The sequence below is a fragment of the Sorex fumeus genome, unplaced genomic scaffold (genome assembly GCF_029834395.1).
Source record: "Sorex fumeus unplaced genomic scaffold, SorFum_2.1 ptg000093l, whole genome shotgun sequence".
Taxonomy (NCBI): Eukaryota; Metazoa; Chordata; class Mammalia; order Eulipotyphla; family Soricidae; genus Sorex; species Sorex fumeus.
Window position 1 is genome coordinate 4,232,455 of NW_026606150.1, and position 103,626 is coordinate 4,336,080.

The 103,626-nt window shown below is 63.7% G+C and overlaps 5 protein-coding genes across 7 annotated transcripts; all 5 read right to left on the reverse strand.

Moving 5' to 3' along the window:
* Positions 1-3,567: 3,567 nt before the first annotated feature.
* MAP4K2 (mitogen-activated protein kinase kinase kinase kinase 2) lies at positions 3,568-14,181 on the reverse strand. 2 transcript variants are annotated; one of them, XM_056131615.1, is made up of 32 exons: positions 14,024-14,181; positions 13,852-13,909; positions 13,499-13,589; positions 13,345-13,409; positions 13,031-13,086; positions 12,683-12,730; positions 12,553-12,595; positions 12,224-12,296; positions 12,025-12,156; positions 11,885-11,947; positions 11,590-11,671; positions 11,381-11,488; positions 11,015-11,093; positions 10,850-10,908; positions 10,397-10,440; positions 10,276-10,314; positions 10,040-10,073; positions 9,843-9,948; positions 9,673-9,737; positions 9,558-9,599; positions 9,335-9,419; positions 9,165-9,244; positions 9,039-9,099; positions 8,835-8,952; positions 6,161-6,219; positions 5,975-6,078; positions 5,702-5,879; positions 4,571-4,639; positions 4,400-4,486; positions 4,229-4,299; positions 4,074-4,129; positions 3,568-3,981 (listed from the first exon to the last, which is right to left on the reverse strand). In XM_056131615.1, the coding sequence occupies exons 1-32, from the start codon at positions 14,117-14,119 to the stop codon at positions 3,894-3,896; spliced, it is 2,439 nt and encodes an 812-aa protein (XP_055987590.1). In that variant the 5' UTR covers positions 14,120-14,181; the 3' UTR covers positions 3,568-3,893. The 2 variants fall into 2 exon arrangements, with proteins under 2 accessions (XP_055987590.1, XP_055987589.1); XM_056131614.1 differs by having other exon boundaries at positions 9,673-9,761.
* Positions 14,182-14,749: 568 nt separating this feature from the next.
* MEN1 (menin 1) lies at positions 14,750-19,609 on the reverse strand. Of its 2 annotated transcripts, none has more exons than XM_056131616.1 (10): positions 19,460-19,609; positions 18,676-19,136; positions 17,821-18,029; positions 17,555-17,683; positions 17,346-17,386; positions 17,121-17,208; positions 16,366-16,502; positions 16,065-16,197; positions 15,631-15,795; positions 14,750-15,546 (listed from the first exon to the last, which is right to left on the reverse strand). In XM_056131616.1, coding segments are annotated over exons 1-10 (1,842 nt in total). In that variant the 5' UTR covers positions 19,462-19,609; the 3' UTR covers positions 14,750-15,069. The 2 variants fall into 2 exon arrangements, with proteins under 2 accessions (XP_055987591.1, XP_055987592.1); XM_056131617.1 differs by having other exon boundaries at positions 19,448-19,597.
* A 10,609-nt stretch (positions 19,610-30,218) lies between these two features.
* On the reverse strand, positions 30,219-46,812 carry CDC42BPG (CDC42 binding protein kinase gamma). The gene is made up of 36 exons (XM_056131564.1): positions 46,383-46,812; positions 44,198-44,289; positions 44,025-44,108; positions 43,598-43,693; positions 43,293-43,441; positions 42,911-43,004; positions 42,559-42,759; positions 42,222-42,470; positions 41,803-41,882; positions 41,291-41,367; positions 40,846-40,937; positions 40,590-40,769; positions 40,262-40,354; positions 40,064-40,185; positions 39,920-39,992; positions 39,532-39,638; positions 39,343-39,457; positions 38,941-39,089; positions 38,768-38,856; positions 38,628-38,680; positions 38,452-38,547; positions 38,303-38,362; positions 38,049-38,154; positions 37,738-37,871; positions 37,491-37,630; positions 37,327-37,408; positions 36,805-37,021; positions 35,950-36,012; positions 35,266-35,865; positions 32,881-32,978; positions 32,703-32,787; positions 32,469-32,589; positions 32,193-32,310; positions 31,866-31,989; positions 31,675-31,760; positions 30,219-30,383 (listed from the first exon to the last, which is right to left on the reverse strand). Exons 1-36 carry the CDS (start codon positions 46,540-46,542, stop codon positions 30,327-30,329), a joined length of 4,542 nt encoding a protein of 1,513 aa, XP_055987539.1. The 5' UTR covers positions 46,543-46,812; the 3' UTR covers positions 30,219-30,326.
* A 5,834-nt stretch (positions 46,813-52,646) lies between these two features.
* Positions 52,647-70,007, reverse strand: EHD1 (EH domain containing 1). Its single transcript, XM_056131650.1, has 5 exons — positions 69,331-70,007; positions 66,350-66,447; positions 56,471-56,883; positions 54,450-54,614; positions 52,647-54,162 (listed from the first exon to the last, which is right to left on the reverse strand). Exons 1-5 carry the CDS (start codon positions 69,732-69,734, stop codon positions 53,638-53,640), a joined length of 1,605 nt encoding a protein of 534 aa, XP_055987625.1. The 5' UTR covers positions 69,735-70,007; the 3' UTR covers positions 52,647-53,637.
* Positions 70,008-84,377: 14,370 nt separating this feature from the next.
* On the reverse strand, positions 84,378-98,515 carry ATG2A (autophagy related 2A). The gene is made up of 41 exons (XM_056131754.1): positions 98,081-98,515; positions 96,551-96,716; positions 96,304-96,456; positions 96,114-96,216; positions 95,678-95,813; positions 95,482-95,580; positions 94,989-95,085; positions 94,750-94,905; positions 94,517-94,660; positions 93,826-94,063; positions 93,591-93,735; positions 93,409-93,501; positions 92,961-93,122; positions 92,626-92,869; positions 92,382-92,478; positions 92,139-92,298; positions 91,922-92,064; positions 91,692-91,831; positions 91,427-91,590; positions 91,140-91,290; positions 90,826-91,025; positions 90,656-90,736; positions 90,459-90,565; positions 90,277-90,369; positions 89,777-89,847; positions 89,571-89,647; positions 89,258-89,428; positions 89,049-89,175; positions 88,763-88,968; positions 88,214-88,422; positions 87,992-88,127; positions 87,407-87,616; positions 86,942-87,043; positions 86,771-86,855; positions 86,569-86,686; positions 86,412-86,484; positions 86,228-86,310; positions 86,013-86,134; positions 85,780-85,934; positions 85,069-85,221; positions 84,378-84,989 (listed from the first exon to the last, which is right to left on the reverse strand). The coding sequence occupies exons 1-41, from the start codon at positions 98,249-98,251 to the stop codon at positions 84,753-84,755; spliced, it is 5,778 nt and encodes a 1,925-aa protein (XP_055987729.1). The 5' UTR covers positions 98,252-98,515; the 3' UTR covers positions 84,378-84,752.
* Between the last annotated feature and the right edge of the window lie 5,111 nt (positions 98,516-103,626).

Sequence of the window (103,626 nt, forward strand, 5' to 3'; positions counted from 1 at the left end):
CTGTTATACATCTCTTCAGCTTCTAGGGTATTTTCTTTTGTTTTGGGACCATACCCGGCAGTGTGAAGGGCTTACTCCTGGCTCTGTGCTCGGGAGTCACTCCTGGTGGGGCTAGGGCTACCATATGGGTAGCTGGAGCCGAACCTGGGTCAGCCACATGCAAGGTAAGAACCCTAAGCCCCTCCTAAAGTGAGTTAAGTCCTTAACAAAGTTTCATTTTGGGGGATAATCCCTAGCATGACACATAGTACCCCCAAGCCCCTGCATAAGTGAGTCCTGAGCACAGAGCCAGGAGTAAGCACCACTGACTGTGTCCCTCTCCCCAAACTACCAGTAACAAAACTTGCACTGGATTATGGATTTTCTATAGAAAAATATTCATCTGTAGGCAGGGGCGATAGTGCAGCAGGGAGGTCTCTTACCTTGCACGCAGCCAACCCAGGTTTGATCCCTGTCATCCCGTATGCCCCCCCCCCCCGAAAACACCACCAGGAGTTAATTCTTGAGTGCACAACTAGGCCCCTGAGCATCGCCGGAAGTGGCCCAAAAGGGGAAAAAAAAAAGATAAAAAAGATAATCAACCATTACCATGTACTTGGATTATTGACCACATGTTGATAATCAGATCAGTGCTGGTTAAATGATACTTCTGGTTTTTTTTGTTTGTTTTTGCTTTTTGGGTCACACCCAGCAATGCACAGGAGTTACTCCTGGCTCTGCGCTTAGGAATTACCCCTGGCGGTGCTCAGGGGACCATATGGGATGCTGGGAATCGAACCCGGGTTGGCCGCGTGCAAGGCAAACACCCTACCCGCTGTGGTATTGCTCCAGCCCCTAAATGATACTTCTGAAGTGCTGAGGAGTGCATGATGAAGGGACTGGGGATGATCTCGCCTGACCTTCCCCAATCTCCCCCTCTCCCCCCCCCGTCGTGTCTTTCTCTCTCTCTCTCTCTCTCTCTCTCTCTCTCTCTCTCTCTCTCTCCTGTGTTTGAGCCACAGCTGATGTTGCTCAGGGATCACACCTGGTGGCTGGGGAGCCCTAGGCAGTGCTGTGATCAAACTGGAGTCACCAGCAGGCAGGAGAAGCATCTCAGAGGCTGGAGATAAAACAGCAGACAGGTGACAGGGACAAGCCCAAGAAGGGGGCCCCAGTTTCGGGGCTGGGTGGGGCGGCGGGAACGCGCAGAGTCAGAGCCACATGATTCACCGCCCTCGAGTTTGAATGTTTGAGCTCCCCGCAAACAGGCTTTCCGTGGGTTTCAGAGAGAACCATTCCTGGCTGGGGGGTGGGGGGGTGTACGTATGTATGTGTGTGTGGGGGGTAGGAGGCCCCGTCTCGAAAGACGGTAAGGGGCAACCTCAGGCAGTGCAGTGGGACCGGCCACGACAATAGCCAGTCTGGGGCCACATGTGCTGTCCCGCAGCGCGTTGGGGATGCGTCGTCCTGGCTCTGCCAAATCCATGCCCCTGCTGTTGACACAGGACAGGACACACGTGTGCGCATGTGCGTGTCCGTGTGACGCAGAGCCCCACTTCCCCGAGCCACGGGTCCTTGCAGTTGCTGCTCACGTCCAGTGTGCCAAGGGTTTGGTTCCTGAGCAGTTCCTTTCCGACAGTCACGTCCTAGGACCCGGTGTTTGATACGAAACGGTGCTTGGCACCTCGTGGGGGTCAGGAAACACGTTACTGTTTGGCCAGCTGGGGCCTCCACCCAGCCCCGGAGCCCAAACCTCGAAGAAGATGAACAAGGTTCCTTGGGGAGACAGGGCAGGGATTAGGGTACGTGCCAGGCATGCACCTAGTCCAGGTTGCCCACCAGCATCACCTGGTGTGCCCTCAGGTACCCCCAGGTGCCAGCAGGGTGCCCTGAAGGGCCCTAGCATGGACACGCCAGCCTAAGTATTTTGGGGACTGACCTCTGGGCACCCTTAGGAGGCCCCAAAAGATTCCTGGGGGCCGACTGGCACCCCAGACTCCTCCAGGGACAGCCTCGAGTTTGTGCTTTTGTGCTTTCTCCTTCCCCAGCCACCTTCCTAATGGCCCAAGTGCGTCCGTCGCCCCCCACTTGCTTTCCCCCCACCCTCCCGTGCACAGCGGGAACGTGACCGTGACCGCTTCAGTTCAGCTGCCAGAGCCTTGGGCGTGGCACCGTGGCTGTGAGGGTGTTTCCGGTGCGCCCCACGGTAGCCCCAGACATTCCACCCGTCCCCTCACTCAGAAAATGTGGCCGGGACCTCACCTAGTGGCACGCAGGAGCCTGTCCCAGACCTGCCACCGCCAGTCCCCCCTGCCCACCACTTGACACTTGGCTGGACAAGGTGCTGCCCACGTGTGCATGTGTCTAAGGAACAGAAACGGCCATGGAGGGACGCAGGGACTTGGATCCCCTGGGCCAGGACACAGCTGCTTTGCACGCGGGAGGCTGGGCTCCATCCCCAGCACCCCAGTCTCCTGAGCTCCCCCAGGGGTGCCCCAAGCCATTCCCCACCGGCCAAAACAAGGGGAAAAAAGCCCGAGTGCAAGACTTTTATTTGTGTTCATTTTGTATTGTTTTTAAATAGCGCTCTACCAGCAGGGGGCGACCTATTTAAAAATATATACATAAAATAACCGTATTCATCTCTCAGCACACACTCCCGGATTCCTGGCCTGGCTTTGGCAACAAATACTTTATCAGAGGTCCTGGCTTCGGCCAGGTCCCCCACTTTGGCACTATACCCCAACCTTGCCCTTCATCGGACCTGGCAATAGCCTAGCGCGTTGTACAGCAACTGGCCACCAGGCGGCGCTGCTCACGGCTCTGTGGGCCCTTGGGGTCAGGGCCTCTGTAAGAGGCAACTCCCCTCCCCTCCCCCACGCAAGCCTGCACCTCCTCCCGAACCTCCCGCCAAGGCAACGCTGGGCAGGATTCCTGCCCCCTCCTGCCTTCCAATGCCCTGACAGGCATTTTGAGCGAGGGAGGGGCCTCCCCACCCCCAAACCCCGGAAACTCCCCCAGGAAGGAGGAATCAGGTTGTACAGGGCCCCCCAGGCCAGGAAGACTGCCCACCCTTCCCCTGCGCCTGGCACCCCTGCTCGCTCTTCATTAAGCCGCCGGCTCCCTCCCACGCCAGGCTGTTCATTTGTCCAATATTTACCCCGGGGGGGCCCCCACGTGTGAAGCGCTTACCCCCACACATGCCTGGGCTAGCGGGAGGTGCGCGAGGGGCCAAACCTGGGCCTGGCTCCAGGCGCGGCGCAACGCTAACAGTGCTCACCGGAGGGGGGCTGGGGGGGCCCAGCCTGTCTCAGCAGTTGCAGGGTTGGATGCCCAGACAGAAGAGGGGCAGCCCCGGGCTACCCCCTCCTGGCACCGCCCATACCCCGCCAAGTGAGGTCCTGGCGAGGACAGGGTGCTGGGATGAGTGTCCCCCCAACTCCGCATCTCTTTGTGTGGGATGCCCGACACAAAGGCCTCGCTGCCAAGCAGGGAGCACCTCGAGATGCCGGCAGGGGGCCCTGAGCTTCCAGGTCACCTCCACCAGGTTCCTCCAGGAGGGGATCACCGCGGGGCACCCAGAGCACCCGGGACTCAGCACATGCTGTGGAGGGAGGGAGGGAGGGACGGGGGAGGCGCAGGGCACCGAGGCCGGGTCCGGCTCTCCTGACTGGGCGGGGAGCCTGGGGTATAATCAGAGCCGCTTTAATAGTAATATAGTCTCTCTCTTAAATACCGTGTTCCCGAGCTTGGCAGAAAGTACAGGAAGGAAATGTGGACGACGTGGAATGCACAGCCCAGGCCGCCTGCCCGCTGGGGCGCCTGCCGCGGGGGACGGGGCAGAGGTGGGGCGGGCGGGGGACAGCAGCTTCCTCAGGGGTCCAGTTATACAGAGGCGTGGGCGGGCAGAGGGGTCAGTAACTGCTCTGATGGCCCGTGAGGATGTAGAGGTTGCTGTGTGCCCCAGGGTTGTCGGTGGGGATGCTCTCGAGGATGATGTCCCTGCAGCGGGGGACAGACGTGGGGAGGGCTCAGGACAGGACACGCCTCTGGTCTCAGGGCCACCGCTGGGTGGGCCAACGACCCCTCCCTACCTGTGCGCCCCGAGCACACGGAAGATCCTGGTCTCATCCGTGATCTCTTGGGTCACCTGGGGAGGAGGAAGGGCGTAAGCCTCCCTGCAGCGCCGCCTGGAGAAAGGGGGATCCCGGGAGGGGTGGAGTGGGGTGGGTCCCCAGGGCCCCTGCACCTCATTGGTGTCCAGGCTGCGGCCCTGCAGGCCGTGGCTCCAGAAGGCCAGCACGCTGTCCTGCAGACACACTGTCGGGGACAGGCCGTCACCCCACGTTGCCCGAGCACGCCCTCCCACCCCCCGCCATGCCCCCAGTGACACTCTAGCCCCCGCCTGCGGGTCACTCACCCACAGTCTCGATGGGGAAGTCAAAGGTCAGCTCGGGCGCCAGAGTGGCCGTAGGCTCCCCCAGCAGGTTCACGATCCTCACGCAGCCTGCGCGGGGTGGAGGGAGGTGGGGAGCCGAGACCTCCAGGGCTTTGGGACCCCCCCACCACCAGCCCTCACCCCGCCACTCACGGTCAAAGCAGACGAGGACGGTGTCCCTGTCCACCTGGATCACCTGCTGGGCTGAGCCCGGAAGTCCCTCTGCAGGTGGAAGACAGACATGGCCTGGCTGGGGCCCCGGGAGGAGGGCCTGGGGCCAGCGGGCTGCCCTGACCCACAAGCATGTTTCTGCGTCCCAACAAATGGCCGGGCAGACGGTGTCACCGCCCAGCTGGAGACTGAGACTGAGAGGCGACAGGCATGCCTGCGGGTGTGTGGGGTGCACCAGGGGCTTTACTCTGATTCCTGCAGTGCTGGGCCTCAAACCCAGGTCTCAGAGGTTGGTAGGGCTGGTGCATTTCCAGAGTCACAGCCCACGTAGGAACCACGTGTTTTGGCTCTGCCGTGGCCCGCGCTGGAGTCTGCGCCGTTTCCTTCCGGGGTCACAGGCAGGCCCATGAGAATAAGATCCCGAGTGACCCGCTGCGAGGGGTTGGGTGTGGCACTGCAGGTGTTACCTCACACTCAAACTTTGGGGGGGGGGGGCGAGAATCTCTAGGAGAGGCACTTCTTCTCTTCAGCCCCCTTCCCCGAGAAAACAAAGCCAAATCCTGGGGCAAGGTGGATAGTATAGAAGGGAAGGCTCCTGCCTTGGACACGGCCACGCCCAGTTTGAAAGCCCAGCACCCCATTCGGATCTCCTGCCCCGGCTAGGGGTCGCTCCTGAGCATAGAGCAGGAATACCCCCCCAGGCACAAGAGCGAGGGGTAGCACCCCCAAAGCAAAACAAGAACCAATCAAATTCTGTGTGAGATGCCCGGCTAGCCACTGTCCCTTCTCCCTCCTGCGTCCCCGCTCAGCCCCCAACTGTCTGCCCCAGCTCTGGACGGACTCCTCCCCCGCCCCCTCCCTGCCCCTCACACCGCGGCCAGGCCGGCTTTCTTCTGCTGGAAAGTTTTCTAGAAGAGCCTGGCTGCCGGGGGCGATGGGAAAAGTGGGTGGGAACCCCCCCCCTGCGCGGGGCTCCCCCAGCCTCAGCCCCAGGTCTCAGAGGAACTGAACCTATACACACATGCACACAGCACACACAGCGCACGCAGAAGCTGCACACGGCACGCACGCGCACAGTGCGCATGCCCGGACACGCCAGCGGCGCCCACTCACCAGGGGGCACGAGGACGTCGGGCGTCAGGCCAGCCTCCAGCGGCAGGACGTGGAACAGCACGCGGCAGCCCGGGCCCTCGGGGCCCTCGGCGCCCACGCACACCTGCGGCAGCTCCTTCCCGTCCAGCACCAGTGGCTCCAGCAGCCCCGCCGGGCTGGGCAGGGGGCTGGAGAAGCTCTGCGGGGCGGGTGGGGGGTGGGGGTGGGGCTCAGGTCTCCACAGCTCCCGGCCCCCCTCCCCGGGGTCCCAGCCCGCGCCCACCCTGGACGCACCTTCAGTAGCAAGAACTTTTGCAGCGGCTCGTACCACTGCAGCAGGAGCAGGCTGGCGGGCAGGGCGGCCAGAAGGAAGGTGCTGCCCGTGTGGGGGTTCCGCACTGCGAGAAAGGCCGATGGTGGGCACTGCGCTGGCCCGAGACCCTGCGCCCCCCCTCCCCCCGCCGTCCAGCCGGCCCTTACCCACGCGGCACTGCAGGCAGCCTTTGGTGTCTGGAATCTTGGTGGACAGGGCAAAGCGTCTGTGGGTGACAACCAGAGCCTGTGTGGCACGGCCAGTGCCCCCCCCACCTCGCAGGTGCCCTTCGAGTGACTTGCCGGAAGGGGGCACCGGGATAACCCCTGAGCGCCTCCATCTTGGCTAAAGGGGGTCACGCGGGTGCCCACCGCCTGCGGCGGAAATGAGTGTAAGCGATTTAAACTGACAGCTCTGCCATAGCAGGGTCACTACGCATGAGTAGGCCCCGAGTCGGCCGTTTGTCTCGTTCGGGGGCCGCATGGGCGGTGCCCAGGGCCTACTCCTAGCTCTGCGCTCATGGTTTGTTCCTGGTTTGTTGGGGGATCATATGGGGTGCTGGGGATCGAATATTGGTGAGCTGCATTCTAGGCCGGCGCTTTCCTGGCTGTCCTATCTCTCCAGCCCGTGAGGTCCTGGGTGGGCCCAGGAAGAGGAAATGGCGTGCTGAAGACCTGCTTGGTCTGGGAGCCCACCGGGACCTCCAAGCTCTTACTTCCTACTTCTGTCTCTCTGGGTGTGGGGGCCACACCCAGCGCTGCCTCCTGGCGGGCAAGGGGGACCCTATGTGGTGCCGGGGACACCTCCCCCCTGTCCTGTCCTCGCTCTCCCTCCCTCGGCCGGTTCCCCCACCGGGACAGTCAGTCTTGGCCTTTGTTTTGTTCTGCACCCGGGCTAGCGCTCACACACCTGTTTCCTGCAGGTTCCGGGCCAGCGCGGAGACTCACGGCCCCGGGGCTGAGCTCAGGAAGCGGGAGGCCAGGGGACTCCAGCTGGGGTGCTGGGGTGAGCGTATGCAGGAAGGGGGTGCGGCCCCGCCCTTTGGCCTAGCCAGGTTCAGGAGGAAGGTCCCGAGTACAGTGCTCAGTCCTCCGGCCCACCGCTCACGGGTCCCCGGTTGGACCCCACCCAGAGCCCACTGGGCCGGGGCCCCTGCAGAGACCCTCATCCACCAACTGTCAACCAATCCTGGGGTGCTACGTCTAGGGTCAGACAACAGTCAGCCACCCAGGCCAGCCTCGGGGCTCCCTAACACCCCCCCCACAGAGCTCGGGGATGCGGGGCGCTCCCAGGTCCACCTATGCCCCGCGCCCATCCCAGAGCCCCCACCCTGCGTCTCCTGGCCCTGGGACACCAGCTCCCTCCAGATGTCTTTGGAAGTTGCCACCGTGCCACAAAGATCCTCAACACTCAAGTGTCTTCAGGGGGCGCCTTCGGGCTGGAGCGATAGTCCAGCGGGGAGGGCATCTGCCTTGCACATCGCCAACCCGGGTTCAATCCCCGGCATCCCATAGGATCCCCCGAGCACCGCCAGGAGTGATTCATGAGCGCAGAGCCAGGAGGAACCCCTGAGCATCGCTGGGTGCGACCCAAAAGGAAAAACACCAAAAAACAAAGAGCACCTCAGCGGGTTGCTCCCCCTTCCCCCACACTCCCAGGGCTGGAGCACTGCCAGGAGTGACCCCTGTACCCGGAGCACCACCAGATGTGGCTGCAGCCCCCAAGCAAACAAAAACCCAGGACAATCTGCTGCCGAGAAGCCCCTCCCGCCCCAAACGCTGCCAAATCCACTTCCTGAACACTAGCCCCAACTGCACAGCTCCTTTCGTCCCCCCCGCAGCCCGAACCCCAGAACCCCAGCGCTGGGTTGGTGCCAATCTCCCTCCCAGGGCCCCTCCAGCCCCACCCCCAGCCTCCTAGCCCCCCAGCCCCCTGTCCGCACATCTTATGGCTCCTGTGACCCATCCGATGAGGTGCAGTGACAATGATGAGACGCAGCCTACAAAAGACAAGTGCCGGGACCGCAGGGGGAGGGCTTGGAAATGGTTCAGGCCTACGGGGCGGTGGCCAGGCCAGCCCGGAAATTTGGGCAGCTGTCGCTTGACAGGAAAGCCCAGGTGGCTGGGCAGTGAGAGGAAGACAGCCAAGGGAGGCCGACAGATTTGCCACGATGCTGCTCGGCCTGCATCCAGCCGAGCCTGCAGCCGGCCTTCCCCGGAGGCCTGACAGGAGCCACTGGACTCTTGTGCCGAAGCAGGTGACCAGCACCTACCATGGGAAGACTCGGACTGACTTCAGAGGCGGCTGCCTGCTCGCCCCTGGCGTCCTGCCTGCACCCCGCGGTCTTAGGAGACCACTAGGTCCTGCTGCCCTCCGGGGCTTGCCCAGCCTTGTGGGGGCACCCACCCCGTTCCTCTGCCCACGGAGCAGCGAGCCGGTGACTGTTCATGGGTCCGAGGCTCCTGAGCGGACCCGGCCATCTGCGTCCCTGTGCTAGAAAGCGTCTGCCACCCCCCCACCGCTGCTAACAGCCACCCATCTCCACACCCACTGCCTCCGCCTGGGCCCCCGCAATTATGGGGGGTGGCACTCGAGGATCAGCACTGGCAGACGGGAGCGTGGGGTGCAAGGGGGGGGGGGCTGAGCGCGCAGAGAACACGCCTGAGATGCCAGCAAGGGTCCCGCCCGCTGCGCCCTCACGGTGCCCTTCCCGGGGCTGATCCCTGCCTGCTGTCCCCATCTTGCGCCCAGGTGCTCGGTCTGGAGGCTGGTCCCGGCGCACTGCCCCCGACCCTGGTTGGGTACAGGGCTGCCCGCCCGCCGCTGCCCGCCTGTGCTGACCTGGGCACGATGCGCTGGGTGAGGCGGTTGGTGGGGATGGACAGGGGCACCTGCTGCTGCAGCCGCCGCTGCTCGAACAGGCCGGGGAGGTCGTGGGCCCAGATGTGTGTAGATTTCCCTGCCGGGGGAGGAGGGCGTTCAGCAGGGTGGGGGTGGTCGCGCAGCCCGCCCCCGCCCGCCACCCCCCACCCCGCCCGGCCCTACCTGAGAGCGAGAGCAGCACGTTGTTGATGCAGTAGAGCCAGGCGCAGCGGTGCGAGATGAGCTGCCGGGAGGGAGGAGGGTCAGCACCCCGGGCACCCCCCGCCCCCGCCCCGCGCTGGGCCTCACCTTCTCCAGCGTGTCCTCGTGGAGTTCATGCAGGTTGAGGGTGTAGATGCCTTCCTCGGCCCCCACCACCAGGAACTGGTCTGCGGGTTGGGGCTTGGGTCAGGGCTCAGCCCGACGCCCCGCCAGCAGCCCCCCACCCCCACCAGCCCCACTCTCCCCGGCCCTCGTACCCCGGGTGACGGGGTGGACCCACGTGACAGCGGCGTGGATGCGCAGGGGGCAACCGTTGAAGACCTTGGAGAAGCAGGCGCCCATCTGGGGAGAGACGCGAGCTGGGCGGTGGGGAGCAGGCAGGGGGTGGGGGGAGTGGGAAGGGAAGGGGGTGGTGGGAGCGGGCGGGGGGGGGGGGGTGGCCGCACAGGTGCAGGGGCTTGGGCCAGAGGGGACACTTACGTGCACCTTGGGGGTCGGGGGGAGGCCGTGGCACGAGGACCTCTGCGGGGGAGGGGAGAGTCAGGGGGTGCGGGTGGCGTGCCCGGCCGTCCCGTCTGCCCATCGGGCCCCTCACCTCAGGCTCGGCTGCGTGCTTCATGGTGGCCCAGGCGGTGGGCAGCGGCGGGGGACTGTCGGGACCTGGAAGAGGCCGGGGCGGGGTTCCTGCGGGCACAGAATCCCCGGCAGTCCCAGCCCTGAGCGGGCCTGCCCCCCAGGACCCCCCCCCCCAGGCCTGGGGCTCACCAGGGGGACTGGACAGCGGCTCCTGGGGGCCAGGCTCAGCGGGCGGCGGCCCCGGGAACGGAGCCCGCTTGATGGTTCCTACGGGGTCCTCCGGGGAGTCCAGCTCCTGCAGGGCGCCGGGAGGGGCAGCTGGCTGGGACAGGTCACCCCGTCCCCTCAGCCCCCTCAACACCCCCCCCATGCCCCACCCCCCCTACCTGCAGGGCCAGGGCGGGCCGGATGGTCAGGCTCCTGCGGATAAATCAGGGCAGCTGATGGGTAAGCTGGGAGCGGCCCAGCCCACCTGCCCGGCCCCCATCTGCACGACCCCTCCCCCATTTGCAACGCCCCTCATCTATCTGCCCGGCCCCCCTCCATCTGCCCAGCTCCCAGTCTGCATGGTGCCCTGTTGCAAGCACCCCGGTCTGCACAGCCCATCTGCCGGGCCCCTCACCTCTCCTCCAGTGCCTCCTGGACAGACTGCAGCAGGCTCCTGGCGGCCAGGGTCAGGGTCAGAGGTCAGCAGCCCTGCTGCTGGCGCCCCTCCCGCAGCCCCCTCCCCCACGCCCACTCACCCGCTCAGCTCCTCTTGCCCCAGCAGTGTCCACTCCTCCTCCCACTGTGGGGAAACCGAGTCGGGAAGCCCAGGAGCAGCCACAGGAGAGCAGGCAGGGGTTTGGGGGAAGAGGGACCGACCAGAGACGATACAGCAGTTAGGACGTGGCATGTGCCCCACCGGGTCCCCACCCCGACGGCACAGGGGCCCCACGTGCTCCTGGCCCCGGGGACGCACAGAAATGCATTCTTGGGCCTGCGCGTGGATCTACCGATCCTGTGAGCAGCACTCGGGGACCCCCACCCTGCCCGGCCGTATCTACCACTAGCATAAAGGCAGAAGAAAGATCGGGGACCCGCGGGAGCCGGGAGGCAGAGTTTGGGCGAGGGCAGAGAGGTGGGGGTGCAGAGCGACCTATGAGGGGCTTGGGGGTACAGCTTCTCTCCCTCCCTCCCACCCCTGCCCCCCTCACCGGCTCGTTGAGCGGGTCCGTTTCCTTCCTGCGGGGGGCGCCAAACTTCACCTGGTGAACTGCGGGGACCCCCACATCCAAGGATTAGGGGGGCATCTCAGGCCTGGTCGCTGTAGCTAAGTCGACACCCAGTGTCCCACACTGCCCACAGCCCCCCAGACTCACACTGGACTTCCGAGGGGGTCCTCTCAGCGGGGCCGTGCTGCCCCCGGGCGTGAATGGTGTCGGGGAACATGTCATAGGTCTAGAGAGGGGAGAAACAGGTCCTGGGGCCAGAGCGACAGGACAGTGGGGAGGGCGCCCCATCTCTGGCATCCCATAGGGTGCCCTGAGCACCGCCAGGAGTGATCCCTGAGCGCCCAGCCAGGAGTAAGCCCTGAAATTGCTGGGTGTGACCCCAAAACCAGAAAAAGAAGAAACGGGTCCTGGACACCCTGGTCTCTGACAACTGGCACCTGGACCTACTCGGGGGACGGGAAGCAGGTCCCCATTCGGGGAAGACATCTCGGCCCAGCCCCAGCAACCACCTACCTCCAGGTCACAGTCCTCCGGGGACGGCGCCCCCAGGTGGGGGTCACTGGCCTTGTCCAGCAGCTGCATGAGGAGTGCCCGGGGGAGCTGCTGTGTGGTGAAGGGGTGCTGCGGGGAGGGGGGAGGAGAGGAGGGGTTGGGCTGGACCCCCGCCCACCCCTCCCCATCTTCCAGTACTGTCGCCCCGCCTCCCCTGTCTCCCCTCAGACCTGAAGGAGTTTTTCTGCTGTTGGCCTCTTCTTGGGGTTCTTGGTCAAGGCCAGCTTGAGGAAGTGGTGGAAATTCTGGGTCCTAGTGGACGCCAGCCCCGGCGTCAGTGGACCTGGAAGTCCAGCTCAACCCGAGGCGGCCAGGCTGCCCCCCCATAGTGCCCCCCAACTCGGCCACCTGTGCTCCTGCCTGGCCAAGCAGCCTCAGCTAAGGGCCAGAGTGGGGAGTTCGGGGCACCCCAGGGGGTGAGGCCTGGCTGGAAAGGGGGTCCCAGCAGGGGGCTGCGGGCCTCACCAGCGCATCTTGTCTCTCAGCTTGGGAGGCTGGAAGCTGCTCTTGGACATGAGCATCAGGGCCCTGGGGAGAGCACTGGGTCAGGGGTCGAAGGTCAGCAGGACCCCCGGGGTCAGGAGGGGGGCGGGCACTCAGCTGACCTCATGGGGTGCAGGTGGAAGAGGGGGGGCTGCAACTCGCCCAGCTCGATGGCAGTGATGCCCAGGGCCCACACGTCACACAGCTCGTTGTAGCCACCTTTGCGTTCCACGGCCGCCACCTCCGGGGCCATCCTGGGGGACACAGGAAGTGAGACCCTGGGCACCGGGCACCCCCCTCCAGTCCCAGGCGCAGCCTCACCAGTAGGGGGTCCCGATGAAGGATCTCCGCTTGGCCACCGACGCCGTCAGCTCGCCCGACACCCCGAAGTCGGCTGCAGGGAGGAAGAGCTCCACGCTCGGCCCCTGCTCCCCGCAACCCTGGCCCGGCCAGGGCGTGGGTGGAACTTGCGGGGCTCAGGCCCAGGTGAGGCAAGTGGCCGGTCCTTGTGGCAGGGCCCAGCCCCCCTAGATTCCATAGGGACTCACGAACCCCAAGCTTAGACGGGGAAAGCCAGCTGCGACAGGAATGACCCCAACCCCCCGGCCAGCCCCCTGAGCCTCACCCCGAGCGTGACCCCCAATACTGACCAAGCTTGACGTCTCCCTGGAGGGTGAGGAGGAGGTTGGCTCCCTGTGGGCGTGGGGGGGGACAAGCATCGCATGGGGAGCCCCGACAGGCCCCCTCGTGCCCCCTCCTCCCCCCGGCCGCCCCCCTTACCTTGATGTCCCGGTGAATCTTCCCCTGACAGTGTAAGTGATGCAGGCCCTGCAGGTGTGGGAGAGCGGGGGCTCCTGAGGGCAGGCCCCCCTGGCGCCAGCCCACCTCCCAGGAGCCCCCTCTCAGGGCTGGGGCCCCCCACCCAGGCTGCTTCCTCCCCCTCTCCCCAAACAGGAAGTGACTGAGCCAAGAGGGAAATGGGCTGCTTCCGGCAACCGGGCTGGGGGCCCTTCCCTCCGGCCCACAGCCCCCCAGATCGGCTCCCCCAGCCCCCCCAGCCAGCCGGGCGCCCTGCCCACAGCTCCCGAGGACTGGGGGTGTGAGGGTGCGGGGGTGCCCCCCCGCTACCTTCAGTGCTTCCCGGCAAACGTAAGCGATCTGCCGCTCCTCCAGCGGCCCCGTGGCTGCAAGGGAAGGGGCCGAGGGGCGTGAGGGTCTGGGGTGTGCGGGCCCCCCTCCCGGGCCCCCCTGTGTCGGGCCAGCCTGGGCACTGCTAGGTGAAGGGGTGCCGGCCACATGCCCTCCCTGCACCGGCGGTGACCGAGACCAGAGAAGGCCAGCGCTTCTCTCAAGGTCACACAGGCACTTAGGAGCGCGGGGGGCCCCCCAAGTCTGGAGCTCCCGGCTGAGGTGGGTGGGGGGCCTGGAGTCCTGCCCCTCACCGTGGTAAATCTCCTGCAGAGACCCCCCTCCACAGAACTCCATGCAGATCCACAAACGATCATTCCTGGGGGGGACACACACACAGAGCTGGGGTGTCAGGACGCAGGGCAGAGGCGGCGGGGCGCTGGGGGGCGCGGGGTGCAGCAGCCTCACCTGAGGTAGCTGCCGATGTAGGCCACCACGTTGGGGTGCCGGCATTCCCGCAGGATGGTGATTTCCTGCTGGAGGGAGCTGATGTCGTCCCCTGGGGGAGGGGGCACAGGGAGGGCACCGTGGGCCGGCCGCCCGGGCTCGGCGCCCGAACTCAGTGCCCCCATCTGCAAAGTGGGCACGGAGGGGCTCGCGGCCCGCGCGGCGGGGTCCGGGCGGGCACCCTTCTTGGCCGGCCCGGGGCGGGGGCCCTCGCCCACGTCCCCCCCCCGCCCGTCTCCCCCGGGCGCCCCGCAGCCGCGGCCCCGCGCGCCGCTGCCCGCCCCGCAGCGCAGGCCCCGGCGCGGGGCCCTCACCTGGGTCCAGCTTCACTATCTTGACGGCGGCCAGCTCGGACGTGACGGTGTCGCGGGCCTGCAGGTGCGGGCCGGGTGAGGCGGGGTGAGGCGAGGGCGGGGCCGGGGACCCCCTGGGGCCCGCGCCGGCCCCCCCACCCCCCGGAGCGCGCGCCCTCCCCGCCGCGCGCACCTTGTACACGTCGCCGTAGGTGCCGGCCCCCACGCGCTGCAGCAGCTCGAAGCGGTCCCGCGGGTCCTGCAGCGACACATCCCGCAGCAGCGCCATGGCCCGGCGCCGGGCGGCCGGCGGGCGCGAGCGGCGAAGCCGGCGCGGGCGGCGCGGCGCGGGGCGGGGCGGGGCGGGACGGCGGCTCCGGGGCCGCGGGGGCGGGGCCGGGGCCCGGGGCGGAGCCGCCGCCCGGCCGCGAGGGGGCGCCCGCGGGACCGGCCCTGCGCGGGGCCCCAGGTCCCAGAGCCCGGGGGAAAGGGGGCGCCTCGTGCCCGCCCCACCGGCCACTTCCCACAAGGAACGCAAAACTTTTTCTTTTTTTTACAAAATGTATTTATCTTCCTTAGAACTGAAAAATAAATCTATGTACAAAACAGGAACGATCCGGCTCCTTGCACCCAGTCACACCCCACCCCTGCAGGTTTCTTCGGGGGGTCCTCGGAGAGGGTCTGGGCCGGGGCGGTTCCCAGGGGGAGTGAGGTCCGTGCTGATTGGGGGGCCACTAGGGTTCGGGCAAGGGGCTTCTGTCACACGGAGGAGGGGGGTGGGGGGCTTCTCGGCCCGGGATCCTGGCACAGGGTGTGTGGGGGGGCGGGGAGGTGGCTCTCCAAAGTCTGGAAGCGCTCCCCAAGTTCCTCGGGGAGTGAGGGGCTCCACAGCCAAGCGATGGAATTCTGGGGTGCAGAAACGTACTTGTAGGGGCAGGGCAGGGTGAGGTTCTGGGGTCCGGCCGGACCTGTGCTTCTAGGGTGAAGGATGACGCCCAGCCACGCAGGCTGGGTGCACCCCTGAGCAACACCGGTCAGGGCTGGGAATAGCAGCAGCTGCCCAGGGCCCGACGTTCCAGTGGCGCCCGCGAGACCGAGGCCAGGCCGGGTAGGCAGTTTGGGGCCTGCTGGGGTTCTGGGGCTGGGTGATGGGCAGGGCCCTAGCTCGGGACTGGGGGGGTCCCCTCCCTCGACTCGGATCCAGTCAGGGCGGGGGGAGGGGGCGTCAGAGAGGGCCCTTCAGAGCCCCTTGCGCTGCCGCTTGAGGAAGGACAGCGTGTAGTCGCTGGGCGTGGACACCTTCTGCTTCTTCATCTGCACCTGTGACTGCGCCGTGAGCTGCAGCTTGATGGCGCTTGAGTTGATCTTGGTGGCGACCAGCAGCTCCTTCATGCCCTTCATCTTCTCACTCTGGAAGGTGAGCACGGGCCCTTCGGGCGGCGGGGAGGCCGCGGGCGCCGGCACGGGCGCCGCGCCACTGCCTTCTGGGGCCCGGGCTGGGCCGGGCACTGTTCCGGGGGGCTTCCGAGGGGGTGCCTGCGCGGCCCCCGGCCCCGGGCCCTTGTCCAGCGCCGGCTTCTTGGGTGGCGGAGGCTCCTCTGGTTTGGACTCGCGGCGCGGGCCCCGCCGCCGGCCTTCCCGGGCCTCCTCACCCCACGGCTCCTCGGCCTCGGCCGTATCGGCCTCCCGGCTCACAATGCGGACCTTCTGCCTCACCTGGTGGGGAGAGGGCTTGGGGTCACAGCGCCACCCCCGCCGACCCCGTCCCCAGATCCTACCCAAGGGGAGGCGGGCGCTCACCTGGCCTTCGAAGCGGCCCAGGGACTGGACCAGGAAGGTGGCCCAGCCCACATGCAGCACGGGCGTGGGGCTCCCCTCCTCCCACTTGCAGATGCCGTCGTAGAAGCGCAGCAGGTGGGCAAAGCACTCGGGGTCCTGCAGGGCAGAGCCCTGGCCCGGGGAGCCCTGCGAGAGGGGCACCCACGTTGGACCCCTCGGGCCAGATGGCACAAGCCCCAGGTCTGACCCCCCAAGCCAGCTCTGACAGGCGTGACCCTGAGCCCGAACCACGACACAGCGGCCTTGGGCTCGGCTGTGCCCGTGTACGGCTGTGCCCGTGTACGCCGGGGGCCAGGGGACCCTCCTTCCCTTCACCCCAGCCGCTCACTGACTCAGGGCGCAGTCGGGAGCGAGAGGGTGGCCCTCTCCGGGAGACCCCCTCCCCGCTCCGTCACCTGGCTCTGCTCCGCTCGCTCCTCGCCCGCCTCCAGCAGGCTGGCTGCCTCCTTCAGCAGGTTGGGGATGACGTCGTTGGCCACTTCGAAGAACTCCTTGTAGATCTCCTCGTCCTCTCGGCAGTAGTTGTAGCTGTGAGGGTGGGGGGGGGCATGAGGGGCTTCCCAGGGGACACCCCGCCCCTTGTGGGGACTGTCCCTAGGAGCTCCCCAGAGGATGCTGTGTCAGCCGGGGGTGGGGGTGGGGCGGCACAGCAGCGGCAGGAGAGCGGGGACAGGGAGGCGGGGCCCAGAGCCTCACTCCTGGATGACCGTGGCCGTGTCCGCCCAGGCCTGCAGGGCCTCGCGCACGTTGCGGTTGCGGCAGTGGAAGCCGGCCAGGTACATGTAGGGGTAGATGTGCTCGTCCCGGTAGTATGTCTTGGCCGAGGCGATGCCCTGCAGGGGATGGATGGAGCAGGGGTCTCAGGCACACACGTCCTGCTGCCCACACAGAAAGACCCCCCAAGCCCCCCCTCCACCAAGCCTCCAGCTCCCCCCCTCCAACTCCCTCCCCCCCCCCCGCCCCCAGTCCCTTCGGGTCAGCTTCACCACCAGGCACTCCTGCCTGGCTCTCAGACTGAGGCTGGTGCCAGGCCGAGGGACTGGGGACCCTCTGAAGTAAACCTAGGGGACTGGGGGGGGGGGGTGCGGCAGGGCGCACTCCTATACCAACGCCAAAACCCCAGTCCCACCCCATGTCCCTCTCCCATCCCCCGCACAGGATGCCCACAATTGACCTGATCCTCCCCAGCAAGGACGCTGACAGGCAGCAGAGGGAGCAGGGCACAAACCCAGGCTATGACCCCTCCGGGGTGGGGAGCCCAGAAAAGCCCCCTGCTCCCCAGCAGACATTCCCATTGGGAACCATATGGTAGGTTTTGGGGAACTGGGGCTACGATCACCATCCACTTACCCTCCGCCCCAAATCACCACACTGCTATTCTCTTCACCTGCGCCCCCACCCTAAGTTGAAGACTCCCCTGTACCCCCCCACCACAGTGCAGCTGTGCCCACCTTGTGGTAGAGGGTGAGGGGGTCCGGCCGGCCGGGGGTGGGTTCCAGCTCCTCCAGGTCCGCCAGGTTCCCCAGCGCCATGGGGTACCTGGAAAAGAGCCGCGAGTGAAGCTGCACGCCCCCCCCCAACACCAACCCGCCGAGCCCAGCCTGGTCACGGCTCCTGACAGACCCCCAGGCTGGACACGACTCCCCCCGAGCAGCCTGGCCACGGTCCCGACTGACCTTTCCAGATGTCCCAGGTCGTGGAGCAGCCACAGCAGCTTCTAGGGGCCGGGAAGAAGGGCTGGATCAGGGGCGCCCGAGTGGGGGTGTGACACCAGCAGGGCCCGACCCCCCGGAAGCCTTTCTGGTCCCCAGCGGCTTTCTCAAGAGCCCGGCAAAGGCAGAGGGGAGGGCGCCATGAACTCCAGGCATGGGGGACCCCCCCTCACCTGCTGCAGCTGCAGCAGCTCCAGGGAGTCGGTGTGCAGGTCAATGGACGGGTTGATGGCGCACACCATGAAGGCCACCTCCATCTTGCGGTCACAGCGCATGTAGGAGCCTTTCAGGTACAGCCAGCTCTGGGGAGACGGAAGCCGGGCTGGGTGCCGCGCCGGGAGCCCCAGCCCACAGGGGCCCCCCGACTCCCTCCCAGGCGAAGGTGGGGGCCGGCGGCGGCATGTGTGGCCAGGAGAGCACAGAATGGGGCGCCCCTCACCCGCTCAGCCACGCCCGCGTTGACCGTCTGGCCCCTGCGGTCCTCGTTGCCCTTGCCGTGCCAGGTGACCTCTGCCGTCTGCTCGCCGTTGGGCCCGAACACCACCCAGGCGTGGTCCTCGGACAGGGCCAGGTGGACATCACGGAGCCCCAGAGCCTGGCAGGCGCCCACCACTGCGAAGGCCACGCCGGAGCTGTCCAACTTGGTGCCTGCAGAAGGGAGAGGGAATGAGTGGGGGTCTCTGGGGATGCCCCCCTGCACCCCAAAACCTCAGCTAGCCCTGTCCACCGTCGCTCCTGGCCCCCAGGACCCTCCCCCCAGCTGAGAGTCCATCAGGCCTTTGACGCTTCACAAGACCAGAGCGGTATGGCTCTTACTTTATGGGTTTTCTCACTAGGTCCTAAGTAGGGTACAACAGGGCCAGGAAAAACAAGGCACTCTGTGGCACTGCCACACCCCCTGGTGGGGACTGGAACTTCTCCGCAGGCCCGTCTGGGCTGGAAAGCACCTGAGATTCCCTCCCAATTCGCAGATCCAGCCCCCAGCCTGCCCAGAGCTCTGGGACCCGCCCTGATCCTGTAGCTGCTGGAGGTCGAACCTCGACCTGCGTCTTTTCAGAGCTATTGTTTCATCTCCGAAAATGTGGCCAGGTCTGGGTCCCTTAAGGCCCCAAATCTGCTTCAACCCTGTCCCTCTGGCTGGGAGAACCCGCAGCAAATGATGGGGGGTGGGGGGGGCAGTCCCGAGGACCTGCCTTGGGCACCCGGCTTCCCATCTGGGGTCCGCGAGGGCGCTACTGCAATGCACAGGCGGGGTGGCCAGAGCCAGCCCTTCCCGAGGGACCCCGCCCCCCACCTGTGATGAAGCTGAAGAGGGACTGGATGTGCGCCCGGTCCTTGAAGTAGGAGCGGCTGAGGCTGTTCCAGATGACATCGGAGACCTTCTTGACGAGCTCGCGGCTGGAGACGCCCCCCTCGCGCGGGTACAGCGACAGGTCCACGGCGCCGCGGATCTGCGCGGTGAAGCGGGCGTAGAGGGCGGCGATGATGGACAGGTCGGCCACGGGGAAGTAGGTGAGGCCGCCGGGGGGGTCGGGCGCGGGGCTGGGCTGGAAGGTGAGCTCGGGCACGTTGGTGGGGATGACGCGGTTGACAGCCAGGAAGTGCTCCACGAAGCCCAGCACCAGGGACAGGAGCACCAGGTCGGGCTCCTCCCGGCCCAGCTCGGCGGCGAACAGGCGCACCACGTCGTCGATGGAGCGCAGCGGGAAGAGCGTCTTCTGGGCGGCCTTCAGCCCCATGGCGGCGGGCCTGGGCCTGCGGGAGGGCCGGGCAGGGAGGGTCGGCGTCCCAGCCGCGCTCACCCGCCTCCCATCTGCTCCCGCACTCGCCCCGCCGCGCCCCTGCGCCCGCCGCTGCACGGCCTCCTCCTCCCCCCCACCCGGCGCCACCAGCCCCGGCTGCAAAGGGGGTGCGCCCCTAGCACGCCCGCGAGCACCCTCGACGGCCGCCCCGGCCCATCTGCACCCCCCCGGGGCCCCGCACCCCGACAGGCCGCCCCGAAGGCGCCCCCAGGCCGAGCCCCCGAAAGCCCAGGGCGCGTCCTGGCCCGAGGCCCCCGCGCCCACCTCCGCGCTTACATCCCACACAAGGCACCGCGGCGCCCGCCGCCCGTGGCCTGCTGGGAAATGGAGTTCCGCCCCGCGGGCCGCGCTGCCTCCCGGGAAGTGGAGTCTCGGGGCCTCCCCCCGGCGCCTGCCGCGGCCACACTCGGCGGCGGCCCGGCCCGTGCGCGGAGGCTGACGGGAGAGACGGTCCCGCGTGCCGGGCGCCGCGGCGGGAGGACGGGAGGCGGCGCCGCCTCCCCGGCGCCTCGGTGATTGGCTCCGGAGAGTCACGCGGACGAGGTGGGCCGAGGCCCCGGTGCATCCTGGGAGATGTAGTCCGCGCCCGGGCCCGCTCCCTGCCGTAGGTTATTGTGCGCGCGGGGCTGAAGGCTGCCTTCCACACCCGCTGGGGTTGCCGTGTGCAGCCTCTTGAGTCGGAGAGATGCAAAAACAAACCCTACTCTAGGTCCAACAGTTTGGGGGGGAATGAGGGAGACCGGCTATTGGGCCACGCCCAGAGTTACAGAGGGGCTTGGTACAGTGCTCAGGCGTCAGACTTCAACGCGGAGCTGTTCTCTCTGGCCTCTTCTTTAATTTTGTTCACGAGAAAACTTAACACGTGCAGAGAAGCATCTAAAAGACCATGCGAGGCCGGAGAGAGAGCGGCTAGGGCGCTTTGCATGCCACCAGCCGCCCCGGCTTGATGCCTGGTTTGATCCCCTGAGTCCCACCAGGAGTGATCCTGATTGCAGAATCTGGAGTAAGTCCTGAGCAGAGTCGGGCGTGGCAAGACCATTGTTGGGGCGCCAGAGAGCTCAGCCTGCTGAGAGCATGCTTTGCACACGGAAGGACCTTGGTTAATCCTCTGCTCCCCTGGTTCCCTTCTGCCAGGATAGAGCGGGAATAACCCTCAAGCATGTTAGGGTTTGACCCAGAAAACAAACAAAATAACACCATTTTTGGCGCTCTTCTAGAGTGGCCCCCATCCACAACTTTGGGGTGAGTCATTTCTTCTTTTGATGTTTCTCTCTCTCTCTCTCTCTCTCTCTCCACCCCTCCTCTCCTCTTCTCTCTCATCCCACATTCTCCATAGAATTAATATGACTATTTAACTTCAAGGGGCTGGAGCGATAGCACAGCAAATAAGGCGTTTGCCTTGCACGCGACCCACCCAGGTATCTCGCCCACACAGCAAAGCCTGGCAAGCTACCTGTGACATATCGATATGCCAAAAACAGTAACGAGTCTCACAATTTGTTGTGAGACGTTACTAGTGCTTGCTCCAGCAAATCCATGAACAACAGGGAGGACAGTGCTACAGTGCAGTGCTGTTTAACTTCAAAAGAACAAATAAACAGATCAGATAAAGGACCATTCTCAGTAACAGGGTAAAAGCTTGAAGAGGGGGCCGGAGCAATAGTACATGGGTAAGGCATTTGCCTTGCACATGACTGACCTAGCCTACTTGGATCGGGGCTGAGCATCCTCCACCCAGATCCTCCAAATTCCAGTAGGCAGGGGTCACACCCACCAACTGGCTCCCTGGCGCTGTGTAATCCCATCAATGGCCAAGACTCAGAGACTATAAAACCCAGCTCTGGGAAGTGCGCGGCCACATTTGCGGCTGCGCGACATCTTATTATCTCATTCCTACTTTGGCCAAACTGGCAGGCAGCCAAATGTAACCTGCCCACACGGCAGAGTCTGGCAAACTCCCCATGGCGTACCCAACATGCCAAATACCAGTAACAATGATGGGTCTCATTCTCCTAAAGAGCCTTGAATATGGCACTTTCTTAAAAATCTCAGGGCTAGGATGAAGAAGACGTTACTGGGGCCTGCTCGAAGCAATCGATGAATAACGACTGACCTGAGATCAATCAGGATCCCATATGTTCCCTCAAGCACTTCAGGAGTAGTTCCTGAGTGCCCAGCCAGGAGTGAAAACTGAACCTCACTGGGTGTCCCCAAAAGAAACCAAACCAACAAACAAAACCAGGAGGTTGAACCATATAGTACAGGACCTGGGAAGACATAGGGTGTATCATTGCATAAACAAAAGATGCTGAACTCTAGGTGTGATGCAAGAATATATGATTACATCATATTTGATTTTATTTATTTAACCAGTCAGATGACAAACTCAAGGCCTCATACATGCTAAGTGTTCTGTGCCCCACAGCTGTGCTATATGCCTGGCCCCAGCATTAGTTTGGGTTTTTGGAGTTAGAGCGAACTGGGGTGGGGGCGGTTGGAGTATCCAGCATCCAGGAGACCCCAGTTCAATGCCCACAACATACATTCCCCTGGGTACTGCCCAGAGTAACGCCAAACACCAAGTATGGGGTGCGACAGTAGCTACTGAGTGTCCTCGCATACAGCCCCCAAACAAAACAAAACAAAACACGGGGGCCACGGCCTGGGAGGATAGTACCGTGGGTGGGGCACTTGCCTTGCACGCAGCCAACCTGGGTTCAGTCCCCATATCCATATGGTCCCTTGAGCACCACCAGGAGTAATTCCTGAGTGCATCCCCTGAGCACTGCTGAGTCTGGCCAAAAAAGCAAAGTAATTTTTTTTTTTTTATTTACAGAGGCCAGTGAAGTAGCAGAGTGGTCTGTTTAGTTTTTCGTTTTGTTTGGGGACCATATTTGGCCATGCTTGGGAACCACTCCTGGGTTAGTGCACAGGGGTTGTGTTCAGGAGGTGCACCAGCGAAATTTAGGGGACCATGTGCAATGCTGGGGATAGAACTAGGGGGCTTCCACATTCAAAACACATCCTTGGTCCTTAAAGCTATCTCCCAACTGGTGATTAGTTTTTTTTTTTTCGGTTGTTTGGGCCACACCTGGCAATGCTGAGGGGTTACTTCTGGCTCATGCAATCAGGAATTACTCCTGGCAGTGGTCGGGGGACCATATGGGATGCTGGGAATCGAACCCAGGTCGGCTGCGTGCAAGGCAAATGCCCTACCCGCTGTGATATCACTCCACCCCTGGGTGATCATTTTAGGGGAAGTTTGGGATCCTGGGAGATGGTTCAAAGAGCTGGCGTACATTCTTTGCATGCTGGAGGCCCAGGTTTGAGCCCTGACACTGCATGGAAACCCAGGGCTGATAAGAAAGAGACCTTCGGGGACTAGAGTGATAGGACAGCAGATAAGGCGTTTGCCTTGCATGCTACCAACCTGAGTTCGATTCCCAGCATCCCATATGGTCCCCCCGAGCACCGCTAGGAGTAATTCCTGAGTACATGAGCCAGGAGTAACCCCTGAGCATTGCCAGGTGTGACCCAAAAAGCAAAAAAAAAAAAAAAAAAAAAAAAAAAAGAGAGAGAGAGACAGAGAGATCTCGAAGGGGCTGGAAGGATGGTACAGAGGGCCAGGCATTCACCTTGCATACAGCTGACACCAGTTTGATCATCCCTGGTGCCGCATACGGTCCCCTGAGAACTGCCAGGAGTCACCCCTGGAGTAAGCCCTGAGCACAGCTGGTATGCCCCCACACCCCATCCCACCAAAAAAGATGACTTAAAGGGCTGGAGCATATGTTCTGCACACAGGACTCCCCTCCTCCCAAGGAAAGAAAATGATAATGATAAGACAGATGTTTCAGGGACAGGCTGGGGCGTAGCTTATGGCAGAACACTTGCTTTGTGTGGGCAAAACCCTGCAGTTCATCCCCAGCACCAAAAACTAATCATAGTAATAATTAAAAATATATAAGCATTTCGGGAGCTTTGCAATTGAGGGACAGGGTGGGGGGGTGCGCGCGGAGTGATAGTACAGCAGGTAGGGTGCTTGAATTGCACACAGCCCACCAGGGGTTGATCCCCAGCACCCCAGATGGTCCCTTGAGCATGTCAGGAGCGTATCTGAGCACAGAGCCAAGGGTAAGGCCTGAACAACACTGGGTGTGGCCCCAAACCAAACCAACAAAGACTGGCAGCTGGAGGGGTGTGTGCTGAGTTGTATAAATAGGACAGATGTCAGCTGGGGGGCTGGTGGCATCCAGAGGGACAGGTTCCCCAGGACCAGGTCTGGCCTGTACTGGGGGTACCAATGAGGCTAGCCACAGGAGCTGAGGTCACTGGACACCCACAGGGGACAGCAGTGTCCTGTTGTCCCCTGCCTGCCTCCGCCATCCTAGCATGCCTTTCTACAGCTTAGTGATGCTGAACTGGACCTGGGATCACACTCAGTCACACGCACTGGGCCGAGGGCTAGGACAATGGACAGGGTGCTTGCCCTGCACGCAGCTGACCCTGGCTCAATCTCTGGCATCACATAAAGGCCCTGGAGCCCCGGCAAGTGTGATCCTGAGCACAGAGTCAGGAGTAAGTCATGAGCACCTCCGGATGAGGTCTCAAAAACAAAACAAAAAAAAAAAAAAAAGAAAAAAAGAAAAATCACTTTTTCCAGAGAAAGGAGAGAGCTTTGTGTGCAGGAGGTGCTGGTTTGACCCCCTGCCCTGCACGGTCCCCTGAGCACCACGAGATTTGACCCTCCCACATTGAGTCAGGAGAAGCCTCTTAGACACCACCTGCACCTGCAGGTGTCCCCCCACCCCCCCCAATGAAAACAAAGCAGACTGTCCAGCCCAGGTTGTTTGTCTGCCCATTTTTTTCTTTTCTTTCTTTTTTTTGTTTTGGGCCACACCCAGCGATGCTCAGGAGTTACTCCTGGCTCCGCACTCGTCAGGAATCACTCCTGGCAGTGCTCAGGGGACCCTATGGGGTGCCAGGGATTGAACCCGGGTCGATTGCATGCAGGGCAAGCGTCCTCTCTACTTTACCATCTGCCCCGGGAAACGTTTTAGAACATTGGGGACTCAAGCCCTGGGACATGCCCATGTCAGGCCTGTACTTTACCACTCAGCTGCACCCTAGACCCTAGGAACACGGCGTTACTCAGCTCATGCTTGAGAGAGCGTTAACTCTCTCTACGTGACTGCTTACCTCACCGCTCTATTGACCTGGGGGCCGGGGAGCTCCTTGGAAGGTTAGCATCAATCCATGTTGCTAAGGGCACCCCTCGTACCCCATTGTGACAGCAAGAAATGTCTCCAGGCATTGCCAGAGACCACTTGCACCTCAATCTGAGCGAGTATACGGTGTAACAGGTCTGTGGGCAGATCTGCTGGGGGAATTGGTCAGTTGTACTCTGGGTGTTTTGGTTTTTGGTTTTTGGGTGAAACTCGATGGTGCTCAGGCTCTGCACTTGGGAATTACTCCCGGCAGGGCTGGGGGCCATCGGGGATGCCGGGGATCGAACCTGGGCTAGCCAGATGTAAGGCCAGCGTTCTACCCGCTATACTCTCACCGGCCTGCATCCTGAGTGTTAGACAAATATTTGCTGAGGAAATGAAGATGTTCACTTGAAGGGAGCCTGTGGTGGATCTGGAGCTGGGTGTTGGGGGAGGGGAAGGGAGCACCAGAAGAGGGGGAACAGCCCATGTGGAAACTGGGACCAGGATGTGACATTCAGGTCCTGACTATCTGACATGTGAAGCTTGGGTTGGCACCTGGTATTGCACTGTAGCACTGTCCTCCCGTTGTTCATCGATTTGCTCGAGTGGGCACCAGTAACGTCTCCATTGTGAGACTTGTTACTGTTTTTGGCATATTGAATACGCCATGGGGAGCTTGCCAGGCTTTGCCATGCAGGCGGGATACTCTTGGTAGCTTTCCGGGCTCTCCGAGAGGGACGGAGGAATCGAACCTGGGTCGGCCACATGCAAGGCAAACGCCCTACCCGCTGTGCTATTGCTCCAGCCTGGTATTGCAAAACAAACAAAAAAATGTTTTGGGCTGGAACCGAAGTACAGCAGGTGGGGCACTTTGTTTGCATGTGGCTGGCCCAGGTTCAATTCCCAGTACCCCGTCTGGTTCCCTGAGACCACTGGGAGTGATCCTTGAGTATCGCTGCCTCAATCCGAGCATACAGTATAACTGACCTGTGGACCAACAACTTCTTCCCAAGAATTTCAGTTCACAGATCTGCCTGGAATGGAGTCTGTTGTATGCTGGGTGTCTGGGGTTTTGTTTTGGGGAAGAGTTGGGGCTACATATGGCGGTGCTTAAGGGCTACTCCTCCAGGTCTTGTGCTCACAGAGTGATCCCTGGCAGCTCTTGGGTATCAAGCACCAGGAATCAAACTGGAGTTGCCCAAAAGCAAAATCAAAAGGCATGGACCTTGCAAGCAGGAACTGTACTTCATGGTGTTCCAACCTGGTACTGCAAAAACGAGAGAGGAGCCCGCCGGGAGGGCCCCTGCCTTGCATGCACTTGACGTGGGTTCAATCCCCGGCATTCCAGATGGTTCCCCAAGCCCACCAGGAGTAATTCCTAAGCACAGCTGGCGTATTCTAAAAAACCACAAAAAAAGAACAAAGAAAGTGGGATGCCTGAGGGGCTCCTGGAGGAAAGATGCAAAGAACTGGAGCTCTTTCCTACCTGGATGCCCTTAATATCTTTACCAAATAAAGGGTGTTGGGAGGATCCTCCCAGGATGGGAGATGCGTGCTGAGAGTAGACTATAGTCCGAACGCGATTGCCACTCAATGCCTCTTTTGCAAACCACAGTACCCAAAAGGAGAGAGAGAAAAGGAAAGGAAAATCTCTGTGGCAGGGTGCGATGGAGGGGGGGTGGGTGGGAGGGATACTGGGATCAGTGGTGGTGGAGAATGGGCACTGGTGGAGGGATGGGTACTCAATCATTGTATAACTGAAACCCAAGCACAAAAAATTTGTAAGTCTACAGCTGTGCCTCATGGTGTTTCATTAATAAAAATTAAAAAAAAAAACTAGAGCTCTTGCTTAGCCAGTGAGAGCCCACAGCTCTCTGCACGGTCCCCCAAGCCTGGCAGGAGTGAGCACTAGGCTGGGAGTATTCCCCTCTGCGCACTGCTAGGCGTGGCCAAAAACCAGACAAACAACCCCATGGGCCTGGGGCTGGAGAGAAAGTACACGGGTCAGGGCTTGCCTTGCCTGTCCCTCCTCTGCACCGTTCCCAGCACTGCATATGGTCCCTCAAGCACAGCCAGGACAATGGTCCTTTCTTGCTGTTTTTAGGGGGTCACAGAAAACTGTGCTTTGGCTGACTCCTGGCTCGGCACTCAGGGATCACTCCCGGCAGGAATTGGGGGCTTACATGGGGTCAGCTGCGTGCAGAGCAAGTGCCCTACCAGCTTCACTATCGCTCTGCTCCAAGACTGATCCCTGAACACTGCCAGGTGTGGCCCAAATCCCCTCCCAAAACCTCCAAATGAAACAAAAAACCACACGAACCAGAGAAATAGCACAGGAATTAAAGCGCTTGTCTTGCACGCAGCCAAGTCCAGTTTGATTCCTGGTTCCCCAAGCACTGCCAGGGGTCACTTCTGAGCAAAGGGCCAGCCAGGCATAGCCCTTGAGCACTGCCATGTGTGTCCCTAACTCCCCCAAATGCCCCAAAGCAAGAAAAATTATGGTGCTTGAGACTGAGTTTCTTGACAGAGGATGGGGCTCAGCGGATAAGCCTGCCTCCCAATCCTGAGCGCAATCCCTGCACCAGTCTCAAAATAACTGGGGCTGGAAAGATAGTACAGTGGGTAGAACACTTCCCTTGCACACAGCTGACCAGAGTTCAATCCCCGGTATCCCATATGGTCCCCCTGTACAATCAGGAGTAACCCCGGAACAAAACAAAAAAGAGGGGGGGGGGAGACAGAGAGAGAGAGATCCTTAAAATAAATGGAATATAGGGGCTGGAGCAACAGTATAATAGATAGGAAGCTTGTCCTGCATGTGGCTGACCAGGATTTGATCCCAGCATCCCATATGGTCCCCTAGCCAGTCAGGAGTGATTCCTGAGTGCAGAGTCAGGACTAAGCCTTGAGTACTACCAGCTGTGGTCCAAACCTCCTCCTTCAAAAATGATATTATGAGCCACATGTGCAGTTTAATAATGCTTACAGCTACATATGAAAAGACACAAGTGAGATTAATCCTAGCAATATATTTTGTTTATTGCAATATATGCAAAATGTTATTTCAGCATATAATCAACATAAAAATTTAGTGCTAATTTTTTTTTTCCTCCTCCACTTCTGGCCTGAGAGCTGGTAGATAGTCGCTACTTACCTCATCCCCAGCAGCGCTGGTGAATAGCAAGAGCTCCCAATCTGAGGAGTTCAGCTCCCCAGTATGGGGGCAAGAGCAAGGGGTGGGGGTAGGTGGGAGAACTGGACCATGGCAGAAGGCCCAGGGGAATGGAGCAGGGACTGAGACTACCTGACTTGCAGACATTTGGTCACAAGTTCAAATCCCTGGCATCCTACATGAGCCCGCCCTGGCAGCTACTGTCTGCAATTCCTTGTGCCCTGAACGATTTCTAACTGCACTATAAGCGTCATGAAAAGGATGTGAGGACAGCCCCCCACAAAGCCCCAGCCACCACCAGGAAGAGACCTCGGGTGAGCGCCGCAGCGCCCCCTGCTGGGCACCGCAACCCTAACGTGTGTGCCTGGATTAAGTTTGGGCCTGGGAGAGCAACATGCATTAATGATAATGTGCAAGTATTTCACCCAGGCATGTATGTGGTCCGCGGTACCGCCACAGCGGCAGTGAAAGGAAGCGGGGGATAAAGAATAATAATGGAGGGGCTGGAGAGATAGCACAGTGGGTAGGGCGTTTGCCTTGCACGCAGCTGACCCAGGTTCGATTCCCAGCATCCCATATGGTCCCCTGAGCACCGCCAGGGGTAATTCCTGAGTGCAGATCCAGGAATAACCCCTGAGCATTGCGGGGTGTGTCCCCCGCCAAAAAAAGAGAGACTAATAATGGAAAAGTGTCTTGTTTGTGGGAAAAGAGGGAACTGAGAGGCGTGCTCTGATCAGACAGGGATGGAGGCGTCCCAGGTCACTTGTGTTCACTCCGAGCATCTGGAAGGTGGCTCTGGCTGACATGTGAGTGTGGCCACGAGGATTCAGAAGCCCACAGGCAGGCCCAGTGGGGAGCGGGAAGCCTGGGCACACCCGGCAGGGGGTAGGGCACAGCTGTGGCTTGGGCAGAGGGTTAGGGACTGTGTGGAGGCGGGTGAGGAAGCATGTAAAGGAACCGCTCTTGGGGGACGAAAGTGGGAATAGTTGGGAGGAGCAGCGTTGGGCAATGGGAACTGCAGGGGCCTGAGGCCCATGGTGAAGGGATGCGGGTTACAATCCCGGCAGGCTCTCAGGAGGAGGGGGCTCAGGGTGCTTCTGGAAGACAGAGGGTGCAAAGGGGTCTGAAGCCGTTTGAGGGGGGTGGTGTCATACCAGCTTAGTCCTCACACTGGCTCTACACTCAGGGATCACGCCTGGCAGGGCTCGGGGGGCCCTAGAGGGTGCTGGAGATCAAAATGGGGTAGGCCACGTGCAAGGCAAACACCCTCCCTACCCCATGGTATACCCCTCCAGCTTCTTCAGTTTTTCAATATCAGATTTTTTTTGGGGTCACACTGGCAATGCACAGGGGTTACTCCTGGCAGTGCATGGGGGACCATATGGTATCCTGGGGATTGAACCCGGGTTGGCAGTATGCAAGGCACGCGGCTTCCCTGTTGTACTATCACTCCAGTCCCAGAGAGAAACTTTTTCTTTCTTTTTTGGGTCACACCTGGCGATGCACAGGGGTTACTCCTGGCTCTGCACTCAGGAATCACTCCTGGCAGTGCTCGGGGGACCATATGGGATGCTGGGAATCGAACCCGGGTTGGCCGCGTGCAAGGCAAACGCCCTACTCGCTGTGCTATCACTCCAGCCCTCCAGGGAGAATATTTTTTGGACATGGTTATAGCCAGATGTGTGTTTCATCCTGATTCCCCCCCTGAACCCCGGGAGGAGAAAGTCAGGCAGGGAGGAGGGTGGCTTCGAAAGTTCTTTATTGTTTCCGTACTGTCTCATGGAGTCAGGCCTGATCCCAGCCGGGAACAGAGCGTCTGAGAGGATAAATATCTTTTTTGCACCCCACTTATCAGTAGGGGAAGTTTAATAAAAATAGCAATATAATAACAATAATAATATGATCAATAATAAAATGCCCCTAAACTCCCTAATACACAGTTGGCTGAAGCTTGGAAAGGACCCCCCTGTGCCTGGGAAGGCCAGATGTGCCTGCGGACCATGCAGGGGTGCCCATCTCCCCACAGGTGGCCCTTATAAATACCCCCCCATGCCCTTGCATCCTGCCCTGTCCTCTGGGCAGATGGCAAACAGTCATGTGCTCCAATCTCCCACCCCCCCACCAGCTACTCCTCTCCTGTCCCCCGTCTTCTCTCCTCTTCTTCAAGGTCCCCCCATGTTCCTTCCTCTTTCCTCTTCCTTCTTCACCTCGTCCTTCTTCTTCGACTTCCGCCTCCTCCCATCCCTCTTCTTTCTCTCTCCTCTTCCCTCCTGACTCACTTTCCCTTCCCTCTTTTCCTCTTCAGCTCTCTCCGCTCTGGGCTCGGAGCGTGGCTTCTCCCTGGGCCTGAGCAGACAGGGATGTGCCCCAACTTGGCCTCAACCCATGGCTCGACAGTCCTCAATCAGGACGCCCGACTGCCCCGGGAACCCCGTCTTTGTCCACCCTGATTCTTAGAGGCCTTCTGAAACTTGGCACTGGACACGGGAGCTTTGGCACAGCGGGTCCCGCTAGGGTACCCAGGCCGAATGGGGGCGTATTCTGTCCCCAGCAGCGATCACAGGTTGGGGCTGAGCAGAGGGAAGGACAGAAACATGAGTTGGGCATCCAGCCCCGAGTGCTGGGGCCCCAGCCCGTCTCCTTGTCTCTTGTCCCACCTATGTCCTCCCTGAGTCCATCCGGACCCGCCGGATTCCGGCCTCTTCACGTTTTCTGCTCTTTCCGTGCTCTGTTCAGGATTGGGGTGGGTCCTGCAGAGCAATCAAGGGGAGCTCTCGGATTCGGGGGCTGGGGGGAGGCTCCGGGGCCGTTCGGAGACCTGGAGGAAGGGGAAGAAGTGAGGGCTGGGGGGGAGGGGTGCCGCGCCCTCCTCCTCAGCGGCATCTCTGGAGGATGCAGAAGAGACAGAAGAACCCGGGCACCGATGTGACCCCGGAATCCACATCCGAGCCCCCTTCACCCCCTACTCCCTCCCCTGCAATCATCAAACATGCTGTACTCGGGAATGGAACGATAGCACAGTGGAGAGGGCTTTTGCCTTGCACGCAGCAAACCTGGATTTAATCCCCGGCATCCCATAAGGTTTCCTGAGCACTCATTCCTGAGTGCAGAGCCAGGAAGAAGCCCTGAGCATCGCCAGGTGTGACCCAAAAAGCAAAAAAAAAAAGCTATACTTGAGAAGAAAAACTTTGAGTCCAGCGACCAGATGCCTCATGAAAGCAGGGTCCAGTCGGAGCCGTGAGGACGGGGCTGGAGCAAGTGGCATGCCCAAGGGGGCAGCAGCAAAGCAGTGAGCAGCTGACCGGGCAGCGTGGAGGGCAGCCTGGGCGCACAGCTGGACGAAAGGGGGGTCAGCAGGGCAAAAGCCTGAGGCAAAAAAAATAAGGCAAGTCCCAAGGCTCTGGGGACTGGACAGGCTGAGAGCAGGGTGGCAGCTGACACCGTGGCACCTCCCAGCAGCGCCTTCTGAGCTCCTCGTGAAAGGGGCTGCGTCCTCCTGTCCCCCACATCTCTCTCAGGGGCTCTGCTAAGGATCCCAAGTAGAGGGCTGGGGAGAATTCAATGTACTCCACACCACATGGTTCTCAGAGCGACCCCTGGGAATCCCAAAGTGTGCCCCAACCCCCGAATAAAAGCATCCCAGAATTCCTCCTCTGTGATATGTGGCTGGTGTTACCCCAAACAGGAGTTCCAGTCGCAAGCTCACTTTTTTTTTTTTTTGGCCACCCAGCGGTGCTCAGGGCTTACTCCTGGTTCTGCACTCAGGAATCCCTCCTGACGGTACCGGGCGTGTGTGCATATGGAGAAACCATATGGAATGCCAGGGATTGAACCCAGGCCAGCAGAGAGTAACCCACAAAACTATCTCTTTAGCCTGCAAGCTCATCTTAAAGGTGGGACCAGCACAGGGAGGCTGGGTGTCCGCCCAGGGACCCTCCAAATCTGAGCGGCCCCACAAGGCTCACCCACCTCCAGGCGCTGTTGGGCGCAACTGCTAAGAGTTTCTGTCCCTCACGCTCCTGGGCAGGGACAGGCTTGGCCGGCGTTCAGCCCTAAGTGGCAGCATGGCAGAGTCCCAGGAACAGCGAAGGGGTGGCCCCAGGGCTCACCTGCACCAGCGACACTGCAGGGCTCAGAGACCGCTGGGGGCAGGACACAGACTCGCTGGACAGAGACGTCCAAGGCTTCCGTTTCACTGTTCAGGAGCAGGGTAAGAGGGTAAAAACACAAGGTGAGATCTGGGGGAGCCAGCGCAGGTAGGGGCTTTGCTGGGGGTTGGGAGTTGCAGGCTGGTCCTTACTCGAGTCGGCAACCGCACTGAGCATTTCACTGCCCATGGACGCTGGGCGCCGCGGGGATTCTGAGTAGCTATGGGGTCGCTGTGGGCCTGAGCTGCGGCCACCTCGGCCCTTCTCTTCAGGAGCCTGTTGGGGTGACAACGTGAAGGAGCTGCTCAGACACGATTGACCAGGGAAAGGAAACGGCAAGGGGACCCCTAGCCCAGGTGGTCAAGGCATATCCCGGCTCTTTCAGGTGACCCAAGGCCTGATTGGTTGGAAAGCACCAGGAGACCTGTGATTGGCCCAGCCTCACAGGGGGAGCTCGTGATTGGTTCCCGAGCACTCACCGAGGACGGGTTCCTGGGGGCGGGCTTCCCATCATTAGGGCCCACATGCACCAGGTGGTTAAAGTTGGTGGGCGCTGAGATGAGCTTAGAGCGAACAAATGGGTCCTTCAACATCTCCCTGTGGGGTGGAGGGGGTGGACCAGCGGGGACAGTTCAGCGGCTTCTCGCCTCTCCCTGGGACGGTCAGCCCGGGGGCGGGATTGATAGCCCCGCCCATGACGAGGCCCCGCCCCACACTCAGGCCCCGCCCCGCGGCTCCCTGCGGCGCAGGCGCACCTGCGCTGCTGCTGCCGCTGCTCCTCAGACACGCGGAAGGAGAAGCGGCGCTTGCTCTTGGTGCGGAACAGCTGGCGCCGGCTGTTGTCGGTGAGCTCGGGGATGTCGAACTCGTCCTTCTCTGGGGGAGGAGCAGAGAGAGCTGGGCGCTGCTCCCAAGCCCCCAGGGGGGTCCCCGCCACCCCCTCCCCCACCCCGCGTCGCCCACCTCAGCCCACTCCCACACTCCCTCACCTGCCAGCTGGTTCCTGAGGTAGGTCAGGCGGACCTTCTCGGTGCCGTAGAGGAACAGGGTGCCCTCTGGGTTCAGGGGTCGCACCTGAGGCAGCGGGCACGGAGGTCACTGACGCCAGGTTCCCGCGGGCGCCCACCCAGGGCCGGCCCCCCGGGTGGGAGGCCCCCCCCACCTCACCTTCTTGAGGGGCACGGTCTGCACCCATTCCGCTCGCCTCACGTCGAACACGTCGAGGGCGTTCTCACTGAACACTGTCAGGTAGGGGACCGCGTAGCCTGCAGGACGAGGCCACCCCTTCCCGTTACCACGGCAACGCCCCGTGCCCTGCCAACACCACCGCGGGCGCTTCCACAGCCCTTGGACTCTGGGGGCCGCCCCGCCCAAGGTCAGGAGAGATCAGAGATAACCGTCCTGAAGGGCTCAGGGAGCTGGGCCGTGCCGGGCATAGTTCTAACCACTCAGCATACTTTCCTCCATGCCCTGGCAGTCTGGGGCCACCTGCAGCCTCTTTGCCAGCACCCACACACACACCCCCACCTTCCCCGTCCCAGATGTTGGTGACCCAGCCCGTCTCTTTCCCAGTTCCCACACTTTGCTGTGTTATTTTTTTTTGCTTTTTGGGTCACACCTGGCGATGCACAGGGGTTACTCCTGGCTCTGCACTCAGGAATTACCCCTAGCGGTGCTCGGGGGACCATATGGGATGCTGGGAATCGAACCCAGGTCGTCCACGTGCAAGGCAAACGCCCTACCCGCTGTGCTGTCACTCCAGCCCCCAGTGTTTTTTTTCTTTTTTTGCTTTTTGGGTCACACCCGGCAATGCACAGGGGTTACTTCTGGCTCTGCACTCAGGAATTACTCCTGGCGGCGCTCAGGGGACCATATGGGATGCTGGGAATCGAACCCGGGTCGTCCACGTGCAAGGCAAACGCCCTACCTGCTGTGCTGTCACTCCAGCCCCCAGTGTTTTTTTTCTTTTTTTGCTTTTTGGGTCACACCCGGCAATGCACAGGGGTTACTTCTGGCTCTGCACTCAGGAATTACTCCTAGCGGCGCTCAGGGGACCATATGGGATGCTGGGAATCGAACTCAGGTCGGCCGCATGCAAGGCAAACGCCCTACCCGCTGTGCTATTTCTCCAGCCCCTTTGCTGTTTTTGAGCCGGCCCTGGTGGTGCCGAGGGCACCGTGCGGTACTAGGGATGGAACCCCCCCTCCCCTCGAAGCGATCACCCCACATCTCCTTCCTCTCCTTCACCAGTTTCCCCTAAATGCTTCAGTCTCCCACACTGGCCCACATGTCCGTTCAATTCATTCATTCACTTAGAGATCCGGCATGTGCTGGCCTGGGCTGGGGATGAGCAATGGGAAAGGCAATGGTGCCATTCCATTCTGCAGGCTGCAGGTCCCCAGGGGGGTGGGGCGGGCAGAGGTGGGGGAGCGAGGGACAGGTGACATCAGGCAAACAGTATAGACACGCAACCCCTGAGGGCAGACACACCTGAGCACCCATCCAGAGTGGTTTTGTTGTTGTGCAAACATCGGAGTCTATAATTACACAGAACCAGACCGGACGGGACTGCCTACCACACACACCGGAACTTGGAAACATGGGGCAGAGGCGACCAGCACCGTGCACATGTGCAGGCCACTGTTAGCTGGAACATGGTGGCGTGATGCCACACCATACTGCCGACCACAACACGGGCTGGTCTGCACCCTGTGGTGTGCTGGGCTGACTCCTGGCTCTGTGCTCAGGGATCACTCCTGTTGGGAGTGCCGGGGACTGAACTGGGGTTGGCTGTGTACAAGGCAAATACCTTAACCCCTGGATTCTCTCTGGCTCTGGTTCGTTTTGCTGTTTTGGACTTCAAGCCACCACGGTGCTGGGGAGTGAACTCGGGCTCCGGCATGCAAACCCTGTGCTCAGCTCAGTGAGCCCCTCCCCACCCCCACCAGGCCCAGGACGTAAGCCGATTCAGTGAGGAGTTTTCCAAGTACAAAAAGAAGAGGCAGGGGGCAGGAGCAGTAGAATAGTGGGTAGGGCGTTTGCCTTGCACACGACTGACCCGGGTTCGACTCCCAGCATCCGATATGGTCCCCTCAGCACCGCCAGGAGTAATTCCTGAGTACAGAGCCAGGAGTAACCCCTGTGCATTGCCAGGTGTCACCCAAAAAGCAAATAACAAAAAAGAAGAGAAGAAGTGAAGAGCAGAGGGCATAGAAGGACAAGCTCAAGAACAAGCCCTGAAGGCCAGAGCGACAGCAGAATGGGCAGGGCTCTTGCCAGGGTTGATCCCTGGCACCAGATATTGTTCCCCAAGCGCTGCCGGGAGTAATCTCTGAGCACAGAGCCAGGACTGAGCCCTGAGCACCGCTGGGCGTGGCCCCCAAACAAAATAAACAATAAAGATCAAGCCCTGGCAGGGGAAACAGGCTGGAATGACACAAGGGCCTTCAAAGCCAAGTTCAGGAGTTTGCGGAAGACCGAATTTTCCTCTGACATGTGGAATGACCTGCTGGCGTCTAACCCCTCCCCAAACTCCCCCAGAACAGGTCTTACCCCAGCCCGTGGGCGCTGCTGGCCACGGCAGTTCGTGGGCGCGAGACTTGCGGCCAGCGCTGTCCACGTAGACCCCGGCAGTGGTGAAAAGCAGCAGAAACTCGCTTAGGCTCAGCTCCACGGCGCCCAGCGCCTCGCCCAGACCCCCGCGGGACGGTGGCAGCTCCTCGGGCACCAGCCCGGCTCCCAGGGCTATGGGTGCGGCCTCATTGAGCAGCGGGTAGACGGTGAAGGTGCCAGCCGCGCCCACGCACAGCCGGTCTCCCAGCAGCCCCAGGCTCTGCACGGGCGCTGGTGCCTGCAGCTCGCGGATGCGGCGCTGCCAGGGAGCCGGGCCCTGGCTCAGCTGGTAGCACAGCACCTGGCGCTTGACGGCCACGCAGAGCACGGGGGTGCGGGCCTGCAGGATGCTCCCAGCCGCCAGCGCCTGGCAGCCCCGCGACTCCGGGATCTTGAATCCTGTGGCGTCCGCGCTCTCCAGCTCCGTCAGGGCAAAGAGGCGCACACTGGGGCCACGGCCGCAAAGCACCGCCAGCAGGCCCGCCGTGGGGCTCACGGCCAGACGCTGCACCCGCCGGCACTCACCCACCTGGAAGATGTCTGTGGGATCACAGCAGGGGGGGTGAGGAGATGTCCCAGCACTGGCCCTCGGGGCACCCCTGCCCGTGCCAGGCCGGCACCTACCATTGCTGCGGAGATGGATGACAAAGAGCCCCTCCTCGGTGCCCAGGGCGAGTCGGTCCTGGTCTGGGGGAACAGGGGGGCAAGGTCAGAAGCAACTCCCACCCATGCTACTTGTCACCTTCTCCTGCAAACCTGGGAACAGTGACCAGCGTCCCTGTGTCTCTGGACCCGTTTCCTTCAGGCTCTTCTGGCTCTAGCAGGGAAGGGCCAGGGGGGCAGGAGAGAGGGAGACCCACCACCCATGCTGGGAGATGCCCCCTCTCCGGCCTCAGTTTCCCTGGATGGAGAGAGGGGACAATAGGATGTGTTCCTCACAGAGCTGCTCAGGCTGCATAGGAAGTGGACACACACTGGCAGAGCCCCTCACCTTGACTGACCTGGGGGCTCCCCCTGCAGTGTCCCTTGAGGCTCTTGTCCTGTGGGCTCGCCCAGGGAGGCCCCCACTGGCCAGAGAAGAGGCCACCTCGGAGACCTGCCCTGCCCCTTCTCTAGTCTCCCAGTTGAACTGGCAGCCCTGTAGGAGCCAGAGTTGGGGTCCCCAGTTACCCCACAGCGGAGGCACAGGGTCATTCCCGGTGACACTTAGCTGGGGACTGCTCGGGTCTAGCAGTGCCCAGGGGGCTGCCCCAATGGTGGCGGGGAAACCAGGCAGTGCTGGAATTGAACCTGGGGACTCCACTCCAGCCCCTGGCACGGTCTTGCTGCCCAGAAAGCCACTCTCGTCACTCCTGAGAGCTCTGGGGACAAGCTGACGTGGAGACCAGGAAACAGCTAATGGGACCCAGGTCCCCTGCGCCTGAACCCCCGAGGAGAGCGGGGGCCAGCAAGGGGTGATGATCCCGCGCGGTGGCTCACCGAGCACGGCGGCGCAGAGCGTCTGTGCCAGCAGCGGGAGCCCATTGTCATAGGCCTCCTTGAGCACATACACGGGCCGGGGCCGGGGCCGCGCGTCCTGCAGCAGCTTCCGCAGCTCACCCAGCACCTGCAGCCAGCGCTCCCGCTCCTGCGCGCTCTCGGCCAGCAGCAGCACCACGCACGTGGCTGGGGGCACCGTCAGCTGTGAAGCCGCCACCTGTGGGCAGAACCCAGGCCAGTGGGTGCTGGGGAGGGGAGTCAGACAAGCACCCGAAAGACCCCTGAGGCTTGTTGGAGCCCCTACCCCAGGCTCCGGGGTGTCCCCCCCTCCAAGGAAGAGACATTCTCGCCAGGAGGAGTGGGGTGACCAGGAGGAAGCGGGGAGTGGGAGTTCTGAGCAGAGGGAGCCAAACCCAGTAGGGAGGATCAGAAAGCAGCTGCGGGGGGTCACCTCAGAGCACCAGGACGCTCATAGGGGGGCAGGAGGAGCAAAGAACCAGCGCCCCCTCCCCCCATACTTACCCTGAAAATGCGTGGTACATCCTTGGTCTGGGCGTGGATGACGTCAGAGGCCAGGACAGGGGTGGCTGAGAACTGAGGGTCCCTGTGAGGACCCCAGAGCGGGTCAGAACTGCCGGCCTCTGGCCATCTCCCTGCTTCTGGCGCCTGCCCTGCCCAGCACCCACCTCAGATCCAGAGCCTGCAGAAGGGCGCCATTGGCCGGGCTGAGCCGCGAGTCGGGGGCATCGAACAGTAGCAGGCGGGAGTCGCTGAGGGCGGCAAACACCCGCTGCCAGCCCCGCCGCACCCCCGACGGCCGGGGCACCTGCAAGGAGCGCCATGATGGCTAGCCTCCCCGCGGTCCCCCCGATCTCCCCACGGCGGGTACCACCCCTGCCCAACACTCGGCCACCCCCGCCGCCCCCAACTCACCGACAGGAAGCCCTCGTAAGCTGTGCCCGTGCCCGTTTCAGGATGCACTCCCAGGCCTGTGCGGAGGAGGTCGGGGGCCACGGGGCAGGGGGGTGCCTGGGAGGCACAAGCCCAGTGGCATAAGTAGCCGCAGACTGCAAGGAAAGGGAGGACAGGCTGGTGGTGTGTGGCTGGCGGGGGCAGTTCCAGCCCCCTCCAGGGGCCACGCTGGCCCCAGTGTCACCAGCACCTTCTGGGCGAGACCAGAGAATCTGGGGTGTGAAGAGGGACAGCCGGGGACCGGGGGTGAGGGCAGGATGCGGGATGCTTACCATCACAGCCCAGGCCCTGGCGGGCGAGGCCCAGCATCAGCGACGTGCAGCGTAGGCACTTGGTGGGGGCGGGGAAGCTCCGGGCACGCAGCGTGTGAGAGCCGGGCTGGGGGGGGGGGGGGGGGCAAGTTACGGCCCTAACGCCTGGTCACCCCACCCCCACCCCCCAGGCCACCCCCAGGGGTCAGGCAGGGTGGGCCTATCTGGGGTGGTGCCCCTCAAAAGTCCTGTACTCCACATCCCAGGGAGCTCACCTTGGCAGGCTGACCATCTGTGGGTGAGGTGGCCGCGGCTGGCGCTCTGGGCAACATAGCCTGCAGGATCGGGGGCAAGCGAAGAGGTAAGGTGGGCCCTGGCAGAAGGGGAGTCGGCCCCCCAACCGTGGACGCCCATCCGTCCTCACCCCCAGGCGCAGGCTGCGGCGGCCCTCGGGCCTCAGCTCTGGCTCCAGCCCCTTCGGGGTCTCTGGTGAGATGCCAGGGTCCTTGGCGGTGTCCTTCTGCAGAGGGGTGGGGCGAAATCAAGGACCTCCTCCCTGGGACGGGCACCCCCAGAGCGAGCCCCGTGCTGGAGTCTCACCTCCGAGTTCCGGAAGGTCAGGAAGGGAATCAAGGCGTTGAAGGTTCTCGAGTCTGCAGAGAGGGTGGGGGTCACTGCGGCTCCTTCTGGGGAGCCCGGGTGCTGCCACCTCGGCCCAGGGGTGTGCCCATAACACTCACCGCCAGCCCTGCGGGCCTGCAGCTCCTCCCGCAGCGTTGCCAGTTCCTGCTGCAGCCCCTGGTTCCGCTTCTCAGCCTCCTGCAGACGGCTGTGGCGGGCCAGGTGATCAGGGCTCGCCTGGCTTTGCCGGGGTCAGAGGTCCCTCCGCAGCCCCCATGGCCTCGGCCCTTACCTCTCGCTCTGCAGCTGCGCCGCCTGCGCCTGCGTCAGCCGCTCCTGCAGTGCCTGTTTGGCGCGGATCTCGGCCTCCAGGGCCGACTGCAGCTCCAGCCGAGCTGAGGCCTCCATCTTCTGCAGCCGCCGGGCCTTCCACTGGTGGTCCTGAGGGCCAGGGTGCTGCGTCAGGGCCCGTGCTCTGGAGCACATGGCTCCTCATGGCCCTGGCCAGGCTTGGCACCTCCCCGCATCCAGGGCGACAGCCCCAAGGATGGAGCATAGTGGTGGCCACGGTCTGAGCACCACCCGGAGAGACTTCGACACCCGAGGCCTCAGTCCTGCTGCCTGCTGGAGCTCGGCCGACTCGCTGGGGGAGAGCAGGGTCCCCCACACCCTCTACCTCGGGCACGGGGCTCACCAGCGGCCGGGAAGGGAGCGTCTGGGTGCCCACGTTGCGCAGGGACTCGAGCTCCTCAGCCATCTTGGTGGCCAAGGCCTGCAGGTAGCCCCTGGACACCTTCTCGTCATTCACCCTGATGGAAAGGGGTGAGGGTTATGGCCTGGGCTGCTCAACCCCTGGCCCAGCCCGCGCCCACCCGGCACCCACCAGCTGAGGATGTCGGCAATCTGGGCTTCCCAGTTGCTCTCCGTCTCCTGCCGCTCGCCCTCCAGCCGCTGTTTGCTCTGCTGCTCCCGCTCCAGCTCTTCTACCAGCTGGGGGCCGGAAGGAAACGGGGCTCCTGAGGGTCCAGCAGCCTGGGGACACCCCTGCTTGCCCACCAACCACCGGCACTGCAGGGTGGACACAGCCTGCTCCAGGGACCCCAGGCTGTCTGCCTCTCTCTCCATCCCTGTCCCGCCGTCTGTCTGCCTCTCTCCTCCGTCCCACTGCCTGTCCCTGCTGTCTCCCCACTCTGTCCTGCCGTCTGTCCAACCCCCCCGCCCCCGTCCCCCTGCTGTCCAGTCTGTCTCTTGCCCCCACCTGCCCGACTCACCCGTTCCTGCTCTCTGCTCAGCCTCCGGTTTTCCTCCTGCAGCCGGCACAGGGCCTCCTCCTTGCCCTGGGACCTGGGGAGCAGAGGGTGACCGCCTGGTCCCAGCCTGGCTCCCCCTGCCCGGCCTCCAGGGACCCTGCTCACCCCTGGCCACGGGCCTCTTCCAGCTGTGTCTGCAGTGCAGCCAGCTCCCGCCTGAGCTGGACTTCCTGGGGGCCACTCGGGGCTGCCCCTGTGCCGTTGGTCTCTGCGGCCGTGTGCACGTTCTGGAGGATACGGTGCAGGGTCAGGGCCAGGGACCTGGCCCAGAGGGACATTCCCTGGGCAGGGAGGAAACCTCACCTTGACTGGGGTGCGCTCCTTCTCGGGGCTCCGCTCCTGCTGGGTCTGGAGCCGTGAAACCTCCCGACTCAGCGTGGCCACCTGTGCCTGCAGCTATGATGGACAAGCTTCCAGTGCTGGGCCTGAGCCTGCCACCCCCCCCATCTGCCTGAGCCCGCACCCCCATCTGGCTTCAGACATGGGTGGGGGGGCATGACCCTCATCACACCCCACCCTCCCTAGTATCCATGGCTCAGGCTGGAGAATACACAGCCCGCTCCAGGCGAGAACCCTAGCTTTCCACTGCCACCTGCCGCCAGCTCCCCATGCCCTCACCCTCAAGGCTTACCTCCCTCCGGGCCCCCTGGGCTTCGTCTAGTTGTGTGCTCAGGGCCTGCACGCGGCTGGTCGCGGCCTCCTCGCGCCCCTGCGCCTCCTGCAGCCCCCGGAGTAGCTCTTCCTGCCGGCCGAGAGCACTGCGGAGCTCCTGAGCCTGCGCCCGCAGCTGGGCCTGGGCCTCGGCCAGCTCCTGTGGGACGGGACACGGGAAGGGTCAGGGCCTGGACCCCCGACAGGGCACCCAGTCTGCTCCCCCCCCGGCTCACCTGCCGCAGGTGCTCATGGCCACCCTCGCCTGGGCTGCCCGCGAGGGGCCGGTCGCTCTGCGGCCCGGGGGTCTTGCTGTCTGTCAGCGTCTCTGCCAAGAATCACCACTGAGGCCCACACACCCTGACCCCCGCCCAGGCTTCAGCCAGGTTCCCCCTGGTGGAGTGGGGGTGGGGGAGGGCATCCTGAAACCCCTTCTACAAGCAAATTCAGGGAATGGAAGCCTGGCCCGCAGTGCTAAGTCAGGCCCCACTCGGGGTCAGGTGCCTGCCAGGGTCGGGGTGAAGATGGGCGGGGGCAGCTGCTCCAGCTCCCAGTGGTCTGAGGGCCTCTGCAAGGAGGGGGTGCCCACAACTGAAAGCTCCCCTGTGGCAGTCAGTGCCCCCCCCCCCACCGCCCCTCAGGGCCCCTTCGTGCGGCCACGGCCTGGGTGCATGGACAGACCTTGGAGCTTCTGGCGCAGCTCAGCCTTCTCGTGCTCCAGCGTTGACACCGGCTCCGAGCTGCTCACGGGGCTCAGGCTGGGGAGAGAGGACGAGATGCTGGGCAGAGACCCCCCCCCCCGTCGCTAGTCCACCCTGCAGGTGACTGCCCAGCACGGTGGTTCCTGTGGCCCTTTATGAGCCACGTGAGCCCAAACGGTTCCGCAAAGCTTCAGCCTCAGTTTCCCCACAGGAAAGCCACATCCGGAAGCCCCTCTCACACGAGGCTCCGTGAGGTGGGGGTCCGATGAAGCCCTGGGGGTACCTCCTCTTCCCTGAGTCGAACCCCATGGGGTACAAATGAGCGGGACGCATTGGGCCCTTCCACGGGTCACAAAGTGATGGTCAGCAGTGGGCATGGCCCCCTGAGGCCAGCCTTGGGGCGTGTTCTGTGGGGGGCACTTGGAGGCAGGGTTCCCAGGGGACATGGGCCCAGCTTCAAAGGCCCCACAGATCCGCAGGGGCTGTGCTCACCTGGCTGAGGTGTAGGTGAAACCGACAAATGGCAGGTGGTGGCCAGAGAAGGGGCCGTGGGATGGTGGTGGCAGGGTCCCCTGAGCGACGAGGCGGGAGAGACGGAGTGAGGGTACGAGAGGGCATCCTGGGGGCCCCGTCCCCTACCACGCCATGTGGCCTTGAGGACACGCCTCCCAGGTGTGGCTGGCTGTCCTGCCCCTTCCACAGCTGCTCATGGGGACACTAGGGTCAAAGGTCACCCACATCACCGTGGCACAACCCACATCAGCACAGGTGAGCCATAGCTCCCGGGAGCCTCTGGGGTCCAGAGGCCTCACCTCCGCCCAGAAACGGCTGTGGGGACCGTTTGGGATGGGCGAGAGTGGTGGGGTGGGGCCGGGGAGGGCCCTCGGTTTTCCAGAGGGACCCGCACTCACTGGGGGGCTGACAGTGTCATCATCCACGTCGAAGTTGGAGGTGTCCATGGGCCCCTGTAGCTCGGGGATGTAGGGGGCAGTGCTGCTGGCCAGCCGCTCCCAGTCCACGCCTTCGAAGAAGGGGTGCTTCCGGAAGTCGTCCAGCCCCCCACGGCCCAGCCGCTCTTCCTGGCGGCACAGCAGCTGGCGAATGAGGTCTCGGGCGCTGGCCGGCACGTCGGGCACGTCAGGTGGGAACTGCAGATGGTCCTGCAGGCCAGGGGCCATGTGTGTGGTGAGAATCCAGGATCCTCCTCGGTGGGCCCCTGCCCCGGGACCCTGGAGCCCCCCGCCAGACCTCGTGGTTCATGATCTTGCCGTAGGTCTCCACCAGGGACTCAGCGTAGAAGGGCGTCTCCCCGAAGAGCAGCTCATAGGCACAGACCCCCAGTGACCACCAGTCACACTGGGGCCCGTAGTGACCTTTGCCCTCCTCCATGGCCTGCAGGATCTCGGGGGAGATGTAGTCGGGCGTCCCCACGGCCACGGATGAATCCACCTGTGGGGGTGATGATCATGGCCCCAGGGACCTCACCACGGCCCAGACTGGGCCTCATACCCTCTGCCCGGGGATGGACAGCCTTTCCTCCCCAGGAGTCTGCCCCCCACAGCCCGCAGGAGCCCACTGGGATCCCGGGTGGGGTTCTCACCATGCCACTGTTGTTGAGACGCAGGCAGGAGCCAAAGTCGGCCAGGCGGATGTGCCCGTTCATGTCCAGGAGGACATTGTCCGGCTTGACGTCCCTGGGGGGAGAGAGAGGGGGAGACAGCAGGGAGGGGGAGCTTGACCCGTGTATAGGCTAATGGGGAGCACCTGGTGTGGGTTTCTTAGGCGCGGGAGGTGGGGCTGGCGGCCTGGAGATGATCCCGCCCTACCCCAGCCAAGTCGCCTCCAACCAGGCATGTCCCTCGGCTAAGCTCTGACCTCAGCGGCAGTGAAGCGGGGACAACAGCAGCCCCGAGCGCCCCCCACCCCCACCCTGTCCCGGGCAGGGATCGCAGTGGCTGCTGGGCTGAGGTCACTGTCCACACCTGTGCACGTAGCCCAGCTGGTGCAGCGAGTGGATGGCCAGCACCATCTCGGCCAGATAGAACTGCGCCAGCTCGGGCGGCAGGCGGTCCTCGAAGCGGCTGAGCAGGGTGAGGAGGTCCCCGCCGGGGTAGTAGTCCATGACCAGGTACTGGGGGGGGCGGAGATGAGCAGCAGTGAGGGGGGGCATCTGGCTGGACCCCTTCCCGCCTCCCACTGCCAGCTCCAGACTTGGGGGTGGGGGAACCAGGCTATGCGCGCTCCCCTCGGACCCGGGCCCCACCCGCCTTTGTCCCGGCTGCCTCACCAGGTACTCCTCGTCCTGGAAGGCATAGTGCAGGGAGGTCACCCAGCGGCTGTCCCCCTTCACCAGCACATCTCGCTCCTCCCGGAAACAGGCGGTCTGCAGCAGGGATAGGCACGGAGGGTGGGGGTCAGCCAGGAAAGCCCCCGACCCGCACACGGCCTGGGCAACACACTTGACTGAGGAGCCCAAGTCAAGGTGGCCCCATCAGAGCCCAGGGCCCTGCCTGTGGCTCTGGGCCTCAGTGTTCTCAATCAGGGAAATGGGAGCAAAGCGGCTCCCTCCGGAGAAGGGCTGACTGGGGGCCAGGGAGGGAGGAGGTGGGTGGGCGCTGGGGCGGCTGCTGCCTGGTCCACATCCAGCCCCAACCCGGAGACCTCGCCGCCCCCTCCCCCATCAGCCGCCGCAGTTTGCAGAACCCCAGACTGACCTCGGCCCTCTTTAGCATTTCCCACTTGTGCAGCATTTTCATGGCAAAGATCTGTCCGCTGTCTCTCTGCCGCACCACCGCCACCTGCAGCCAGAGACGCCGGGTCAGCCGGGGCCACCCCCTACGCCCTCTGGCCACTGGCCGCCCCCTCCCCTCCCGGCCCCCACACTCACCTCCCCAAAGGCCCCTCGGCCGATGACCTTCAAGATCTCAAAGTCATCTCTCTGGAGCCGCAGTTCTCTCACCTTTGAGACGAAGGGGCCAGCTGTGGGGGGCAGAGAGGGCGCTCAGGGACCCCGTATCCCTGGGGAGAGTCTGGAGCACCTGCCGGGAGGGCCAGCCCGGGAGACGCCCCCAGGGATGGCGGGAGCCGAGGCCCCTTCAGTTCCGACCAGGGGCTGTTGGGGCGAGCCCAGACCTTAGACCCCCAGCCCCAGACTCTGTGCGGCTCCACACCTGGGGCGCTGGGCCCTGGACCATGGCCCGGCCTGTTGCCCGACCACTCGGACGAGGGGGATACTCCTGGCACCCCAGCTCACGGTTCTAGCCCCCAGCAGGTCCACGCTGAGGCCTGTCTTGGGGAACTGGACAGACAACATTCCTGGTCCTCAGAGACCTCCCTGCTGGCGGGCGGGCATGGGGGGAACCCTGCAGCCCGGAGGCACCCGCTCAGGCCAGGCCAGGCGGGGGCTCTGCGGGGCTCCCCACATGTCCCCCATCAGCGGGCAGGGAGACTTCTGCCCAGGTTCTCACAAGACTCCAGATACGGAGCCCCAGGGTGTGGGTGAGTGCAGGCAGGTGTGGGGGCCCCCAGCACCTCGTGCACTGTGTCCCTGCTGCAGCCAGGGAGTTTCCCCCCCGCACCCCCTCCAGGACCTCCCTGGGAGGACCTATGAGGCCGAGGAACAGCAATCAGCTGAGTTGGGCCCCAGGGGCCATGGGACTCCCTGCCTCAGTTTCCCCTGCCAGAAGGGCCACTCCTTGGGAGCTGGGCGGGTCTGGGGGAGGGAGAGAGAGCGGCCACACAGGTTTGTCAGGCAGAACCCCCGCAGCAGGGGTGGTGTGCAAACCTCATTACCAGAATTAATCGGCTCTCGCTGCTGGGGTACAGCCGCCCGCCTCCTGGGGGGACCCAGGCCGGGCCCAGCGCCAGGGAGGGGCTCGAGCCAGGGGCCCAGAGCCAGGGACCCTCAAGCCAGGCTCCCTGCTCTCCTCGCTGACTCCGGGGCCCGGGGGCTCCGGGCAGCCACAGGGACAAGTTAGGGCAGCAGAGGCGTGAGTCACCACTGGTGGGGAGTTACTGGGGAGATGTCAACACGGCGCACCCCACCCCCCGCGCCGGGGTCCCGCACAGGCGCCGGGGAGGCAGGGAGGGGCGCATGTGGGCATGTGTGTGCGCGCACACAGCCACACACGTGTGGGCGTCCCAGGGTGATGACAACACGGTCACACACGCCCCTGAGGAGCAGATCCCCCCAACCGGCAGGACCCAGAGGCGGGGCCTGGGAAAGCCTGGAAAACGGGGCCAACCTGTTGGCTCCTGTTGTGGGCTCCCGCTGGGCCGTGCCTGCTCAGAAAGCCGGGGACCCTGGTGGCCCACTGGACACACATAGACCTTCCTCCCACCGCTGTCCACGGGGCCAGCTGGGTGTGACCAGGGAACCCTGAGGCTGGCACCGGAACCCACACTGGGTTCAGGGTCACCCCGGGCCAGCCACTCCCGGTGACTCAGAGTTAACCAGGAAGGGGCACAGACCCACCCCCGGATAGGTCCCCCCTCCACCCCGCCCAGCCCTGGGGATCAGCCCGCAGGAAACCTGGTTGGTGGCCTGATCAGAGGGATTGAGGTGGATCTGGAATCATGTCCAGTCTGGGAGTCCAAGTGCCCTGTGCTGGGGGGTGGGGGTCAGGTGGAGGCAGGGTGGGGAGGCCTGTGTGGGTCTGCGAGCTGGGCTCTGTGTGTGTGTGTGTGTGTGTGTGTGTGTGTGTGTGTGTGTGTGTGTGTGTTCCCGGTTCCGGAGGGGTGATCTGTCAGTGAAGGAACCCTCTAGGGGACTCTGGAGGCGATCCGTCTGTCTGGGGCTTGTGCCCAGGGTCACACTGTGTGTGTCCGCAGAGCTGTGTGCTGTGGGCACACGCCAGGGTCTGGGAGTGGAGGGAGTGCGTGAATCTGCGAAGGAAAGCTGGGTATGGGGGTCCAGGGACACGTGTCAGGGTCAGGACGGGGTGTCTGCTGGGAAGGGGGGCGGGCCGGTGGGTCTGCTGCACGTGGAGCGCGGCGGCGGGCAGAGGGTCCCGACGGGGGGCGTGTCCCAGGCCGCGCGCCCTCCCCCTGCCCTTCCCCCCTGGACCACTCACCCCAGCTCAAGAACTGCGCCACGTTGCGCTCCCGCCGCAGGGGGGCGCTGCTGAGCTCCTGGTGCAGCCCCAGCAGCAGATCCAGGAGGCCGTCGAGTCCCGGGCCGGCGCCGGCCTCGCCCCGCGCCAGCTGCTCCAGCGCGCGCAGCCGCCGCTCCATGGCTGCGGCCGCCGGAGCCCCGCGCCTGGGCTAGAGCCGGGCCTCCCGCATGCCCTTCTGTCCGTCCGTCTGTCGGCCCGCGGGACGGTCCGCGCGCGGCCGCCCCCCTCCCGCCGTCCCCGCTGTCACCTTCCTCCGCGGCCGCTGCGCGCCCTCACCTGGGCGCCGCGCCCCGCCCCCCGCCCCGCCCCCCGACGGACGGGCAGGTGCGCGGCGGCCAATGGGAGAAGCGAGGGGGCGGGGCCGGGGCCAACCTCCGGCCAGGAAGTGGGGGGGCGGGCCCCGAGGAGCGAGTCCAGGGCGGGGCGGGGTCAGGGGGTGTCCCGGGGCCCGGGAGGGGCGCCCGGGGTCTCGCGCCACCCCAGGGTCCCCCTCGGCGCGGGGCCCTCGGCGACGGGAGGAGTGACCCGGGCACAGCCGCTCCCCTTCCCTGGGGCCGCGGCCCCGCTCGCTCCCCTCAGGGGCGAGGGGCTGGGTCGCCCGCGGCCCCGCAGCCGGATGGGAGTTGTAGTCCGCTCCCTCCCGGGTGGCCGCTCTGGGCACCCCCATTTCAAATCTGGCTGGCCTTTGACTTTGGGGTGTATGTGTGTGTATTTTCTTTTTTCGTTACATTCGATCAGGGAGACAGGTAAGGGAGGCAGGGATGGCTCCACCCATTTGGCAGATGGACTGACTGAGGCTTGGAAGGACTAAGGTGGAGGTCCCCGGTGCTGTCCCCTGCAGCCCGTGGGGCTGGTCACTGTCTGCGACTAAGTCTAGGGTGCGAGTGGGCCCCGCGGAGATCGTGCGGGCCAAGCTGGGCTGGACGGGTGGGTCTGGCCAGCGCGATTTCTGATTTCTGCCCAGCGGTCTTCAAGCTTTGCTGCCCCAGACCACGGGACCCTGGGTGTGACTAAAGGAATCGGTGGGTGCAGCCAACGCTCTTCTTTCATTAAAAGATCTCTGCAGGGGGGATCGAGGCCAGCCGAGTGATTGTCCAGCGGGGAGGGCACTGGCCTTGCCCACAGTCAACCCAGGTTCCATCTCTAGCACTGCCAACAGTTCCCCCCGGGTCCGCGGGAGTGATCTCTGAGCACAGAACCAAGGAGTCAGCCTGCGCCCTGCTAGCTGTGCGCCCCCAATATCTGTGCTTTCCTCAAAGGCGAGCCATTGATGGAGCCCCGATGGGGTCAGAGGTCCTCTGCTGAGGGTGAGGTGCTAAGCCAAGGGTTAGCCCCTGACATGCACGGGCGTCAAAGGGAGTCGCGTTTGCTCCCGTCCGCTGCTCTGAGGTTGGGGAAATAGGGTAACAGCCGGACTGTGTCACCCAGGACACTCAGCTGGGCTCAGGGCTGTGGGCTCTGGCCCAAACCTGAACATCTTGTCACTGCTTCTATGTCTCCGGACAAGAGTTGGACAAGTCCATCTGTCCTTCCTCACCTGTGGCATTTCGGGTGTCATCCTGGGTGTCCCTGGAAGAAGGGTCCACCCTCAAGGCCACAGGGGGGCGCCAGAGACCAGTGGAAGGCCCGTTGCTGGCGTCTGATGCTGGCACCGGAGGCTGCATCCTCATACCACAAGTTGGGATGGGAAATGGGTAGAGGGCTAATCCGTGGTCTCCCACCGTGGTCCCTGGGTCAGTGGTCAAGGGACTCTGCATCCTGACTCACTCTCCATCCCAGCTGCTCCCCTGAACCCTGGGTTCTCACAGCCCCACAGTGGTGAGCAGAAATGAGTCGCGGAGGGCTGGGGCGATATTATGGCTGGTAGGCCGTTTGCCTTACACACAGCCGACCCAGGTTCGATTCCCAGCATCCCCGATGGTCCCCCGAGCACCGCCAGGAGTAATTCCTGAGTGCAGAGCCAGGAGTAACCCCTGTGCCTCGCCGGGTGTGACCCAAAGAGAAAAAAGAAATTAGTCGCAGACCTGGAGCCCCACCAGGTTCTCCCTGAGCCCGAGATCTGCGGGTCTGCTGCTTCTCCTCGGGGGTCTGTGTCCATCCAGACCCCCAGATACCCGAGACCAGAGACAGCCGCTGCCCTGGCACGGACTGTTCCCTCCAGACAGCGGGTGTAGCCTGCCTCGCCTCCTCCCTCCCTCCAGCTGGTGGCTATTATGCCCCTTCTCTCTGGCAGGTGCAGAAGCGGCCTCTCTCCGTACCTGTGATCTGTGACCTTGTTTCAGTCACAAACCCGGAGCGAAGTCATTCATAATAAACTAGAGCAATTTGAACCCAGTGCCGAATCCAGGAGACTGTCGCCCTCGGGTCTGGGCCCCGGTGCTCGGCGACGCTGTGCTGAAGCGGGGTCCCTGGGCCACTTCTCGCTACACCCTGGTGCCAGGCTCCATCTCCTGGTCTGGAGGGGCATCCGGCCCCGTCCCAGGGTCAGGGGGGCCGGAGCTCGTCCTTCTGCGCAGGCGCACCAAGAGTTCCAGGCCCCCCACCCCCCAAGTGTGTGCCCCCAGCCCCAAGCAGACTCAGGATTGGCTGGTGCAAGTGCCACCCACTTGTGGCGCTCTGTCCTCTGTTTCCGCAGGTGCCATGGACACCAGAGGAAGATCTGCTCTCAGCCTGGCCGTGCTTGGGGGCCTGCCCCCAGGGGGCCCCCAAGGAGACCATTTCCCACCCCCCTCACCCCCTCTGCGCCTTCTTCAAACTCCTCCAGCTCCTGCTTCTTGCCCCAAGCCACCCCACCAAGCCAGAATCGGGTTTGGCTGGTCCCTGCGGTGTGGAGGCCTGACCCCTGCTCCCCACTCCCCACCCCTCCCCGGGCTCCCCACGCCCCACCCCTCCCTGGGTCCCCGCACTGTGGGGGCCCGCCCCCTGCTCCCCACTCCCCACTCCCCACCTCTCCCCGGGTCCCCGCGCTGTGGGGGGGGGCTGACCCCTGCTCCCCACTCCCCACCCCTCCCCGGGTCCCTGCGCTGTGGGGGTCTGACCCTTCCTCTCCACTCCCCACCCCTCCCCGGGCTCCCCACTCCCCACCCCTCCCTGGGTCCCCGCGCTGTGGGGGCCTGACCCCTGCTCCCCACTCCCCACCCCTCCCTAGTCCCTGGGCTGTGGGGTGTGAAGCAGGGTAACCTGAAGTCCGCAGCACCACTGCTTGGTAGTGTGTCAATAACTTCTGATCCCGCCATCGTCTCCAGATTCTTCTAGAAGGGGGAGCCTCCCTTAACAGTATCTTGAGGCTGGGGTGGAGCGAGGGGGTGCCAGACTTGGGCTCTGTAACTGCCCGGCAGCGCCTGGGCAGCATGTGGGGCCATATGTGGGAGACAGGGAGGCCAGGTGGAGGTGCTGATGGTGCCTGCAAAGCGTGAGGGGGTGAGAGGGGGAGGGGCTGGGCCTGGGGACCCCTCTGGAGAAGGGCAGGTCTCCCCTGCCTTGTCCCAGAGCGTTCTGGCCCAGAGCACAACCCTCGGCTCTGGTCTCGGGCCATCTGTGGCTTCCTGTGCCCCGAGCCCAGCCCGTGATGCCCAGAAGCCCAGAAGCCAGTCCTGCAGGGTCTACCTGCCTGGAGCGGGAGAACAGAGGTCCCGAGGCTGCCTTGCTCACTAGACAGGCGCCCTGGTGGACACTGGGCAGAGCACACAGGGGTGTGGTCTCTGAAAACGTTCTTGTTTGGGGCTGCACCAGCAGTGCTCAGGGCAACTGAGGCGCTGTGCTCAGGGGCCCCTCCTGGCGGGGCCATATGGGGTGCCGGGGATTGAACCTGGGTCTGCTGCGTACCGGGCATGTGCCCTCCCTCTCCGCTAAACTGTTGCTCCCTTGAAATGTTTTTTATTGGGATTGGTCAGAGGGGGGAGGGCACGCTGGGCTGGGGGGCCCCCACCCATGATGCTTCTCCCAGCACCCCTCCCTGCCGCCCCCAGTGGGCGTGTCCTGCCTCTAAGAAGCCCACGGCTCCAAATGGGGCGCAGATGGTAATCCCATCGCTGGCTCCTTCCCCGCAGAGGGGCTCCCACGCTCCCAGCCTCGCACCCCACGTGCTTTTATCATTATCGATCACTCAGTACACAGGAAGCCAGGCCCGAGCCCCCGGGGCCAGTGACCCTGGGCGTCTCCGCATCTGCGGGGACGGTGCGTCCGGAGCGGAGCGTGTTCTGGGAGCTGGGCGGGGTGGGGGGGGCTGTTTTCCCGCCTTTCTCCCCACCCTGGCCAGGCGCCCTGTGCTCGCTGGAGGTGGCGGGCCTCAGGGAGGCAGAGGGCAGGGTCCGCCCCGCCACCGGTGCAGGAGGAAGCAGACGCCGGACGGAAGGGCCGGGTCAGGCCTGGGACTGGACCTGGGTCTGTCCGCCTGGGCCCCCTGCATCTGTGAAGCAGCGCAGTCCTGGGGGGTGGGGGCCCTGGGCGTCTGGGAGTGACAGCCACTGGCCGGCTGGAACCCATCACACTTGGACCAGAACCGGAGGGCAGGGCTGGCTCAGGGCAGACTAAGGGGGGGTTCACTGCTCCCCTAGTGAGCAGCCGGGTCTGTGCAGGGCACAGAGGGGTCACTACCAACAGCGCCAGCAGCCCACACTCCCCAGGACGCCTGTCTGCAGGGACAGAGTCCTTTGCTGAGGTCCTGGGCCGTTTCCAGCGGGACTTCGCTTCTCCTCACTGCTGTGTTTTTCCAGAACAGGGGCTGTGGTCGGAGCAAATGCCACGCACAGAGCCAGGCCCCGGGGCTCCACACCAGCAGTGCCTGGCCTGGCCTTGGGGACTCTCAAGGGCGACCAGGCGTGACCTGGCTAAAGGGGTCGCTGAGGGGCTAGGGCAGGGGCTGAGGCGCACTCCTGGCACGCGGCCACCCTGCTTTGTTCCCTGGTACCACAAGGCCTCCTGAGCATCGCTTGGGAGCAAACCCTCCCTCCGATGCCCCTCCAGCCTCCAAGGACTGAGTTGCCCACAGGCCTCTGCATGCAGGAGTGCTGGGTGGCACTGCCCGGTCTGAACCTCTCTGGGCATGCCCCTCTCCAGCTCAGGGGGCTTAGAGCTGGTGCCAAATATTTTTGTTTTGCATTTTAAGCTTTTGGTTACACCCGGAGACGCTCAGGGGTTACGCCTGGCTCTGCACTCAGGATCATTTCTGGCGGTGCTTGGGATGGAATATGGGATACTGAGGATCGAACCTGGGTTCAGCCGCCTGCAAGGCATGCAAGTTGAGGCGAATGCTCATCCGCTGCTGTTTTGTTCTTGGGCCACACCTGATGGTGCTCAGGGTTTACTCTTGGTTCTGCCCTCAGGACCACACCTGATGGGGCTCGGGGTACCATATGAGGTGCCAGGGACCAAAACCAGGTGGGTCTCACGCAAGACAAGGTCCCGGGCACAGAACTTGTCTCCTTGCAGGTTTATTATTATTTTTTTACTCCGTCTAGGTTTTTTTCTGATTTTTTTCTTTTGCTTTTTGGGTCACACCCGGTGATGCTCAGGGGTTACTCCTGGCTCTGCACTTAGGAATTACTCCTGGCGGTGTTCGGGGGGACCACATGGGATGCCGGGGATTGAACCCCGGTGGGCCACATGCAAGGCAAACGCCCTCCCCACTGTACTATCGCTCTGGCGCCTCCCTCCAGGTTTAAAGCTCACCCCATTCCACTTGTAACCGAGCATCCTCGTGGCTGTGAAGTGAGGCCCCATATGGCCAGCCTACTGCATGGAATGGGGTGGCCCAGGGACCCCACAAACACAATTAGGCTTGGGGGCTGGGGCGCCCAACTGGCCCCCAAACTCAGGGCCTGTGCCTTGGCACCTGAGGTTCCCCCACACCCACGGCACCCACTGTGCCAGCCAGCACCCCTATCTCTGTCCCTATCTGCTCCCTCATCTGGCCGCATGCTGGTCCCAACCCTCCTAATTGTCCTCTTGTCACTGGGATATCAGAGCTCCTCCCAGCTGTCTAGACCCCCGCCTGGGGCTAGCTGAGCCCAGCGCCCAGCTCCACCCATGTCTGTCCTGAGGTGACTCCAGTGCGGGTGCTGGCCGTAACCCGACAGGGGCATATCCCCTGCCATCAGAGGGGCCCCCAACTACCCACCAAGCACTCAGAGCACAAGGCTCCCCCTGGAGGGTGTGATGCCGCAATGGGTCTGGCCCTCCCCCGCCCCCCCCACCCCCCCAGGAAGGACGCCAGAGCCGACCTCTGCACCGTTCAGTGTCTTTAATGCAAGAAAAGTCTCGTCTTTAGTTGCTTTTGCTTCCACAGGTGAGTGTGGAGAAGTCGGTGCCCGGACAGTGGCGCACCCATGAACTGGCACCGCTGTCCTCACCGAATGCCGTCTAGAGTGTGGACGAGGTCTCAGGGTGGGTCCCTGGCCACTGGGACCCAGGGGGGTGGAGAGCAGCGCGTCCCTGAGGCCCCCATGGGGTGACGGACGCCCCGACCCAGGCCCAGCTCCTGGTCCCAGTGGCTGACTCTGGGTGGGGGGGGCATTGGTCCCACGTCTCCCCTCCCTTCCCCCCAGGTGAAGGGGAGGGGCCTGGTCCCTGTGGCTGGAGCACCGAGCAGCCCAGACTCCTGAGGACACGTCACCCTGGGGGACATGGAGCTGGCGCAGCGGGCGTTGGAGTGTGGACAGGCCGTCACAGTTTGCCGATGGGACAGAGAAGGCGGGGCCGGTGCGTGAGGGGCCCTGCGACCCGCCCAGCCTAGCTTATGTTTCTCTGGAAGACGTTTGCTCACAGGTGCCCCCGACGGTGGGGCTTTGTGTCGGGGAGACGGAGGCAGAGGGGTGGAGGGCGAAGCTGGTGGGGCACTTAACCCGGGCGTGGGGGCACAGGCGGGGTGGGGGCGGGGGCAGAGGACGGGTGGGGCAGCCTGGCAGGGGTGCCCCGAGGTGCCTGCCAGTGGCTGGGGGCCGGCAGAGGGGTCAGGCTGGGCGTGCGTGGGTGACCAGACGGAGGAGGAGGAGGAGGAGGCAAGAAAGAATACTGCCTCGAACGTTATATATTAAAAATATCCACAGTTCTTGTGCACAAAATTCCAGCCTTCCAACCCGAGCGCCGCCCGCCTCCCCCGGGGCCCGTGAGGCCCGGAAAGAAAGATGGGGCGTCTCCTCTGCGCGCCGGGCCACTGGGCTCGGCCTTTATGGACCGTGAGAAGCGGGGCGCCTCCCCTCCCCCGCCGCGCGGCTCACTCGTGCCTCCGCTTGGACGGCGGGACGAGGTGCGGCGGCAGGTCGGCGGGCAGCTCGTGGCCCTCCAGCTTGACCTTGATGAGGTGGTTGGCCAGTGCGAACTCCTCGTCGTCCAGCAGCCCGTCCCTGTCCACGTCGGCCAGCTTCCAGATCTTGCCCAGCACCGTGTTGGGCAGCTTCGACTTGACCATCTCCTTCTTGGCGTTGGCGCCCGTGATCTTGCCGTTGACGGGCGACAGCGTGTAGAAGATCTCATCGTAGGTGGGCTTGTCCTTGCCCACCACCCACTCCACGTCGTCGATGCCCTCGCCGGCCCCTTCCCCGTAGCCGTGCCCGAAGGGCCCGTTCATGGTGCCCTCGAAGGCGCCGCCCTTGACGGCCTGCGAGGGCATCTGCGACTCCTCCTGGCGCACCATGACCATGAGCCGCGCGATGTCGTTGGCCAGCATGTCGTCCACCGTGTCCAGCAGCTTGGGCTTCAGGGCCTGGAACTTGCTGAAATCCTGGGTCTGCAGCAGCTCCTGGGATGGAAGGGGGTGGGGCCGGGCATCAGGGCGGGTTGGGGTCCCCCCCAGGGAAGGTTCCAGAACCTCGCGGCAGCCCCCGTCCCCCGACACCGGCGTGAGGCCGGCACCTCCCTCCCAGGGCTGCAGCCAGACCGGAGGGAGGACGCGGGGTGCCTGGCACGACTCCCCCCTCGCCGTGCCGGTGAGTCACCGCATTCCCCCGCCAGGAGTCACGGCCTGGTCAGCGCCCGACTCGGGTGGGGTCTGGGCGGGGCCCGCGGCTTCCCGGGGACCCCCCGCACCTGCATCTTGCGGAGGCTGGGGAAGTCGCCGGGCGAGATCTGGTGCTCGCGCTCGATCTTCTGGTAGATCTCGCCCAGGTTGTTCACCAGCTCCTTCTTCTTGCTCTCCTTCCCGAACATGTTGGGCATCTCCTTCTTGAGGGAGCTGATGATGTAGGCGTGGACCTGGGGGCAGGGCGGGGGTCAGCGGGGCACGGGCGCGAGGCTGCCGCGGGCCGAGGTGACGGCCTAGGCACTGCCCCATGCACCCATCCTGGGGGACTTGCGGTGTGACTCAGGGTTAGTAAACCCCACCGGGCAGTCTGACGTCACCCGGTAAGGGTGCCACACCCCTTGTTTCCCCACCGCAGGCGGGAAGGCTGGCGACCCTCCAGGGACCAGCCCTCAAATCCGGCTGCCCTGACAGGCCTCCTTCAGCAGGGCCCAGCCGCCGAGCCAGCCAGCCTGAGTCCCTGCCCCCGGTCACCTCAATGCTGGCCGGGTCCACCCGCCCAGAGCACCTGTCAGAGGCCCCTCACTGCTCTGCCCCAAAGTAGCCAGTGTGCCCCCAATTTCTCACTCCGCAGTGGCCAGAGCTCTCTCCTTTCCTACTTCACAATGGCCAGAGCATCAGGGGCACGTATCGAGCCAGCCGATCAGAAAAGTGGTGGGGGGGCGGGGCAGGGGACAGGGCTTCCCAGGTGGGCGACTCTGCACGCCTGCAGCCAGGGGGTGGCCCTCAGCTGTGGAGAACAGGCAGAACCCCGGCCTGAGATGGGCCCCCCTCCACTGCTCGGGGCCAACCTCGGCTTTGCTCAGGGTCCTTTTCTCAGAACCAGGCTCACTACCAGGGAAGGTTCCAGAAGTGAGATCTTCGGGAGAGAACACATCCAGGACTCTCGGGGGACCGTGCAGTGCCAGGGTCAAGCCCTGGTGACCACAAATGGCTTATGCTCGGCCCCCAGAGCCACACGCACCCCCAGCAATGCTTGTGACGGGCATGTGAGGAGCTGGAGACCCTGGACCCAGGCTGGGGTCCGAGGACCCACACTCTGTCAGGGACGTGCGGGGCCGGAAAGGCCACCATGAGGGGCAGGACGGAGGGTCACTGCTCTGGCCTCGGGCTCCGGACTGTGTGGGTGTCCGGCCATGGGCCAGGTCTGCGCCACACACAGTGGGGCCTGCGGGCAGGACGAGACCGGGCACCCGACAGCTGGCGCCACGCCCTGGAGGTGACTGTTTTGTTTTTGTGTTTCTGGGTCACGCCCGGCAGGTGCCCGGGGAACCCCACAGCGCCAGGAACGGGACCGTCTCCCAGCTCATTGGTTTCAGTTTGCGGAAGTACAAGGTACTGGGATCGATCCCCGGGTCTCGCGTGCAAACCTGCCCTCAGCCTCACCACTTTCTTCTGCTTTGGGGTCACACCTGGCTGTGCTCAGGGGTTACTCCTGACTCTGCCCTCAAGAATCACTCCTGGCGGTGCTTGGGGGACCCTATGGGATGCCGGGGATCGAACCCGGGGTTGGCCGCGTGCAGGCAGGCGTCCTCCCTGTCGTCCCAGCCCGGGAGCTGTCAGGATCTCTGACAGTGACAGAGCACACAATGCCCCCCCCCCCCACACTTCCTCTGTTCTCTGCTGCTTCTCGTGCATGGGGGACCCCGCGACAGAGCCAGCTGTTCTCTGCTCCACACCTGCCAGTCTGGGGTCCTCCCAGGGGTGCGAGGAAGCGTCCCCACCCCCAGGGCGCCCGGCCAGGCACTGGTTCTGTGGTGTCGGGGGCCGTGCACAGGCCTGGGGGGAGGGGCACCCAACTCTCGCTGCTCGCTGCCTCCTGAGCGTCTGCAGCAAGGAGCTGGCATTGCACCAACAACTTCCCCTTCCCTTCCTCCGGGCATCCGGCTGCCCCCTCGGCTGCTGGCAGGGGTGGGCACTTCTGTGCCAACAGAGCAGGGAGAGTGCCACGAGGCCCCGGGTACCCTCCACCACACTCTCCTTCCGGGCAACCCCGGAGGCGGCAGTCGGGCCCGGAGCCCGCGCCTACCTTGGCCAGCCGTGCCCGCTTGATGAGGTCGTTGAGTTTCCGGAGTGCGGCGTTGCGTGGCAGGGACTGGATGTCCTTGAACAGGTCCTGCTCCTCGGCCTCGAAGAGCTTGCGGTTGTCGGGGATGAGCAGCGGGTGCGACCAGAAGGAGCCGATGTAGACGCGGACCACCTCGGGCGTGTTGATGATCTTGCCCAGCGACCACATGAGGGCGCCGTACACGCGCATCAGCTGCTGTGTCTCGATCTGGTCCGCCTTGTTCAGCACCACCCGGATCTTGTCCTCGTGGTTCTTGAGCGCCTTGATGACCTCCGAGAACTCGTCCGAGATGTCCAGCTTATGGGCATCGAAGAGCAGGATGATGCGGTCCACACGCTCGGCAAACCATTCCAGCACAGCCGCAAAGTCGTAGCCTGCGGGAGCAGCGAGGGATGAGCGGAGTCCAGGAGGGGCCAGCCCATGCCCTCGGGCAGCCTGACATCCCCCTCACCCTCCCCACAGCTGTGATGCCCACAGTGTCTTCGGGCTGCAGGATGCTGGGGTTCTGGGGCCCAGGGCGCCCGCACACACCTCAGCACCTGCAGGCACTGCTCCCGGCCAGCTCGGGGCCCTCAGGCCACTGCCCGAGGCCCAGCATGTCTCTGCAGCCCGTGGCTGGACAAGATGAACTCAGCTCTCCCTCCGCCCCACCCATCCCACTAGTCCCTGGAGGGCCTTGGCGACCTCTGCAACCGTGGCCCCAACTGTGACCGGAACTTTCCCTTTAGACAGAGCTGGGGCCAGAGCAACAGCATGGGGGGGTGGGGGTGGGGGGGCGTTTGTCTTGCACGCGGTCAACCCGGGTTCAATCCCCGGCCTCCCATAGGGCAGCACCAGGAATGATTCCTGAGTGCAGAGTCACGAGTAACCCCTGAGCATCGCTGGGTGTGACCCAAAAAGCCAGGAAAAAAAAAAAGACAGAGCTGTTAGGCCGAAGAGCAAGCTCAGGAGGTGAGGCATGTAGTGTTCCATCCCCGGCACCGCCAAGGGTCCCTCACATGCCACCAAGGCTGATCCCTGAATGCAGAGCCAAGAGCAAGCCCTGAGCACTGGCAGGTGTGGTTCAATTCACCACCGCCCCATCCCCCAAAGAAAGGAACAGAGCTGCCTAGTTCCTGCTTCGCGGGGCCCCTTCACCATTTCCCAGGCTCTCTGGCCGCCGGGATGCACTTGGAAGGTGTAAGAGCCCTTTGCCCTTTTCGTCTACCCTAGGTCTGGAATGCGTGATGTGACAGCAGGAGGTGGAGCAGCCACCTTGGGTTCAGAGGTGAAAGTGGCACTTCCCCATGGCCTTGGACGGAGATTTCCCCTGTAAACTCTCAAGTGTCTGTTTGAATATCAATGGACTCTGGGGTCTCTAACTGTGGTTGGTTGGTTTGCTATTTTACAACAATGCCAAGTCAGTCATTTCTGTGGCGCTGGGATTCAAACCCAGGGCCTCGGAGAATCCAGCCAAGAGCTCAACTGCTGGCCACATCCCTGGCTCGACTGTGCTTTCTAGAAAAATACTTCTAGGGCTGGAGAGACGGTTGCCTTGCACACAGCCGACCTGGATTCGATCCCCCATATAGTCCCCCAAGCCGATCAGGAATGATTTCTGAGCGCAGAGCCAGAAGTATTGCCTGAACACCGCTGGGTGTGGCCCCCAAACAAGACAAAACAACAAACCAACCCTAGACACATTTCCAGTGGCCAGAGAGATAGCACAGCTGCTAAGGCTCTTGCCTTACACACAGGCAGCTGGCTCGGGTGGGACCCCCAGAATCCCATATGGTTTCCTGAATGCTGCACGCGCAGCCAGGAGTGAGCCCTGAGCACTGTCAGATGCGGTTCAAGGAACGCAAAAATACTCGAAACAGGGCAGGGGCGATAGTCCAGAGGGCAGGGCACTTGGCTTGCACACAGCTGACCCGGGTTCGATTCTGGCACCCCATATGGTTCCTTGACCTCTACCAGGAGTGTGTGTGTGTGTGTGTGTGAGAGAGAGAGAGAGAGAGAGAGAGAGAGAGAGAGAGAGAGAGAGAGATGTCACACTGAGGTTCAAAGCTCTGAAGCCCAAACACCACCAGGGGTCACTGAGCCCAGCGCTAAAGAGCCCCTGGCACCATCTGATCCCCCCAGAGCCCCGAGGAGAGGTGCCGGGTAGCTCTGAGCACTGCTCGGTGGGGCCCCAAACACATTTCCAGTGGCGCCACAGGCTCTCGCAGTGAGCACTGCAGTGAGCTCAGTTCCTGGAGCCTGAACCGCCGTGGGCGCTCTGGATGACTCTGGACAAGTCGTGGCGCCTGGCTCGGAGTCCTCGTCCTCTGCCTGCCACCCACAGGTCCCCGCCATGTGACAGCCGGTCCCGCAAGAACGTGTGCGGCCCAGACCTGGCGCCGTGTGCCCGGCGCCCTAACTGCCGGGTGTGGCCCCGGGGGCCCCTGAGCACCGCCAGGAGTGGCCCCAGCCCGGGAGCACTGCAGGGTGTGGCCCCGCAACTAATAATAAAGAGCACTTTATCCGGACAACTGGCATTAAAAACACTAATTAAAGGCACCGTCAGCTGCCCCCCACTTGCGGTGTACTGTGGGGCAGTCTGTCTGTCTGTCTGTCTGTCTCTCCCCCCACCCCCGGTATCTTTCTAAATAAAACTCTTTTGCTTCCAAAAAACATACTGGCTAACAAAAGGACACTCAGAAAACAAACCAGCCCACTCCTGAGAGAGGAGCAGCCGAGTGCCCACAGCCCAGGCTGGCAGGGCTGAAGGTGGCAGAGATGCGGGGGGGGGGGGGCGGGGGGGGTCAGGGGGCGCAGAGCAGGAAAAAGGGAAACGAAGACGCCAAGTGACCAGCAGCTCTTTATGAGCAGTTTATTGTTCACTTATTTAAGGTTTGGGGGCCACGCCTGGTGATGCTCAGGGGACCAAATCGGGTGCTGGGGATTGAACAGGGGTGAGGCTCACGCAAGGCAAACAGACTGACCCCCGTACCACCTCTCGGGCCCCTTGTAATCATTTTATTATTTTATTTTGGTTTATTTGGGGGTGGGCACACCTGGCAGTGCTCAGGGGTTACTCCTGTCTCTGCACTCAAGAATTATTCCTGGTGGTGCTGGGGAACCATATGGGATGCCAGGGAAGGAACCCGGGCTGGCTGCGTGCGAGGCAAACGCCCTCCCCTTAAGTCATTTACAAGTAAACAAGGGCTGGAGCACAGGCTCGCACACAGAGCTCCCCAGCTCCATCCCGATGCTGTGCAGTTCCCTGAGCACCTCCAGGAAGCAACCCAGAACGCAGAGGCAGGAGCGGCCCCCAAACATAACAAACCGGGGACCAGTGTGACAGTCCAGCAGGGAGGGCCTGGCCTTGCACGTGGCCGCCCTGAGTTTCATCCCCGGCACCCCATATGGTCCCCAGAGCACCGCCAGGAGTGATCCCTGAGTGTAGAGCCAGGTGTGACCCCTAAGCACTGCTGAGTGTGCCTCCAAAACAAGACAAAACAACCTGGGTGAGTGTTGGCACCGTGGCGCGCACAGGGTAGCCGGAACCCCCGGTACCAGGTACCACATGCGTGAGCAACCGAGGGTCTGTGAGCTGCGGTGTGTGCAGGCTCCACGCTGAGGCCCCCCGAGCGTGGCACCCCCGGGGCCTTTACCCTCATCCCAACACCCTGGGCTGCCCGCGCCCACCAACCCGGGCTTGCCTGCTCAGCACGGCAGCGGGCAAGGGCAGCCGCGGGACCCCTGAGAAACGGGGTTGCTGTGCTCAGCCACCAGCCCTCTTGCAAGGGAGAGCCGGGGCCCCCCCTGCTCCCGGCGCGGGGGCCAGAATCCAGGTCACTCCTGCACCCGCCTCCAGGCACCAGCTCGGGCTGCCGATTCCAAAGTCCGAGGTCCTTGTGGACAGGGAGCAGCTGGCAGGGGTCAGGGGGCCCCCGCGCGGAGCCGTCAGCAGAAATGTGGACTCGGACCGGGGCCGGGCCCGGCGGGGAGGGGGCTCGGGTCAGCCCGGGCCTTTTATGGCTCCCGCTGCAGAAGTGATGACTCAGACGGCGCCGCTCGGCAGCGACGGGGCCCCACGTCTCCCCCTGTCCAACTATTTGTCCTCAGACCACCCCCCATCGGGATGACCACAGAGCCCCGCAGCTGCGAGGTGGCCAGGCCAGAACTGAGGTCCCGGGAAAGGGGCGCCCCAACGGGCTGGCCCAGCCTATGTTAGCTTTGGCGCCGGAGCCAGGACAGCACACGGGGAGCTGAGGTCACCCCGGCTCCACCCAGTGTGGTGGGGGGCTGGGGGGGTGTGCTCTGCGGGGGGACACCATCATGCCTGCCCAGGGGTCAGCCTGAGCCGCCCCCCCGGCCCCGCTCCCCGCTGCTCATAGACCCAGTTACTGGCCAGAGCCAACAGGGCTAAGTCCGTTTTTGCAGGTGAATGAAATTTCCTGTTTATCAGGGAAAGTGCACCCGCTTTCGGAGAGGGAGACACGATGGCTGGCCAGGCACGCCCAGAGGTCACGGGAAGGGTCACGGTAGCACCGGGGGCTGCTCAGCGCCCGCCACCACCTCCATGCTGTCTGCCGGAGAGCCCCACGGCCTGCGGACACTGACCCGGCCACACCACCATCCCTCCTGCCGCCGGACGGAGAGAGAGCGACGGGGGCGGGGACAGACCTGGGCAAGCTCCCCAGCATCTTGGCCCCGGGGAGCACCAGGGGCCGCCTTGGCACCGCGGTCCACTCAGCCTCTGATCTGGGCACCAGATGCCCCCTAAGGGAAAGTGCCCCCACTGGCCAAGTTGTGGCACCAGGAGACTGTGGTACCAGGTGACAGTAGATCCGAATGGAGACGAGGACTGGGGCTGGAGTGATAGCACAGCGGGTAGGGCGTTTGCCTTGCATGCGGCCAACCCGGGTTCGATTCCCAGCATCCCATATGGTCCCCTGAGCACCGCCAGGAGTAATTCCTGAGTGCATGAGCCAGGAGTAACCCCTGTGCACTGCCAGGTGTGACCAAAAAGCAAAAAAAAAAAAAAAAGAAAAAAAAATGGAGACAAGGACAGGGGTCCTGGGGCCCGTCTCCATGGAGACAGGGAGACACAGGAGGCCTGAGGGATCCCCAGAGCGAGTGGGGGGCCGGCCCTGCTGGAAGAGCCAGGGAAGGTCCTGGGTCCCTAGGAAGCAAGGAAGGGGGTCGCACGGCCACCCCGCGTCACCCTGAGGATTTGCTCCTGCAAGGTGTCCACAGTGTGCAGAGACAGAGTGGGGGGGCACAGAATCTCCCAACACCCGCAAGCCCTGGGCTGAGGGCAGCGGCGGGGGGCCCCACCCCAGCTGGCGCGCCCCCTTCCCGCCGCGCCCCGGGCAGGTTGTTCCACGGCGGCTGGGGCAAGCTGCTCGTTCATGCCCCAAAGTTTCTAGAACATGGAACAATGGAGGGCTTGTCTCTCGTCCACGTTTGTTTCCTGCCATTCAGGCTGGGGGCCCCGGTATGTGTCGCCCGGCTCGCCACCACACACGGCCCCGAGTCCGAGGCGAACAGAGACGGCGCCGAGGGCTGCGCCGGGGCCGCACAACAAGCTCCCTGTGTGCTGCGGCGGGGGACAGGCCCGGGGCCCCACGCACGCAGGGCCAGGGCTGGACTGCTGGTCCTCGGCCCCGCCAGAATAAGCCGGTTTTATTGTTGTTTGCTGCATGCTGGGAGCTCCTGCATGTGAGGCACGCGCCATGGCCCCGGGTGGTGTAAAGGATGACAGGAAAGTACACACACACACACACACACACACACACACACACACGCACACGCACGCGTGGGCAGCCCCCGACTTGGGCTTCCCCCAACCCCCTAACAAGGCCTCCGGTCTCCGGATGCTGGAACTGAGGCTCCCAGCTGCAGATGCCAGAGCTAAGGTGCACTGAGCCCACAGCGCACGCAGGACCACCTCAGAGGGCTGCCAGGAGAGTGCAGGGGTGACAGTACTGGGGCGGGTGGGGGGTGGCACTGGCCTTGCACGATCCAATTCCCCGGCATCACAGAGGGTCCCTGAGCCCCTCGAGCACAGTCTGGATTGAGCCCCGAGCACCACTGGGTGTGGCCCCAAAAACCCAAGAAGAAACTTGGTGAGTCACGTGGTGCTCCGGCCCCAGCCTCTGCCGCCCGGGCAGCTGCCCTCTGGGCCTCCATGCCAAGCTGCACAGGCGCCCCCGAGGTGCTCGACCCCGACAACTCCCGGGCCTTGTGTCTTGGACACCCGTGGCGCCCACGGCTGACAGGGTGGGAATCGTGCCCCAAATATAGAGCAGACGCTCGCAGGCGGCTCGGCCAGCTGTCCCCCAGCCTGACAGGTGCGGCGCCAGCAGGCCTGCCCTGTCCATCTGTCGGGGGCCCAATGCCATCCCCTCCCGGAGACCAGCCAGGGGGCTGGCCAGAGGGACCCTGGAACGTGCAGGGAAACCTGGGGCGAGGCTGTGCCCCCCTCAATGGCCCAGCCAGGGAGACACTCCCAGGCGGAAGCCCGGGTTTGCAGGAGGGAGCCTTGGGACCGCCAGGTAGAACCACCCCCCAGAAGCTCCCCTAAATGTAATGAAACATTTAATAAATCAAACAGAAAAAGGTTGGGGCTGGAGCAATAGCACAGCTGTAGGGCGTTTGCCTTGAAGCGGCCAACCTGGGTTCGATTTCCAGCATCCCATATGGTCCCCTGAGCACCGCCAGGAGTAATTCCTGAGTGCATGGGCCAGGAGTAATCCCTGTGCATCGCCGGGTGTGACCAAAAAGCAAAAAAAAAAAAAAAAAAAAAAAAAAGCAGAAAAAGGTCTTCCTTGGGGCCAGAGCAATAGTGGGTAGGGGGCGCCTGCCTTGCCCACAGCTCACCCAGGTTCGATTCCCAGCACTACTAGGGTCCTACCAGGAGTGAGTCCACAGCACAGCTGCGTGTAGCCCTGAAGCAATGAATGAAGAAGAACACAGAGAGAGAAAGAAAGGGAAGGAGAAAAGGAAGAAAGAAAAGGTCTTCGTAGGTCCAGACTGCAGGGTCCTAATGAGAAGCGGGCGGGGAACCCTGACACTCGCCTCTCGCGCTGCCCAGGGCCGATCCACCACGCCGAGCCAAGGGCACAAGCCCCGGGTGCCCTTTGGAACGCTCCTTATCAGCCACCCGGGCTGAGGAGAGCACTGTGACACAGGGAGAGCCCCGGGGTGGGCTGCCCACCACCGTTCCCAGCGTTCCAACTCCATCCTGAAACGCGCTGGGCGGACACAGGCAGAGGAAAGATCAGGGGGGTCAGGCCAAGTGGGTGGGGTCGGAAACACGCCTGAGTCACCCCCGAAGGCTGCTCCAGGGGCGAGGTCGCAGTCCCCGGCCAGGACCCCCCTGCTCCCGGCTCACCCCCCTCTTTCTGTGGGAAAAACGTGCTCACCTCCCCCCACCGCTGAGGTAGGCCGGGCCAGGGCTGGGAGTGGGCGTCACCCAGGTGACACGCACCTGCTCTCCGCCTCCTCCCAGTCCTGGCCCTGCAGCTCACCCCAGCCCCTGGGGGCCTGAGGGGCCGCCTGCCTGACTCCCCAGCACACACACACACTGTCCCACTGGCCATCCCCGAGGACCAGACTTGAGGGCGCTACTTCCGCGAGGGACATGTGGGCAGGTGATCTGGGCAGGGAGCACCCAGGGGTTCTGACAGCCCTCCCACCCCCACCTACGGGCCTCTGGGCCCTGCCGGGCCTGGAATGGAGAGATAAACAGCTGGGCCAGGACACGGGCGGGAGGCGGGGCAGAGCCCTCTTGGCACTGGCTGTGGGAGGATGGGGGAATCCTTCCGGCTTCGTGCCGGGCAACGGCCAATGGTGAGGCCTTGGCTTCTCAGGCATTTCCTGGAAACCAGCTTGGAACGGGAACAGCAGCTAATGGAGAAAGACCTAGTCGCCCTGAATGGTTTTTGTTGCTTTTTTTTTCCCCCCTGGTTTTGGGCCACCCCTGGCGGTGCTACGGGGCTATTGCTCCCTGGCCTATATGTGGCGATTTCTCTTTTGTTTTGTTTTGGACACACGCCTGGCAGTACTGAAGGTTACTCCTGCTTCTGTACTCAGGAATTACTCTCGGTGGTGCTCCAGGGACCATATGAGATGCTGGAGATCGAATCGGGGTCCGCGGCGTGCCCCACCCAAGTCCTACCTCTCAGGCCACTGTATGCGGTGATTTGACCTGGGGTCAGCAGGCTGCAAGTCAGGGGCATTAACCCTCTTTTTTTGGCTTTTGGGTCATATCTGGCAATTCTCACGGGTTACTCCTGGCGGGGGACCATATGGGATGGTGGGGATTGAACCAAGTCATCCACATGCAAGGCAAATGCCCTACCCTGCTGTACTATTGATGGCGGGGGGGAGGGGGGGGGAAATTAACCCATTAACCCCTGCACACTGCATCTCTGGTCCAACCCTTACCTGTTATGGCCGGGACTGAATTAGGATCTCACACAGGCAAGGTACGGATCTGCCCAAGAACTCAGCCCCTGCCTATCAGGTGCCCCGCCCCCACCCCTCCTCCGCTTACCTGACCTCAAGGAGCGCTGATCCCTTGGGGGAAGGGGTAGTTCGACTGCTCTGACACACCAGCTATCAGCAAGGACTCCCAAGCCTTCAATTAGCCCCAGAACTAAGCCCGTCCACACTTCCCTTTTTCTGCTTGTTTGTGGGTCACATCGAGTGATACTCAGGGCTCACACCTGGCTCTGCACTCAGGGATCACGGCTGGTGGGACTCAGGGAACTATGTGGGATGCTGGGAATCGTAAACAGGTCGGCTGCGCACAAGGCATGCGCCCTCCCCACTGTCCCATCTCTCCTGCCCGCCGTCCACACTCCTCGTTGCTGGCTTCACTGGGCCAAGCTCGGCAAGGCTGGGCAGCCCAGCCCTGAGACAATGGGCCACGGAAAAGATCGGCAAGGGGTCTTTTTGGTTTGGAGGCCACCCCCAGTGAGGCGGAGGGGCGCCCGTTGGTGCCTGGGGATCGAGCCTGGGCCTCCCTCATGCCAAACACACTCCAGTCCCGAGGGTCCTGGCTTCCGGAACTCAAGACTTGTGAGTTAGTGACAAACAGACCAGGCCCCTCTGCTTGGAGGAAACCAGCAGGATTCCCCGAGTTGGATCCTATTCCATAGTCTCATGAAAACCGAAGCCGCGGCTTTTGCTCTTGGCCCACTGGCGAATACATGCCCCCCCCCCCCCCCCCCCCCCCGGCCAAAAACAGTTTCCCAGTCTCAGCAGCCGCAAAGGGCCCTGTTCCCCGCCCCCTGCAGGCTCGGGCCCATCTGTGGGGTCAGGGCGCTGACCAGCGCCACTCCCGCTTCCCCACGCCTGGCCTAGACTACTGACCGACATCTGAGCAGATGCAAAGCCTTCCCACGGCCCCCCAGGGCTCGCAGGCACCCGCCTGCTTCTCCTTTCTGGCTGGACACTCCCGCTCCCGCATCCGCTGCGGGGATTTACTAAGGAATGCCCCGGCTCCGGGAGGCCAAGCACTTAAGCACTGACAAAGGTGAGCCTGCCCCAGGGGAGCCCGGGCGAGCCTTGCGGGCGGCTGGCCAGGCCCGGGAGCCCAAAGCCCAGACCCCCCAACTGAGTTTTGGTGACCTCGCAGGTCGCCCAGGCCCCATCCCCCCCTTCCTGTCCTCCTTCCCGGCAGATCGAGGGATCTGGACGGCCTGATGCATGACAACCACCCCAGACTGGCCGAGGTCCGCCCCATGCTGGTCACCTGAGCCAAGGAGGCCACAGAGGACTGTGAGCCTGCCCCCGCCCAGGCGGATGCCAATGTCCTCCCATGAGCCGGGAGAGTGACACAGGACATTGGGCCCGACCACTCACCTCTGCTGATCCGCTGCTTCTCCCCCGACAGGATCCCCGGGGTATCGATGATGCTGATACTGTCCAGGACAGGGTTGGGCAGCTGCGCGCACATGAACCTGCAGGACACGAGTGGCCGGAAGAGGGTGTCAGGGACGCAGCGTCCAGCGGTGAGCACGCGCTCCCGGGAACCCTAGCAACGTTCCCCCCCACCCCCCAACTCCCCCGCCTGCTTCCTTTCCAGGAGCAAGGAAGAGACGGTCCTGGGTGGCCATTTGCAGGGAGGCCAGCAGGCTGCACCCACAAACTTCACCGGAAACCCCCTCCACACCCAGCAGGCTCAAAGCAGGGACCCGCATCAGCACTTCTCCACAGTGTTCCTTCCTGGCCACTGGGTCAAGAGTTCAGGCCCGGCTCAGGGCAGAGGAAAGTGCAGCTGCTTCAGGCACCACCAGCTCCAGGAGGGAAAGAGGGGGCGGCCCCCCAGACCCCCAGAATCCCATGCTGAGATGTCAAGCTGTTGGGTGAAGCCCTCCCCAGCTGGCCCCCAGGTGGACTCACTGTCCTGGGTACAAGACAGTCCCGGGGTTCTGCAGCGGGCAGGGGTGGGAGCGGCAGACCCCCTTTCTGAGAGTCAAGGCAGGAAGCCACAGAGGAACTGACAGCTCTGTGGGGGGCCCTCCTGGGCTGAGTCCTCTGAGCTCAGACCAGCCCAGAACCACCAGGGGCGCTCCTGACCGAGAGCAGCGCCCTGCAGTGGGCCAGGAAAAAAGGAGCCTTTAAAGCCTCTGAAAAAGGTCTTGTGAGAAGAGAAAATACTGAGGCATTGTCTGCAGGACACAAGCCTCAAGCCGCCTTCCTGCACCGGAGCACCAAATGGGAGCACCAAACAGGGCGCAGCTTCTCTGACCCGTGGCCCAGAGGCTGGGGGCAGCGGGCCAGGGGCAGAGGCGCGGCCCACAGTGCCACTGAGCCAGGCCAGCTGACCTGCAGGCCTCACCCTGGATGCTAGAGAGTGCACCGGCCCTGGGGCACAGTGCAGAGGTGGAGAAGGAGCCCCCCAGAGTGCCTTGGTGATGCGTGGATGAGACGGGGTCGGGGTGGGGGGACAGCTCGGGCCACCCAGGCCCCTTCCCGCCCGGGCTGTGCTTGGCGTTGTTTGGGCAGGAGTGGGGGGGCCGTTTCGCAACAAGGTCTCTAGGGACGACCCGGACACCCTGCCCGCCCGGCGCCATCTGATTTTCATCTTCCAGCAGCCACTTGGGGCGAAGGGCCGAGTCAGGCTTATGAGTCAGTGGGTCTGGAGCGGGGCCCGTCCAGGTGCCCCAGTGAGCGGCCGGGACGCCCCAGGCTGGCAGCTGAGCCAGAAGAAGCCTTTCCCCAGGGCCTTCAAGAGAGGACACCCACCCCCTCCCTGCGCCTGTCTTGGACCCCAAAGGGCTACTGGGGAAGGGGGCAGGGGGGACAGCAACAGGTATTCTTGGCTGCGCTTGGGTCACTCGGCCGCATGCAAGCAGGATTGTGGGGGAATCACCCCCAGACTCAATGGTATCCGAGTCCTCCTGTAGTTCAGGAAAAGCAAGTCCTGTGGCTTCCAGAAAGTTCTGTTCTCAGAACTCAAAAATGGAGACGGGCTGGAGCAGGCGCTCAAGGGGTACAGAGCCAGCGAGCGAGCCGGCCCTGAGCTTCACCCCAAGGCTACCCCCCACCCCAGGTGTGACCCCCGCCGGGAGGGAGGAAGAATCAGGGCCCAGGCTGGGGTGAGCGCTGGTGGCAGGGCAGGATCGGCCAGCTCACCAGAAGGATCGGAAGCGCCCTCTGGGAGTAGCCCCCGGGCACCTCTGGGTGGGGCCCCCAAAGGACAACTGAGTAAGTTCAGCCCTCTCGCCTCGGGCCTCGGGCAGGCTGTGGGAAAGCGGGCGGCTGGCAATGCTAGGAATTCCCTGACTGGGCCTAACTTTCCCAGGCTCTCGGCCGAGCCAAGAAGGCCTCCCTCAGGCCCCAGCGCCTTGATAACCTTAGAGCAAGCTCCAGAGAGGGCCACGCCTCTTCACAGGCGTGCAAGCACACACATGCACACACACGCACACGCACACACACAGAGCTCAGTGTGAAAGGGGGAGAAAGTCACCGCAGAGCCAGCAGCTAAGGTCAGCGGTGGGCGGGGGCCCCCAGGGAGCTGGTCCACCCTCTGAGCTGGACAGGCCCTATGGAGGAATGCACCAGCTCACAGGTGGAGCCCCAGGCAGGGAGAGAGGCCAAGGACGTCCTCCCTGCCCGCCCTGGGACCCAGACTTCAGTGAAGGGGAGTTGGGGGGGGGTCACTCCGAATGGTGCGGATTTGGGGCAGACTGCGACAAAAGCGCTTTGGGGTTGCTACGGAAACAGCGCCCTGGGCTTTGGCCCATCCCGGCATCTGGGGGTGTGGGGGGAGGCCCCGACCACCCTCCCGACTGCGGGAACAGGTCCCAGCGGCTCGGGAGCGGCGAGTCCTGGCCGGGCGCCGCTGCCTGGGGCTGCTTCCCCCCACCCCCCTCCTGGCCACGGCCTCCCCGGCTGCCCCGAACTCGGCGGGTCCTCCCGTCCCTCCTACACACGCCAGCCCCCGCCCCGGGAAAGTCCAGCGGGCCCCGCGGGCGCCGCACGGGACCGGCTCAGAGTTTCAGCGGATTTTTCCATGACCCTGAAGAACTAACTAGGTCCGGGACGGGCGGGACGGGCGAGGGGGCAGGTCCGATCCGAATGAATGAGGGCCCCCCCGGGGAAGGAGCCGGGGGTCCGTTAGGCCGGCCCCAGGGAGAGTCGGGGGGCGTCGGGGGCTGCAGCGGGAGGCGGCGGGGGACCCGGCTCCAAGCAGGGCGCGCAGAGGGTCCGGCAAGGAGCTCGGAGACAAAGGACGGTGGGGGCGGCGGCGGCCGGGCCGCGGCCCCGGGCAGCCCGCCCACCCCCCCCACCCACCCCCGACCCCGGCGCCCGGAGCGGGGGGCGCGGGCGGCGGGTACCTGTTGAGGAAGGCGTTGCCGAAGGCGTTGAGCTTGCGGAAGGGGCGCCGCGGGTCGACGACGAGCGCGTTGCCCGGCACCACGCCCTCGGTGGGGCCGTGCATGACGGCGATGAAGGAGTCGGTGGTGGGCTCGGGCCCGATGCGCATCCCCGGGAAGTCCTGCTCGATCAGGTGCCGGATGAAGGTGGTCTTGCCCGTGCTGTACTGGCCCACGAGCAGCACCATGGGCTTGTTGTCGAAGTCGGCGTCCTCGAGCGCGGGCGAGTGGAACTCGTGGAAGCGGTAATGCTCCTCCAGCGGCAGCAGCTTCTGCGCGTACAGCTGCCGCAGCCCCTCGGCCACGGTCTGGAAGAGCTCCGGCTCCTTCTTGCGGCGGGCATCCTTGCTGACCCAGCTGAACATGCTGCCGGACGCGGAGCTGGCCGAGCTGGTGGCTGCCGGGGAGACGGGCGGCTGAGCGCGGGACGAGCTGCGGAGCCGAGGCGGGGCCCGGCCGGCCGGCGGAGGGGCGGAGGGGCGGAGGGGCGACGAGGCTCGGGGGCCGGGGGCGGGGGACGGCCCGCACTGCGCAGGCGCACGGCTCGGCCCGCGGAACGCCCTCTGCGGAGTGCCGCGCCGGGCACGCGGGGCGCGCTTTATAGCGCGGGGCTCGGCGAGTGGCCGGGCGCGGGCGCGCCGCCGCCGCCGCCGCAGCAGCGCCGGGACTCAGCGAGGTGGGCGGGGCGGGGGCGGGGCGGGGGCGGGGCGGGGCGGGGCCCGCGCGAGCTCCGCGCCACGTCCTCCCCCCTCCCCCGCCTCCCATTGGCCGGCTCGAAATCTCGCGAGCCCCGGCTGGCCGCCCCGCCCCGCGCCCCGCCCCCTCCCGCCCAGCTGCCACGGCAACCGCGCCGACGGCGCCCCGCCCCCGCGGGAGGGTGGCTCGCGGAAGTGCTGCGGTTGAGCCGGCGGGAAGTGGGGGGCGCGTGGGGCTGGGGGGAGATCGCGCCCCGCTAACCACCCCGGGGGGGGACCCCGGCTGCAGGGGCGTCGGGAGCGTCGGGGGCCCCGGGGTCGGGCGCCTCCTCTCGCCCCTGCTCCCCTGACGCTCCCGCTCGTCCCCTCACCTTCGATCGCCTTTGGTTTCTTGGGGAGAAGGAGTGACAGGAAAGAGGCAGGAGAAGAAACGGAGGGAGCTGACATCCTAGGCGGGGCGGACTGGGGGAGGAGACCCTCGGGCCTGGGAGGGGTCCCTGGCCGCAGCTGGGCACACCGCTGGCGGAAAGGAGGGGTCACCCTAAAAGAGAGGCGAGCGGGAGGAGAGAAGAGGAAGTTGAGGAATTTGAAGAAGTAAATTCGGAAACCCCTTGTGCCGGGTGTGGGGTGGGGGGGAGCTGTGGGGCAACAGTGAAATCTTGTGGGAACTTAGGGGGAATCAAAGAGTCCAAGGACTTCCGCTTTCCCCGCAGGGTCACCGCCGCTGTCGGCTTCCCGGGCCCTGGGGTCTCCTTACCGGTTCCCGGCAGTTCCATGGGGCTCACTCCCCCGCCATCACCCTCATCCCGGGCCCTCACGCAGATCCACTAGCCCGCCCTGCCCCGTGGAACCCGCAGGGGGTGATGTCAGAGCTCTGGGGGCTGTGATTGTTATGTAACCAGTGTCCCACTCCAAAGTGCCGAAGGGGGTTCCCAGGGCCCCTAGACGGATGTGCAGTGCTCCTGGCGGGGTTAGGGAGCTCTACCGGGGCAGAGCGCTCTCCCTGCACACAGCCAGCCCATTCCATCCTAGGCACCACGGATGTTCCCCAGAGCCCTACCAGAAGTGGTCCCTGGAGCACCGTCGGGTGTGGCGGCCCCCCAAACCTCCACAAAACCAAAAAAGTTAGTGTTCTGGGAACTGGAGATGCTGGAGGCCTCAGGTCCAACTTTCAGGGAACTCGCATCCCCCTCACCCCACCCCATCCCATCCCGCCCGGGTCCAGTGGGCAGATCTAAGGGGACAGAGAAAGAAATCCATACGAGACTCGGGAGAATTTTTAGGGAGCTGAGTGGCATGGGAGCCCAGGGGGCAAGATTGGGAGGTTCCCCGGGTCAAAGGTATAGACTCTAGGGGCATCTTGCCTGCCCCCCACTGGCTCCCCTGTAGCCCTGGGCCCCTGGCTGGCCACTTGGCCTTGCATTTCATTAACATTCTTTCCACCCATCACGGGGACACACAAGCCATGAGACTTTGTTGACTCCTCAAAAGAGGATATTGAGACCCGGGGCAGGGCTGGCACGGGGGCTGGATGCCAGCGGGTGCAGTGGGTGCCTCCGGCGGGTGCAGTCCAGACTTCCTGGGCCCGCCTAAGGAACCCTCAAAGCCTTCTTCCCCAGCTTGGAGGGATCCACCCCGGAGATGCAGTTTCGGGGCTGTTCCAGGGCAGGGCAGGGGGCCTGGGGATGCTGAAAGAGGCAGTTGTTCCGGGCCTGAATGAGCCCCGGCCCGCAGCTGTCCCTCTGTCCCGCCGCGGTCTCCCCAGAGCCCTATGTGCTGGGAAAGCGGGCCTGGAAACGGCAGACACAGTGTTCCCGGGTTATTTATAAGCGGAGCCGGCCCAGCTGGAGATGCGGGGCCTGGGCTGCTGGAAGGAGGATGCGCTCATTCGGGGCCCCAGGAACGGAAATTCATCATCCCGACTTCAGACTGGCACTCAGTTCCTTTTGTCCAGTGGGAAAATACCTGCATTTTCCTTGGGGGAAATCAGACAATGAATAAGGCACTTTAGGCTCCTCCTGTTTCACTTTTTTTTCTTTTATTGGGCCACACCCAGTGATGCTCAGGGGACCCACAGGGCCTCCTGCCTGTGGGCGCTGCGCCCAGACACCCCCACCCCTCCCCTGCCTCGCTCTGTCTTGGCCTGGGTCCTCCTAGCAAGAGATTGAGGAAGGGTTCAAATATTTCCGTTTATCTCGGAAACGAGACCCAGGCTTCACTCCACCATCCATTTTTCGAATTTGCAGACGAGCACTTGTGTAAGCCAGGGCTTTCGAAGGGGGGGCCGGGGGGAGGGGTGGGGCATGTTCGCCTCTGGGTGTCCCTAGAGTCAGCTGTCAGCGCACAGAAAGGGGTCACTGCTGTCTCATAAAGCTTGGTCCCCTGATGCCTGGTCTAGAGAAGTTTCCACGGGCCCCTCAAGACAAAAAAGAAAAACAGAAATTTTCTCCAAATATGGTAATCAGACCGGGGAAACCCCCAAGCCCATAGATTCGGCGACTTGGTGCGGCTTCTTGCTTTCGGCGGCGCCAGGCTCAGTTTTGCCAGAATGACGCGAAGGGCTGAGAAGGTGAGACAGAGTGATAACTTGGAGGGTTGAACAGAGGCTCTGCATGCTGGAGGCCCAGGTTCTAGCCCCAGCACTGACCACATAGTCCCCTGAGCACTGCTGGGTGAGTCCCCCAAGCCAAAACACAAACCAGGGATCGGGGCGATAGTACAGCAGGGAAGATACTTGCCTTGCCTCCAGCCTACCCAGCTTCCGCCTCTGGCCCCCGTGTGGCCCCTGAGCCCCGCCAGGAGTCATCCCTGAGCACAGAAGAGTAAGCCCTGAGCAGTGCTGGGTGTATCCAAAAGCCCACACCAAAGAAACAAAACAAAACTGGGATGTGGTTCCCGCAGGCGGGGGTGAGGGGATTTGCAGCCGTGCCATGGGGCTCCCACTGCCCTCTCACAGGGGGTACAGCCCAAGGGCCAGGCCGTGGCACTCCAGAGGCCTCTACAGCTGTCCCAGCATCCTGGTCCCCGCAGCCATCAGGCCAGTCTTGCAGGGGCTGCTGAGAGGAGAGCTTCAGCTGGGGGGAGGAGCCGGATGTGCCCGGAGTCCCAGGTGAGCCCACAACACCTTGGCCTGCGGGCAGGGGGCTGGGCCCCTGCATGGAGGCGGTTCTCATCTGTGCAGGAGACAGCTGCCTTCTCCCCTGTTCCCATCAGGGGTCCCTCAGCGGCGGGTCTGGGACTCCCCCGCCCCCGCGTGCTGCTGTACTTCCCACCAGGACCCAGGGCACAGACTCTGCGGTGGGACCCTCAGACCTGGCCCCGCGCTGACCTGACACCCCCTCGCCGTCTGCAGGGCAGCGGGCCCAGAGCGGGGCAGGCACCGGGGCCCAGTGGCCTCTCACTTCCCTGTTTTTCTCAGTCATTCTGACTGTGGTTGGGAGCCACGGCTGGCTGGGTGCTCGGGACACAAACCCCAGACTCACGCACGTGAGTCAAGTGCCCTTCCATGGAGCTGCACCTCCAGCCCTCACCTCCCTTTGGACCGCGTGCTGGAACTTTCTGCCCTGCCCTGGGTAGGGGCGAGGGCGCCAGGCCAGCCAAAAGGCCAGCAGGTCCATCCTGCCAAACCTGGCCCCGCGTGGAGGACATGCTGGGGCTCGCCCCCAGGAATGCGGTGGGCTCCGGCTGGCAGCCACCCTCTGTGGTCAGCTGGGCGCCTGACCCTTGCTTTCCTGACCATCCCTGGCTCCCCCTGAGAGCTCCGGGGTCACTGTGGCAGGGAGAGCTCCGAGATGCCCCCTGACCCCATGAGGGTATTCAGCGGGCCTGGGGCCTCTGTACCATCACGCGTCACGTTCAGGCTGTGGGGCTTATCCCCAGGGTCTGACCCGTTTTGTGAGCTCTGCAGAGTCCAGGGAAGGGAGTGGGGAGTGATAAAGCCAGCGTGGCTGGCGCGAGGCGCCCCCAGTTGACACCTCAGCAGTAGAGGGCACCCTGGTGCCGGGTCCTCACACCTGGGCTCTTCTTTCCCCCAAGGGTTTTTTTTGTTTGTTTTTGCTTTTTGGGTCACACCCGGCAATGCACAGGGGTTACTCTTGGCTCTGCACTCAGGAATTACCCCGGCATTGCTCAGGGGACCAAAAGGGATGCTGGGAATCGAACCCGGGTCGGCCGCATGCAAGGCAAACGCCCTACCCGCTGTGCTATTGCTCCAGCCCATGGTTTTGGGGTCACTCCTGGCGATGCTCAGGGCTTACTCCTTGCCCTGTGCTCAAGCCTGGGATCAAGCCTGGCAGTGCTTGGAGGACTGTATGGGATGTCGAAGATCAATGCCCTGGTGGGCCACGTTCCAGGCAAGTGCCCTCCCCGCTGTCCCATCTCTGCAGCCCCCAGCCCTGAATTCTGCCTCCTGGCCAAGCACTCCCCTGAGCCCCCAGAGTAAGCGCTGGCCCCATGGCCCTGATTTCAACATCCGGACTCTGGACTTCTGGCCCAGAGCACTGCAGTGAACACGGCCTTCTGTGGAAGCCATGAAGCTGGCTTTTGCTCTGAGGCAAGAAAGACCCATCTGGCCCTGGCCTTGGCTCTGCCAGCCGCCACTTCCTTCAGGGCGGCATCTGGAGACCGGAAGGAAGGAACCAAAGTGCTTCTGGGAATCTGGGTCAGGTACCCAGTTAGCAACTCCAATACCGGACACAGCGTGACCTGGCTACACATGTGCATCCCACGTGCACGCACACACACATACACCCACATACACACATAGACCCCATTGCACATACACATACACCCCACCTGCACACACATACACACCCTGTGTGTATGCACATATGCTCCATGTGCACATATATGCTCATACATGTTCTCATGCACACACATACACATGCACATATACTCGCACTCAAAAACACATGTTCTGGGGCTAGAGTGATAGCACAGTGGGTAGGGCGTTTGCCTTGCACGCAGCCGACCCGGGTTCGCGGGTTCGATTCCCAGCATCCCATATGGTCCCCTGAGCACTGCCAGGAGTGATTCCTGAGTGCAAAGCCAGGAGTAACCCCTGTGCATCGCCGGGTGTGACCCAAAAAGCCCCCCCCCACCAAAAAAAAACACATGTTCCTACACATACTGTCATGCCTGCACACACATTCTTGCTGACACACGCGCACTGACACATATACACACTTGTGCGTACATGTGCATACACAGGTTCTCATCAGGAGAGGATTTTGCTTCCAGGAAACGTTGGCGATATCTGGAGGAGTCTGGGGGTTACAACTTGAGGGGGTGCTGTTGGCCTCTGGAACTGGAGATGCTCTTAGAGGACTGCCCCCCCCAACAGAGTACCCCAACACACATCTGCGCACACACGCATGCATGCCCACTCGCATTACTGGCCTTTATCTAGAGACCATGGAGCAAAAGGGCCAAGTGCACGGTCCAATTGAGACTGTCGCTTGTCAGCAGGAGTCCGGGTGCCTGGAGCAGTCATTGATGGCGTGGGGACACACCCGTGTCAGGGTTCCTGGGTCGTTTCCTGAGCGGTCGCAGGGCAGCTGCGTCAGCTGAGTGGGCCAGGAGTGTCCTTGTCTGCTTTGTAGATGCCGCATGGAAGTGCTGGACACGCCCACTGGAGGGGGTGGGGCGGAGGGCATTGGTGCTGATGGAGTCCAGGCCAGGGACATGCACCACCGCCGGTCTGTCTGATTCCCTGAGTCCAGTCTTCGTTGTGGGGGACGGTGGACGCCGACTTGCACAGCGGACCTGTAATGCCCCAGAAATGTGAAGCTGAAGGGCCAGGGAGATCGGGGTTAGGGCTCTGGCATTGCACGTGCCTCCCCCAGCTTCCATGCGGTGCTGGAGCATTGGTGGGGGCAGCCCTGGGGGGTCCTGGGGCTCTTCCAGATTGGCCGGGGACCACTCCCGCACCACAGGGACTGAGCAGCCCCGTGTCCTCAGGCCCTGCCACTGAACCACCAGCCTGGCTGGCCAGGAATCCCGGGGAGAAAGTGCTGGAGAGAAAGCACAGTGGGTGGGCGCTAACCTTGCACGCACCCACCCTGGGCTCGATCCCTGCCATTCCATATGGTCCCCCGAGCACCACCAGGAGTGATCCCTGAGCGAAAGCCAGGAGTAACCCCTGGGCACTGCCGGGTGTGACTGCTGCCACAAAAACAAACATCATTGCCCCCCCCCCAAAAAAAGTCCCAGGAGAGACCCTGGACCTTCTGAGCACAGTTTGGGGACCCCGACCCCACCCCTCCACCCCACATACACACAAAATGTTGAGCTGGAAGCAGGGAAAGAGAGATCATAGACTTAAAACACAGACTTTGTATACAGGAGACCCAGATTCTACCCGTGGCACTGCATACAGTCCTGAGAGTTCTTCTGGAGGGGTGGGAAATGGGGGTAGGTGATCTCTGAGCATACCACAGGGTGGAACCCCAAAACCAAAAGGAAAAAATTCAAGTCAGGTCAGGCCAAAGAGATAATCCAAGGGTTAAAGTACGTGCTTTGCAAGCACCCGACCCAGGCTCTATCCCTGGCACTAAGTGATCTCCTGAGCATTGCTGGGTGTGGCCTGGCCTGGCGGCCCCTGACCCCATGATCTGTGGGTGTAGAGGCCCCTGGCAGGGTCCAAGCAGCACCATGTTCTCAGGCCTTGGCACTGAACCGCCAGCCGGGTGGGGGAGGGGAGACAAATTCAAACACAAATGTCAGGTCTTGAGAGTGAAGATGGGCCGCGATGGCTGCAGAGGGCCGGAGAGCGGACGTGCAGCCTCAGCAGGGACATCACGGCGTTGCCCCACAGCCACCGGATGTGGTAACTGTGAGAAATGCCGTTTTCCTTTGAGATACATGTGGAAATATTTATGGGGGAAGGGCCGCAGCCGAGGCAGCTCACTCTGAGATGGTTCAGGAAAAAATGTGTGTGAGAGAGAGGGGTGGGGGCGATTAGCTTCTGGTGAATCCAAGTGAAGGGGTGTGGGTGTTCCCAGTTTTCAGAACATATCCAGAGTGCTAAAAACAAGATAGTGCAGCCGGGAACGACAGTTCGGTGGGGCGGGTGCTGGCCTCGCGCACCACGGAGACGGGTTTAGTTCCAACATCCCAGACTCCTGAGCTCTGCTGGGTGTGATGCCTAAATGCAGAACCAGGTGTAACCCCCGAGTGTCCTTAAAACAAAACAAGCAAAACAATAATAAATAAAAGCAAGATAAAGTGTGTCCTGGAGCTGACAGGACTTGGCATCCCGACCCCGTACTGAGCAAACCACCACCCGCCCAGGGCCAAGGAGCTTGTACCTGCAGAGACCGGCAAGGGGTGCTTGTCTGGGGCAGGGTCCCTGCAGGTCATGGCAGTTCAGAGATGTCCTTTTGATTGACAGCGACATCAGGGGTCCCGCTAGCTCTGGCCATACACTCTATTTGTTCTCTTTGCAACTGGCAGTTGTTAATATCCCACCAGGAACTCCTCTGTGACAGGTGGGCTGATTGCCCCGAGACTAAACGGACTGTGGGGCTCTGATAAGGGAGAATTGGGGGAGATGGAGAGTGGGTGAAGGCAGAGAAGGCAGAGTTGGGAGAATCTGGAGACCCTTGGGACCCACTCAGCAAGACGTGGCCTGCGCGCCCCCTGGTGGTGGCTTCAGGGAGCGAGGCGCGTGGCAGAACAGCCGCGGCAGCCCCTTCCCGCCTCCTTCCTGCATCTTTTTGTCCTTGTCATTCCTTTCTCCAGTGCTCACGACCTGTTCTTGGACTTCCCCTAGAAAGGTGGGACTCAGGTTCACCTTTCTTGGAGCCGCAGACTTAGTCCAGGTGTTACAGCGCTTGTCTCCCGAAGCATCCAGCCCCAGGGTTCAATCCCCAGCACAGCCTCCGGTCAGGGAGAGACTCAGGAAGAGCCCCTCAGGGTCGCTAGATGTGCCCCCCAGCCCCAATTCATCACCGGCAAGCCTTTGCAGCCCAGGGCCACCCAGCTGCGCTCTCCAGCACCCTTCTTCGGAGGTTTCCTCTGCATAAACATTTGCATAAACCCTCAGGATGTGTCCTGGGTGATTGTGTGTGGTAGGGCATGGGTGGGGACTGTGGGTGGCATGCATCAGGGCTTCTGCCTGGCATTGTTCCCACCGCTCCAGGTACCCAATGTCCCCCAAGGCCCCCCACCCCTGGACATCTTCATTCTCAGGATCCACCTTCAGTTCTGCATGCAGTGATGAAGCCCCGACTCAGTGCCCGTCTCTGTGCCTGCAGGAATCAACGTGTCAGGGCCGGGGGATGTGGCTCCAGGGTGAACACACACACTTCCATGTTCAAGTCCCAGCATGATCTGACCCATGGACCCCCCAAAAAATTGTTCCTTCAGGAGAGAGAGAGAGAGAGAGAGAGAGTACAGTGGGTAGGGTACTTGCTTTGCACATGGCCTACCCAGGTTCGACCCCCTGCATCCCATATGGTCGGTCCCCTGAGCTCCACCAGGAGTGTAGATCTATGATTAAGCCCTGAGCACCACTGGGAGTGGTCCCAAAACAAAAAGAGGAGGAGGAGGAAGAGGAGGAGAAGAAGAAGAAGAAGAGGAGGAGGAGGAGGAGGAGGAGGAAGAGGAGGAAGAGGAGGAGGAGGAACAAGAAGTAGTAGAAGAAGAGGAGGAGTAGGAGAAGGAGAAGAGGAGGAGGAGAAGAAGTAAAAGTAGAAAAGAAGAAGAGGAGGAGGAGGAGAAGAGGAGGAAGAGGAAGAAGAAGAAGAGGAGGAGGAGAAGGAGAAGAGGAGGAGGAGGAGGAAGAAGAAAGGAAGAAGAAGAAGAGGAGGAGGAAAGGAAGAAAAAGAAGAGGAGAAGGAGGAAGAAGAAGTAGAAGAAGAAGAGGAGGAGGAAGAGGAGAGGAGGAGGAGGAGGAAGAAAGGAAGAAGAAGAGGAGGAGGAAGAGGAGGAAGAAGAGGAGGAGGAAGAGAAGGAGAAGAAGAAGAAGAAGAAGAAGAAGAAGAAGAAGAAGAAGAAGAAGGAGAAGGAGAAGAAGAAGAAGAAGAAGAAGAAGAAGAAGAAGAAGAAGAAGAAGAAGAAGAAGAGGAGGAGGAGGAGGAGGAGGAGGAGGAGGAGGAGGAGGAGGAGGAGGAGGAGGAGGAGGAGGAGGAGGGGAAAGAGAAGGAGAAGGAGAAGGAGAAGAGTCAATGGTCACTGCTCCCTGGGGGGGTCACAGGCTGAGTGTGGCATCAGCCTGGGTGTGGCAGTGGCTCCCGATGCCTCAGAGCCTCATGGGAGCCGCGAGGGGCTGGCTTCTCGCCACCTGTGGGTCTGTGAAGTCTTTTTTCCCTTTTCCTTTTTCTTGTCAGAGTTGGTTTTGGGCCACACCCAACTATATTCAAGGACCATTGCTGGTTCTGTGCTCAGGAGTGACCCCTGGTGGTGCTCAGGGGACCACGCGTGGTACGGGGAACACAAAGTCGAAAAAGCAAACGCCTTAACCCCTGGACTATCCATCTCCCATCTTTTGTTTTCATTTTTGGGCCACAGCTGGTGGTGCTCAGGGTTGATTTCCAGCTCAGTGCTTGGCGGTCACTCCCGCGGTGCTTAGGGAACCCTATGGTGCTGCGATTGAACCCGGGTTTTTCCGGGTAAGGCATGTACTCCCCTGTGGAGTTGTCCCTCTGACCCCGACTTGAGGGCCTTTTTTTTTTTTTTTTGCTTTTTGGGTCACACCCGACGATGCTCAGGGGTTACTCCTGACTCTGCACTCAGGAATCACTCCTGGCGGTGCTCAGGGGACCATATGGGATGCTGGGAATCGAACCTGTGTCGGCCATGTTGGCTGCGTGCAAGGCAAACGCCCTACCCGCTCTGCTATCGCTCCAGCCCCTTGAGGGCTTTTATGTTGTCCTTGTTTAAGATTTTTGTTGTTTTTGATTTGTCTGGGGGCCACATCTGGTGGTGGTCAGGGCTTGCTACTGGCTCTGTGGCCCAGGGTCACTCTTGGCGGGGTTTAGGGGTCCATCTGGGGTGCTGGAGATGGCACCCGGCTTAGCCGTGTGCATGGCAAGTGCCCTCCTCGCTGTACTATTTCTCAGGGGCTGGCTTGGAGGCTCACCTTGTGGGAGTTGGGTGCACACTGGGCAGCCCAGAGCCTGCTGGGAAAAGGCTCCGGGTCAGAGGGGATTAGGGAGCAGCGTCCCAAGGGGCAGCAGAGGCACCAGAGGCAGAGGGAAGCCCAGGGTGGATGGTCCCCCGCGACAGCCCCTGTTCTGACAGCCCCAGGCAGGTCCAAATCAGCCTCTCCATTCTGCCAGGACCTGGATCCAACCCCCCGTGGATGGTGTTTTCTGGACTTTGCCTCTAGGAGTCTGGGATGGGCACAGGATAAGATAAGCACCCGGAGCTCTGAGCACTGCTCGGACTGAGATAAGGGTCCTGGGAGAGGCTGTGGAGCTCTGCGTGTGCTGCCTGCCTGAGACGGGGGAGCAAAATCATACATGGGGGTTGGCGAGAGACAGTGTTACAGGGTCAGCCACGGCGTACCAGGCTTCCGGTCTTCTGAGAAGGCGGGGCATGCTGTGTGACTTCTGATGGATGCTTACCCTCTCTGAGCCCACAGCTGTGCAGCACGAACTGAGGCTCCGTCCAGGGCAAGAGAGCACACAGAAAGGACAGGCAACCCATGAAACAAAATGGACTTTATTCCGCACTCTGGGACTAGGTCTGCTTTGCAGAAAGCTTTTTTTTTTTCCAGAAAATTAAAAGTGAAGGGAAAATAGAAAAACTGTATTTATTTATTTATTCGGGGTGGGAGGGAATCACTCAGGTAGTGCTCAGGGGACCTTGCGGTGCTGGAAGTTGAAGCCCGGGTTCCTGCGTGCAAAGCGTGTGCTCAGCATGTTAAGACGTTTCTCTGGCCCAGGGTCGCTTTCCGCTGTGTGAGTGCCCCCCCGCCAGCGGCGGGCAGTTGTGGGGTGCTGGAGCGAGAATGGGGCCCGCAGTCCTATCTAGCCAGCGGCTCCCAGAATCTTTTTTTTGCGGGGGTGAGGGTCACATCTGGTGATGCTCAGGGGCTCCTGGCTCTGAGCTCACTCCCGGTGGTGCTCAGGGGACTGTATGGGATGCTGGGGTCAAACTCGGGTCGGGTGTGTGCAAGGCAGGTGCTTGTAGCATCTGTGGTACTATTGTTCCCATACCCCACTCCCCCCACCTTGAGGGCCAGGGGCGCTGGTTGGGGTCTTCTTTAGAGTATGGCCTGGCACCTGCCCTGAGCCCCCTGCGGCCACACTGGTCATGGATTTCTTTCTTTCTTTTTTTTTTTTTTTGCTTTTTGGTCACACCCGGCAGTGCACAGGGGTTACTCCTGGCTCTGCACTCAGGAATTACCTCTGTCGGTGCTCAGGGCCATACGGGATGCTGGGAACTGAACCCAGGTCGGCCGCGTGCAAGGCAAACGCCCTCCCCACTGTGCTATTGCTCCAGCCCCTGGATGGTGTTTCTTGGGGTGCAGGATGAACGCTCAGGACCTGTGAGCATTACTGAGCTCATGGTGGGAGAAGGCGGAGGGAAAAGAAGCAGGAATCAGCTGGGGGTGGGGCGGCCAAGACAGCGCTGGGGTGCCCCGCACCATACGATTAAGCGGACTCCGAGAAGCTTTTGGAGGCTACTGAGGCCTGGGCAGGGGCTGAACCAGTGAGTCAGGAGGGAGCCAAAGGAAGGCGGGAAGGGTGTTTCGGCACAGGGAACAGCATGGGTAAAGCCCAGAGTGCAGAGTTGGAGCGGGCAGCTCAGGGTCCTGAGAAGGGAATTGGGAAACCGGGCCTGAGAGCAGAGGGAATGCGGGGGCCGAGTGTGGCCCCTCCGAGCGCCCCTCCCCCCCATCCCCCACCCCGTAACGCAGGTCGCGGTGGCTGGCATGGAGGCGAACATAACTGTGACCTATGGAACTGGCAGCCAGAGGGAAGCCAGGCACTGGCTGTCAGTTCATAGGTCAGAGCCCTGTGCACTCGGTCACGGCGAGCGTCGTGGGCGGGGGCCCCTCCGCAGAGCGCGGCCCCACCCCCGATAACAGCAGCCCCACTGGAACCAGAGTCGACTTCCACATGGAGTTGCTGTTACAGGGGGTGGCGGCCCATCCCGGGGCCCCTTTATGGGCGCCTTATCACCGGGCCCACACCCACAGCCCGCTGCCAGCCCTGCACGGGGCGAAGTCCAGTCTCCGTCCGGAGCCGCTGCTGCAAAAGCCGGGAGTGGCCCCACCGAGAGTCGCCCCCTGTCCCCCATGTTCCGGCCCCCCACTTCATTCCCAGGCAGAGCTGAGCTCCAAGGACCAGGTCCGGCTGCCAGGGGAGGGGGGGGGGGTGGCTGCCTCTGCCCTCGCACCTACTTCCTGCCGCATGAGTTGGCCCTGGTCCACAGGCCTTTGCACACCTCCAGGGGTCCCGGAAGTGGAGGGGTTCCCTGGATGGCAAGAGAAGTCGGGGGTGGGAGGCAGTGAGGAGCCTGACAGGAGGACCAGGGAGGAGAGTGGGCAGAGATCTGGGGGCCCCCCCCGGCGGCGGGGACACGGGATGCGCTGGGCCAGGCCTGAGTGAGCTCAGCTTGGGGCTGGGTGACCCGGAGGAAGCGGCCCAGCCCCAGCGCTGCCGGTTCCGCTGAGACCGTCCTGCGCCCAGCCTGGCCCGCGGTGTCTGTCCCCTCTTCAGAGTAAAGCTGGAGGAGTCTGAGCCGGCAGCAGGCCCCCGAGTTTTGGCGACAGGACCCAGCGCCAGACTCACCGAGGTCAGGGGACATTCCTGCCCCTCAGTGCGCAGACACGGAGGGGAGCTGGCGGGGGGGGGGTGGTGGGCTATGTCACCCCCAGGCCCTCCCATGCCAGAAACCCACCCAAAGAGGCCAGGAGGCCGCCCAAGGTCACAGGGTAGGACCCCGAAAACCCCACCCTGCTATCCCCCCTGCAGGGCTGCAATGAAGGGGGTAACTCCCTCCCCCACCCACCCCTGCCGGCTCCCCTGCAGGGACCCTATGCCTGGGAATGAAGAAACCTCACCAGGTGTCCCGGTCCCAAAGCCCAGCAGAAACCCCTCATATTCACCTCCCGGGGGCCAGCACCTGCCCAGCAGGAGTCCCGGTTTCTCAGTGCCCCTCAGGAAACTGAGGCCGCGGCCGGAAGGGGCAGGCTTGGCACCCCCCAGTCCCCCTGGTTCCGTCTTGGTTCCTCCGAAGGCGGCTGGCCCAGCAGAAGGACGTCTGCAACCTGGGGGCCGGGGATCCGAATGCCCGCTGGGAAGGCCCTTACCTGGGTGCCTGGCTGGCCTCGGGGCATGAGGAGGAAGTGGGGACACCCGGGGTGCAGGGCCTTTTGAGCCGTTGGCCCCGCCCCTGGCAGAGGTTAATGATTACCCCACCGCCTGTCAATACTGATCACCAGGGCGGTTCGAAGGACGCAAACTGGACTGTGCCCGGGGCTGGCTGGGGCGGTTCCAGGAAGCATCGCCCTGAGCCCCCCGCACCCTCGTGGCACCGGTCCCAGCCCTCCACAGCCTGTCGCCCGAGTGTCTGGCCCTGCACCCGCCTGGCACGCCGCCCCACGCGCAGCCAGGGCCCACGGGACCAAACCTCGCTCTACCACAGACCCCCTGGACCCCCCACCACAGCTGCTCCCCCGAGGCCACAGATGATCCTCATGGGCGGGGGCTCTGTGCTTCTGACCCCCAGCCTCAGTTTCCCCACTGTCCCAGGGCACGGCACGAGCCCTTCCACATAGAGAGCCCTAAAGGCAGGCTGGCTTGGGTATTATAGCACGCCCCGCTCCAGTGCCCAGAGCTGGGACCCCAAGGCTGACACAGTCGCCTCAAAATGCCCATAGAAAGGGCAGGTCCAGGTACTCAAAGGCCCACAGGCCTTACTTTCTTTTTTCTTTTGGTTTTGGGCCGTAACTAGCAGGACTGGGGGGCCCCGTGGGGCTGGCAGCAGAGTCCTGCCACCTGAGCCACAGCCTGGAGACTGTCCAGTCAGGACCTGACAGCCAGGAACCAGGGGAACCAGCCAGGAACCCAGAACCCCAGACAGGCCCTCCTGAGCCAGGTGAGGCCGAGCCAGGCTATGCCGGGACACACACACACACACTGAAGTACGGAGCCAGGTGGGCCCCCGGGACCGATGTCCTTCACCCATTTCCTGCCATGTCCAAGGGCCCAGGGAGTGCCCCAGCCTCCTTCACGGGCAAGCCCCAGGGTTGGCCCCGACGGTTGCAGCCTTGGGTGGGGCAGGGCGGGTGTGGCGACCCCTGGCCACCAGGGTGGGGATCTGGACAGCGGCCAAGGTGGGCCGGGCAGGTAAACGGGACAGGCTGGCGGCGGACAGTTTATTCCACTTCATGCAGAGACTGACCCACTCGAGGCGCTTAAAAATAATACATTGAACACAGGAGTCCGGCCCGCCTCCCAGCGACGCGGACACTTGACTGAGGAAGGTCCGAGGGTCCGAGGGCCTCTGTCCCGGCCAAGGCAGCAGTGTGGGCCCAGGTGGGGGGGCGCAGCGGCCTCTGGCCCCGGAGGGAAAGTGCAGATCTTGGAGCGGGGAGCCCCACCCCGTGGGCGGCCCGGCGGGCAGGGCGGCTCCTTCCTGGTCCATGGGGCCACCTGGGGCGCGGCCGGCCACCCCACCGGGAGCCACCAGCGTGGCGGTGGGCAGCGTCCGCGGGTCCCGGCGCCCCGCTGCTCAGTCCTGCGTCTCGTCCGAGCGCCACTTGAGCGCCTGGTCCTTGTGCGCGTCGGGGCGGATCTGGTTGCGCATCCCACCCAGCAGGCTGGACGTGGCCTCCGTGGCCAGGATGAGGGGCTTCACCACTGTGGGGGGCAGCTGGCGGATCACGCCGCCCACGGCGCCCGTCAGCCCCTTCTGCTCGTGGCCCCGCGACGCCACGTCGCAGATGGTCTGGGCGGTGTCCAGGATGCCCTGCGGAGGGGACCGTGAGTGTGGGGTGGGGGGCGGCGGAGCGCGAGGGGCGGGGCGGGGGGCGGGGCACCCTCCGTACCTCACGGACAGTGTCGTAGGCCTTGGCCACGCCCTCCCGGAGGTCAGCAGGCTGCTGGCCCCTCCGCAGCCTCCGGCCTGAGCGCTTGTCCTGGAGCGAGCGCGACACGGGAACTGCAGGCGACAGGATGTCGTAGACGGTCTCGGCGGTGGCCTGGGGAGCACGGGGCGGGGGGTGGGGGTGCTACGTGAGTGAGGACCCACCTCGCCCCACGATATGGGGGTGTCCCAGGGCTCTGCTGAAGGGGCCCCACGGTGCTCCGCACCTTGTACCCAGCTTCCTGCCTGCCCTGCCCCTGTCCAGGCCTGGCAGTGACCCTCAATTGTCCCCCCAGTTCCTGCTCCCCTCATCCCCACACTCCGTTCCACGCCAGCATCACTTCACTCCTTGCCCGTCTCCCCCACCCAGACCCCAATGGGCAGCGCCCCCACAGTGCCCGCCCCCATGTAATGCTGGGCCAGCGCTCAGGGGCCACCTCCAGTGTCCCTGGGTCCGAGGACGCCCAGCCAGTCTCTGAAGCTCAGTGTCCCTAGCTGGGGGCAGGGGTCACTCGGCCAAGGCGCACACTGTGGACGCGCGCGGCCCGGGGCTCGAACCCTGGCCCAGGGAGGTGCAGCCGCCGAGACGCGTGGGTGGCGCCGGGCTCCTGGGCCACGCCCCTGCTGCTGCCCGCGAGCCCAGCCCGGGCGCCTCACACCTGGAGGGCCTCACCTGGATGGCCTGCACCAGCCGGTTGCTGAGCTCCAGGGCGGCGGAGGCCGTGGACGAGCCGAAGGAGGCGGCGCCGCGCTGAAGCCCCCGCATGAGGCGACCGTCCTTGCGGTACTGCTCGATGGGCAGCCACAGCAGGTCCCGGAAGCCCTGGACTGTGGGCGCCGGTCAGGGGCTCCCCGGGCACCCCGCGCGCCACCCCCTCCCCCCGGCTCCCGGAAGCGGCCACTCACAGAGCTGGACCACCGAGTGCATGGGGCCCACGCCGCCCAGCAGGCCGGGCAGCTGGTTCCGGCGGATGTCCTGCAGCCACTCGTTGAGCGCGTAGCCCAGAACCTTGTCCACGCCCAGCAGCCTGCGGGCGACAGGAGAGGGCCAGGGTGGCCAGAGTCCCCCCCACCCAGCTCCAGGGCCTGCCGAGTGGCAGGGTGGGGGGTCGGGGGCTCACCCGTGCCGGTAACACAGTCGCTTCAGCTTCAGCTCGGAGCAGTTGAGCTGGGCCAGGCCGATGAGGAGGCCGGCGAAGGTGCCCTGGCAGGGAAATGGGGTGCGGTTCCGAGAGGTGGCCCAGACCCCGTGGGCAGAGGCCCCCCCAACCCCTCGGGGCTCCCCGTTGGCCGCCCGCCACCTACCACCTGGTCCATGGTGACGTGCTTGCCGTGGTAGTCCAGCCAGATGGGCACCTCGGACGTGAAGCGGAACTCCCTGCAGGGGCCCGGGAAGGTCTGGGGTCACCGAGTGGCTGCCCCTCCCCCCACCGCAGCCCGCCCAGCACCCCCGGGGTCCTACCTGAAGTAGATGGGCTGCTGCTCCGTGGATGGGGTGCCGTGGGCAGCCTCGGGGGCCCCCGAAGTCTCGGCGCCCTCAGGCTGCCCATCCCGGGGCTGGACTTGGGCTTCTGGGTGAGCTGGAGGGGACGGAGGCACAGGCAGGTGGGACCAGGATGCCAGGGCAGCCCCCACCCTCGCGCCCACGCCCAGCGGGCTCTTACCCTCCGCACACACGTCCACGGGGACCAGGGGGTGGATGCCGGCCGCCAGGCTGGAGAAGAAACCCCTGAGGAAGAGCAGCGCGTCCTGCAGGGCGAGGGGCTGGTTGGGGCGGGGCCGGGAGGCGGGGGGTCGCCCTGCACTGCCCACCCCACCCCCCGCAGCCCACTCACCTGGTCCACGTTGAGCCGCAGCGGCATCAGCGAGACCCGCAGACAGCACTCGGGGCCCCCCAGGTTGGTCGCGGGGGCCACGTGCAGCGCCTTGATGGTGAGCTGGGGGGCAGAGGGCGAGGCCGATGAGGCCCCCACCCCCGGGGCTCCCTGTTCGCCACCCGCCACCCACCACCTGGTCCATGGTGATGTGCTTGCCATGGTAGATGGGCACCTGGGGCTCCCTGCCCCGCCCCGAGGCCTGCCCAGCTAGCCCGAGCATGCGTCCTAGTCTGCGACACACGTGTGTGTGTGCGCAGGAGCACTGTGCGTGAGTACCCGTGTCCCGTGCGCATGCAGTGCCCCATCCAGTGTTAGGTGTGCCAGCTCTGCCCACGCCCCTCCATGCCAGCCGTGCCCGTGGGCAAGTGTGTTCCGTGGCTGGCAGGCCAGTGCCCCCCTGATGAGCGCCGTGTGCCCGCGCACCATGTTGGAGTGGGCGCGCCGGGGCATGTGCTCGCTCGTGTGCAGGTGCAGGAACTTGTTGATCTGGGAGGCCGCCAGGCGGTCGCGGACCTCCAGCTCCTGCACGATGAACACCTGGCGGGACAGCGGCCGCTCCTCCAGCTCCCGGCCCGGGCCGGCGGGGGGCTCGGTGGGGGGCTCGGCCGGGTACACCTCGTGCTGAAAGCTCATCTGCAGGCAGAGCAGACCCGAGCTGTGCGGGGGATGCCACCCCGGCCTTCCACCACCCACGGGGCACCACGCCCCATTCTGGAGGCGGGGGTCCTCGGGAATCACTTGTGTGCCCGCCCCCCTCCTCACCCTCCCCTCCTGGGGCACAGCCTGGCTCCGCTCACCCCCCCGAACCCGGCCTGCACCCCAGTCACGGCAGCCCCCATCATCCAGCCCTCGGGGGCACTGAGGTGCACCCCAAGTGTGCTCAGCTGACCCTCTGCTGGATGGCAGAACCCCCTCCCTCCAGGCCGCCCTCCCGCCCCGCTGCTCCTTCCCGACTGGGCCCGTCCTGCCACCCGATGTCCACAGTGTCCCCGGCGGTCGGGGCCGCACCTTGCTGAGCTGGAGCTCCATGAGCACGTGGTGTTGCCTCCCGCTGCCCCCCTGGGTCCGCCAGGAGTTCTGGGGCCGGTTGGCGCCCGAGCTGCGGGAAGGGGAGCCCCGGTGGGCCCCGAGGCCAACTCTCGTCCTGCAGAGGGGCACAGCCCGCTGAGGCCGGGGGTCGGCAGGACCCCGGCCCGCAGCGCCACCACCCCGCCCCGGACCCAGACTCACCGGTGGCTGGGGTGGGCGCCGAAGTCCCGGCCGCCGTAGAGGTGCCAGACGAGCGACACCTCGCGCAGCGCCACGCGGGTGCAGGGCATCGGGAAGTGGGCCGGCGCCCGCAGCAGGTCGGTGCTGCCCAGCGGCCGCGAGAAGTGGCCGTCCTGCACCACGATGGGGCCTGGCTGCAGCTGCGTCACCACGGGCTCCCCGTCCCGGGGCTGCGGGGAACGGGGTGTGGTCAGCGCGGGGCTGCAGACCCCCCACCCCAGCTCTGCTCCCAGCAGGGCCCAGGGGACCAACCTGGGGCCGGCCACTTGCCCCTGCACCCGTCTCTAGCCCCACACCCCAGCTCTGAGAGCCATGACCCTGGAGTCAGGGGTCTCTTCTGGGGGTGGGAGTACGCCCCCTGGGCTTGGGGACCCCGCTCTGCCCAGGTACAACCTCCAGCCGAGGGAGGGCTGGGCCCCACCTCTGGCCTCTCTCCCAGCGGGGTCTCCAGAGGGCCTGGACCCCTCTCCTCTGGGCACCCCGTCCCCTCCCTGTGGGCCCGCCACCCACCGGGATGCCCAGGCCAGGGGCGTCCAGGATGCAGAACTCGTCACTGTCCAGCGTGTCTCCGTCCGCCTCCTCTTCCTTTTCTTCTTCCTGGGGCTCGCGGCAGGATCCCGTGGGGTCGCCCCCTGGGCTGGTGGGGGGCTGGGCCCCGCTCCGTTCACCCGGGAACAGGTAGACCGACACGGGCGAGGCCCGAGGCAGGGGGCCGCCTGCGGAGGGAGTCGTCGGTGTATATGGGGGGGGCCGCCCACTGGGGGCCACTCTCCGCACCCCAGGACCGCCCGCCCACCTGAGGGCTGGGCCAGCTCCTGCAGGCCGCGCTCGGGGTCCAGGAGGGCGTCGGCCAGGTCCCGCTGGTTGATGATGGCCGTCTCCACCGGTGGGCAGGTGGGCAGCGAGGCGGGGCTCTCCGACAGCTGGGGGGGGGGGCACCATCAGTGTCGGGAAGTCCCCAGGGCGCCCCGGCAGTGAGGGGTCGGGGGTCCTGGCGAGCCTCACCTGCACCTTCTGGCCGGCGATCTCCGTGGGGCTGGGGGGCCGGGCCGGGGGGTGCAGGTCGCCCGAGCTGGTGACATACTGCAGCAGGTTGACAAGCAGCGCACAGGAGTCGGCACAGCTGTGCACGTGCACCACGTTGTTGGAGCAGCGGAGCTCGAAGCGCGGTTGGGTCTGCGGGGTGGGGGGCCAGGACCGTGAGAGAGTCAGCCCCGCAGAAGGTTGCGGGTGGGGGGTGGCAGGGCCACCTCAGCCAGCCCCGCCTGATGGGCGGAGAAATGTGGGGCTCGGGGGCCCGGCTCTGTCCCCCGCTCACCAGCTTGCCCTCCGTGTCCCCCTTCCAGGTTTTGATCACGAGCTCCAGCAGGTCAACATCCAGCACGCAGACGTAGTCTGAGGCAAGAGCGGGAGGAAGGTTCTAGACGGCAGGGTTGCTGCAGCAGGGGGAACCCGGGCTTTCTGGGGGTGTGGCCCACAGGGGTGTGTGTGTTGGGTGGGGGGGGTGTCCCGGGCCCTGCCCACCTCGCCTCAGGTCCAGGCTCTCCACCTCACACTTGTCAGACAGGTACAAGGCCGAGTCGTCCAGGATGAACCTGGGGCAGAGCAGGGCTGAGGGTCAGGGGGGCAGACAGGACCTCAGTGGGCCGGGGACGTGCGCCCCGCACCCCGGGCCGACTGCCGCTGCCTCTCACGGCCACCATCCGAGTTCCGTGACGCTGTCGCAACGAGCCCCCTCCAGCCCGACGAACCCCTAGGTCGTGTGCACTCTCGTTCCTTTCTCCACGAAGCCCCCACACCCAGTGTCTGCAGGAACCCCCCACTCCTGGCCTCACTTTGCCTCTGAGACCAGGCGGGAATCTGGGGGTTTCTGGCCGGTTCCGTCACTTTGGACTCCCCCCATCTCCTCACGCGCTCGGGACTGCCCCCGGGAAGCGGAACCCCTTCACGCCTGCACCGGGGCCAGCGCCCCACGCGCCCCACGCGGCCAGGAAGGCCCGGCGAGGCCCCAGGCTGGCGCTCACCTGAGCAGGAAGGTGGACGTGTCCATGATGATATTGCTGGACAGGGAGAAGCTCTCGGCGGTCAGGAGCACACGCACGGGGAGGTAGAGGGGCCTGGGGGGGGGGCACATGGGTTGGAGGTCATGTGAGTCAGTACCAGCTCCGCTCCAGGGCGACCTCCCCCCCGTCCCCCTCCCCCGCACCTGTAGTCAACAGCGCAGGACAGCAGGTGTGTGTGCAGCACCGTGATGACCGTCGGGGGCAGGTAGCCCAGGATGGGGTCGTCCAGCACGTCGAGGAACTCCAGCAGCTGTGGGGAAGGGCGGTGAGGGGGATGCCGTGCCTGGGGACCCCCACCCCGGCCCCTGCCCACTGGCCCCGCCCAGGCCCCCGGCCCCACCTGCGAGTACCAGCTCTGTCCTGGCAGGGCCGTGCGGTGGCGCAGGGTGGCGCGGTACAGCCGCAGCGTGACCAGGAACTCCTGGGGGGGAGGACCGTGGTCAGAGGGGGGGGTGTCTGGTCCGGTCACCCGAGAGGCGGCGGGGCGGAGGTCTGGAGTGACCGCTGTACCTTGATGTTCTTGTGGGGGTCCAGGTGGATGCGCACGGCGGTGGACAGCATGTTGGGGGCCCGCCCCTGCCCCTTGCGCCCCGAGGCTCCGCGCTCCACCACGCCTTCCTCCGACGGGTAGATGGTGGCGGCCAGCTGGGCCGGGGGCGCGGAGCTGGGCAGCTCCAGCTGACTGGGCAGCGGGTAATCGTCCACAGCCGCTGGGGAGGGAGCTGGTGAGCCCCTGCCAGCCAGCCGGCTCCACCCTCGGCTCCCCCCTCCCCGCCGCCCCCCACACCCGCCCGCCCCGGGAGACTGGCCCCCAGCCCTCACACCTCGGTGGTAGAGAGCGGCCTTCTCGGCCTCCAGGCAGAAGTAGCCGAGGCCTGGCTGGCCGCGGTACTGGGCGACGTTGAACAGGCGGCCTCGCTCCACGTCTAGCACCAGCTCCCCGTGTGCGGCCTCCAGGCGCCTCCCGGCCTCATCCTGTCCGGGGGGCACAGGCCTGGTCTCAGTGGCTCTGAGCGCCCACCCCCCGGGGGGTGTGGGGGGCCTGGATCCCACATCCCTGCTGCCGAGAGCTGCTGCTACTCTGGGGTGCCGGCCTGGGCGCTGCCCTCACCTTGGTGTCGCAGAGTACAGTGACCCGCCCCTTCAGCACCGTCACCAGCGTGGAGAAAGAACTTTGGGCATGAGGGCCCGGCGGGGCCTCAGGGGTGGGGGGCTGCGGGCCGGAGGGTGCCCGTGCGGAGACAAAAGGGGCGTCGTCCTCCTCAGAGTCTGAGTCTGGGGAGAGAAGGGGGCTGCATGGGCAGAGAGCCCCGAAAGGTACCCCCACTCCCCTGCCCCGCTCCGGAGGGGAACCCCCCCGCCCTGCCCCGCCATACCCAGCTTGAAGGCCGACTTGCACATCTTGAAGTGGTCGCTCCAGAAGCCCGAGGGGTCCTGGTCGCCTGGGGGCTGGGCGGGGGACGGGGCGCCGGGCAGCAGGTCTGGGGGCTCCCACATGAGCAGGTCGTTGTTGATCCTGAGACCGACAAACAGATGGACGGATGGATGGATGGATGGATGAATGGACAGGTGTGTGGGCGAGGGTCTCCGGGCGCCCTGCCCCCACCTGTTGTAGAGGCTCTCGTAGAAGTCCTTGCTGGGCAGGAAGATGTGGGCATTGGGCAGCAGCAGCTCCAGGCAGCAGCGGGACAGGGCCAGCGCTCGGTTCTGGAAAGCCCGCATCTCCTCGGCGTCCCCGGGGATCACCATCTAGGGGCAGGCGGGCACCATGGGACCCTGGCTCCCCGCGGAACCGGGCCCGGGGGACGCGGGGCCGGGCTCACCTCCTCCGTCTCGTACATGGTCCGCTTGGCCGAGAAGGGCGAGGGCTCGGGCTCCCCCAGTTCACAGGGGCTCTCGGCCGACAGCGCCAGCTCCTCGGCCCTCTCAGGCACCGCCTCCCACTGTGTGCTGCTGAGCTGGGGGTGCAGGGTCACCACTACCCTGCCGGGAGACAGGCCCGTCACTGGCCTGTGGCCTCGTGTCACCGACTGTCCCCACCCCCCCACCCCTGGGGCTTCACTTACTGGGGAAAGAAGCACTTGCCCCCGGGGTTCTCGGGGTCCGGGGCTTTGGAGGCGCGCAGGCAGGGGACCGGGGGCTTGTCTCCGTCCTTGTAGGTGCCTGAGGGAGAGGGGGGTCGTTCCGGCTTCTCTCCTTGTCTCCCCCCAGCCCCGTGCCCAGTGGGTGCCCAGCCTGAGACTCCGTGGGCAAGACTTTGGGGAGCCTGAGCCCACCTGCCGCCCGGGGTGGCTGTCCCCCGAGTCTCACCGTGCAGGTCGGAGCAGGTGAGCTCCAGTCGGGTGGGGGCCGGGGGGCCGGGCCCGCTGCTCAGCTCCGAGCGGAACTGGGGCTCAGTCAGTTCCAGCTGCAGCTGCTCGGCCCGGAAGCCGCGGCCGGCCCAGGGGTCGCGCTCAGGCCGCAGGTCGGCGATGGGGAAACGCAGCCGCAGGGTGGCCCGGGGGGCAGAGAGGCGAACCACGGTTTGCTGCTCGGGGGCCGGCGGGGTCTCGGTCTGTGCAGGGGGTGGGGGGAGGTCGAGCAGGGATGTCAGAGCTGCCCCAGGGCTCCTGCCGCCCCAGCCTGGTCCCGGGGAGGCGCCTCACCAGCAGACCCGTCGGGGGAGGCTCCGTGGGGGGGACGCTGGCCTGACGCAGCAGGACCGTGAGCCGGTGCAGGACCCCCAGTTCCACGTCCGCCTGGAAGGGGGCCAGGTCCAGGGCCAGTTCCGAGTGGCAGTGACAGGCTGCGGGGCGCTGGGGGCGGCTCTGAGTGGGGGGAGGGGGTTCAGGTCAGGGAGGGCTGCCCAGAGGGGAGCGTGCAGGACGGCCAGGGGTCCCGAGCTAGACGCTGCGCCCAGCAGGGGGCTCGGGAGGGAAGGGGGGGACCCTCACCTCCCCTGCAGCTCAGAGCTGGACCTGCTGAACCCACCCCAAGGAGCCAGGCTGGCCACGCAGAGCAGCAGGGGAGACGAGAGGACCTGCCTGAGCAGAACGTGTGGGAAGGTCGGGGGGGGGGGGGGCGGCGGGGCAGGGCCCCCAGGCCTGGCATTACCTTGGACACGCGGCGCAGCGTCTGCGTGTGACGAAGGTGGGCACAGGGCCGGGCTGAGGCCTGGGAGCTCGCCTTGCCCGGGAAGCTCAGGATCTGGGGGGACCCGGTAGGCAGGTCAGGCCGGTGCCAGGGATGCCCTATGCCACAGACCCCGCCCGGCTCCCCGCTGGCCTGGCCCGCACCTCGGTGTACTCGGGCTCCTGGGCGCCCCTGGGCCACAGACACTCCAGCACCTCGAGCTGCCCGAAGTGGATGTCCGAGCTGGTGGTGCGCCGGCCCCGGCCCGTCCGCAGCTCCCAGGACAGCTGCACGGCCGTGCCCGTCAGCCTGCAGAGGAGACGCTGGGGTGAGAGGCGGTGGCAAGGGGGACGCAGGGGTTCTGCTTGGGGCCCCGGCCTGGGGGGGGTGGGCGGGTACCGGACGTGGCTGCAGGGACAGGCCGTCTGGAAGCGTGGGCGAAGGTGGTGGAAGTCGCGGGAACCAAAGGGCCCATCCTTGGTGGCTTCGAACTCGGCAAAGAAATGTGTGGCGAGGTCAGGCGGGCCGGAAGCCGGGGCTGATGTCTGGAGCAAGGTCAGGGTCATCCCCCCCAAGGTCATCTTTAGCAGTGAGTCAGGGCGCAGGGTGTCCGGGAGGGGTGCAGGAGCCGGCTTGCCTGGGGCGGGGGAGGGGGGAATGACACAACACAGGCTTCAGCAGGGCAGATGCCAGGTGGGGGCTTGGGGGGGCCTGGGTCGGGTCCTCAGACACCATCTACCCCAGGGAACTGTGTCTGAGCAGTGGCGAGCACAGGGCTAAGCAAACAGACTTCAGCTCCGCCTGGTGCCACTTTGATGACACGAGGCCGTCCCTCCACGCAAAGCCGGGGACGTGGTCAGGTGGGCTGAAGGTGGCTTTGTGAGAGTGAGGCCCCAGTTCAAGTCCTGGCACCGCACAGTCTGGAGACGCCCTGACCCTCCAAAGCGACCCCCATACCAGCACCCACCCGAGAGGCAGACACAGTACTCGGGCAGCTGCCCCACCACGGGGCCTCCGGACTGCTCGCTGGCAGCTGTCACGTCAGGGTGCCATCCCCACTGCCCCCGGGCCGAGGCCCCCTGGCGCTCACCGACGGGGCGGGCCTGGGTGGAGAGACGGCGGGTGCTGCTGGCCTCACTGCGCATGGAGGATGCCAGGTCCACGTCGGAGAGGGACAGGTCAGACACGGCGGATATGGCGCTGCTCGTGAGGCCGGTCATGGAGAAGAAGAGGTCTGCGGGCCGGGGCTGGGGTCAGGCACGGTGATGGCATGGCATGGCCCCCCGCCGCCCCCCGAGGATGCCCGGGCGTGCTCACCGCCACCAGTGCTGTCCAGGCTGACGAGGGGGTTGAGGGGGTCGGGGCTGAGGGGCTCTGCCCCCGCCTGCAGCTGCTGGTTCAGGTCCTGCTCGATCAGCCACAGGTCCTCGGCCCCCAGCGGGCGGCTCTTGTTCAGCTTGTCGGCCAGGCCTGGGGTGTCTGGGGGGAGACGCGGCCTCGGGTGTGGGTCACCCGCTTGCCACCAACCCCACCGCGCCCCCCGCTCCCGGAAGGCGCCTCACCTGGGAGGTTCATGGCGCCCAGCAGCTCCTGAAGCTGCTGTAGCTGTCGTGGGGTGAGGAGCAGGTGCAGCGAGCCCAGCTGTCCGGCCACCTCCAGCTGCGGATGGAGGACAACGGGCGCCCACTCGCCTCCTGCCCTCTTTCGGGGGGGGGGGGGCCGGGGACCCACATCCGACCAGGGAGTGAGGACACCCCCTCCCGCCTGGCCCCTTCCTTTTCCCATTGCCCTGCTGGGGCTGCCTCCTGGGTGCCCCCCACACCCCCGGGCGCTCCCACAAGGACGCAGGCAAAGCTGTCACCAGCCAGCTGGGTGACCATGGCCAGAGCCTGGCTTCTCTGAGCCTCAGGTCTCTGACAGCAGAGGAGGCAGAAAGTGTCCCCCCAACCCTGGTGCTTGGGCCAGCCCTCCCGTTCCCCCCCCATCCCCCATCTCCCCATCCTAGGCAAGATTTGCATCACTGGGGGGAGGGTCTCGTCCGGGCGCGGGGCCCACCTTGGGGCCCGGGAAGGCCTCGTTCTGCTTCAGCTTCACTGTCAGCTCCATGTACCCCGAGCAGCTCCCAATCTGCAAGGGGGACGCGGGGGGGTCCTCCTAGGAGGGGTTCAGAGGGGAACTCAGGGACTGTGGGAGGCAGCGGGGAGGGGGGAGGAGGTCAGAGGCACCGGGGTGCAGTCGGGAGGAGGCGCACCTGTGCGGGGAGCTCCTCAAAGTGCAGGCGGACCCCCGCCAGCTGCAGCAGCTTGTGCAGGAAGGCGGGGGGCTGGTGCATGTCCACGGGGGGCGCCTGCCCGGGCTCCCGCACCGCCTCGTCACAGTACTCCAGTCTGGGGGGGCGCAGGGTCAGCTGGGGCCCGGCCACCCCAGCCCGAAGCCCCCACAGCCGGGCCATGCTCGCTCACTCTCTGGGTGTGGCCCGATCCTCGGGGTCCCTCCCATTCTGCTCCACCTGGTCCTTGCGTGCCCCACCCCCCACCCAATGGCCACCTCCTAGACCCCGACACTTGCCCGGGCACTTCCCAGAAGCCCCGACTGGAGCAGGATGGGGTGGGATACATCACGGGCAGCCCATGGGCCCCCTCACTCCTCTTCCTCCCAACAGTCCCCCAGGCCTGGCCTGGCCCTACCTTTGCACATGAACTTCCAAGGCCATGCCGTGTTCCCGGTCCCCGGGCTGGTGCTCCACCCTGACCACAGAGTCCAGGAAAGTCACCTTGACTCTGCGCAGCACTGCGGGGGGAGGACAGGGCAGCAGCGGGGGGTCACGGGGCTATCCAGGCCTGCCCATGGGTGGCCAGAGAGGACGCGTCCACTCACCAGTCTCGATGGTCTGGGCAAACATCTCCAGCCCCTCCAGGGGCTGCGGCGGCTCTGACGGCTGGGGCAGCTCATCTCGCAGACACTCCTGGGCGAGCTGCATGCTGGTGGTCATGCGGGACGTTGTGCTCTGCCACTCAGCCGCCCCAGGCCCTGCACGGCACGGAGGGGCTCTCAGAACAGCTGGGGGTGGGGTGGGGGGCGGACAGCCCTCCCCCCCAGCGGGGTCCCCCTTGCCTGCGCTCACCTGGGCCGGGCCGGCGGGGCTGCAGGGTGAGCTGAAGGCCGGACACACGCACCGTGCAGTGGTCGGTGAGCAGCGCGGCCCAGGGTACGGCCACCTCGATGGCGCCCACGAAGCCTTCCACCAGCTCCAGGGGTGACTCCACAGACTCCAGGACCTCGTTCACCGACTGGGAGACGCGAAAGGTGGCTCAAGAGACCCAAGTGCAGGGAGAGAGCCCCCCAACCTGTCGGCTCGCCCTCCCGGCCCGCCTCCTGCTACTCCATCAAATAAGCCTGATCTTTGCAGCCCAAGGAGAGCGCGGGTGATACGTGCGGGCAGGGGTGTGAGCCGTGCAGGCAAAGCCTGGTGGTGAGAGGCAGCACCCCCATATTTGCTCAGCAGCCAGGAGAGGCAGGGTCTGAGGTGACTTTCCTCTATTCCAAACTTGTGGGTGCACTGTTGCTGACGCCCAGAGTTGCACCCCACCAGCCTCTCCGCAGCACCCCAAGAGCTCTGGGGCTGGCAGCCCGAGAAATCTCAGGAAACACGGTGTGCACAAATGCGCTCAGAGCCACAAGGCCTCAGGTGGCATCCTGCGAGGCAGGGGGAAACTGAGGCCTGGGCTAGTCTAGTGGGGAGCACACTGGCCCAGCAGGGGTGCACCTTCCTGGGAGAGGCCAGGAGGGTGGCGGGAAGCCAGAGAAAGGCTTCAGGACTGGGGTTCGCAGCCAATAGCCACTGACCCCCAACCACCTGGGAAAGGCCGGGAGAGCCCCTCAAGCCAAAGATTTCCAGGCCAGGTCGCAAGAGGCCAGGGAGCCGCAGGAGGGCTGACCCGGGGCGGCCGCTGGGGCCTTCCACTGGTGGTGCCTTCCTGGGCTGGCTGAGCTGTGAGTCACCGCCCCTCGGCGCCCCCAGCCCCAGCCCTGACCCAGACTTTCCCCCTCGGCCTCCCAGCCCCGCGGGGTCTCCTCCCGGCCCGAGGTCGCCTCCCCACCGTCGCGGGGGGGTGGGGGGGCCGGGCTGCCCCCGACCCCCGAAGCCCCGCCCCCGACGCCCGCTGGCTCCGCCCACCCGCCCAGAGCAGGAAGTAGGCGCACGAGGTGTTGATCCACACGGCGCTGACGCTGTTGTTGACAGCCACATCCGGAGGCGAACCCCACCCGCCGGGCCCCGGAGGTCGGGGCGCCTCCCCCTCCCCGGGGCCTCGGCGGGGCGCCCGACCCCCGGCTCCCCGCTCGCCGCTCGGCCCCGGCTCGGCCCCCGGGCACCGGGCACTCAGGCCCCCCGCTGCTGCGCCGCTCCTGGCGCTGTCGGGACAGGTGACAGCCCAGCCCGGCCTCAGTTTCCCCTCTGAAGTGAAGACCAGCGCTCTGCCCGCCCGGCAGCAGGCTCCGGGGGCGCCCAGCCCCGGCCCCGCGGACGCCCGCACGCCAGGACTGCCCGGACACCTCTGGCCTCCCGGCGCTTCGGCCTCTCCCCGGGGATCGGGAGGCTAAGCCCCCCGCCCCAGCCGCCAGCCCCCTCGCGGGCCCGGGCGCGGTGCCTCACCCAGTTCTCCAAGTGGATGTCCCGCAGGGCAACGCTGCCCTTGTACAGGTCGAGACTCAGCTGCTCCAGGCTGAGGTGCTCCTGGAAGAAGTGACCCAAGTAGTGGTGCAGCAAGTAGCGGCACACTCGCTCTTTCACACAGTTCGACCACGGCCACAGCCATCGTGACATCTCGGAGGGCGCCGGGCCCGGGCCGCCTCCGCTCGCCGCCCGCCGGCGATCGCTGTCCGGCTGGCGCTGTTCACGAGAGCCCCCGGCTTGCCCCGCCGCTTCTCACGGCGCCAGGCCGCGCCCCCGGGCGCCGGGCCACGCCCCCCGCGCGCGCTGCCATTGGCCATCGCGGAGGGCGCGATCCACTGATTGGCCGCGGGGGCGGGGCCTGCGGGCGCGCAAAGGGACAGGACTCTCCGCAGGATCGAGTGCTCCCAATTTTGATTTACGCTTGCGTATGAATTCCGAGTGGGAGGACCTTTAACCTCCCTTCCACGGGCTCTTCCGAAGGCTGGGGCTGGAGTTGTCAGCGCGGCGAGGAGTGCGCATGCCCCACCGCTGGGCGGGGAGTCGGGACGGATTTAAAGGGACAGCGTCTCGCCAAACTTCGTGGTCCGCTTCCCCGGGGAATAAAGTGAGTTGGTGAGTTGGAGTGAGAGCCGCAGCACCCAGCGGTAGAAGCGAGTGAGGGCTTCAATATTTGCAGAAGCACTTCCCCTAGCTTTGACTCCTTGCACGCTCTTAAAACCCCCCTAAGCTAAAGATCATTATCGGCACTTGGCAGTTAAGAAAACATTTTATCAAAAGCTGCAGGGCAGCCAACAACGGCTCTTCCCACACATTACCTGGAATGCTTGGCAGATCAACTGACCCTCCCTTCTGCCTGCTGCTGCTTGGGGCCCGCAGGCCCCTTTCTGAAATAATCACAACTGTTTTCAGATCTCTAATCTGCAAATCAGTAATAAATGGATTTTAACTCCCCTGGGGTCCGTTGCGTGCAGCCTGGGCACTAGGAAGGATTTTTCCAGTTTTAGAAGTGGGGAGAAAAGATGGGTACGAGGGAGGCCGAAGTAGCACCGGCTGGTGCAGGCTTGCCTGTGGAATGACCTGGGTTTGTTCCCCAGCACCGCACACGGTCCCCTGAGCACCACTGGGAGTGATCCCTGGGCGCAGCTGGGTGTGGTCCCCAAACAAACAAAAATACACAAATAGGATTTTGACCATGCCTGAGCATCATGACATTGACCCTTCAGTGTCCATAAATCAAGCCACTGCAGAACCCCTCAGCCCCACGCCCCTACAACAGTGCTGAGGGTCAGCCTCTGAGACCACAACTTGGCCCTGTCAGAAAACATCAGCAGGCTCTCAAGCAGCCCTGCCGCCAGGGACGGCTCCCCACGGGTCACAGCCCCATCCCCTGGGGGAGGGTTCCCCAAAGGTCATTCACACCCTGTCCCCAGATGAGGGCTCCCCCGTCACAGGCCTGTCCCCTTGCCCCCCCCCCCCCGGGGCTTCCCACCATCACTGCCCTGTCTCCCCTGGGTGAAGGCTCCGCACCCAGAATCATCCCCCTTAGAGATGCTGCAGTTAAAGATAAAAGGCAGCTGGAAGCAAGTCCTGTCTCCAAGTGTCCCCAGGGGAGCCTGTGACCTGGGCAAGACTGTCCAGGGCCCGCAGAGATGGAGGAGCAAGGGGTGAGGGAATTTCGGGAACATCAGGGAAGGTCCCAGGCCATGGAGCTGGCGAGTCGGATGGTCCCCCCAGAAATGCCATGAAGTGCAGCTGAGCCCAGTGGGAGCCAGGCGCTGCCGTGTCCTCCAGGGGTGTCCGTTACTGTCACAAAGAACAGACGCTGGGTTTCTGGGGAGGATTGTCAGGCCTGGAGTATCCGTTCTGGACATGGTGGATCAAGATTGTGTGGTCCTCTGAGCATCATCCCTACCCAATTTGAAAAAAGCACAGATATCAGAAACTGAGTCTTGACCTGTTACCTCCTCGGTTCTTTGCCATGTGCTCGTGAGTGAAGTATTATGAATATTCCCATTTTACAGAAGAGGAAAGCTGAGGTCATCCATGGGTCTAACAGCTTGATGAACAGGCAGTCTCAGTCCAGGGGCAGAGGGCATGGCAGGGCCTGTTCTGAACTCTTCATAAAGGTGTCCTCTTGGTCACTGGGGAGAGACACAAATCTTTCCTGCAGTGGAAATTATCTGCTCAGGGTATAAAACTTGGGGACACTTGGGTGGCTGCTTCCTGGTGGCCTTTCCGCCAGCTGGAAGCAAGTCCTGTCTCCAAGTGTCCCCAGGGGAGCCTGTGACCTGGGCAAGACTGTCCAGGGCCCGCAGAGATGGAGGAGCAAGGGGTGAGGGAATTTCGGGAACATCAGGGAAGGTTCCAGGCCATGGAGCTGGCGAGTCGGATGGTCCCCCCAGAAATGCCATGAAGTGCAGCTGAGCCCAGTGGGAGACACACATGCTGGAGCCCGGTGTGTCTTAGAGCAGTTGCTCAGCCGGCACTATAGGACAGCAGGTAGAGCTTACCTTGCACAGTGACTGACCTGGGTTCTGAGTTCGATCCCCAGCACCGTACAACGTCCCCTGAGCCCCACCAGGAATAGGCCCTGAGCACAGGACCAGAAGGAAACCCTGAGCACCTCTGAGGGTGACACCCAAAATGAAAAACTAAAGAGGAAGGTGCTGGCCAGGAATCCCTCCTGGGCCTGACCCCCGACTTCAGCCAAGGTCCTTCTTGCACCTTTCAGCTGAGAGACTGTCAAACTAGACACTGTCCTCAGTGAGGGCCTGAGGGCAGAGATGAAGCATCAGCTGGGAAAGATGATGTTAGGGCCCAGAGACGTCTTGGTGAGCTGAGATGCTGGTCCAGCAACTGAAACAAATCCACAGATTCTGGGGGTGGCGGTGGATGGGGGTGTGAGAGCTTTCATTGAACAACTGGACCCCAGGGGTAGAAGAGAGAGAAAAATGGGGAGTATAGCTTTGCCTGAGGGTTTGATTAAGATTAGGTAGAAACTCGGATAAACAGAGGCTGCAGGTCTTGGGTGGGGCTGGGTGGGGCAACCCTCTACCTCTTTCTGTGACTCCCTTGAGCACCTCTAGGGTGGGTGGAGCAGAGGGGAAGGGATTCGGTGGCAGCCTGGAGACAGTGGCCTTAGGCTGGGGCTGTGTGGAGGGGCCTGCATTTTTCCTGTGTAAAGGTGGTACACGGCACCAACGGTACCATCTTAACCATCTTTCAGTGCACACAGTTCTTGTGGGAAGTGGAGGCACATCTGTGTGACTTCAGAACGTTTTCTTGTCTTACAAAACAGAAAGTCACTCATTCAACAGCACCCCAGAACGGGTGAATGTGATGTCAGCTAGATACGGTCACGGTCACGGTCCTCCCGTTGTTCATCGATTTGCTCGAGTGGGCCCAGTAACATCTCCATCATGAGACCTGTTGTTACTGTGTTTGGCATATCGAATCCATCACGGGTAGCTTGCCAGGCTCTGCCGTGCGGGTGAGATCCTCTCGGTAGCTTGCCGGGCTCATATTACCTTTATTCGTTGATCTTCTAGGCCACATCCAACAGTACTCAGGGATTACTCCTGGCTCTGTGCTCAGGGATCACTACTGCGGTGGTGGGGGGGACCATATGGTGTGCTGGGAATTGAATTCAGGTCAGCAGCTAAGAGGCAAGTGCCCCACCCTCTGCACTGTCTCTCCAGCTCTGGGAATCTTATTATCTTGATAAAGGTGATTTGAAAAGGACCTCAGACTGGAGCGATAGCACAGCGGGTAGGGCGTTCGCCTTACAAGCGGCCAACATGGCTGACCCGAGTTCGATTCCTCCGCCCCTCTCGGAGAGCCCGGTAAGCTACCAAGAGGATCTCGCCCGTACGGCAGAGCCTGGCAAGCTCCCCGTGACGTATTCGATACGCCAAACACAGTAACAACAAAGTCTCACGATGGAGATGTTACTGGGCCCGCTCGAGAAAATTGATGAACAACGGGAGGACAGTGACAAGGACAGTGACAGTGACAGAAAAGGACCTGGGCCGAGCCATGGAACAGCAGGTAGGGAGCTTGCCTTGCTCATGGCAGACCTGGGTTGATCCCCAGCGTCTCTGGAGCCCTGAGTGGGGGTCCCACGAGTGATCCCTGAGCCCAGAGTCAAGATTAAATCCTAGCACTGCCAGGTGTGACCCCAAAACAAAAACAAAACAAAACAAAAAAATGAAAGACATCAATTGAGGCTCCATAGGAGCTCCCCAAGGCCCACCAGGAGTGATCCCTGAGCAGAGTTGTCTGTGCCTCTTGCCCCACAAAAAAAGGAAAGAGATTTTGGGGGCCAGAGGGATAGTACAGCAGGTAGGGTGTTTGCCTTGCAAGGGGCCAACCCGGATTCAATCCCTATTATCTCATATAATTCCCCAAGCACCACCAGGAGTAATTTCTGAGTGCAGAGCCAGGAGTAACCCCTGAGCATCGCTGGGTATGACCCAAAAAGCAAAGAGATTTTTCCGAGTCAGAGAAAGAATATAATAGGTAATGCCTTGCAAACAGCCAACATGGGTTTGATCCCCAGCACCCTGTATGGTTCCCTGAGTACCAGCAGGAAACCCCGAGCACTCCTGGTGTGGACCAACTACAGCCCCTCACCCCCCAGAATAAAGAAAGAAAAGCCTTAACAAGGTTGCACCCTGCAGGCCCCAGCGCTGTTTCTAGGTGTGGCTGGAGCACCATCGGTCTGAGGGACTCTTGGATCATTCTGCTATGCTCACATCGAGTGCCCCCCTCTGCCCACAGCACCACCATGCCAAGGCCAACCTGGTCCTGAGACCTGGGAGTCCATGGCGTGGTGTCTGGTCCCTGATCGCCCACAGCACCACCATGCCAAGGCCAACCTGGTCCTGAGACCTGGGAGTCCATGGCGTGGTGTCTGGTCCCTGATCTCTGAGGCTAGGCTGTGTGACCCCGGGAGAATCTTCTCTGGGCCTCTGGGCCCTGGCCTGCCCTCCCCTAGCGTGCTGTGCAGTACAGAGGAGCCTTCACACCTACACAGGGAGAGTCTGGGTCTCCCTCTGATGGACAAGGACCAGGTGGAAAACCTGACGAAGATTCTTGTCTGTCTGTCTGTGTGTCTGTCTGTCTCTTGAAGGGCCACACCTGGTGATGCTCAGGGCTTCTCCTGGCTCTGCACTCAGGGAGCACTGCTGGGGGTGCTCAGAGGACCGTATGTGGTATCAGGGATAAAACACACAGGAGCAGCGCCCTAACTCCTAGCTTAGCTCTCAAGCCGGGGGCAGCTGCGGGCCAGTTCTCCAAGGCCTTTCCCCAGTCCTGCTCTGGCTAAACAGTTCATTGGGTTTGAATGAACTGTTGGGGTTGCTCCTGGTGGTGCTCAGGATAACATGCAGGGCTGGGGTCAGACCCGGGGGCTTCCCACTTGCAAAGCACACACACTAGTTGCTTGCGCTTTCTTCCCAGCCCCAATAAAGAGATTTTTTGTTTGTTTGTTTGTTTTGCTTTTTGGGTCACACAGGGGTTACTCC

Bases quoted from the DNA above. Each gene is read 5' to 3' on its own strand.
- CDC42BPG (XM_056131564.1), bottom strand. From the start codon at position 46,542: ATGGAGCGGCGGCTGCGCGCGCTGGAGCAGCTGGCGCGGGGCGAGGCC. The intron at 41,883-42,221 runs GTGAGTGCGGGT...CTCGTCGCTCAG, and splicing joins ATGACACTGTCAGCCCCCCA to GGGACCCTGCCACCACCATC. The intron at 37,872-38,048 runs GTAAGCATCCCG...CTTTCCTTGCAG, and splicing joins CCAGGGCCTGGGCTGTGATG to TCTGCGGCTACTTATGCCAC.
- MAP4K2 (XM_056131614.1), bottom strand. From the start codon at position 14,119: ATGGCGCTGCTGCGGGATGTGTCGCTGCAGGACCCGCGGGACCGCTTC. The intron at 13,410-13,498 runs GTGAGGCTGCTG...TGTCCCCCCCAG, and splicing joins TACATCGGCAGCTACCTCAG to GAATGATCGTTTGTGGATCT. The intron at 4,300-4,399 runs GTGAGTGACCCG...TGTCCCCGACAG, and splicing joins CTTCCCCATCGAGACTGTGG to TGTGTCTGCAGGACAGCGTG.
- ATG2A (XM_056131754.1), bottom strand. From the start codon at position 98,251: ATGTCACGATGGCTGTGGCCGTGGTCGAACTGTGTGAAAGAGCGAGTG. The intron at 91,026-91,139 runs GTGTGAGGGCTG...CTCCCTCCCCAG, and splicing joins GGCCGCTCTCTACCACCGAG to CGGCTGTGGACGATTACCCG. The intron at 89,648-89,776 runs GTGGGCAGGGCC...CTCTTGCCTCAG, and splicing joins GAGCCTGGACCTGAGGCGAG to ACTACGTCTGCGTGCTGGAT.
- EHD1 (XM_056131650.1), bottom strand. From the start codon at position 69,734: ATGTTCAGCTGGGTCAGCAAGGATGCCCGCCGCAAGAAGGAGCCGGAG. The intron at 54,615-56,470 runs GTAGGCGCGGGC...CCCTGCCCCCAG, and splicing joins AGCGGGCACGGCTGGCCAAG to GTCCACGCCTACATCATCAG. The intron at 54,163-54,449 runs GTGCGGGGGGTC...CTTCCATCCCAG, and splicing joins CCAGCCTCCGCAAGATGCAG to GAGCTGCTGCAGACCCAGGA.
- MEN1 (XM_056131616.1), bottom strand. The intron at 18,030-18,675 runs GTGGGGGGCGGG...TCCCTTCTGCAG, and splicing joins CCTCTTCAGCTTCATCACAG to GCACCAAGTTGGACAGCTCC. The intron at 17,209-17,345 runs GTCAGTCGGGAC...GCTCTTTTCCAG, and splicing joins GACCTGGGACATCTGGAAAG to GTACCCCATGGCGCTGGGGA.